Consider the following 140,856-nt stretch of genomic DNA (forward strand, 5'->3'; position numbering starts at 1 on the left):
TTACTTCCTTCCCTCTACTAACTTTGGGTTTTGTTTGTTCTTCTTTTTCTAGTTCCTTTTGGTGTAAAGTTAGATTATTTGAGATTTTTCTTGTTTCCTGAGGTAGGCCTGTATCACTGTAATTTCCCTCTTAGAACTGCTTTTGCTGCATTCCATAGATTTTGGAAAATTGTGTTTCCATTTTCATTTGTCTCAAGGTATTTTTTGATTTCCTCTTTGATTTCCTCAGTGACTCATTGGTTAATTGCTTAATAGCATGTTGTTTAAGACTCCATGTGTTTGTCTTTTTTCCAGTTTTTTTTTTTTATAGTTGATTTCTAGTCTCATACCATTGTGACTGGAAAAGATGCTTGATATTTCAATCTTCTTAAATTTATTGAGACTTTTTTTATGGCCTAACATGTGATATATCCTAGAGAATGTTCCATGTACACTTAAAAAGAATATGTATTCTGTTGTGTTTGGATGGAATGTTCTGTATATATCTATTAAGTCTATCTGGTCTAATGCGTCATTTATGGCTGATGTTTCCTTATTGATTTTCTGTCTGTATGATCTATCCATTGATGTAAGGGAGGTGTTCAAGTCCCCTACTATTATTGTACTACTGTCTATTTCTCCCTTTAGGTCTATTAATATCTGCTTTATGTATTTAGGTGCTCCTTTGTCGGGTGCATATATATTTACAAGTGTTATATTCTCTTGTTGGACTGATCCCTTCATCATTATGTAATACTCTTCTTCATCTCTTGCTACAATCTTTGTTTTACAGTCTATTTTGTCTGATATAAGTATTGTTACCCTAGCTTTCTGTTTCCATTTGCATGGAACATATTTTTCCATCCCCTCACTTTCAGTCCATGTGTCTCTTTAGATCTCCAGTGACTCTCTTGTAGGCAGCATATATATGCATCTGGATTTTTTTTAATCCATTCAGCCACTCTATGTCTTTTGATTGGAGCATTTAGTCCATTTACGTTGAAAGTAATTATTGATAGGTATGTACTTATTGCCATTTTGTTAATTGTTTTCTGCTTGTTTTTGTACTTCTCTGTTTCTTTCTTCTTCTCTTGCTTTCTTTCCTTGTGATTTGATGACCTTCTTTAGTGTTATGTTTGTATTCCTGTCTCTTTAATTTTTGTATACCTACTATAGTTTTTTGCTGTGGTTACAGTGAGGTACTTATATAACAACCTATGTGTATAGCAGTCTATTTTAAGTTGATAGTCACTTAAGTTTGAGTGTGTTCTAAAAGCACTCCATTTTTTACTCCCCCCTCCATTTTATATTTTTGATATTTAAAATATATTTTAAAACTTTTTATTTTATTTAGCCCTTAATTACTTATTGTAGATAGAGATGAATTTACTACTTTTGTCTTTTAACTTTCATACTAGTTATATAGGTGGTTGATCCACTACCTTTACTACATGTTTGCCTTTACCAGTGAGATTTTTCTTTTCATAATTTTCATATTTCTAATTATGGCCTTTTCTTTTCTGTTTAAATAACTTCCTTCAACATTTCTTGTAAAAAGTCAGTTTAGTGGTGATGATCTCCTTTAGCTTTTGCTTACTTGGGAATCTCTTTATCTTTCCTTCAATTCTGAGTGACAATCCTGCCAAATAAAGTATTCTTGGTTGTAAGTTTTTTCCTTTCAGCACTTTGAATATGTCATGCCACTCCCTTCTGGCCTACAGTTTCTGCCGAAAAGTCAGCTGATAGTCTTATGGGTGTTCCCTTTGTACATAACTAGTTGTTTTTCTCTTGCTTTCAAGTTTCTCTTGAAAACTATTTTTAAGTTACATTTTTTCACTTCCCAATATTGATAACAAATCAGAGCCAGTGGTATTTTATTTTATTTTATTTTTTTGTGAGGAAGATCAGCCCTGAGCTAACATCTACCAATCCTCCTTTTTTTTTTTTTTTTTTTTTGCTGAGGAAGACTGGCCCTGGGCTAACATCCGTGCCCATCTTCCTCCACTTTATATGGGACGCTGCCACAGCATGGCTTGAAAAGCAGTGTGTCAGTGTGCGCCTGGGATCCGAACCAGCGAACCCCGGGCCACCGCAGCGGAGCACGCGCACTTAACCACTTGCGCCACCGGGCCAGCCCCCAGAGCCAGTGGTATTTTAAAGGAGTTACTTGCAGCTAAGTTATTTAGAAAGCAAAAAAATCTTTTCAAAAAAATTTTTTTATTCTTATTTTTATTTATTTATTTATTTATTTATTTATTTATTTATTTATTTTTTGAGGAAGATCGGCCCTGAGCTAACATCCATGCCAATCCTCCTCTTTTTGCTGAGGAAGACCAGCCCCGAGCTAACATCTATTGCCAATCCTCCTCCTTTTTTTTCCCTTTTTCACCCCAAAGCCCCAGTAGATAGTTGTATGTCATAGTTGCACATTCTTCTTAATTGCTGTATGTGGGACGCCGTCTCAGCATGGTCAGACAAGCAGTGCATTGGTGTGCACCTGGGATCCAAACCTGGGCCACCAGCAGCAGAGCGCGCACACTTAACTGCTAAGCCATGGGGCCGGTCCCCAAAAAATTTTATAGTAAAAAAATGTTATATGGTTTATGAAAATATTTTAATAAATCTGAAATGACATAGGGCCTCCAAAATCTTTCAAAAAGCCCTGTCCACAATGTGAAAAGACATTGACTTTGTTAAGTGAATGAACGAATTCAGAGGGCACAGCTTAGAGAGACTTGGGGAGTGGCAATAGAACGCAGCTATTTCCAGGTTCACATGTAATGCTAACAGCTGCATTGAGCAGGGCTTGTTGGAGGGAGCAACATTTATAAGCAGAAAATGGAGATAAGGCTGGAATAGAAGGAAGCAGACATTCCCAGCATCTACAGTAGAGAACAGTAAAAACATGACAGGAAAAAGGAATCCGCAGAATGCAAATCAGGCAAAGAAAAAAGGATTGTAGACTAGATCAGACCAGGCTGGAGATTGTTTCCCTAGACACAATTAAGACAGTTCCTCCCAGACATTTAGACAGAGGAAATCAGGAGTTTACATCAAATTTCATGAAGAATCTTTATTACTGTTACATTTATTGAGGTACTACTAAATATAAATAATATTTTTATTTCATATTGTGAGTCTACTTTTTTCAAACAAATCCTTTTTTATTTTTGTAAAATACAAAGTTAGTGAGTCTCTCCAAGTATGGTTATTGTCTTACTCCATTTGAGCTGCTATAACAAAATACCATAGACTGTGTGGCTTATGAAAAACAGAAATTTATTGCTTACAATTCTGGAGGCTGAACATTCAAAATCAGGGTGCCACCGTGGTCAGGTAAGGGCCCTCTTCCAGGTCACACACTTCTCTTTGTGTCCTCACATGGTGGAAGAGCCAAGCTAGCTCTCTGGGTCTTCTTTTATCAGGGCACTAAACCCATTCACACGGGCTCTTCCCTCATGGTCTAATCACCTCCCAAAGGCCTGTCTCCTAACACCATTACCTTTGGGCATTAGGTTTTCAACATAAGTATTTTGGGGGGACACAAACACTCAGACCACAGCAGTTATGGAGAGAGATATAAACTGCCTGGAAACATCTTGTGTCTTAGAGCATTTACACAAAAAAAGTGCTTTCCTTCTTTCTTTTTTAAGTTAACCATTACTTTTATCTAAATTTTCTTTTTTCTTTTTTATTGAGGTATGTACAGTAAAGGGCACAAATTTTAATTGCATAATTCAACATATGAGTACTCACCAACAGATCATAGTATAGAATAACTACACCACCTCAGACGGTTTCATCCCAGTCAATATACTTCCAAAGGTAATCATTATTCTGACTTCCATCACCATTGATTAATTTTGCCTTTATTGAGCTTCGTAGAAATGGAATCTTACATTATGTACTTTTTTTTGAGGAGGAGGAGGATCAGCCCTGAGCTAACATCTGCCAATCCTCCTCTTTTTGCTGAGGAAGACTGGCCCTGGGCTAACATCCATGCCCATCTTCCTCCACTTTATATGGGATGCCGCCACAGCATGGCTTGCCAAGCAGTGCATCAGTGCGTGCCCGGGATCCGAACCGGCAAACCCCGGGCCACCACAGTGGAGTGCGCGCACTTAACTGCTTGCGCCACCGGGCCAGCCCCCCATTATGTACTTTTTTGTTCTTGGATTCTTTTGCTCAACATTGTCTATAATATTCATCTGTCTTGTCATGTGGTAGCTAGAATTTCTTCTCTGTTAGTATAATAGTATTCAATGTATTAATATACCACAATTAATTTATCATTCTACTGTCAATGGACATTTGAGTTGCTTTCCAATTTGGAACCATTTTTAATAAAGCTACTATGAACATTGTTATATATATTTTTTGGTGAGCATATGCATTTATTATTAATGAGTGTATCTCTAAAAGTGGATTTGCTAGGTCATGAGGTATGCACATGCTCATTTTTTGAAAATGGGTGTACCAATTGACAGTCCCATCAGCAATGTATAAGAATTCTAATTGCTCTACATCTTTGCCAACACTTGGAATTGTAAATCTTTTTAATTTTAGCCATTTTGGTGGGTAGATTTTTGGTTTTAATTTGCATTTACCTGATAACTAATGATGCATGTTTTCCTATGTTTATTGACCATTTATATATCCTTTTTCGTGAAATACCTATTTAAGTCACTTTTAATCAATTCTTCTTATTGAATTATCTGTCTTATTGATTGAGCAGTTCTTTTATATTCTGGACACATTCTAATGTATGTAGCTTGTATTTTAAATTTCTAAAAAGTGTTTTTATGTACAGTTCTTAATTTTAATAAAGTCAAATTTATCCACTTTTTTTCTTTTATGGTTAATGTTTTCTGTATTCTATTTAAGGAATCTTTACCTACTCCCAAGGTCATGAAGATTTTTCTCCCATATTTTCTCCTAAAAGCTTTGTTTTACCTTTCACATTTAGAATTATGATCCACCTAGAATGATAGGATGGCCCAAATTCTTTGCTGAACCTCATTGAGAGGCCAAGTCTAGATCCCGTCCCCGTTAATCTGAGTTTGCCTTGGTGACTTGCATGACCAACGGCATATGGCATACATGTCATTCTGGGACTTCTGAGGCTAGTCATAAAAAGCCTTGCAGCTTCCATCTTGGCATCTTGGAACACCATCTGGGAACTCTGAGCTGCCATGTTATAGGTCCAATTATTTGAGACCACCATGCTGGAGAAGCCAAGTACACGTTCTGATTGACAGTCCCAGCTGAGCCTAGATTTACAACCATCCCCATCAGGGGACCAGATATGTGAGTAAAGTCATCATGGACCCTTCAGACCATCTCATCCACCAGACCATCTGAATACCACCAATATCAATACCATGTGGAGGAGAAGAATTGCCCAGATGAGTCCTATCCAAATTCCTGATACATAAGATGGAGATATCATAAAATGACTGTTGTTTTAAGCCACTATGGTTTGGGGTGTTTTTATACAACAACAGATAATGAGAACATGATGTGAAGTAGAGGGTCAAGATACTGTTTTTTTTAATTGGATATTCAATGGATCCAGCAGCATTTATGTAAAAGATCATTTCCTCACATCACTGGAATGGTACTCTTTTCCTAAATCAGATAACTGTATGAGTGCAGGTCTGCTTCCAGATCTTATATTCTGTTCCATTCTCTACTTGCCTATTATTTTAGTTACTGTAACTTTATTAATAAATCTTGGTACCTAGCAAAGTCCCTCAAATCTGGTCTTCATCAAGGTTGTTTTAGCTATTCTTAGCATTTCTATATTTCCATGTGAGTTTTAAAATCACATTGTCAAATTTTATTTAAAATTATGCTGGAATTTTTATTTCATTTGCATTGAATCTATAAATCAACTTGGGAAGAACTGTCATTTTAACAATATTGAATCTTCCAATTCATGAATATGGTGTACCCTTCCATTTATTTAGTTCTACTTTAATTTCGATCAAGAATGTTATTCCTAGGTAGTTGTTATTGTTATTGTTTGATGTCACCACAAATAGTATTTTTAAAGTTTTATTGCTAATTTTTTGTTACTAGCATATAAAAGTACAATTAACTTTTGTATGTCAATATTGTATCCAAAGAATTTGCTAAATTTACATAATATTTCTAATAGTTTATCTGCAGATACTTTAGAGACAATGCAATCGCATTTTCTGAGAAAAAGTTCCATTTCTTCCTTTCTAATCATTATACCTTTTATTTCTCTTTGGTTGTCTTATTGCATTGCTAGAACCTCCAACCTCTCAAGGCTGTTCAAGCTGAATCCAGTATAAAGAGTGGCTTTGGAGTAGTTAATGTCACCTCTGGAATCTCACTTAGGGGGTTCCCATCCAGCCTCCACCACATTATAGCTGTGTGACTTTGGACAAGTTAATCTTCCTATGCCTCAGGTTTCTCATTTTCTTAAATAAAAATGACAATAGTATCTGTCTCATCAAGGTTGTCATGAAGCTCAGCTGAGTACAAGTAAAACATATAGAACAATGCCTCATTGAACTGTCTCATAAAAAACACAGTTAGCATTAGCTATTACTATTACTTTAAACCCTACATACTAATACTTTTTTAAATGCTTATGAAAATAATTTTCTGGAAAAAATAGAAATTCCTAAAATTTAAAAAAGAAGAAGAAAATCTGAATGTATCATAATAAAGAAATCGGAAATGTTTCCAAAGAAACAGGAAGGTGTTTCTCCAAATTCAAGATAGTAGTTATCTCTGGGAAGGGAGGGAGGGAAATGGATTGGCAAGCAGTACAAAAGAAGTCTTCACCTTTTGGTAACATTTTATTCCTTTAACTTAAAAAAAGAAATAGGACAAAATATTAACAATTATTAAATCTGTATGGTAAGTATATGGGTATTTGTTGTACTGTTCTCTTAGGTAGGTAGGTAGATAGATAGATAGATAGATAGATAGATAGATAGATAGATAGATAGATAGATAGATAGATAGAGGTAGATAATTTCATACTCCATAAGCAGATAGTACAGATTATTTTCAAATACACATGCAACATTCTAAAAAAAATTGATTATAGTTTGGGAACTAAAGGAAATCTCAACAAATTCTAAAAATGGGTCACATACAAGCCAGGTCTACTGACCACAATGTAGTATAGTTAGGAATTAGGAATAAAATTGTCAAAAACTAAACTCTATGACATTTCTAAAGCCTTGTTCTTTCTTAACCACCACAAGATAGAATGAAGAGCCTAAGAAGGGGTATGTGGGGGGTGGGGGGGCAGGGTGTGTGTGGGTGTGTGTGTGTAACAGCTGGCATTTCAAATACTGAGGAAAGGAAAGGCTATTCAGTAAATAATATAATAGTACTGAGAAAGATGCATAAGCATTTGGAGGAATAGAATAACGTTACAGCCTACTTCAAAACAAAACATTCATGAACATAAATTCTGGATGGCTTAAAGGACTAAACCTAAAAATCAAAACGGTAAAAATTTTAGAAGAAAAAGTAGGAGGATATTTTCAGGACCTTATCGTCATGAATTTTTTTTTAAAGACATAAAAAGCAAAATTCAAAAAGGAGTACAAAAACTTGACTACACTAAAATTAAAACCTTCAGCATGGTAAAAGTTACCATAAACAAAAATATAACAGACAAAAGATCCAGAGTATATAAGAACAGTAACATAATAAGAAAAAGACAAACATACCAAATGAAAAATGAGTCAAGGATACAAACAGGCAATTGATAGAAGAAGAAATACAAATAATAATAAACAGGTGAAGATGTTCAACCTCATCCAGAGCCAAAAATTGATAGCCAAATCACTGATATGGGGCAGAGCAAACTAAGCATTCTCAAGTTCAGGGAAGTGTGGGAAAAGAATAGAAAATTTACAGAGACAATTCAAATGATTAACAAAACATATTTTTCAAATTTCAGCCTCATCAACATCTAAAAATATGCATATTAAATACTGAGATATATTTTTACATATCAAAAAACATTTTTAATGGGAATATCCAATTCTGGCAAGGGTAAGGAAGCAAGAATCTGTACACATAGCTGTTAAAACCTTTCAGAAAGCAATTTGGCTATACGTATCAAAAGACTTAAAAATGTTTTGTGCCTTAAGTATTAAATATTAATATTAACTAAATACTTTTTGTGCCCTTTGGCCCAGTAATTACACACATGGAAAACTACTTTAAGGGAATACCAAAGGAAATTGCCTTATAAGTAAAGATGTTCACCATAGCTTTTTTATAACATTAAAATATTGGAAAACAACGTTAAGTGTCCAATAACAGGTAGACAATTACATAAAGTATAAGCTATCTACTAAGGGAACTACTACATACCCTTTTAAAATTATGCCTAAAAGAACTACGAAAATGCTTATGCTGGAATATTAAAGAATAAAAGCAGACTGAAAAGTATAATATGATCACAACAATGTAGAGAATGCAAAAAAAAAAATAGAAAAAAAACAAGATTAGATATAGTTGTCTATTAGAGCAGAGCTTTGGAAGATGTTTCCCTCTTCATACGACAAGTGGAAAACAAACTTCAAAGCTATAATAAATTTGATGTAATTTGGGAAACTTGCTCAGTTCAGTAAGCAAATACTGAGACCTAATAAATGCCAGGCAGTACCCTAGGTTCTATCAACTATAAACAGCATGTGTTACTACTAAGAAATTTCAAAAGGAAAACATGTTTCGATCATGAGACATTTGAGCCTTGACTATAACAAATGAACAGGAACATTTTACTGAGTTATCCCAGACTTACAATTTAATTCTGCACTTCCACAAAAATGCCATCATCACCGGCAGTCCAGATATCTTTTCTAGTGATGCACAAATTCTATTCACCATTTCTCCAGCGACATTTGTTTCACATCTACAGATACAGGCTTCTGCCCACGGGATTTGTTTAGGCCATAGGACAGTAACAATAACACTTTCAAAGATAAAAACATAAAAAATAAATAAACCCATTTGGAGAAAAATATGGAAACACTCAAATACCAACCCACCTTGTTGATCAAGAATGTTCATAACTATTCAAGACCAATTCAACATACTCAAAAATAATTATTAATAATAATATTAATTAATCATTAATACTGATAATTATTCTTTCACATAATTTTTGGTTTATATCACTTAATGTTAATACTAAATATTAATTAATAATTAACAATATTAATATATTATACAATTGTGTGTTGTTATTAATAAATTAGTAATATTAAACACTAATTTAATATTAATTAAGCTTTCACATAATTTTTTTCACTTAGTCTTCACAATATTGGGTTGATATCATTATTGCATTTTACAAATGAGGAAGCTGAGGCTCAAAGAGGCTACATAATTTACATAAACTCACGTTTAGAAAAGGCTGAGGTATTTTCAAACATGTAGCAAAGATAGATCTTGACCACTCTCTAAGCTATGCCCTGCGCTTCAGCACACTGCCTCTCTGTAAAACTGAATCTCCTGGAACAGTGACCACACAAAGTAGGCCCTCATTTAATATGAATGATCATCATTAATTACAATGCGCTTCCAAAATGATGAATTTAAAGTCTGATACCTAAGTATAGTTGAATTGCATTTCAAAGGTGAAGAAATATATCTTGACAGGAGTAAATGTGTTTAAATTTAATTAAAATCTCAAGTTTAAGTATATTCTTACCCCTTCCTAGCAAACTTTGGTTCTTTACTTTCAGACACCAATTTAAAATAACACACTACCTTTTTTCTTTTCAAAACACAGAAAGCAAAATAATTATTTATAGTCTCAGAAACTTTGTGCCTTTCGGAGGCTTATTTCAATACTTTCAGTTTTCTAATCTAGTCTCAATAACAATTACTGCAAACTTCTGTTTTGTATTTGGTTTTCCTGGAAAACACCACCGAGAACGTTGCATATACACTGTTATCACAATGACGCATCTTCAAGAGGAAGTGAACAAGTTTTGTTAGGACCTTCCTCCTTCTCTTAAAAGGTTTGGAAGGTTTGGAAACCCTAGCAGTCAAAAATAAAACTAGCCACATAAGAAAGGAAATCTAAACTTCTTCCCTTTCAAAAGGGCAAATGAAAGGTCATCAAAATAAAATTTAAGAAGCCAAGTCTGAAAATAGCAAAGTGGTTAACAGGATCCCTTTGTCAAAACTTGTAATTTAACAAGGATTTTTATTCTTCAACTCAAAACTGACATCTCCTTCAGGGTAGAGTCAAGTTACTATCGCTTTTAATCACTCATCTCTAGGGATCTTTCTTACCCTGCCCTTGGAAATATATAAGAGAAAGAGCTGAAACATTAAAGTCAAATATGAGTTCTATTTTTTATTACTGCCACTTGGCCAGCTGTATAAAACAGAGAAAAGAACAGGTGCGTTCCTGATTCTCAGAGCTGTAATGACTCTCAGATGTGATGACATAGGTGAAACTCCTTTGTAAAGAGCAAAGCCCAAGATCAGTGGTGCTCAAATGCTTTTGCTTCCCAGGGGACATATGCCCATATCTGGAGACATTTTTGATTGTCACAAGGGGTGTAGGTGCTACTTGGCATCTAGCAGGTCAAGGATGCTGCTAAACATCCTACAATGTACAGGACAGCCCCTCACATCAAAGAATTATCCAGCCCAAATGCCAATAGTGATGTGGTTGAGAAACCCTGCTCTAGACAAATGCAAGCTACCCTCAGCTTCCCCAACCAATCGCTCGGACCCAGTAAATCTCCTAGATGGGCCAGAATGACTGTGACCCTGAAATGGAGCTTCTCAGATCCAGTTCTTCTTACCCAGCAAGAAAGCAAAGCAGTTCTTCCTTTTTTGTCCTAGCCCAAGGCCCCAAGGTAAGGACCTGCATGAGGCTGAGCTAAGGACTGAGACGCCCTTGTCAGTCTCAAGCTTACTAACTAAAACTCACCCTCCCTAGCTGCCTTCCTGGGAAGCAAGTGGTCAGAAAACATGGTTTCCAATTGGAATGAATGTGTAGCACTAAACAGTGTTTATTGAGCACACCCCCTTGCTCGCCATTAAGAAGGATATAGAGAATATAATAGATTTATACGTCTCTTGTTTAATAAATAAAATCCCTAACATCACCATCTAGAAGTTTAGAATCCAGTGGATGAGACAACACAAGTAGCCAGTGAAGAATCCCAGACAATTTTGTTCTTTCAAAACTACATGTGACATCATGGAGTTGGTAGGACATGGATACGGATCAGAAGGAACAGAAAGGTCTTCAGGGACAAAAGGCAACAAAGAAGGATGGCAAGGGTACAAGAGGTAGTTAATTTTATGCGTCAACTTGACTGGGCCACGGGGTGCCCAGACAGTTGGCCAGACATTATTCTGGGTGTTTCTGCAAGGGTGTTTTTGGATGAGATTAACATTTGAATTGGTAGGCTGAATAAAGTAGATTGTCCACCCCAATGTGGATGGGTCCCATTCAATCAGTTGAAGGCCTGAATAGGACAAAAAGGCTGACTCTCCCATGTAAGAGGGAATTCCTCCTGCCTGACTGCCTTCAAGCTGGAACATCGATTTTCTTCTGCCTTCAGACTTGAACTGAAACATTGGCTCTTCCTGGGTCTCGAATCTGCTGGCTTTTGGACCAGAACCACACCATTGGTTCTCCGGCTCTCTAGCTTGCTGACTGCAGATCTTGGGATTTCTCAGCCTCCATAATCATGTGAACCAATCCTTATAATAAATATATATATATACCCTATTGGTTCTGTTTCACTGGTGTACCCTGCCTAAAAGAGTGGGGAAGGAGAAAGGGTATAGGAGGAACAAAGTGCTGAAAGTAGCACCAAGGTGGCCCAGTTCACACAATGAGCATGATCCTTTGAAAAAAGGTTAAACAATTTAATGAGGTAGGAGATTTATTTTCAGAAGCCTATAGCCCTTAGCAGAGATTGGGATAGAGCTCAAGAAATCTATATTCTTCAGATAATGAATGAGGAAGCAAACACAGGAGAAAGCTTTCATTTCTCTGGAGGTCTCCCTCCCCAGCCACAGCCTGAGAGTGGCAAAGAGGGCTACTGAGTCGGGGGAGGAGGAAGAGACGAAATAGATGAATAGACTTTCTTTTTCTTCCTATTTCCTTTTTCTCCATTCCCCAGCTTCGCTAGCAGAGAGATATCATATCTGTTAGCGCTGCACAGCCTGGAAAATAAGAGAAAGATCCTTCCTTCTTAGCTGCATGAGGCAAACAGGGCCCACAGCAGTGGGGAAGATCAACCATGGGCCAACGCACTATGAAAGAAGACAGAAGGAGACTGAGTGATGAGTAGAATCCTGAAACTTAAAAACAGACAGCAGAGCTTTGTATTTATTCATCAGCAGACATTTAAAAAGTGTGAATAGCACAGACCCCTTGCTAGAATATGACTAAGGTCCTGTCACCCAGTGGCTTGGTTGCCACAATCTCCTGCTCAAGTGGGAGAGATCTTATTAAGAGCTCTGGATGTGGAGTCAGGAGACAGGATTAAATCTCAACTTGGCCACTTATTAGCTGTACTGCTGAGCAAGTTACTTTGCTTTTCTGGGCCTCAATTTTGTCATTTGCCGACTGGAGGCATTGCAATACTTTCACAGAACTGCAATGAGATATAAATATGTGTTAGTGTTATGTGATAAGTGTTACATAAATCCCAGATATAGATAGTAAGTGCCCTATAAATGTTATTTTCCATCCTTCTCTGTTGGTACAGGCTCCAGTGTGTCCCTTTTGGTATAAAATTGCTCTATATTCCACTGTAGAAGTGCCCTAACCATTCCTTGCCCCAAATTCCATACTTGACCCCAGGTCCTGGATCTTGTAGATGTTTCCCTACCCCTCCTGGAAGTCTTGATGGCTCTAGGCTTACTCCTAAAATTCCCGCTCGTCTCCTGACCTGATTCCTTCTATTCCCATTCTGCTTGTCTAGAGTATGATCATAGCACACTCATGAACATTCTGCTAAATCCAAGTTTCTGGTCTGCAAAATAAATCTCAAAGTCGAACTTGAGGGGAGTTTGACAAAATTAGAAACCAGGCATTTGGTCTCCAACAACCTCTCCTACTGCCAGAGGGAAGGGACTTGTGCGATACCATGAGCATGGATACTCCCCTCCAGGAGGCTTTGCCTGGTAATAGGCACAGCTCCCACAAGGAACCCTTGGTAAGTCACAGCCTCAGTGTTAATCTCTCTAGAACTAGAAAATGACCACAAGGCCCACCTTCTGGAAGGCCCAGGGTTCATAGGCCCCTTCCCCATACATCTGTTGGATGTCTGATCATTTCATAAGTACTGATGACTAGCCTGTCTTGTGGAGTTTTCCCACCCTGAGGAGCTCCTATTATTTGAGGACAACAAGGATCCCTACGGCACAATACCTTCTTACTTCCTGCTTGTTAGTTTCCTAACAGTGGGAATTTGACTTCAATTCATACTTCCTTCACAAACAAACCACAACACATATAATGCATTATGCAAAAAAAAAACATATCAAACATCTTACAAATATATTACACATTTTCCAAACGCTTTATTCTGCTCAATGACTGTTTTCTCTTGTTGGCCACCTTTCCCAATCACATCAGTGAAGGTTTCAAATTTCATCATCTCTACCCTACTTCCACCTTCTCTCAACTGATGAGCTAGCCTCCTACACACCAAGGAAGCCAAGGCCATTAACCAAAAACTTCAACTTCCCTCTCCTCCACCTCCTCATGTCTATAAAGTGACATGAACAGTAACCAGGAAATCCATAGCTCTACAGGAGAAGAATCCTGTGTGTTGGTCAAAGGGAAAAGCCCTGCCAAGAAATCTGGAAGTGACACTTTGGTGGTGGTGAAGGCTCAAAACAACATTATCTGGGAGAGAGAGGGAAAGTTAGTCATTACCACCAACTAAAATGAAATGTTTCCTTCCCTTTAGCAAAGTCAGCACTCCGCAAGAGTCTGAGGAAGGAGGTGCCACACTGCTGTAGCCGCAACTCTGTAGCCATGCAATACAGGATCTCAGAATGAATCTGACCAAATTGGAATTTTGGCATTTCCTTAAAATTTTTTATATCCTTGCCTTTGCATTTCCTATATTCCAGCCGTTCAATCATTCATTTGACCAATATTTATTGAGACTTTCTGTGTGCCAGCACTCATCTAGGTAATGAAGTCAGAAGTGATTAAAAATTAGTAAAAAATCCCTGTTCTCAGGAAGCTTACATTTTTCAGGGAGTAAATAAAATAAATAAATAAATGCATGGTATGCTAGAAGGTGATACTTGCTAGGCAAAAAAGGGGGAATGGGGAGTTCTGGCAGGGAGAGGAGTTGATGTAATTACAAATAGGAGAGTCAGCAAAGACCTGTCTGATAAGGTGACATGTGAGTACGCCCTGAAGGAAATGACGGAGTTAGCCACACAGATATCTGTAAGAAGACCACTACCAGCAGAGGGAAAAGCAAGTGCAAAGTCCCTATGGCAGGAGGCAGCCTGATGCATTCAAGGAACAGGGAGCCCAGTGTGGCTGAAGCAGAGTGACTGAGAATAAAAGTAGGAAGAAAAGAGTTCAGAGGGCTAACAGAAGCCACATTGCAGTAGTTTTGTCAACCACTGTGATTAGTTTGGCTTTTATTGGGGGTGAGAAGGTAAGTCAATGGATAATTCTGAGAAGAGACATGGCAGGTAAAATTTGAGGTATGCCAGATATTGAGAACTGCTATGAAGGAAAATAGAAACAAGACAAAAGAAATAATGATGCAACAGGGGATGGACACTGTGGTTGTTATTTTGCCCTTCTCCATCCTCTTTGCCTTTCTAACTCAACTGATCCTTTAAGGTTCAGCTCAGGTGACACCTCCTCCAAGAGGCCTTCTCTGAATCTCCCTCCCTGAATTGGGTAAGAGTGACTCTTTTCTGTGTTCTTATAGCACCATAAACAATCTTTTCTTACAGTACTTATCACACTGTATTGTGATAATCTGTTTATTGTGTCTTTAGTAAGTGCTCACAAAATGTTTGTTGAAGAAATAAAAAGTTGGATGGATGGATGGGTGGGTGGATGGGTGGATGGTTGGAGGGGTGGAAGGTTGGATGGGTGGATGGATGGGATGGAATGAAACAGAGAGTAAATGGAAATAGAGAAGATAGTCCCTGAGGCTAGATGAAATAGGGGTGGGGACAATGGAAATAAAAAGGAAGAGACAGGTGTTAAAGACATTATAAAAGTAAAATGAGGGGCCGGCCCCGTGGCTTAGCAGTTGAGTGCACGCGCTCCGCTGCTGGTGGCCCGGGTTCGGATCCTGGGCGCACACTGACGCACCGCTTCTCCGGCCATGCTGAGGCCGTGTCCCACATACAGCAACTAGAAGGATGTGCAACTATGACATACAACTATCTACTGGGGCTTTGGGGGAAAAAAGAAAGGAGGAGGATTGGCAATAGATGTTAGCTCAGGGCCGGTCTTCCTCAACAAAAAAAAGAGGAGGATTAGCACGATGTTAGCTCAGGGCTGATCTTCCTCACAAAAAAAGTAAAATGACAGATCTGGCAACTTTATGAATGTTAAAGTAGCCAAGGAGAAAAAAGACCTCAAATGATCTCATAGGTTTTAGTAACTAGAAGGCTTAAGCAAAATAGAAATTCTTAAAAGGAAAATCTTCTTTCGAAGAGTTTTTTAGAGTGGCCAAGTCTAATTCATTCAACCATTTTAACAACGTTTTATTGAGCTTTTCTTAAACTTCACTCCCTGTGCTAAGTGCTGGTAAGAAAAAGCTAGCTAAGTCATGATCTCTGCCCTCAAAGGCATATAGGCATGAGACCATATAAAGCAAGGCCATAGTACTGTCGTACTGAAGTAACATTGTAGGGTACAGTTGTATAGCTGAATGTGCAAGACTTTCAACTTCTAAAGTTGGCAGTATGACACGAGTACAGTGCAAGGGTTTCTATGCCAAATGGTCCTGGGTTCCAGCTTTGCACCTAAATATCTAGGACTCTGAGAAAACTATCTAAACTCTCCAAGCTTGACTCTCTTCATTTGGAAAAAAAAAAAAGAGAGAGACACTAAAACCTACTTTGTAAGGTTATTAAGAAAATGTAATGGGATAACATATAGTAAAACATCTAGAACAATACCTTGGAATACTAGGAGCTAACAATACATTTGGCTTCCTTCTCTCTTAGTCCAAAGTTCAGTATATGGCAGGGTTACACACTGGGTCCCAGGGATTTTAAATTTGCATAAGCCTCATTTTCAGACATACATCGTATCTTCTACATTGTAACCCACACTGACACTTTTATTTTCCAGAGAAAACATCTCTAACTTCAACATCTGGAGACCAAATGTATTATGAGAAGACATAAGGGAAGAGAGAAGATATCAAATTACTTTTTATATTTTCAGCTTACTCACAGAAAAATAAAAAGAATTTTGAAAGTTTGTACAAACTCTCAATGTTCACTAGACAGGACTCAGCACAAGCACTGACGTGTTTCCACTGAATCACTGGCAAAGCCATATATTGAAATAAAGATATCTCTTCAAAAGTTGGTGCAATCTCTCTCACTGGAACAGTTCTACCCTTTATAACTGCAAGTATGTTTTTCAATACTGACTATTTACATGGTGGCACTCCTGAAATTTCATCTACATCTATCGTAGGAGAAATCTGGGGGTCAGAGGGAGAGAAACTATTTGAATATAGAGCCTTTTGATCCCAAAAGCTAGGCAGAGGCAGTCTCAGTTAACCCAGGGACACTTTTTAATGAAAATTAGGTCAGAATAAAGAAAAAGTGTACCTATAACATAACAAAACCCCTGTTTTTGTTTTGTTTTTCATAAGGAGTAGGGTCAAAGAATAAGAGGAATACACATGCCTCACAGAGAATAAACCAAAAAGTTTTCTGTAAAAAATTCATTACTCCAGTGGAGAAGTATGTGTGTCATCAAGTACTTTAGGAGAAAAACTAGCCTTAGCATTGCCAACAAAGAGAGATGGGACTGAAGTTAAAGCAACTTTCATTCCCAGTAACCATCCCCACAGGGAAGTCAGTGGAAGGCTGAGCAGAGGAAGACTCCAGGATTAAATAGCTGGTGCCTGAGGCAGCAAAGCTATAAGACCCAGGAAAGGCCTGAGCCTCCTATTTCATTATCCTGAAACAAGGGCCAGAGTGACCCTGAGGACGAGGGCAGGGACTTTGGGTAGAGAGGACTGAAAAGAAAACATGAGTAGGACTGGAAAAAAAAGGGAATAAAGGAATAAGGAAGCATATGTGCGGTTCACTTTCTTGAAGACCTAAGACGAGGCCTTATGCATCCCTCATGACCCCCCACTTCCCTCCCTAACTCCTGCACCTAGAGTAAGTTGGCTCAAATGAACACAGGTTTGATGATCCTCTCACCTCTACCCCAACTCTGCACAGCTGCAAGACACATACTCAAGCTCTTCAGTATAAGAGTTGCTTAAACATCTTAAACTAGATTATGTATTGCATCCAAAAAAGAGAGACAAGTCTTCAGAAAGGAGCGGGATGTAGGAAAAATATCTGCACACCCCACTGTGGATTGCTAGACCAGAGTACCAACCAAAGATGACCACATCAGCTAAAAAAAAAAAAAAAAAGAAATCCCTCTGATGTCTGTACCCACTTCCACAAAGGGGCTATCTAAAACAAATCTGCTGAAGGACCAAAAGGAGAGTCTATTAGCATATTAATTGTTACTTGTTCCGTACTTTGAAGCTAAGTTTGCTTAGCACTTTACATATAACTGTGAAAGCATCCCTAGATAGTGTGGGAGAAAGGAACTGATGAAATTTAGAGTCTCCTAAGATTCAGAAGCACTGATGCTCCTAAAACAGCAGCCAAGGGAGAAAGAAAGAAAAAGCGAGGAGAAGGGTGTTAGTTTCAAGAAGAAAATAACGCAGTGGAGCATCTTTTAAATTATAAACCCACCTCCCTGGCATGGCTAGTGACTACCGTGGGTGAAACATAATTAAAAACAAAATCACCTGCCAACTCAGAAAATCTATCCACAAAAGTAGAAGAGAAAGAAAACAGTCTTATTATTGAATATGCATGAAACCAGAATGTAGGGTGGAGGGAGGGTGAGAGGAGTAAAGGGGCACATATGTATGGTGACGGACTAAAACTAGACTATTAACGGTGAACACAATGCAGTCTATACAGAAATGATTTATAATAACGTACAACTGAAATTTACACAATGTTGTAAGCCAATATGACCTCAATAAAATAATTTTAAAAAAAATAAAAAGGGAAAGAGGGGAGTTTTAAAAATTTTTTACAAAGACACAACAGAATGTGATGCACATCACAGGTAATCTGCTAAAGAGATCACAAAGCAGAAAGAAATCTCATCCTTTCATATAGCCAAGCAGATGCAACCCATTTCATACATGTTCTCAAGATAAACGGCGACTAGTCCTCAAGTAAGAGCACTTGAGAGCACCATTTGTCACGTACAGTTCATCCCAAATTCACCTGGTAATTGGGATAGCCACCATGTTTACTAAGTGCCTTTATTCAAAGGAAAATAAATTTCTCACTTACTGATGACAGGAGGTAGGTTAGCAACTCGGAGTCAGGTACCTATCAAAGTTAGGCTCCTGACCTCCCACAGAGACTAAGAGATAAGGGGGCTATCCTTCTTGATTACATTTCAAAGAGATGGCTCCCAAGTCCTTGAGAAAAAGATTCCTGGGTTGTAAAAGTGGCAAAAGGCATATTTAGCTTTTAAAAAGGTGTATAGATATCTCAAATGGGCAGAGAAAGAACTCACAATATTTTTAAGTAAATGCTCTAAGGAAAGGGAAAGGAGGAGTCTCCCTTCTTGCACCAGGGAAAATTCTATTTTTTCTTTTTTATGTTTGTATTTACCTCCACACTACATCTGCGTTATTTACCATTACATTCTCAGTGCCTCACTCGGAGAATGACGCTCGTTCCCATGCAACAATGCATTCAATCACGCAATAAGTATTCATTATGAAACTTATGAAATTCATTCAACCATGCAGTATAGTTCTACATATTGGGAAAAGGACAGTAAACAAAATAGACAAAGCCCGCCCTCCTGTGCTTCTATTCTAGTGGGAGGAGGCAAGAAAAGAACTTCATTATATATATATAATATTTATAATATTTACATCAGATGGTAACATATATGATGTGCTATGAAGGAAAGTATAACAGAGTACAGATTACAGAGCATGATGCAGAGATACAAGTATAAGGTGATTAGAGACAGAATCTTTGGAACCTAAAAGAAGTGAGGGCTCGAGCAAGCCACGCAGAGGGCATTTTGGGGGGAGGGTACATTCATTGGTAATAAATAGGTCTAGGTCCTCACAGTTCCTCAACCTCAGCACTATCGACATTTTGAGTCAGATAATTCTTTGTTATGAAGAGTTGTCTTAGCGTATTGTAGAATTTTAGCAGCATCCCTAGCCTCTACTCACTAGATGCCAGTAGCTCTCCTCCCCCAATTGTGACAACCAAAATGTCTCTAGACATTGCCAAATGTCCCCAGAGGAGGAGGGAGGAGCAAAATCACCCCTAGCTGAAAATCACTGGTCTAAGGTATAACCTTGGGAGTGAGTCTAAGACAGTGCTTCTCAAATTTATGGAATGTAGCTAAAGTAGTACTTAGAAGGAAATATAGTTTTAAATGAAAGAAGAAACACAGGAGATCAATAATCTAAGTACCTATCTCAAAAAGCTACAAAAACAAAGGCATATCAAACCCAAATCAAATATAAGAAAAAAAATAGGATAAAAGCAAAAATAAACAAAATATAAAATAAACATACAATAGAGAAAAATCAACAAAGCCAAAAGCTACTTCTTTGAACAATAAAATTTATATATCCCTAGCAAGAATAATCAAGAAAAAAGGCACAAATTATTGGTATCAAGCATGAAAGCACTACAAGTCCTGCAAACATTAACATCACAAGATTATATGAACAACCTTATACCAATGAATCTGAAAATTTGGATGACATGGACAATTCTTAGAAAAATGCAAAATATCAGAACTGAAACAAAATGAAATAGAAAGTTTAAATAGTAATATATATTTAAATAGGGGGCCGCCCCAATGGCTTAGCAGTTAAGTGCGCGTGCTCCACTGCTGGTGGCCCGGGTTCGGATCCCGGCGCGCACCAATGCACCGCTTGTCAGGCCATGCTGAGGCGGTGTCCCACATACAGCAACTAGAGGCATATACAACTATCTACTGGGGCTTTGTGGAGAAAAGGAGAAAAAAAGGAGGAGGATTGGCAATAGATGTTAGCACAGGGCCAGCCTTCCTCAGCAAAAAGAGGAGGATTGGCATGAATGTTAGCTCAGCGCTGATTTTCCTTACAAAAAAATATATATATATATACATATATATGTATATATATATTTAAATAAATTGTATTTATAATTTAAAACCTCCCCACAAAGAAATCTTCAGACCCACATACCTATACCAATGAGTTCTTGCAAACATTTAAGGAAGAAATAATACACTCTAACTCTTCCAGAGAATAGGAAAAAATGAAAACACTTCTCAACTGACTTTATAATGCCAGGACAATCTTGTTACCAAAAATGTGATAAGGATATCTCAAGGGGGGAGGGAGAAATTACAATCTTTTCATGAATATCAATTCAAAAATTCTAAACAAAATATGAATAAATTGAATCAGTAGGCATACAAAAAATAATGCATTATCAACAAGTTGGATTTATTCCAGGAATGCAATGTATAATATTTAATATTCAAAAATAGCATGATAATATCAATGAATCTATAAAAAGCACGTAATAAAATTCAACAAATTTATGATTTTTAAAAATTTAGAAAAACTAGAGAGAAGAGAACTTCCTCAACCTTAAAACTAGAGAGAAGAGAACTTTGTTGTAGAATTTATAAAAATCCTACAGCAAACATAACACTTAATAGGGAAATATTGACAGCATTTCCCCTGAGATTAGAAATGAGGCAAAGATATCCTTTACCAGCATCTCAATTCAACATTGTACTTAAGGTACTAGCCAATGCAATAAAACAATAAAAAGAAATAAAAGATATTTTTAAAACTGCCATTAGTCATAAATTATGTACGGAAAAAAATCCAACAGAAGCTAGATGCCCAATCGGAATTCCTAATGAATTTAGATCAATACACCAAAAAAAAAAATCTACTGCATTTCTATAAACTAGTAACAATTATAAAAATCGTTAAAAAGTTCCATTGAGAGGGACTTGCAGCTATGATAACATGAAGAAGTCAGTGAATCCTCTCTGCCAAAAAAAAAGTATTAAAATTGGACGAAAGTGTCCAAAACAACCATTTGAGAGCTCTGGAAATTGACTAAAAGCAGACAAAAAATTGAGAAGCATTTATTCTTGAGAAATTGCTAGAACTTCATGTGAGAACATCAGTAGTTTGCAGCCTTCTTGCCTGCCATCTTCCTCCCCACCCTCTACCAGCCAAGTCAGCAGAACTATAGTTTAACCAGTGTGGGGGTACCTGAGAAAACCAGCAGCTTTGCCCCAAGAAGGAGGAGACCCCAACTGGGATGGGGGAGGAGAGGAAAGATCTTCGTCAGTGGCAAACTTAGTAGGAAATGAGTAGGAAAAACTGAAGCTTTGCTAGCCTGAGATTGAAGTCCTGGTTGTGCTAAGTGGTAGACAAGCCAGAAATGTAACAGGAAGATCCTGGAAATGAGAGAGTCATAGAAGGGCTAAGATAAGTTCTTCAAACATCTCTGGCTGACTGATAAATTACACGTATGTGGTGGGGAGACATGAGCAAGTCCACGGAAAAGTAAAAGTCAAGAGAGACTTGGATGCAACATTCAATGGCTACAGCATTCAATGCACTCCCCAAACCACACACAGATCTATCAGCACAGAATGGAAGACTTATGAGCATGAGGTATGATTGAGCATAATCTCTGCCCACATCACTCACCAACCACTAACATACAGACACAGTGGCAACTCCTAGAAATCCATACTAATGGTAAATAAAAATCAATGGCTGCACACAGCAGAGGAGTCAGATTATGAAACAGAATCCAAGGTTCCTGCAATATATTAGGAAAAAGTCTAGTTTTTCAAACATTACAGACATGCAAAGAAATGGCAAAATGTGACTCATACTCAAACAAATAAATAAATGATGCAGTCAATAGAAACTGACTCTGAGTGGGCACAGATGCTGGATTTACCAAATATAGATTTCAAAGCAGGTATAATGAATATATTCAAAGAATTGAAGGAAACTACATTCAAAGAATTAAAAGAAATTTTGATGATAATCATTCAACAAATAGGAAATCTCAAAAGAGAAAGAAAGTATCTGTGCTACGTTAGGCCACTGAGATTTAGATTGTTTATTATCGTAGCATAACCTAGCCTATCTTCACTGACAAAGTATTCTTCCCAAAGACAAGAAATGAAAAATCTTTTTAACCCTGTACTCTAAGCTCCCCTTGTTTGTTTGTTTGCTTGTTGGTTGTGTGATGTTTTACAACAGAACACTGTCTCACATTTAATTGGAAATCCACTGAAGCACCTAAACATATTCAACAGACTTTTTGAACTATACTATAAATATATCATAAACGTACAATAAATATACCATAAGTCTCTTCTGCTGTGATGCATCTGGAGCACAGCTCTAGGGTAAACCTTAAGGTATACAGGCTGTAATATTGGCTCTGTCTCTAGCTGACAAAGTGGCCTTCACAGGTCACCTAATTTCCCCAGTCTCACTTTTCCCATTACAGTGTGAAGACACTCTGGCTGAACTTGAAAAATGTAATAGGTCACAATTATGAACCTTGGGAATAAAGAATCCACAAATGCTTAAAATCTTTTAAGTACTGGACTGGTTGGGCCGGCCCCAGTGCCCCAGCGGTTAAGTTCAGTGTGTTCCGCTTCAGTGGCCCGGGTTCAGTTCCCGAGCACAGACCTACACCACTCATCTGTCAGTGGCCATACTGTGGCAACATACAAAAAGAGGAAGATTGGCAACAGATGTTATCTCAGGGCGAATCTTCCTCAGCATAAAAAAAAAAAAGTACTGGACTAGTTATTCCCTCCTCAGTAAGATAAGAGACAGGTTTCAGGGGAAAACATTTATATTCCAGATCCTTGGTAGTGTGAGAAACTACAAGAACAGACAAATGGGCAAAAGCTCTTTTTAAAATTTAAATTAAAAATATAAATATATGCACGCATGCAAGCATTTAAATGTAAACCACTATACCTATTGCTACATAGGCTAAGAAAAACCAAGACACTTACCAAGATTTTCAAGAGCTCTCCATGCCTTCCTGGGATATTCATTCAACACTGAATACAAAGTTTCTGTGTAAACTTCCTCTGGAATGTAATCTTCAACCTAGAAGCTTGTAAAACATTGTATAGTACATTTACTATACAAAATATATTTATTATAGAAAATGGTATATGTTTACCTAAGTTGTAAGTGAAATGTGTCAATCAGACTCATCACCACATAAATCATGTAGCTCTTCTCTTAATTAGAGATACCTCCATCCTTGTGTCAACTTCCTCTCTTTGCAGGCTGCATTAAACAAAGGTGCTCCCGGAAAGCCTGGTGTTATGGGCTAAATTGTGTCTTCCCAAAATTCATACGTTGAAGTCCTAACCCCTGGTACCTCAGAATGTTACTGTATTTGGAGGTAGGATCTTTCAAGAGGTAAAATGAGGTCATTAGGATGAACCTAATCCAATATGACTGGTGTCTTTCTAAAAAGAGATTAGGACACAGATACACACAGAGGGAAGACCATCTGAAGACAAAGGGATGCCATCTACAAGCCAAGTAGAGAGGCCTTAGAGGAAACTAACACCTTGATCTCAGACTTCTAGCCTCCAAAACTGTGAGAAAATAAATTTCTGTTGTGTAAGCCACCCAATCTGTGATACTGTGTTATGGAAGCCCTAGCAAACTAATATACCTGGTTTCTCTGACATTCCTAAACACACTGTTATATCAAAATATGTCCCAAGATCCTCAAGACAACAATTGACATTAAAATGTTTTCTTTCTTTTTTTTTTTGAACAACACACTGTTCACAGGGCAGGCCAGCACAATTCAACTCACGTGCCCAGTTCTGGTAATCCTGGCTAAAGACAGACTAGTAGAACCAGTGGTTCCTACTATGAAACATACTGATAAATTCCCTGCTCTACCTGAGGCCTATATCAGAACAGGGTGGGTGGGCATCCAAAATTCTCTCTGTTTCAACTGTTTCCCAGGTTCACACTGATGATCAAGGAGCCAGCGTATTTAAATGACTGAATTAATCAGGAAAAACTAGGCCATGCAGTAACAACACCAAAATACAAAGAGCTTAACACAACAAAGGCTTATTTCTAACTCAAAGTTTGCTGCAGGTGCAGGAGACTCTGGGGCAGTTCCCCCATGCAGCAGCTCAGCAATCCAGATTCTTGGTGCCTCCACCATCCTCTAGCTGCAACCTCTAAAACATGCAGCCTCTCTGGTTAACACAACAGAGAAAAAGCATGCTGGAGGGTCTCACGCTGACAATTAAATGTGTCAACCTAGAGATAACATGTTAGTTTTACCCACAACTCATTGGCCAGAAGTAGTGACCTGGCCCCACTCACCTGCAAAGAGATAGGGAAGTGAAACATTCTCCTGTTCCTAGAAGAAATGGAGAGGGAAAGAGAGTATGGCTAAGCTCTAAAAGCCTCTGCCAAAATGGCTCTCCATCTACCTAAAGAGTAGACAGAAAATCTAGTTCTGTCACCCAGCAGCCCATTGGAAAAACACACATTCTGGGCACTTCCTATGGTTTTGAAAAATAAAGTCCAAAATCCTAACATGAACTTAATATGATCATAAAGGCCTGTGTTAACCGGACTGCCTACCTCCCCAGCCTCATCTCCTACCTTTCTTCCCTACATCCTGAGCATGCCAGTTACACTGGATTTTCCTTTTCCCTGAACACGCCATGTTTACTCTGGGCTTTCACCCATTCCAGTCCCTCTGCCTGGAACACACTTGCCTGATCTCTTCTCATAGCTAATAACTACCCATAATTTGGATCTCAGCCTAAGCATCCCTTACCAGTCACCCCAAGCTAGGTTATGTTTCTCTTTGTTTTATGATCCCAGAGCACCCTGAATTTCTTTGTTGCAGCATTTCTCACATTTCTAATTGTTTAACTATTATTTATAAACATTTGTTAAATGTTTTCCTTCCCTACTAAAGTATGTTTAAGGATCATGTCTATCTATTATTTTGAGAACACAGCACAGCTCCTGGCTCACCATAGATGATCAATTAATACTGACTTATTGCATTAGTTTCCTATTGCTGCTGTTATAAATTACCACAAACTTATTGTCTTAGAATGGCACAAATTTATTATCTTATACTTCTAAAGGTCAGAAATCTGACATGAGTCTTACTGGGCTAAAACCCAGGTGCAGGGAGGGTTGCATTCCTACTGGAGGCTCTAGGGGAGAATCCGTTCTTTGCCTTTTCCAGCTTCTAGAGGCCTCCCACATTCCTTGGCTCATGTCCCCCTTCCAGCAATGGAATCACTCTGACTTCTGCTTTCATCATCATATAGCCTTCTCTGACTCTGACTCTCCTGCCTCCCTCTTTCCCTTATAAGGAGCCTTGTGATTACATTGGGCCCACCTGGATTATCTCAAAGATCCTAAGAAGCCAGCTCAGTTCTCTGCAAAAGCCTGCGTAGAAGGAAGTTCCTCACTGGAGAGTGTTGATTGGGTGTCTCCAAAAGAACCTTAACAGGGCCTCTACCCATTTCCCTCTCAATTCCATATACTTTGCACCACTCAATCCTCCTACAGGCAAGAAAGTGAAAGTACGAAAAGGGTAAAACGCCCCCTCTTTGACCCACCAGTTAGAAGGAGCCAGAAATAAAACCTCTCACTTTATACCCCAGTGTACATGTACTTGTTGAATGCCTGCCATTATACCTGCTAGGGCACAGATGAGGTCCCCACTCCATGGAGTTATAAGTCTCCCAGGAGATCTGCTATAGGGAAGCCACACTTCCCACACTCAAATGCCTTACTACACTAGGCAGAGAACTCAAATGTGTGAAGAAACCAAGTGTGAGACTACAGGGAGTGGTGACTATTATGTTGAGCTAAAGAGTTTCTGGGTGCCTTAAAGACATTCAGATTCAAAATCAATATCTATCACTATATCGGCCAAAGAAAACAAGCCTGCTACTGAGATCAGCACTCCCACTCATCAGCCACCCCAAAGGTAAGCTAACAGAGAAAAGAATTTCAGATACCAATAAGTTCTGTGAGGAAAATAAAACAGGCTTACGTGATAGCAAATACCTAATGTAGGGGGAGGAAAGTTTTAGCTCTTCAGGAAAGGCAGCCCATTCCAGGGCACCGCACCCCTGTGTCTCTACCAAGAATTTCCAGTGAGGAACTCAGATCTCAGAAGAGGCATCTGCCTGACCTGCGGTTATGAAATGAAACAATCCAAAGTTCCACTTTGATGAGAAAAGCTATTAGAATAAGCAGAAAGATTGCCTCTTCTTTGGAAAATCTTACCAATCAAAAATAGAGTTGAAAGAGGTTTCAGCAAGTCTGAGCAGAATCTGATAACGGACAACTGTCTTAATAGAAAATTGCCCTTTCATTTTTCATAATGCATTCCAGAAACCACATATTAGAGACAGTTTGATCATTTGACTATTCTGAGGTTTGTCTATAGCCTGACTTTACTCCTTGTAACAACTTAAGTCTAGCTGTGTATTTTTTTTTTCACATTATACTCCTTCCAGTAGCAGTGAGTTCATATCCTGTCTCACAGCTTTTTCCATGATCCAAGCTACATGTCTTTAATGTTTTGCACCTGCCCTCAGTGAGATGTTTCACATGTCTGGTCATGTCTGGTTGCCAATTGCTCTTTCTAGCTTATGTGTCTGGCAATAAACAGTATAGTTTGTTACAATGTTCTCTGTATATTAGAAGAGAACATCTTCATCTGGAAAGCTTCATCTGGAAATCAGTGGGTGAAAAAAAGGATGTGAACTTTTTAGTGTAAGTGTAAGTACAGATATATAGGTATAAGTATAGGTGTAGGTGTAAGTGCTAGCACAGCCTGGCAGCATATGGGGTCTTGGTGTGGTGGCAGGGCAGGGTTTTCCTGTGGGCAATTCTCATTTATACCTGATTGATAAGACATGTAGGAGACTTTTCAGAGCTCTTATTTCTCTTCTTGCTCCTAACCCCTCTCTTCAGAGGTAAAGCAGGGACATATGAAATACTGATTAGCCAAGTTAATAGTCTAGAGAAAATTTTGGAGAGAAAATATATTGAAAAGAAAAGGAATCAATTGGCTTTGGCATTCAAAGATCCACGATGAGCTAGTTGAGTTTTAACTGTGTATGTGTTTTAATAGCTTAGGTCACAGGCCTTAGAGATGATCTTGTTCAGGGAGAGAAAATAGACGTCAACTCAGTATCACTTCTGGCCACCTGGCAGTGGCTGTCTGGAAGGCTAGGAACAAGCTCACATGAGAAAGGGCCTTGAACAAGTCATCTCTGTTATGGTGTAGGAGGAAGGGTTGACAGTACGCTCACCAGGTGTTTGCCATCCCTGATCTAGTCCAATACCCTCATTTCACAAACTAAAAAATGAGAGCCAAGAGAGTTTAAATGATTTGTCCAAGGCCTCACAGCTACTTAGAAGCAACTCTGGGACTCTTAAGTGTGCTAACTCCAAACCACTGTTCCTTCTATCACGCCATTCTGCCCAGCATCTGACCCACATTAATGAGAATAACTCAGAGGGAGAAGTCAAGTGGCAGCATAAGCAGACTCTGAACTCACCTCCTTCCTCAAACAGCTAATTTACAACTACTCGTGGAAAAATTAACCCTGACACAGAACTGAAAACTGGATAAGAGGAACTCCTGCAACAAAGGACAATCCTAATTGAGTGGAAGAAGCAGAAACTCCCTTCTGGGGAGAAAAAACACCGCCTTCACAAGCTGCCAGCTTCACGGCCGCCTGGGAGAAGCCCACAGGTACGCAGCTCTCCCTGGAGGCGTGGAGCCCTGAGCCGGGAGCACCCCCCCATAGGCATTTTGTAGACCCAGCACAATCAAGACGAGTGGCATAATATCTGACTTTGCCTGCTACTAAAATGTTGGGGAGTACCCCCACAAAAGCTGGTTCACAAAGAAATTAAAACCGGCTCTTAAAGGGCCCGCGTGCAAACACACCCGTTTCAGAAAGCATCCTAAAATCACCAGAAAGAAAGGTGCACAGTGCTTTGGTGAAAAGAGACACACCTGATAGGCCCTGAGTGCATCTCGGTGAGAGGTGAGACCTCTCCAGGGACTGGGACATGGGTGGCGGCCATTGTTGTGGCCTGGGGTGGGCGTGCTGACACAGATGCCATTGGAGTTCTCCCTGGGGCCTGCTAGCCCAGGGTCTGCCCCACCCACTACAGCACCGATTTAATCCAGCTCAGCCAGGGCGGGCAGCCCACCCTAGAGACTGGCCCCACCCAACAACAAGCCCTCAGGCAACTTGTGGGCCTGCATAGATTGGTGACTGGATTCTCTGCAGCCTGGCAACTGAGCTGACTTCAGTGGGGCAGGGGTGCACAAGGAGTGGGTGGAGAGTGTGGGGCAGTGGTGGTGTGTATGGGGCTCCCGCCGCAGAGAGACTGGGTACACTTCGGGAGGTCGGGCGCGCACACGGGGAAGGACTGTGTTTACTGTGTGTGTGGACCTGTGGATGGCAGAGCTTGTCAGCTGCAGAAGACTTGTGCTTCTCAAAGACTCACATAGGGGGTTTGCCCCACCTTCCAAAGTCTGAAACAATTGGTGCTCCTGTGCCTGAGGCCAGCCCCACCCAGCTGCAATCCTCAGAGAGCTGACAAGAGACATAAAGTGGAGGCCTATAGCAATTGTAAGGCCCTGAGCCTAACAACCTGCCACCCTCGGGGCCTACTCACTTAAAAGAAATACTGCAACACAAAATGTGGTATTAGAACTTGCAGCCAACTGTGCTGGGGCTCCCCACACCTGATAAAGAGACTGAAGGGCCCACAACAACTACAAACAGCTGAGCATTACAATAGCTGACCAGGAGCATAACTCGGCCTCCCTGGGCACCTACAGGGAGAGCAAACAGGCCACAACAGAAGGACACACATAGCCAACATAGGGGTTACCCCTGGAACATTGAGAACTGAGGGAAGCACACTGCAGAACTCCTAAGGCATCACTTGTATAAGGTCACCTATCCAAAAGCAGGAGACGTAGCTCACCTACCTAATACATAGACACAAGCACAGGGAAAGAGGCAAAATGAGGAGGCAAAGGAATACATTCCAAGTAAGGGAACAGAACAAAACCCCAGAAAAGGAACTAAGTGAAACAGAAATGAGCAACCTACCTGACAGAGAGTTCAAACTAAGAGTGTTAAGGATGCTCACTGATGTATGGAGAAGAACAGATGAACTCAGTGAGAATGTCAACAAAGAAATGGAAGATATAAAAAAGAACCAATCAGAAATGAAGAATACGATACTGGAAATGAAAAATTCACTAGAGGGACTCAAAAGCAGAGTAGAGGATACAGAAGAACGGATCTGAGAGCTGGAAGAAAGACTAGAAGAAATTACCCAAGGTGAACAGGTAAAAGAGAAAAGAATTAAAAAGAGTGAGGACAGTCTAAGGGACCTCTGGGACAACATCAAGCGCACTAACATCCATGTTATAGGTGTCCCAGAAGGAGAAGAGTGAGACAAAGGGGCAGAGAATCTATTTGAAGAAATAATAGATGAAAATTTCCCTAACCTAAGGAAGGAAGCAGACATCCAGGTACAGGAAGCACAGAGAGCCCCAAACAAGATAAACCCAAAGAGGCCCACACCAAGACACATCATAATCAAAATGTCCAGAATTAAAGATAAAGAGAGAATCCTAAAAGCCGAAAGAGAAAGTCAAGTTACATACAAAGGAAACCCCATAAGGCTATCAGCTGACTTCTCAGCAGAAACCTTACAGGCTAGAGGAGAGTGGCACGATATATTTAAAGTACTAAAAGGAAAAAACTTACAGCCAAGAATACTCTACCCAGCAAGACTATCATTCAAAATGGAAGGAGAGATCAAAAATTTCCCAGACAAGCAAAAATTAAAGGAGTTTGTCACCAAGAAACCAGTGCTACAAGAAATGTTAAAGGGACTGATTTAAGGGGAAAAGAGAAGACCACAAATAGGAAAAATTATCTATTTCCAAGATAAGAGGGCAATGGATACAAATGCACAAAAAAGAGGTTAGATATGATATCAAAAACATAAAAGGAGGGAGGAGGGGAGTTAAAGAGTAGAGCTTTCAGACAGAGGTCAAACTAAAGAGACCATCAATTCTGTATAGAAGGAGAAAGGAACAGAGAAGGACTACTAAAACACTGAGAAAAAAAGTTAAAAAATGGCAGTAAGGGGCCGGCCCCATGGCTTAGCGGTTAAGTGCTCGTGCTCCGCTGCTGGCGGCCCGGGTTCAGATCCCAGGCGCACACCGACGCACTGCTTCTCCGGCCATGCTGAGGCCGCGTCCCACATACTGCAACTAGAAGGATGTGCACCTATGACATACAACTATCTACTGGGGCTTTGGGGGAAAATAAATAAATAAATCTTTAAAAAAAAATGGCAATAAGCACATACTTATCAATAGCTACTTTAAACGTCAATGGACTAAATGCCCCAATTAAAAGGCATAGGGTGGCTGATTGGATAAAACACCAAGACCCATGTATATGCTGCATACAAGAGACACACTTCAGACCTAAAGACACTCACAAACTGAAAGTGAAGGGATGGGAAAAGATACTCCATGCAAATGGCAATGAAAAGAAAGCTGGGGTAGCAGTACTCATATCAGACGAAATAGACTTTAAAACAAAAACTGTAAAAAGAGACAAAGAAGGGCATTACATAATGATCAAGGGAACAATCCAACAAGAGGATATAACACTTGTAAATATCTACGCACCCAATGTAGGTGCACCTAAATATATAAAGCAATTATTAACAGACATAAAAACAGAAATAGACAGTAACACAATAATAGTAGGGGACTTTAACATTCCACTTACACCAAGGAATAGATCATCCAAACAGAAGATCAATAAGGAAACATTGGCCTTAATGACACACTAGAACAGATGGACCTAGTAGATATATAGAGAGCATTCCATCCAAAAACCGAAGAATACACGTTCTTTTCAAATGCACATGGAACATTCTCCAGGATTGATCACATATTAGGCCACAAAACAAGTCTCCATAAATTTAAGAAGATTGAAATAATACCAAGCATCTTTTCTGACCACAACGGTATGAAACTGGAAATCAAGTATAGGAAGAAAATCAGAAAAGCCACAAATACATGGAGATTAAACAAAATGCTACTGAACAATGACTGGGTCAACGAAGAAATCAAAAAATACCTGGAGACAAATAAAAATACAACATGCCAGAATTTATGGGATATAGCAAAAGCAGTTCTAAGAGGGAAGTTTATAGCAATACAGGCCTATCTCAACAAACAAGAAAAATCTCAAATAAACAATCTAACAATGCACCTAAAGGAACTGGAAAAAGAAGAACAAACAAAACCCAAAATCAGGAGAAGAAGGGAAATAATAAAAATCAGAGCAGAAATAAATGAAATAGAGACTAAAAAAACAACAGAAAAAATTAACAAAACCTAGAGCTGGTTCTTTGAAAAGATCAACAAAATTGACAAAACTTTAGCTAGACTCACCAAGAAAAAAAGAGAGAAGGCTCAAATAAGTAAAATCAGAAATGAAAGAGGAGAAATTACAACAGACACCTCAGAAATACAAAAGATTATAAGAGAATACTATGAAAAGCTATATGCCAACCAATTCGACAATCTGGAAGAAATGGATACATTCTTAGAATCATACAACCTTCCAAAACTGGATCAAGAAGAAGTAGAGAATTCGAATAGACCAATCACCAGTAAGGAGATCGAAACAGTAAAAAAAACCTCCCTCAAAATAAAAGTCCAGGACCAGATGGCTTCCCTGGTGAATTCTACCAAACATTCAAAGAAGATTTAATACCTATCCTTCTCAAACTCTTCCAAAAAATTGTGGGGGGACAAGCTCCCTAACTCATTCTACGAAGCCAACATTACCCTGATACCAAAACCAGACAAGGACAACACAAAAAAAGAAAATTACAGGCCAATATCACTGATGAACATCAATGCAAAAATCCTCAACAAAATACTAGCAAATCGCATACAACAATACGTTAAAAAGATTATACACCATGATCAAGTGGGATTTATTTCAGGTATGCAGGGATGGTTCAACATTCGCAAATCAATCAACGTGATACACCACATTAATAAAATGAAGAATAAAAATCACAAGATCATCTCAATAGATGCAGAGAAAGCATTTGACAAGATACAGCATCCATTTATGATAAAAACTCTGAATAAAATGGGGATAGAAGGAAAGTACCTCAACATAATACAGGCCATATATGACAACCCACAGCTAATATCATCCTCAATGGTGAAAAACTAAAAGCTAGCCCTCTAAGAACAGGAACCAGACAAGGATGCCCACTGTCACCACTCCTATTTAACATAGTACTGAAGTCCTAGCCAGAGCAATCAGGCACGAAAACGAAATAAAAGGGATCCAAATTGGAAAGGAAGAAGTGAAACTGTCACTATTTGCAGATGACATGATTTTATATGTAGAAAACCCTAAAGAATCCACCAGAAAACTTTTAGAAGTAATAAACGAATATGGTAAAGTTGCAGGATACAAAATCAACATACAAAAATCAGTTGCATTTCTATACACTAACAACGAAGTAGCAGAAAGAGAAATTAAGAATACCATCCCATTTACAATTGCAACAAAAAGAATAAAATACCTAGGAATAAACTTAACCAAAGAGGTGAAAGATCTGTACACTGAAAAGTATAAAAAATTGCTGAAAGAAATTGAAGAAGACACAAAGAAATGGAAAGATATTCCGTGCTCTTGGATTGGAAGAATTAACATAGTTAAGATGTCCATACTTCCTAAAGCAATCTATAGATTCAATGCAATTCCTATCAAAGTTCCAACAACAGTTTTCACAGAAATAGAACAAAGAATCCTAAAATTTATATGGAACAACAAAAGATCCTGAATAGCTAAAGGAATCCTGAGAAAAAAGAACAAAGCTGGAGGTATCACACTCCCTGATTTCAAAATATACTACAAAGCTATAGTAACCAAAACAGCATGGTACTGGCACAAAAACAGACACACAGATCAATGGAATAGAATCAAAAGCCCAGAAATAAACCCACACATCTATGGACAGCTAATCTTTGACAAAGGAGCCAAGAACATACAATGGGGAAAAGAAAGTCTCTTCAACAAATGGTGTTGGGAAAACTGGATAGCCACATGCACAAAAATGAAAGTAGACCCTTACCTTATACCATACCCAAAAATTAACTCCAAATGGATCAAAGACTTGATTGTAAGACCTGAAATTATGAAACTTCTAGAAGAAAACATAGGCAGTACGCTCTTCAACGTCGGTCTTAGCAACATATTTTCAAGCACCATCTGACCAGGCAAGAGAAACAATAGAAAAAATAAACAAATGTGACTACATCAAACTAAAAAGCTTCTGCACAGCAAAGGAAACCATCAACAAAACGAAAAGACAACCTAACAATTGGGAGAAGATATTTGCAAACCATACATCTGATAAGGCCTTAATCTCCAAAGTATATAAAGAACTCATGCATCTCAAAGACAAAAAAACTAACAACCCAATTAAAAAATGGGCAAAAGACCTGAACAGACATTTCTCCAAAGAAGATATACAGATGGCCAACAGGCACATGAAAAGATGTTCAAAATCATTAACTATCAGGGAAATGCAAATCAAAACTACAATGAGATATCACCTCACGCCCGTCAGAATGGCTATAATTAACAAGACAGGAAACAACATATGTTGGAGAGGATGTGGAGAGAAGGGAACTTTCATACACTCCTGGTGGGAGTGCAAACTGGTGCAGCCACTATGGAAAACAGTATGGAGATTCCTCAGAAAATTAAGGATAGAACTACCATATGATCCAGCTATTCCACTGCTGGGTATTTATCCAAAACACTTGAAAACACCAATGCGTAAAGATACATGCACCCCTGTGTTCATTGCAGCGTTATTCACAACAGCCAAGACTTGGAAGCAAGCTAAGTGCCCATCAAGGGACGAATGGATAAAGAAGCTGTGGTATATATACACAATGGAATACTACTCAGCCATAAGAAACGATGAAATCCAGCCATTTGTGACAACATGGATGGACATTGAGGGTATTATGCAAAGTGAAATATGTCAGAGGGAGAAGGTCCAATACCGTATGATTTCCTTCATTAAGTAGTAGATAATAACAACAATAAACAAACACATAGAGACAGAGATTGAATTGGTGGTTACCAGAGGGGAAGGGGGGAGGGAGGAGGGTGAAAGGGATAATTCAGCACATGTGTGTGGTGATGGGTTGTAATTAGTATTTGGGTGGTGAACATGATGTAATCTATGCAGAAATAGAAGTATAATGATGTACACTTGAAATTTATACAATGTTATAAACCAATATTACTGCAATAAAAATTAAAAAAAAAAAAAAGAATAACTCACACTATAGATAAGGCAAGGCCATAACATGACTATGTTGGGCCGATGAAGGGCCCCCCAAAAGATGTACATGTCCCAATCCCCACAATTGTGAATATGTTACTTTGCAGATGTGATTAAGTTAAAGATATTAAGATGAGAAGATTATCCTGGATTACCCACGTGGGCTCAACATAACCATAAGGGTCCTTAATAAGAGTGAGGTAGGAGGGTCAGAGTCAGAGAAAGGGAGGTGACGATGGAAGCAAAGGTTGGAGTAATGTGTGGCCATGAGCCAAGGAATGTGGGCAGCCTCTAGACGCTAGAAAAAGACAAGGAAATGAATTCTCCTCTAGAGCCTCCACAAGAAACAGACCTGCTGACACCTTGATTCTATCCCTGTGCAACTGATTTCAAACTTCTGCCCTTCAGAACAGTAAGATAATAAGGTTGTTTTAAGCCACTAAGTTTGTGGTAATTTGTTACAGCAGCAATAGATAACTAATACAATGACCTTCTTATATCGGTTTGGGCAACAATTCAATTCGACAAGGACTTATTTGCAGAGTATCAGATCCCATGCAAACCCATGCCTACGGTATTATAGAGAGCTACCAGGCAGTGCTTATACTTAAAACCTCACGTCCTTTCTTCCCACACACTGGTTTCCACACAGAGCTTTCCTCTTCCTAATATACAGTTATTAGTTAATATTTGATTGGGCTAATTATAACCAAAAAAAAAGAAAGAGAGAGAGAGAGCAAAATAACTCTGGCTTAAACAAGATAGAGGTTTATTCCTCTCTCATAGAAAAAAATCCAGAGGACGGCAGTTCAGGGATGGAATGGTGGCTTTATCAAATCAGGCTTTTGGGTTCCTTTTGTCATCCTCAGTATGTGGCTTCCACTTGCTGGTCCAAGTTGGCTGCTCAGACTCCAGTCATCACATCCCCATTCAAGCCATCAGGAAAGAGGATGGGGAAAGAAGGGTACATCTTCTCCCTGGTGAGGACAGTATCCAGCAGTGGCATACAATATTTACACTTGATTTTCATTTGGCCAGAATTTAGTTGCAAGGAGAATGGGAAATATGGTCTTTGGGAATATTGACAATACTTCCACCTGAAATAAAAGTACGGGTTCTGTTACTAAAAATGATAGAAAGAATTATTCGTGTGGTAGCAACTGGAAGACACAGCCACATTGCCAAATAGTGTAGCAGATGCCAGAAGCACTCTGGAGGTACTGTGTTGGATACGCACTCCTTACTTCCCTAGGCAAAGACACCTTATAGGCGAGTGCCTATTGGAACATCACCTTTTTTATTATTGTTATCAATTTTTTTACCTGTACTTATACACAAGCCACTAATGTCATAGTCCTCTTTTTAAGATGCCATTGTTTATTCCTTTCAGGGCTTGCAAGCCTATAACTGTGCTTGACTCGTCAGCTGACAGCAAATCACATTGATGTAAAGTCCATTTCTACTACGAACTTTACTATAAATTCTTACCACAAACAATACTTTGGAGACCTATTATTTGTGTTACTTGATTTACCTGCAGTTCACCAGGCTCACAGAGCTTCACATCTGAGGACTCCCACTAGCCCCCCTTTGCTGAGCACTCTTTCTGATCTTCCCCACCCCATTTGCCTGATAACACATAATGCATCTTTCAAAAGTCTGCTAAACTACAATGTGAGTGGCCACCAAAACAGCTGAAATGAAAAGACAAAAAATGTCAAGTGTTCCAAGGAAGTGGAGCAACCAAAACCCTCATATACTGCTGCTCAGAGTATAACTTAGTACAACTACTGTGGAAAACTGGAAGTGTCTACTACAGCGGAAAACACTATAAGAACCACCAACTGCACTCCTAGGTATACTCCACAGAAATGCATATACATCTTCACTAAAGCACATGTGCCAGAATTTCATAATAGCACTGTTTATAACAAAGACTGGAAATGTCCATCAAACAGTAGGAAAGATTAATTAATTAATATTCATACCACGGGATATTATACAATGAGACTGAATGATCCTTACCTATACCTGAAAATATAGATGAATCTCACAGATGTAATGTTTGGTGAAAAAAACACACACACAAAAGAGCACACGTATGATTCCTGTTACTTAAAGCACTAATTGTAGGCACAACTACTCTATGCTGTTTGAAGTCAAATAGATGTTAATTTTGGGGGGTAGTGAGTAGGAGGGAAATAAGGGGTGTTTCTGAGGCACTGGTTTACACCGTGTTTTCAGTTTGCCAAAATTCATTAAGCTATACATTTACTATACATGTATACTATGGGTATATTATATTTAAATGAACTTTTAAAAATAAACCCAGTTAAAGTATCACCTCTGGTTTCCTAACCACTCTTCACGATAAAATTTAGCAGCCCATTCTCTTCTTCGTGTTTAATATTCTCTTGTTTGGCTTCTGTTATGCCATCTGTAACAATGTAGTACCTGTCTGTCTCCTCTTCTAAACTGCGCACTCCTTGAAGACTATGGCATTTCTAATTCATCTGAATGTCCAGAGTCCAGCACATAACAGTGGCTCCAAAATGTTTGTTGAGTTGAATGAATGAATGAATTTATTCCTCTACAATTAGCTTGTGCCTGGTCATTTCAAGAAACATTTAATAGGCACTGTGTTAGATGTTTGGGATAAAAAGATATAAAACACAGAACCTGTTCTCAAGAAGTTCACAGTCTAATGGAAGAGACAAGAAAAAACAAACAAATCCATTCACAGTCTAGGAATTATTTTTAGAAAGGAAAATTCAAGGACTATTTCCCTGTTGCAAAAAAAAAAATCACTATATCTGCTATCTTCCTCAACCATCTAGAAACACTCTCCTTTCTCTCCTCTCTATTTTCACATTAGCATAGTGCACTATTCTGGGCTCATTATCCTTCTTGTTTCCTTCTCATGCTGCATTTCCATCCAGCCTCAATCCTACACTTTCCTTAACCACTAGCCTTTAAGAACAGGTCTACCAAGGCCAAGGCAGGGTTTCCGATCTTTCCACTTCAAGACACACAGAGAAAATGATGCTATTTGTAACACATACTTAAATTAGAGAAGCTACCTGAGGCCAGAGGTGAGCAGCCCAGGTGCTCCCTGGTGCTCTAGGTCCTACCTGGACTCAGAGGGGTAAGGAGTAAACATCTCACATCTCAGCATCTTTATAACTCATTCTCTGCACACCAGTATCCATAGCACACTGGGTGAGAAGCTTGTCAATCCAAGGACATTGGTCAGACCCTTTAACCACAGGGTCAATGACTCATTTGTCACACTGTCCAGTCTGGCTATGGTGACCATAGAGACCAGGAGCCATGCTGCCAACCACTAACCTTGGCCTCTCCCCAATCCAGCTAGCCTGGCTGATAACACAGATTCAGTTCTGATTTCACCCTTGGAAAGAGATAGATGTCTATCTCCTTGGTTTGGAGGCTTTTTTTAAAATGTGCCTATTGTCAGGTGAAGACCCATATGCCCATGAAACAGACACCTTTTCTCTAGTCTTTCACATTTTCCCACTTCAGAGCCTGTGCCCTATCGAATGAGGGTATTCAACATCAAAGCTGCACCTCAGAACTTATTTGCCTGACAATTCGCTGCTGACTCTGGCAGAAAAGCCTTTCAAGCTCTTAAAACTGAAATATTTCCTCCCACTACATGTGGGCTGCAATAGCTAAGCACAGTGATAAAATAAATACAGCAATTTTGAAGATCAAAGATTGCCTTCAAAAAGGATATGGTTAATTCCACTTACCATGCTTGATCTATATTTACCAAAGAGAGCTAGAAATCCTGAGGCTGGCAATGAAGGTCCTATTGGCTTGTTGCTTTGGTTTTTACTGTTGGATTACAAAGGATGGATAGCTGGGGATAGCAAATCTAGCTGTGGTACTGCACTGGAAGAGAGCCAAAGAAATAGGAAAGAATTTAAACAAGAAGCTAGGCTGAGGCGCCCCTTGTGGAAAAGAAACTTTAGAGCAGCACTCACTCAGTAGGCCAGGAATCAGTTGTGAGAAATTAGGGGGTGGAGGAGAAGTAATAACCCACATAAATTATTAAAGTCATATGTGAGCTAGAACGAGGCTGCAAGGAAAGCTGCGAGTCAACACATGCCTACCCTTGACATTGGTGATAGGACAAGGGGGGCTTCTCACACAGGCTGCTGTGACGGTCGATGGGCAAAGAAGACAAATGGGTTAGCCAAGCTGACTGCAGGACAACAGGCCTGGAAATACTAGGAGATGGAAAAAGTTATGTGTATTGGAATTCACCTCAGAGAGATTACTGAATGTGGGTACAGGAATAATGTGATAACTTCTTGCAAAGGAGGAAATGGGAGGTGAAATCCCTTCAGAGCATCCTTGAATCACACTAGATGTGTGTTAAACTGCCTTTTGAGATAGGTGGGTCCAGTCAACTGCAGGGTTTTTGATATGTTGGGTGGATCTGCAAATTTGGGCCAGAGCAAAATTGTTCAGGATGATAGAGAAGAAGCAGAGCTGACGCAGGCGCTCTGCCTCTCTGCCCTTTGCCCACACATCACTGAGCCTCCCAGCTACATGAATATGACCAAAAGCTTAGAGAATGCTGAGGGGCCACATTCTGAACCCGTTGAGAACAACCACATATCACAATCTGGCCCTACTCATCACAAGAGTTTGTAACCATGTGGAAGCCAATCACTCGGGAAGGACAACTTGCTAATAAATAACAGAAATATTCAAGTCCATAGCCTTTAATCCAGACAATTAATTTCTAGGAATCTGACCCCAGAAACACTCATAAATGTGTACAAAGATATCTGTATGGATTTGAGTGCAGCATTGTTTATAATAAGAAAAGAATAAAAATAATCTAAATGTCCATCTATAGGGGACTAATCAAATTATATTGGATCTATATTTTGCATCTAAGAAGAGTGAGGTAGATACAGATGTACTGATACAGAAAGTGGTTTATACTAAATTGTTCAGAGAAACAAAAAGATAGAAAAAACCAAGTATTTTATCATCTCATTTTTGTTCTAATTTTACTTTTTAAATTTTAAATATATTTATAAGTGTACATATATGCTGAGGTGTGCATGTATGTATAGGTACACACACACATATATACACACATATTTGTATATACACACAAATGTACACATATTATTTGGGTATACATACAATCGTGCACCGCTTAACAATGGGGATACGTTCTGAGAAATGCATCATTAGGTGATTTCATCATTGTGCAAACATCATAGAGTGTACTTACACAAACCTAGATGGTGACTTTTATTTATTTATTTTTGCTATATTACTTCTGTATAATGTGAATTTTTAAAATAGTTTGAGTTACTTTTGTAATTTTAAAAACCAAGATACTTTTCAAAGGAGTTAAAACCATGTTATTTTTATATTGATATCCATCAGGATTACATTACAGTTAGACTAATTATATCACTTTAAAGTATAATAAAAGAGGATAAGGCATTTCTTGTTCTCTCTTACCCTATAACAAATGTAGGGAAATGGGAATATTGCATCACTATTGACACAACTAATTTTTTCAAGGGAATCCACAGGCCATATCAGACAGGCAGGGCTGGAGCCAGGTTTTGTGGGGCCCGAAGCTTATATAAGAGAGGCCTCTTTTAAGAAAAAAGAATACAAAAAATATGAATATAAAATCAGGTAAAAGAACGAATATTTATTTAGAAAAAGAAAAGAAACTACAAAAAATAAGTTAAAGAAAGCTGACAAATACAATCACATAATTCAGAAAAATAATTTTTTATTAATTAATACATTTCTATAATACTATTTTCCTACATTTTCTAGCTGGCTACTTATTTTTTTTTAAGATTTTAGTTCTTTTTTTTCTATTTATTTATTCATTGATATAATTGACATATAACATTGTCTTAGTTTCAGGCACACAACATAATGATTCAATATTTGTACATATTGTGAAATGGTCACAGTGAGTCTAGTTAACATCCATTACCACACAGTTACAAATTCTTTTTTCTTGGGATGGACTTTTCAGATCTATTCTCTTAGCATCTTTCAAATATACAATACAGTATTATTAACTATAGTCACCATGCTGTACATTACTTCTCCAGGACTTAGTTATTTTGTAACTGGGAGTTTTTACCTTTTGATCACCTTTACTCATTTTGCCTGTGCCTCGGGCAGCCACCAATCTGTTCTCTGTATCTATGAGTTCCAGGTTTTTTTTTATTTTTTATTCACATATAAGTGAGATCCTATGGTATTTGTCTTTCTCTGTCTGACTTATTTCACTTAGCACAATGCCCTCAAGGTCCACGTACATTGTCGCAAATGGCAAGATTGCCTTATTTTTTACGGCTGAATAATATTCCTCTGTGTGTGTGTGTGTGTGTGTGTGTGTGTGTGTGTACACCACATTTTCTTTATCCATTCATCCATCAATGGACACTTAGGTTGTTTCCATGTCTTGGCTATTGTGAATATTGCTGCAAAAAACGTGGGAGTGCAGATATATTTTTGAGTTAGTGTTTTCATTTCCTTTGGATAAATACCCAGAAGTGGAATTGCTGGATCATGTGGTAATTCTATTTCTAAGTTTTTGAGGAAACTCCATACTGTTTTCCATAGTGGCTGCACCAATTTACATTCCCCCTAACAGGGTTCCCTATTCTCCACATCCTCACCAGCACTTGTTATCTCTTATCTTTTTGAAGACAGCCATTCTAACAGGTGCAAGGTGATATCTCATTGTGGTTCTGCTTTGCATTTCCCTGATGATTCATGATGTTGAACATCTTTTCATGTACCTGTTGGCCATCTGTATGTCTCCTTAGGAAAAATGTCTATTCAGATCCTCTGCCCATTTTTAAATCGAATTGTGTGGGATTTTTTCTGAGTTGCATAATTTCTTTATATATTTTGGATATTAACCCATTATCAGATATATGATTTGCAAATATTTTCTCCCGTTTGGTAGGTTGCCTTTTCATTTTGTTAACAGTTTCCTTTACTATGCAGAAGCTTTCTAGTTTAGTGTAGTCCCACTTATTTTTGCTGTTTTTGCCTTTGCTTTTGGTGTCAAATCCAAAAAATCATTGTCAAGACTGATGCCAAGTTGCCTACCGTTTCTTTTCTTCTAGGAGTTTTATGGTTTCAGGTCTTACATTAAAGGCTTTAAGCCATTTTGAGTTGATTTTTGTGTATGGTGTAAGATAGTGGTCCAGTTTCATTCTTTTGCACACAGCTGTCCAGTTTTCCCAGCACCATTGACTGAAGAAACTGTCTTTTTCTCATTACATATTCTTGGCTCCTTTGTTGTAAATTAACTGACATATATGCTTGGGCTTATTTCTGGGCTCTCTATTTGTTCCATTGATCTATGCATCTGTTTTTATGCCAACATCATACTATTTTGATTACTATAGTTTTGTAATATAGTTTGAAATCAGGAAGTCTGATGCCTCCTGCTTTGTTTTTCTTTCTCAAGATTATTTTGGTTATTCAGGGTCTTTTGTGGTTCCATACATATTTGTGGATTGTTTGTTCTGTATCTGTGAAAAATGCCATTGGAATTCCAATAGGGATTGGATTTCATCTGCAGATTGCTTTGTGTACTATGGACATTTTAACAATATTAATTCTTTCAGTCCATAAGCATGAAATATCTTTCCATTTATTTGTGTCTTCTTCGGTTCTTTTCATCAATGTTTTCTAGTTTTCAGCATACAGATCTTTCACCTCCTTAGTTAATTTATTCCTAAGTATTTTATTCTTTGATGCAATTGTAAATGGGACTGCTTTCTTAATTTCTCTTTCAGATAGTTTGTTATTACTGTATAGAATGCAACTGATTTTGGTATACTGATTTTGTATCCTACAACTTTACCAAATGCATTATTAGTTCTAACAGTTTTTTGGTGGAGTCATTAGGGTTTTCCATATGTAATATCATGTCATCTGCAAATAGTGAGTTTTATATCTTCCTTTCTGATTTGGATGCCTTTTATTTCTTTTCTTTGCCTAATTGCTCTGGCTAGGACTACCAATGCTATGTTGAATAAAAGTGGTGAGAGTGGGCATCCTTGTCTTGTTCCTGACCTCAGAGTAAAAGCTTTCAGCTTTTCACCATTGAGTATGATGTTAACCATGGCTTTGTCATATGTGGCCTTTATTATGTTGAGGTACGTTCCCTCTATACCCACTTTGTTTAGAGTTTTTATCATACTGTTATTGATTTTATCAAATGCTTTTTCTGCATCTATTGAGATTATCATACAATTTTTATCTTTCACTTTGTTAATGTGGTGTATCATATTGATTAATCTGTGGTTGTTGAACCATCCTTGCATCCTTGGAATAAATCCTACTTGATCATGGTGTATGATCCTTTTAATGTATTGTTGAATTCAGTTTGCTAATATTTTATTGAAGATTTTTGCATCTATGTTCATCAGGGACATTGGCCTGTAATTTTCTTTTCTTGTGTGGTCTTTGTCCAGTTTTGGTATTAGGGTAAGGCTGGCCTTGTAAAATGAGTTTGGAAGTGTTCCCTCCCCTTCTATTTTTTGGAAGAGTTTGAGAACTGCTATTAATTCTTCTTTAAATGTTTGGTAGAATTCACCAGTGAAGGCATCTGGTCCTTGTCTTTTCTTTGTTGAGAAGTCTACTGATTCAATCTCCTTACTAGTAATTGGTCTGTTCAGATTTTCTATTTTTTCATGATTCAGTCTTAGTAGGTTATATGTTTCTAGGAATTTATCATTTCCTCTAGGTTGTCCAATTTGTTGCCATACAATCGTACATACGGTCTCTTATGATCTTTTGTATTTCTGTGGTATCAGTTGTAACAACTCCTCTTTCATTTCTGATTTTATTTATTCAAGTCCTCTCACTTTTTCTTCTTGGTGAGTCTACCTAAAGCTTTGTCTATTTGTTTAGTTTTTCAAAAAACCAGCTCTGGGCCAGCCCTGTGGCTTAGCGGTGAAGTGCGCGCGCTCCGCTGCTGGCGGCCCGGGTTCGGATCCCGGGCGCGCACCGATGCACTGCTTCTCCGGCCATGCTGAGGCGGCGTCCCACATACAGCAACTAGAAGGATGTGCAGCTATGGCATACAACTATCTACTGGGGCTTTGGGGGAAAAATAAATAAATAAATAATAAAAAAAAAAAAAAACAAAAAACCAGCTCTTAGTTTCATCGATCTTTTCTATTGTCTTTTTAATCTCTATTTAATTTATTTCTGCTCTGATCTTTGCTATTTCCTTCCTTCTATTAATTTTGGGCTTCATTTTTTCTTCTTTTTCTAGTTCCTTAAAGTGTAATGTTAGGTTGTTTATTTGAGATCATTCTTGTTTCTTGATGAAGGCATTTATCACTCTGAACTTCCCTCTTAGAACTTCTTTTCCTGCATCCCATAAGTTTTGGGATGCTGAATTTCCATCTTTACTTTCTCAAGGTATTTTTTTATTTCTCCTTTGATTTCTTCTTTGACCTTGGTTGTTCAGCAGCCTGTTGTTTAATCTCCACATATTTGTGAATTTTCCAGTTTTCTTCTTGTAATTGATTTATAGTTTCATACCACTGTGGTCAGAAAAGATGCTTGATATGATTCAATCTTCTTAAATTTACTAAGACTTCTTTTCTAGCCTAACATATGATCTATCCTGGGGACTGTTCCATGTGCGCTTAAGAAAAACTGTATTCTTTTGCTTTGGATGGCATGTTCTGTATATGTCTATTAAGTCCACCTGGTCTAATGTGTCATTTAAGGCCAAAGTTTTCTTACTGATTTTCTCTTTGGATGATCTATCCATTGATGAAAGTGGGATACCAAAGTCCCCTGCTATTATAATACTACTGTCTATTTCTCCCTTTAGGTCTTATAATATTTTCTCTATATGCTTAGATGCTTCTGTGTTGGGTCCATAAATATTTACAAATGTTATATCCTCTTGTTGAACTGACCCATTTATCCTTATATATTGACCTTCTTTGTCTCATATCACAGTCTTTGTCTCGATGTCTATTTTGTCTGATATAAGTATAGCGACCCCAGTTTTCTTTTGGATTGCATTTGCATGGAATATCTTTTTCCACCCCTTCACTTTCAGTTTGTGTCTGTCCTTACATCTGAAATGAGTCTCTTATAGAAGGCATATACAAGGGTTTTGTTTTTTATTCATTCAGCCACTCTGTGTCTTTGATTGGAGAATTTAGAATCAGGAAGAAATAGAAAATCTGAACAGACAAATAACAAATACAGAGATTGAATCAGCAATCAAACACCTCCCAACAAAAAAGTCCAGGACCAGAAGTCTTCATAGGTAAATCCTACCATTTAAAGAAGAATTAACACCAACCCTTCTCAAACTCTTCCAAAAAAGTGAAGAGGAGGAAACACTCTCAAATGCACTTCATGATGCTAGCATAAACCTGATACCAAAGCCAGATAAAAACACTACAAGAAAACTACGGCCAATATTCCTGATAAATATAGATGCAAAAATTCTCAATGAAATGTTAGCAAATCTAACTCAAAAGTACATTAAAAGGATCATACACCATTATCAAGTGGGAATTATCTCTGGGATGCAAGGATGGTTCAACATAGACAAATCAATCAATGTGATACACCACATTAACAGAATGATAGATGAAAATCATTGATCTTCTCAATAGATGCAGATAAAGCATTTGACAAAATACAACATTCTTTCATGATGAAAAACTGCCACAAATTAGGTATGAGAGGAATATACCTCAACATAATAAAGGCCATGAATTACAAGCAACCATCTAACATTATACTCAACAATGAAAAACTGAAAGCTTTCTCTCTAAGATCAAGAACAATACATGGGTTCCCACTCTTATTGCTCCTATTCAACATAGTACTAGAAGTCCGAGCAGAGCAATCAGGCCAGAAAAAGACATAAAAGGCATGCAAATCATAAAGAAAGGAACAAAATTCTCTTTTTTTTGCAGAAGATATGATCTTGTATATGGAAAATTCTAAAGACTCCACCAAAAAACTGTTAGAACTAATAACGAACTCAATAAACTTGCATGATACAAAATCAACATGCAGAAATCAGTTGCATTTCTATACACTAACAGTGAAATATCTGAAAAAGAAATAAAACAATCACATTCACAATACCATCAAAAACAATAAAATACTTAAGAATAAATTTAACCAAGAGGGTGGAAGATCTGTACACTGAAAACTACAAGACTTTAATGAAAGAAATTGAAGAAAACAAATAAATTGAAAGATATCCAGTGTTCATAAACCAGAAGAATTGATATTGTTAATATGTCCATACTACTCAAAGCCATCTACAGTTTCAAGGAAATCCCTATCAAAATCCCAATGGTATTTTTCACAGAAATAGAATAAACAGTTGTAAAATGTGTACGGAATCACAAAAGACCCCAATTAGCCAAAGAAATTCTGAGAAAGAAGAATAAAGCTGGAGGTATCACACTTCCTGACTTCAAACTATACCACAAAGCCATTGTAATCAAAACATTATGTTACAGACACATAGATCAATGGAACAAATACAGAGCCCAGAAATAAATCCACACAAATATGGTCAATTCATTTATGACAAGAATATACGATGGGGAAAGCATAGTCTCTTCAATAAATAGTGTTAGGAGAACTGGATAACCACATGCAGAAGAATGAAACTGGACTCCTATCTTACATCACTTACAAAAATTACCTCAAAGTGGATTAAAAAGACTTAAACATAACCTGAAACCATAAAACTCCTAGAAGAAAACATAAAGAAAAAGCTCTTTGACATTGATCTTGGCAACAGTTTTTTGGATTTGACACCAAAAGCACAAGCAAAAAGAAAAAATAAATAAGTGGGACTACATCAACCTAAAAGCTTCTGCATAGCAAAAGAAACAATCAACAAAACTAAAAAACTACCTTGAAATGGGAGAAAATAATTGCAAATCAAATATCTGATAAGGGGTTACTATCCAAAATATATAAAGAATTCATACAACTCAATAGAAAAAAATTCCAATTCAAAAATTGGCAGAATAAATGAATAAATATTTTTCCATATGGCCAACAGATATATGAAAAGGTGCTCAAGATCACTAATTATCAGGGAAATGAAAATCAAAACCACAATGAGATACCACTTCACACCTGTTAGAGTGGCATGACAAGACATAACAAGTGTGGTCTTGGTGATGATATTTTGGATTTGACACCAAAAGCAAAGGCAAAAATAAACAAGTGGGACTACAATAAACTAGAAGGCTTCTGAGCCGGCCCCGTGGCTTAGCAGTTAAGTGCGTGCGCTCCGCTACTGGCGGCCCGGGTTCGGATCCCGGGCGTGCACCAACGCACCGCTTGTCCGGCCATGCTGCGGCCGCGTCCCACATACAGCAACTAGAAGGATGTGCAACTATGACATACAACTATCTACTGGGGCTTTGGGGGGAAAAAATGGAGAAGGATTGGCAATAGATGTTAGTTCAGAGTCGGTCTTCCTCAGCAAAAAGAGGAGGATTAGCATGGATGTTAGCTCAGGGCTGATCTTCCTCACACACACACAAAAAAACTAGAAGGCTTCTGCACAGTAAAGGAAACCATTAACAAAATGAAAAGGCAACATACCAAATGAGAGAAAATATTTGCAAATCATATATCTGATAAGGGCTTAATATCCAAAATATATAAAGAAGTTATACTATTCAAAAGAAAAATCCCACACGATTCAATTTAAAAATGGGCAGAGGATCTGAACAGATATTTTTCCGAAGGAGACATACAGATGGCCAACAGGTACATGAAAAGATGTTTAACATCATGAATCATCAGGGAAATGCAAAGCAGAACCACAATGAGATATCACCTTGCACCTGTCAGAATGGCTATCTTCAAAAATATAAGAGATAACAAGTGCTGGTGAAGATGTGGAGAATAGGGAACCCTTGTGCACTGTTAGGGGGAATGTAAATTGGTGCAGCCACTATGGAAAACAGTATGGAGTTTCCTCAAAAACTTAGAAATAGAATTACCGCATGATCCAGCAATTCCACTTCTGGGTATTTATCCAAAGGAAATGAAAACACTAACTCAAAAATATATCTGCACTCCCACGTTTTTTGCAGCAATATTTACAATAGCCAAGACATGGAAACAACCTAAGTGTTCCTCAATGGATGAATGGATAAAGAAAATGTAGTATATATACAATGGAATACTATTCAGCCATAAAAAAGAAATCCTACCATTTGCAACAATATGGACGGATCTTGATAGCATATGCTAAGCGAAATAAGTCAGACAGAGAAAGACAAATATCATATGATCTCATTATATGTGGAACCTAAAAACATCAAACTTACAGAAATAAAGAATAGAACAGTGGATACTAAGGGTTGGAGAGGAGGTGAAATGGGGAGATGTTGTTCAAAAGAAACAACCTCCTAGTTATAAGATGAATAAGTTCTGGGGATCTAATGTACACCATGCAGATTATAGTCCACAATACTGTATTATACATTTGAAAGTTGCTTAGAGAGTAAATCTTAAATGTTCTCACCACAAAAAAGAAGTGGTAATTAGGTGATGTGATGGAGGTGTTAGCTAACACTAGAGTGGTAATCATTCTGCAAAATATGCATGTATCAAATCAACACATTGTATACCTTAAACTTACATAATGTTCTATCTAAATTATATCTCAATAAAGTTGAAAAAAATAAAGCCAATCATAATGATTGTCAAATTGCTATGCCTACATACCAGTAAGACAGTATCACCAAAGAATATGGGACCCAGTGGCCATAAAGAGATTAAAATTGAACCATAATTTTGGATAAATACTATGAATTGCTAAAAATGCAAATATATGTGAAGAGATCTTGCTATTCTCAAATTTTAAGTCATGAAAGAACATTTTTTATGGCAAATAAAAATGCCATAAAGTTCTTAATGACTAAGTTCTTAATGACTTAGAGGAAATAGACAAAAAAAGCAAAAAGTGCTTATATTGGAGTAGTAAAGATTAGATTACATATGAAAAGAATCTTCCTAAAAGTAGATTTATCACCACTAAAAGCTTATGATTCATTTTCAAAGATTTCTTCATTTTATAATAATTTGTGATTTACAGAAAAGTTGCAAGGATGTACAGAGAGTTCCCTTCACCCAGCTTGCCCCAATAGTAATATATTCATGGTACATTTGTCAAAACTAAGATCATTAGTACAACAATATTAACTAAAGGCTTTATTCAGATTTCACCCAAAAGAACAAAAACAAAAAAAAAGAATTGAAAGCAGGATCTCAAAGAGATATTTGTACATCTCTGTTCATAGCAGCATTATTCACAATGGCTAAAATGTGGAAGCAACCAAACCGTCCACCAACGGATAAACTGATAAGCAAAATGGGGTAGATACCTACAATGGAATATTATTCGGCTTTAAAAATGGAGGAAATTCTGATATATGCTACAAATGGATGAATCTTGAGGACACTATACTGTGTTAAATAAGCCCATCACAAAAAGAGAAATACTATATAATTCCACCTATATGAGATACTTAGAGTAATCAAAATCATAGAGACAAAAGTAGACTGGTGGTTGCCAGGGACTGGGGGAAGGGTGGAAAGAGGAGTTATTGTTTAATTGGTATAGAGTTTCAGTTTTACAAGATGAAAAGAATTATGGAGATGGATAGCGGTGATGGTTGCACAACACTATGAATGTATTTAATACTACTGAACTGTACATTTAAAAACAGTTAAGATGGCAAATTTTATATTATGTATTTTTTACCACAATTTTAAAAATTGGAAAAAAGAAAAAAGACTACCATTCAGCCTCTAGTTTTTGAGAGTGATATGCTCTAGAGTTTGACATACCAAGATTCTAATGGCTGCATGATCTTGAACACATGCTCGAACTTCTCTAAGTCTCAGTTTCTTCTTTCATAAAGTGAAGAAAATAATAGTACCTTCCTCATATGGTTCAGGAGAGGATTAAATTACATAAAGCATGTAAAATTCTTGGCCCACTGCTAATAAGCACCCAATAAATACTAGATAAAATAATTAGCTATATATTAGCTTCTCCTTTCTTAAACGGGAGACAGTATCATTGACATCAAAAGTGTGGTGCGCTTGTTTCATAGCAACTTCCAATTACCCTTCTTTTTGCCTTCCAGAAAGACCAGAAGAGTCTTTAAATGTGTCCATTTAGATATGCAGATGCATGGATGGATGTTTGTATGTGTGTAAGTGTGCATGTATTTTGACTTGCTGATCCATGCACATGGTACAGAATTCAGAGTTTATACAGCAGCAATTCTGAAAGTGTAGTCCTAGGACCTCTCAGAGTCCCTGAGATCCTTTTCATAGTTCCACAAAATGAAAACTATTTTCATAATAACGCTAAGATGTTGTTTGCCTTTCCCACTCTGCTTCTCTCATAAGTGTACAGTGGTGTTCTCCAGAGGCTCCACGACGTGTGACACAAGAGACTGAATACAGCAGCAAATACAAGAATCTAGCTGTCTCCATTAAGCCAGATACTAAAAAGATTTGCAAAAAATGTCAAACAATGCCGTTCTTCTCACTAAATTTTGTTTTAGAAAATATAGGGTTTTTTCCATTGAAAAATATGGTATTTGTGTTAATATATAATGGGTTTATTATTGTTAATTTTAAATTAATTAATAAATATTTTTAAGATTTCTGTTTTAATTTCTAATACAGTAAATATTGATAGACATATTACTCACATAAACAAAAAACTCTTTGGTAACTTCAATTTTTAAGAGTTAAAGGAGTTCTAAGACTAAAAAGTTTGAGAATTACTGATATACAGTGAGACATGTCTGTTTCCACACCTATGTATTCCCAGTCCCTCTTACCAGAGGCAACTCCTCTTACTAGTTTCCTGTGAGTTACATGCATATATAAGTATATGCATCACACACTTTTTTCTTTTTACAAATGGTAGTATATTATGCACACTGACTGAGAATTCTGAAATAAAAAAAAAGTAAAGATACCGTCATTTCACCACACTTTCAAACTCTTCCTTCTACGTACCCTTGGAAATACGCTGTGTGTTTTCACTTCCAGATATTACTGCAGCATTCAAGGACACCCACTTCTCTTTGGATGCCCACCTGCCAATGACAGGGTAAGAAAAATCCAGAAGAAAATTTCCATCTTTATTTTTTTTAACACCCTATCTTTGAGCTGATAAGATAGTTCTAAATACATCAGAGAGCTAACTCATTTTCTTCTCTTTGGAGGTGTAGTAACAGCTCCTAAGCCAATATAACTAGAATGTAACCCACAGAGACATATTGATCTAGCCAAAGAAAGAATCCCTCTTTAACTATCTCTGGTGCATTCTTGCTTATTTCTGCGCTTCTAACTTAAGGAATCTCTCTTTAACTGCATATAATCTGCAATTTAACCCTTCCACTGAGTTTCTAATGTCAATTACTATATATTGTCCTAGAAGTTCTATTTGATTCTTTTTTCAAATACCTAATCTCCTCTATTTGTTCTCTTTTATGTTTTTTTATTCATTCATTGATTTGTTTATTCATTTGAGCATATTTATTTTAAAGACTGGAACAATTCCAATATCTGAAGTTCCTGGGGATTACTTCTATGGTTTGTTTTGCAGGGCCTGGATTAAGGGTATGTCCTTCCAGACAGATTTTTGCACTTGCTTCTACCAGGTGTCCATGGATTCACTCTTACAGTAATTTACTGGTTTGGTTGCTACTAGAGTATGTGGACAATATAAATTTGAACCCCAAAACCATGTGAAAATAGCCCTATAATTACCATTCATCGAGAAATACTTTCTTTCAGTCAGTGCCCAGCCAGAAGTAGCTATTTTCTAGTCCACCCTGTTCACTGTTGTTGTTGCCACTGCAGGTCTCTGCTTTATGCACAGAGATCTCAATTTCATCTCCAGTGGACCTAAGGCCTTGTCCCCTGTCCTTGGGAGGCCATTAAAACCCAAACACATTGGTTACTGAGACCTACAAACCCTGCTAAGTTTTCATTTTACTCTCAAGTTTGGCCTTGGGAACTTCCCCTTCTTTCTTCTAGTCCACCATATTGCCAGAAGCAGAAGTCCTCATTATTCTCTATTGCTCAAGTTTAGGTCACCTAAAGACAAAACTAAATTTATCCTCCAAGTTATTTCTCTTCTCAAACCTAAATCACTGTATTTCTCAACTTCATAAGAGAGTGGAAAGGCAGAATACTTTGTCAATGTTATTATGAGCTACCTAATTTCAACATTCTTCTTTTATGAAAAACTGTAAATTATAGAACTGGTCATGTTTTCCTCTTCCTTTGACTACTAAAGAGTACACAACCACAGCAAACATGTTAAAAATCTATATTCAACATTTCTAGCCTCAGCCTTCCAGGCAGTCTTGCCATCAGAGGATTCTCACCCTGGTCTCACGTCCCCTGTGCAGCACCCTTTTTCTCACTCCCTGTTTACACATCCACATCTTCAGTTTCAAATTTCTTTCTCTCTCTCTCTCGCTCTCCAGTGCACCAGATTAGGTATCTGTCTGGTTCCTCTTCCAAAGGACCAATACAAACTCATCAAGATGTTCGACACATCTAAGGCTTTCCCACTAGCATAGTCCATCTTCCTTAGAAAGCAAAAAAAGAAAAAAAATTTTCTCCTATACCATCTCAGCCCTATATTACCAGAGTTGCTTCCACCCCTTAAATCTCTTAGAGGGTCTTAGACCAAGATTAAATCTGCTATGACCCTGTTCATACTTGGACTTGAGCTGGTTCATCTCCCTCCCCTCCCACCACCCCAGAAAGCCACAGTTGTATCTCCCTCTCCCTACATTCCAGCCAGCTCCTCCTCCTCCTCAGTCTAACTCAGTCTAACCCATACCACCCTGGTGACCCAGCTGGACAGTCTAAACCAACATCTAAATGGAGTGAGGATGACTAGCAATTACCATGAAATATGTATAGTAACCAGCAGCCTGATGCTCAGAGATCTCCAACTCTGGCTTATAGACCATGGAGCCTCCAAGGACAAAATTGAGAGTTTTGAGTGACTTTCATCACAAAAATACAAATAAAAAGCAGGACTTTGTAAACCAATACTTTATGTAAGCTAGAACACTCAAGCATCCGGACCTTTTAATTTCATAACTTTGCCCAAATGGGCCTGTAGCCATTTACCTGAAAAATACCCCCAAATCTTCGGGGAATGTTGGCTACAACCCCTGAGCTAATACTAATTCCTTAGGACTCTTAATACCACTCTAGAATACACCAGTCTGAGCAGGGGCTTATAGCAATCAGGTGACAAATGGAGTTCTAACCCAATGTCACCTCACAGTAGTCCCAAGGAAGTTCACATATCCTGTAATTATTTCTCCAATTTAAGAGAATAAAATTAGAATGGATATCATGGCAGAATGCCCTCATTTGCCCCGACCTACAGAATAAGAGCTATCATTGTAGAAAGAACCCTAAGACCTTGGGGCAGCTCTTCCTCCCAAGACAAATAGAACAAGGGCATCACCGCAGGCAACATCAAGTTGCTTGAGAAATAATGCCTGTTGTCTCACCATTTACTCCCCATGTTAGCCAACACCAGAGACCAATGGGACCTGGAGAATAAAAATGGATTTCCGTAATTGTAACCCAAATACAGCTGATATTACAGCCATGCCCTCCTTAATGGACGAGATTCATAAAGCCCCTGGAATTCTACATACCCCTGTTGATTTGGTTAATAGTTTTTTTTCTTTGTTCCTGCCTGTGCTGACAGATCCTTGAGGATAGGATACAGTATGCAGCAAACACCTTAAATGCTTTACTAAGATGTCATGGTAGAAGAAAGAGGTTATAAATCCTGTGCAACTAGCACACCTAAGCACTGCTTAGTATTGAAAGAAATGACTAATGGAGTACTTATATAAACAGTGCAGTAGAAAAAGAGCCAGTCTTGGAGTCAGAAGGCTTAGGCTCTAGTATCAGCCCCATGGTTAACTTGTTTACCCTGTGGGTCTCAGTTTCTTTATCTATCAAATGAAGATTAATATTTATCTCACAGGATAGTCTTAAGTATTAAATATTTTACATGAAAGCATTTCCAAACTTGAACAAATGTTAACAGAGTACTGTTCTTGCACAAAACCAAACCAAGTTTTAGTATGGTCAGTTTGAAGAAAGAAACCCAGAGAGGGAAAGAAAAAATAATAATTTGTAGACCCCATTCTCACCCCCCTCCCCCAGCAACTATCTGCATTACAGTATTATTTTTAAGACTAGAAATAATAGGTGTAAATTATAGTACATTGGTTGGCACTCACAAATTGGTAATTATTATTTGTATTATTATTAGTGTAAGTCCCAAGAGCCTATTCATTCATTCAGTATTGCTCATAGAACACACATTTATTGAGAGATAATGCCAAAACATTTAGATAAGTCCTCTGAGTAGGAAAATAATATTTCTCAAGAAATTTATTCTGAGGCTTTTTAGGAGGCAAAAAATTGGGCTTTCCTCAGATTGGACAAGCAATATAAGAAAAGCCCATTCATAATTGCTAAATCAGGCACTATAACTGCTACGTCAGGCAATTTGGATACAAAAGACTTTGGGCAAAATTAGGAGGAAAAGCCTTATACTTAGTATAATATTTAAAAATTATAACCATACCATCCATATTTCTTAACTATAAACAAACATCTCACAAAAACACTTATGACTTACCATTAAAACTGCTTAAAGAAAGGGATTTCACTCCAAATACAATGGTTGACCTGGAATCACAATCTCATAAATTTTGGAGTTTCCTTTCTGTAGTCAAGCCATTTTATTTTCCTAACTCAGAGCCTGAAGGGAATTGAACGTTTGGTTGGTAGACTGAAGAAAAAAAAGGATGTGACAGAAACAGGAACTCTAGAGGAAATGAGGCCGCAGCGCCCTCGCACGGCTGGAGGTCAGCTGTAGAAACAAGGGCTCAACAGCCACAGACACGCACCACCGCACAAACCTCCTAACATGCTTGGAATAGGCCACGCGCATGTGGGAGGATACCCGGATGTGGGAAGATAGCCGGATGTGGGAAGATACCCGGATGTGGGAAGATACCCGGATGTGGGAAGACGCGAGAGCTAAATGCTAGGAAAGGAGCTCGGCGAGTAAAATTCGGCGGGAATCTCAGTCCGCCTGCTGTGGATATTTCCAAAAATCTGTTCCAAATGTTTTTGCTCCAAAACTTACTGCCAGAAACGTGGGAGTCATTCCTGACATTCTCTCACTTTTATTCCTGTGTCATCCGCCATGTCCCTAGTTCAGGGCACCATCACCTGTCCTCCTGCTCATCTTCCCTGCTTCCCAACTGTCCCTGCCTCCGATCTTGCCCCTTCCAGATCCTTTGCCACCTCCAGACTATGACCATCCAAAATCGTAAATCTCATCCATGTACTGCCAGGATAAAGTCCAAACCCCCTGGCAGAGTACACAAGTTTGACTGTCCCTGTGTTCTCACAGTGGACACCTGATGTTCTTCCACACTTTGGTGAAAAGTTGATAGCATGGGGCTCACCAGGTGGTGTAGTGGTTAAATTCGCAGGCTCCACTTTGGTGGCCTAGGGTTTGCGGGTTGGGACCCCCGACACAGACTTACACACTGCCTATCAAGCCATGCCTGGGCAGGCGTGCCATCTATAAAGTAGAGGAAGATGGGCACGGACTTTAGCCCAGGACCAATCTTTTTCAGCAAAAAGAGGAGGATTGGCAACAGATGTTAGCTCAGGGCTAATCTTCAAAAAAGAAAGTTGATAGCATTATAGATAATATGGCGAGAGTGGCATTTCTGAGCACTCATCCAAAGAAGATAGTTTAAAAGTATGGAAAAGCTATGTATTATACAATTTTCCTATAGAACAATGTTTTTAAGTAAATCATATACAATTAATATCTGTATATCTTTCCTTTAGTAATTCATTCAAAAATGTAGTTCTTCCCGGGGCTGCCCTCATGGCTTAGCGGTTAAGTGCACATGCTCGCTACTGGCAGCCCAGGTTCGGATCCTGGGCGCACACCGACGCACCGCTTCTCCAGCCATGCTGAGGCCATGTCCCACATACAGCAACTAGAAGGATGTGCAACTATGAGGTACAACTATCTACTGGGGCTTTGGGGGGGCAAAAAAATGTAGTTCTTCCCAAATTCCAGTACTGAAACAAAATCTAGCATTTACCATTAGCTGAGACTGTGAGAAACATCTGTACTTTCATCTAATTTGTATAGCAAGCTTCCCGTACTGAGTAATTTGTCATGATAATTCTTTCTTCATAAGGGATGTAGCAATATATTCCACATATTTTCCAGTAGTATATCCTGACAAAGAATGAAATTTAATTTCATGCCATTTTTCCTTTGAATTATTTCAGACATTTATATTTCAACAGGAAGCATATGCTTTTCCACGATGGTACATACCTTTTTGTCTTTTGATATTACAAGCAAGAAACTTCAAAATGACTTCAAAAAACACATCAGTGAGTTTGGTGAAATGTAAAACACTCACCTGAGGCTCATATGACTTTAAACATCACTGAAATGGTTATTTCATGTTTCTGTTTTCAAAGGTCTTGCTAATCAAACTGGCCTCGTGTTATTGTTAGTTTATATTTCAAGGTACACTATATATTTGGGCAAGGCTCATCCTTATTAATAAATCCATTTTTCAAAAAATGTTGGTAATGTCATATTTTGTGGTCAACTGCTTGTCAGACCTGATTAGATCATCTTTATTTTTGTCTTGTACTGTGGTTGAGGTAGAGCTTGTCCTAGCTAGAGCTCTCTGTCGTTTACTTGCACTTGCTTTGTTACTATTGTCTTGAAACTCCATGGCTTCTTTACAAGGATATTTTTAACCATTTGTCTCAAATTCTAAGCTTCATTTCTTATGTTCAGAAATTTTATATTAAGGTGAAGGGGTAGTAAAATTTGTCAGTGTCTTTGATCCTAAGTCAAAGGTGCATTCCTAGGTTATTCTTCCCATACCTCAGCCAACGGTACACCACATCTGCAGTCCTGCAATGATAGATACCCGTACTTCCTACAGGCTGATTTGCCATAGGACCCTGGAGAAGCCACTTCACCTACCATGAATTGGCCTTCCACGCTTTGCAAGAGGATTTTTCAAATAGCCTGCCCAAACCAGACCAGAGCTTTAGGGACTCCACACTATTCCTTTGACAGCCCAGCTGGTGTATGTTATCTAGCCACAACCAAAGCCCAACCAGAGGTAATATTTTAAGATTTAAAAGCTCCCTTTATTTCAACACCTGACCTAACTATGTAATGCTCTGGGCTGTTCTTCATGCCCGTGTGTATCTCACCTTCATCAGTCAGAGGGAATGTGTTAAGCCAACTGGAGAGGTGATAACAATCTCAACTTTCCCCAGAGAGCTTTCCCTGCCTCAAGGTCATCACCAACTTCTACAAAAAAAGCTCACCCAACACATAGCTTAGGCACTTGGCAGAGCAGGGTGAGTCCTGGTCAGAAATCCATAAAGACAGAAGAGTGGCCAGTGACTCTCAAACTTTAGTGTGCCTCACAATCACCTGGAGAGCTTGTTCCAATGTAGATTGCTGGGCCCCACACCCCGAGTTTCAGTTTCAGTGAATCTGAGGTGAGGCCTGAGAATCTGCATTTCTAACAAGTTTTCAGGTGATGCTGATGCTGCTGGTCCATAGACCACACTTGGAGAACCACCCTGGACTAAGACAAAGGATAACCCAGTATTTGTCCTGCATCATCTGCCCAATTTTTTGCCCTGGAAATGCCATCTCTTATCTGGCAGCCCGACACTACTGCTGGCCTCGCAGAGATCATCGAAGCCCAAAGCTCAAGAATGCATTTTTATGCTCCGGGATCTTCATGTGATATTTAGCAACATAAGGGAGTTTGAAAATGTAACTGTCTGGTATCTTTTCTAGGAGCTCCCTACTTTGTGAGACAACTTATCTCCCCAGGCTTTATATAAGCACAGGGAGCAATGGACATTCACTTCCACTTTGGCATTTTCTGACAGACTTACAAACACAGCGATTAAGATTTGAAATGGTATCATCAAACAAGTTAAGGTACTGAGTATTCTTTCAACAGTTTTGGTTTTTTGTTTGTTTTGTGCCTGAAGGAGAAAATAAAAATGAGTAAGACATGGCCCCTGCACAGAGACCTGAAATTTTACTGAAAGAAATAAGATGTGTAAGTAGGCTTATTACAGGGCATGGAGTGCAGACCAGGACAGAGAGCACTAGACTTGGAAGCAAGAGACGCCATGTCTATTGAAGCTTTGCTGCTGACTTGTGTGATGGTGGGGCAAGTCCATTTGCCTGTGTGTGATCACAGACTCTGGGATCTGTATTTTGTGATTATGCAGACCACAGATATGATATCTCCTGAGATCGTGATTCTCTGGGAACAGCTCTGTCCCTGAGAGCTAAGCCCCAGGGATGAGAGCTAATCCTGGGACAGATAAAGCTAAACTATCAGGACTCCATGTACTTAGGAGAGCCTCTCTTCTGCTATAGTGATTACCTACCAAGAGTAATTCAGTACAGCAGCCCACTGCAGAGAGGAAAGTAGCATCTACAGCCAGCTGGTACTAAAACAGAACTATTTTTTGAGAATTTACCATGTGCCAGGCACTATTTTTACTTAAATGTATTAGCTCACTTAATCTACATAACAACCCTGTGAGGAGCTACCATTATCCCTCTGCCCAGACTGCTTTTCCCCAGACACCCACATTAGAGGCTCACTTCCTCACCTCTTTCAAGTCTTTGCTCACATATCACCTTTTTAATGAGGCCTACCCTGATTGCTCTCTTTTAAATTGAGACATCCTCCTCCCCACAAAAAATCCTATCCACTTTACCCTGCTCTACTTTCTCTCCCACCACATTTATCACATTCTAACATACTATATATAATTTACTTATGTTTATTGTTTACTGTCTTCCCTTATTAAATGTAAGTTTCCTGAGGGCAGGTGTTGGTTCGCAACCTCAGAGTTCCCTGGGTGTAATTCAACACTGGCCCTGTACACGGAGGGCAAGGAGAGACCAAAGGAAGAGGCAGACCACTCCAGATTGGTAGCAGTTTTAATAGCAAGGGAACTTACGAGACTTGTCTCGGGCAGCCGCAAGATGAGTAGATCTCTGCATCTGCGCACCAAGATCTTAAAAGTTTCTATAGAGGCTCTGATGGGGTTCAGTCACATATACTGTACAGATGGTCTTGACAACATATTACTTTTTTAAGGTTGTGTCCTTGAAATGGCTCCGGCTATGGGAACGGTGGGCTGAACATACCTTCCAAGGACAGGGGAGAGGGTAAGAAGCCTCTGATTGCCCAGTCTAGCTATTGGGTCAACCGGCGGTCACGTCCTCTTGATGACCTCCTCCAACACAGGGATCTTTGTTTTCTTCACTGATGTATCCCAAGAACCTAGAACAGGAGAAGGCCAACTTTTCTGTAAAGTTTCAGATAGGAAATATTTTCGGCTTTGTGGGCCCTACAGTCTCTGGGCAACTACTCAACTCTGCCTTCATAATTGCAAAGCAGCCACAGATACTACATAAGCAAATGGGTGTGGCTGGGTCCAATAAAACTTTACTTACAGATGTTGAAACTTGAATTTAATGTAATCTTCACGTATCACAGAATATTATTCTTCTCTCTATTTTTTTTCAACCACTTAAAAATGTAAAAAACATTCTTAGTTCACAGGCCTTACAAAAACAGGCGGTAGGCTGGGTTTGGCCCGTGGGCCACGGTTTGCCAGCCACTGACCTAAAACATAGTAAGAGTTCGGGGCCGGCCCTGTGGCTTAGTGGTTAAGTGCGCGTGCTCCACTACTGGTGGCCTGGGTTCAGATCCCGGGCGCACACAGACACACTGCTTGTCCGGCCATGCTGAGGCAGCATCCCATATACAGCAACTAGAAGGATGTGCAACTATGACATACAACTATCTACTGGGGCTTTGGGGAGGAAAAGAGGAAAAAAAAAAAAAAAAGGAGGAGCATTGGCAATAGATGTTAGCTCAGGGCCGGTCTTCCTCAGCAAAAAGAGGAGAATTGGCATGGATGTTAGCTCAGGGCTGATCTTCCTCACAAAAAAAAAAAAAATAGTAAGAGTTCAAATGGAAGCTTTTGTGCCAAAATACTTGAGGGTACTTGAAAGTGTTATGTCATTTTAACTAAATTAAGCATTCCTTATACAATCATGTTTATGTTATTATTTTGTTTGCCAAGTGCCTGTCATAGTCAGTACAGAGGAAAATTTAACTTTATCCACTGTCTGAATTATGATACATTTAAATTAGTGAGATTGGAATAAGAAAGTTCTCAATAAAAATAGTAGATGGTAAACAATCCTGGCCCCAACCATCTCATCCATCTCACATTGTACCTCATCAAGTTCTCAGCATGAGCCTCGGATTTGATTTTATTATTGTTTAAAAATCAACTGACAGAACTAGGAACTAAACCAGTTATGACGATGTGTGTATTTTTGTGACTCATATTGAGAAAAGATGGAGTTAGCTAATCCCAATGGTATAGAAAAGGCTGCTTGGAGTGAGAATGTGTATTATGGGAGCTACAGGATTATTTTAGCACAATTCTGACCTGTGGGCCCCGTGGATTTGAGTGCTGTGCTAAGGAAGCAGGGTCAGTTCAGTCCCCACACTGGCTGGTTAGTTCAGCACTTCATTCTTATAGACACACTCTGCTCTCCTAAGACTAAAGTAGACATTCTACAATCTCAAACTCACATACAAAGGAAGCAGGGCCTTCACATACAGTAGGTACTCAGTAAATATTTGAATGAATGGATGAATATACAGAGAGCTTTGACTACTCGGGGGGAAAGAATGCTCATTCTAGTAAACAGGCCATCAACAAATATTATTTACTCTGCTCTATTCTTGTCTGCCATGAGAGAAACAAGAAATATAAGCCCCAATGCTTGGTCACTTACTCATTCACTTATTTCACAAATATTTATTGAGTAGCTAGTAGGTTCCAGAAACTCTACAAGGAATTGGGCCTACAAAGCTAATTAAGACACAGCAGGGCTAATAAAGACCATAACTTTCATGGGCCCTAGGCACTTTTCCCTTCCTCCATAAAAAATATTAAAAATGTTATTTTGCATTGGTATAAAAATAAATGTAATTCAGGCTGGATTCATTATTATATTATTATTATTATATTCAGTATTTCTTCTGAATTTAAAAGAAATTAAAATTACAACATCATTGTGGGCCCCTAAAAGTATCCTGGGCCCCGGGCAATGTGTCTCCTGTGCCTAATGGACAAGTGGGCCCTGAGACGGTCTCTGCCGCCCTGCTTTCTGTCCTAAATAACTCAGTCCAAAAGTTATTCGAAGGGGCTGAGCAAGACAAGTGGGGATGACGGGTGGAATTCCAGGGTATGGGAGTCCTGAAGGGGTAATTATGGAGAGCTTCCTGGGGGGGAGAGAGGGACTGTGACAATGGAGGAGGGTATCCGTGTAGAAAGACAGTAAGAGCAGCCTATTGAGGGATATTAGGTTCTGAGCAGGGTGAGGAGAGGATCAAGTGGTGGGCTGGGGAGACAATGACGGTGGCAAGGCAGGATAGTAGAGCAGGAGTGAATGAGGATGGTGACCACACAGCTCAGTGCAGGCTGTTGAAGCCGGAGTGGGTAAGGCAGATGTCGATGCAAGGGAACAAAGGTGGTGGCAGTGGCCCATTACAAAGCCACCGTGGGGTGAAACGGGCTTCCCGGAGGGCTAGGGGAGCAGAAGAAACAGCCTGGCATGGAGTATTGGGGCCCAAGCAGGACAAGGAAGATATTAGCACAGTCGGGCGTGGAGTGTCAGAGCCTGAGCGGTGTGGATCAAGGGAAGCATTTTCTCACAGTCAGGAAAAGGAGTTACAAATATGGAAAGAGAGAAAACTAGAATGACTCTGTGCTAGTGATTAAAATTATCAGTATCAGTATGGACTTATGCTTGTCAATATATACGGACAGATATAAAAATAAATATAGACGTAAAGGGGTGTGTGTGAGTGTATGTGTGTGTGAGGGGGTGTGAGTGTGTGGGTGTGTGTCCCTGGCTCTCTCCATTGAGAGGACCTGGGAGCAGTGACATCTCAATAGCGATAAACATACCTACCATCCACATTTTGTTTCCTAAATACCATTCTCCACTAAAAGGAACTAGGGTTCTCAGAAGAAATGGCAGGAAAATTACAAGATGAGCTTGGAATATCTTGTTGTTCCCAAGAGTAAGAAAGTACTCAAAGAATAATAGGGACACTGCCAAATTGGGGATAACTTGATGATAGATTTGATAAACAATGATGATAACAGATTAGAACCCAATGAATAAAATAGGAATCCATGAGTCCACACTGACATAAATGAATGAATTAGTTAATTAATTAATTGACGAACAAGGAGAAGAGAGAGTTTTTCCTTACAGGAGAATGCCAACTAATAAATATAGAATGAAAGAATTAGAAAATCACTCTCTGATAATCATAATAATATTGACTCAGACAAGAATAATCAATGGAATGTGTAATGGGTGAACATTTGATGCAGAATGGAATTCTTAAATAGTCTGAAAGAATCTCCCACAAAATAGTAATTATAAAGAGAAAAAGAGGGCTGGCCCCGTGGCTTAGCGGTTAAGTGCGCACGCTCCGCTGCTGGCAGTTCGGGTCCCGGGCGCGCACCAACGCACCACTTCTCCGGCCATGCTGAGGCCGCGTCCCACATGCAGCAACTAGAAGGATGTGCAGCTATGACATACAACTATCTACTGGGGCTTTGGGGGAAATAAATAAATTAATCAATTAATTAAAGAGAAAAAGAATATTTTACAATAAAGAAGGCTGGCAGATACTCTTAATCCAGTGATCAAAGTGAATATCACCATTAATAAAACAAATTGAAATTGTGCACCACCTGTTGGAGGCAATGAGAAGACCATCACTTCTGTGATATTCCTGCCAAAAATTAAAAATTAAAAAAAAATTGCCTAAATCTAATTAGGAGGAAACATCAGACAAACTCAAATTGAGGTACATTCCACAAAATAACTGCCCTGTAATTTTATAAGGTGTGAAGGCCCTGAAAGTCAAGGAAAGACTGAGAACTCATCTACCTGGAAAAAGACTTAAGAGACATGACAATTAAATGCAATACATGCTCCTGGACTTGGTGAAACTTGAATGGTGTCTGCAGATTATATGGTAGTAATGTATCAATGGTATTTTCCTGATTCTGATGGTTATATTATCATTATATAGAAGGATGTCCACGTGTGAAGAAATTGCACACTAAAATATTTGGGGGGTGATGGGGCATCAGTGGCAGCAACTTCCTTTCAAATGGTCCAGGAAAAATGTTACTACATTATTCTTGCAAGTTTTCTTTAAGTTTTAAATTATTTCAAAGTAAGACAAAATTAAATTGACAATCTTCCAACTCATACAGGTACAGCCAAAGACCACAGAATTTGTACTTGCACTATTGTGTATTGCCTGAAGGACATTTGCTTTCAGTGATTTATAATATTTTTTAAATCAAGTATTTTTTTCTGACATAAAAATATAGCTTCCACATGCAAAACTAAACTATAGTAAGAAAAGCGAGGACTTGGGTTACCCTCGTGGGAGGATAAAGGGGAAGTAGAGACTAGAAGAGAGTAGTGAGGAGCTTCTGCAGTTCTAATATTACCTGTTTCCTGATCTAGGTGCTGGGTACATGGGTGTATATCCTTTACGCATTCCCTCATGCTGTACACTTAAGATTTGTGTTCTTTTCTATATGCATGATATACTTCAATAAAATTTAAATATAAATTTAAAAAAACGCATAGTCCCTAATCTTAAAAAACCCACAATCCATGATAAACATTAGATGATGACAATTTTATCATAGCTGCAGATCTAACACTCACAAAAGAACAGTGAGCTGTAAAACTAACCGACAACGGAGCTCAAAATTTGTGGTTCAACCGGAAGGTCACCGGGGCCCAGAATAGTTGAAAAATACACTCAGTCACCAGCTCTCCATGTCATTTTCTTATGCAAAAATTGTAACTCAATATCAAGATCTGATTTTACTATCACATTTTTACTGCCTTTTTCTAACAATGTAAGAAAACATTCATAGATGTTTATTGTCCGCATTTTGATTCCTAAATACCATTCTCCACTAAAACGAACTAGGGCTCTCAAGAGGGACTTGGTCAATATGAAGACCCCAATGACGTTTGCCTAAGTGAGCCCACATGGTGCTGGCATTTAAACAATGCTGGTGGCAGTATGCCAAAGGATGTGGGTAAAAATGAGAAGGAGCACATCTACTCCTATATGATGGATATAGCAGAGATGTACTTCCAATGCCAACACCAGTCTAAGCGTAGCCAGCCCTTTTCCTCCTCAGCAAAGGTGAATAATTTTCAGCTAGAAATTCCAACTCCCTCAATCAGGAAAATACGTCGACTGTGCAAGCACGTGGACCCCTGCTCCCTAGGTTGGGCTCTTTACTCCACGCAATGGTCCTGCTTCCTCTTAGTGCTTCTCAGACTTGAACCTGGTGACCTTGTTAAAACTCGGGCTCAGACTGAGGTTGGCCAGTGATTCTGCGTTTCTAGCATGGCCTCACCGGGTCAGCCAGGTATTAAAGACCAGCCCTCTTACATCCATTGGCCTCCTCTTCGTGGGGAAAGGTTGAGTTGGTAAAACATCAAGTGGATCAATGAATTCATTGACCTTCTTTACAACTACACAAACACTCAAAACATAAAATATGAAGCCTGCGAGAAGGGCGTGAGTTGATAGTGTCTCCTCCCGCTGCTGTGCAATAACATGTCTCTCAACTGCAGAATCCCACAGTCCTGCGCTTAGACCTCGGCTCTGGCACTTACAAGTTATGTGATTTGGGGCAAATTACTTAACTTCTCTGTACTCTTTCCTTTACTTAATGAAATCAAAATAATAATATGCACTTTGTTCTGTTTGTATTAAGTAAAATTAGTCTGGGCCGTTTTATATAACTAAGCAATGTTAATACATAGTTAGGGCATAAAAAGAAGCCACAACAATGGAGAGAGGAGGTGAAAGAGATATACAGGCAGCATAATAGTAATAATAATAGCAGCGAATATTATTACGACTTACTGAGTGACACACCCTTTGCGTCAGCTTTATGTGCTGAAGCTTTACATTATCTCTCTCACTCTGCATAAGAACACCATGAGGTAACTATTACTACTATCTCCCATTCTACAGACAAGAACACTGAGGGCTCAAGAGGCTATTTTTGTGCAAGAAAATACAATTGTTAAGTGGTAAAGCAGACGGAGAATTGAAACCCAGGTCTGTCAGAGCCCAAGCTCTAAACAGCAAAATGAGTCTCAGAATCATGTGTTTATCATAATCACTTGGAGGGCTTATTAAACACACACATTCCCAGGCCCAAACCAAGACCCACAAGGTGATTCTTACACAGCATGGCACCAGTCCACCATCTGACTGCTGATATGTGCGGCCTTCCTCTAATAATGTGAGGGAACATTCCGCGGTCAGTATAAAGACCCTGATGATACTTTAACAGTCATGAGCATGTCTAAGTGAGCCCTCGTGGTGCTGGTTTTACAGTCAGCGGGGTGCAAGTTAGAGGCGGGGCAGAGGAGGTCAGAAGAAGCCTCATAGAGTCACCATCTCACCATGACACTGTCCTGCAGGCCATCAGTGAATACCAAGGCATCCAAATGTCCACCTCTCCCCACCTGCTACCAGGGAGAAGACCCTGATGCTCCTTGGAACTGAGCCTTGGCCTAGGACTTGCTTGAAGCTGTATATGTCCAGCTTTAAATCCCAGATTCTTGGAACTGACCACAGCAGGATGGAGCCCAGTGTCCCAGGGTAAAACCAAATGGGTAGCAGCCCCACTAGGGAGACTCTTACTCAGTCTGGAATAGTCCTTGAGATGTTTTTTCCTTCACCAAGTTCTCTAATGCTTCTTTCTTTAACAGGAAGGACTTGGGGGAAGTCCCTCTGATTTCCCCCTGCTGACACTGGTCCTCTTTGGCCTCTTGATTTGTGTGGGCTTCCTGAAGTCTCTGCCACTGCAGACTAGAGGGGATCTCACTATTTGCCCAAGGTCAAAGGAAGAAAGGAAAACCTCCACCCACCTGAGATAGGCTTAGTCTACGTTGAGCCTGAGCCAAAGGGATGTTATTCAGGAACACCACCCCTCAGGCCTTTCTTTGCCAGACTGATGGCAGGGGCAGGGGAGGAGAGAGGGCCCAATTCAGGAGACCTGGGCTTTAGTTATGGTTCTGGTTTAGCAGTGGCTCTGCCCTAGCTATGAAGGCAAGTTATTTATCATGTCCTCACCTTGGTTTCCTAATCTGGAATATAAGAAAGTGTTTTTAAATAATTTCCAAAGTCACCTGGTATATAAGCTCCATGAGAATGTCACATTGCAGGATAAGCACTCAATAAAGACTTTATCAAGGAATAGTTAAGTGAATAATTTTCAGAGATCAGTTGCTCCACCGCATCCTCTCAGCCTGCCTCTCGATTTCAGCCACAACCACAGTGGACAGTTCCTGGGAAGCTCAGAGTGGCCTTGTTCTGACAGTGCCCCACCTCAAGGCCACCCTGCAAGTCTGTCTGCTTTCTGCCTCTATTTCTCACCCCCTCAGCCTCACCTCCTCACAACCTCAAATTCAACAAAAAGAAGGAGCCATTTACCTCTACCTCCCTCAAAAGTCACTAACGGGTTCATGATCTCAGAGTGAGCAAAGATTTCTTAGAACAAGTTAAAAAGCATTAACCATAGGAAATATTAATAAAATGAACTTATATTCCTAAAAAGATATCACTAAGGGAGTGAAAATGCAAACCATGGGCTAGGCTAACATATTTGCAATATACATATCAAGCAAATGTCTTTATCTGGACTCATATCCAGAATATATAAAGAATCGCTGGAAATCAATAATTAAAAAAAAGATCAACAACCCAATGTATTTTAAAAATGGGCACTTGACCAGCTACTTGACAAAACAGGATATCCAAATGGCCAGTAAACATATGAAAGTGTTCAGCACCCTTAGTCATCATGGAAATACAAATTAAAACCAAAATGTGATACCATGATACCCAACCAAAATGGCTACAATTTATAAGGCTGACAACAATTAGTATAGGCAAGAATGTAGAGCAGTTGTAAGTCTCATATATTGCTGGTAGATGTGTAAATTGGTACAATCACTTGTGAAAACTATTTGGTAATACCTATTAAAGTCATGTATTTTTTTCTATGACCCAGAAATTCCACTCCTGATACATACCCAAAGAAATGAGTGCTTATATCCACCAAGATACATACAATAAAGTACATAGCAACATGATTTAATAGAAACCAGAAACAACTCAAATGTCCCTCAATGATAGAATAGATAAGTAAATTGTGGTATAATTCATATAATGGAATACCATACCAGGTGTGAAAAAGAAGGAACCAATACTATATAAAACGACATGGATGAATCTCACAGACATAATGTTGAGCAAAAAAAGCCAGACACCAAAGATTATATACTGTATGATTCCATTTAAATAGAGTTCCAAAAAAAGGTAAAACTTCTCTCTATGGTAATAGATGTCAGAATAGTGACTATCTTTGGATGGAGTATTGACAGAGAGTGACTGTAAGGGAGCCTTCTGGGCTGCTGGAAATGTTCTATCACTCCACCTCAGTGGTGGTTCCATGGGTGTATAAATATGTAAAATTCACTGAGCAGTACACCTAAGATTTGTACACTTTACAACATCTAAGTTATAGTTCAATTTTTTAAAAAGTGCCAGGCTGTCTTAGGTTACATGCCCACCCCCAGATCAATCACTGTGGCCAGGGAATACAATGATTGGCTTGGACCTGCGTCATATGGTTTATCCCTTGGGCTGGAGATGGAGCCCACCCAGACCAAGAGTGGACAGTAGAGGGGCCCTTGAAAAGGAAGTGGAAGATGTTTCTGGAAGATGAGGAAACAGATGTTCTAGGGAGACAGATAACTAATTTCCAACAGTCAGGATGGAGGTGGCCCTCACCATGAGCACGTGGATCAGGGAAACCCAGTCTTCAGGGAGAGAGAGAGAAAGTACAGAGAGACATACAGAGTAACCCGGCTCCCAGCTTTCCAATTCCTGGTTCTTGGTCCTATGAGTGAAGCTACACTTCCTATTTTGGGGCTCTGTAAGATTCCCCTGTATCTGTGGGGGAACTTTTCATTCTTTTTGGCCATCTGGCATTTTGAACCTCCTGTTATTGTTTAGGGAAGTTCCCCACCTTATGAATTTTGGTGGGAGGCAGAGCCACCTCCCACTGTCAATGCTGAAAATGCCAAATGCTCACTTTCCCAGCCTTCCTTGCAGCTAGAATGCAGATGGATGATGTAGGCTCTGCCAAGGAGATAGCACCGCTCGAGGTGTCAGAGGAGCAAGCGACAGCGGCCAATGCACAGTAGTGCAGCCCTGCAGTCCTCATGCACCATTCTATGGCATGATGTCAGGCCCTTTGCTCAGCGAGGCCCCATACCTGGGTCTCCAGCCTTCCTGACAATCGCGTGCCTGATTCAACGGGCTTTCAATGGTTCCTTTTCAGCCTAAATCAACCAGTTAGTTTATACTGCTTGAAACCAGGAACCCTAACTGATAACAGCATACTTCCAGAAAATTCCCCTTTTAGTTTATACTAGTTTGTGAAGGTTCTGTTACTTGCAACGTGGAGAAACAAAGCTTGAGTCCAACGGAGTGATTCTACTGTCTGAATTTACCATGTCATCATTCAGTCACAAGGAGGATGTTTGGTGGCAAACAGGCCCTTTACTACCCGACAAATCACAGGACAGGAGGGAAGGGGAATAAGCTAACTAATAGGTGTCAGTTGCTGTTAGGTCCTCAACTTGTGTTATGTTTAGCTCTCATAATAAACCCACAAGATGGTATTTTATTAGTGTGCTAGGGCTGCCATAACTAAATACGAGACACTGGGTGGCTTAAAGAACAGAAATTTATTTTCTCACAGTTCTGGAGGCAAGAAGTCCAAGATCAAGGTACTGTAAAATTTGGTTTCTGGTGAAGTCTCTCTTCCTGGCTTATAGCCAGCCACCTTCCCACTGTGTCCTCACATGGCCTTTCCTCTGTGCATGCAAGGAGAAAGAGAGAGACCTGTGGTGTCTCTTCCTCTTCTTATAAGGACTCCAGTCCTATTGGATTAGGGCTCCCCCCTCATTTAACCTTAATTACCTCCGTAGAGGCCCTGTCTCCAAATAGAGTCACATGGGGGTTAGGGCTTCAATATATGAGTTTTGGGGTACACAATTCAGTCCATAAAAGATATTGTTCCAATATTGCTGAAGAGAAATATGAGGTTAAAATTCTTGTCCAAGGTCTAAATAAAGCCTTTGTACTTTCCAGTCTCACTTGTGGTAGAAAGTATCAAATTCTAGAAATGCAAGCTTACAAAGCACTAGACAAAAAGTAGGTGGATGTCACAGAGTAGTAAAAAATGACCAAACATGGGATGCAGCCAGTGTGACTATCACAAGGTCAGCCCTGAAGCCAGGGGCCAGAAGAGCCTACATACACCCACTGGCGCCTCTCTGAGCTCCAGCTGTGTCCGTGGCTGGCACTCTGCTCACCCCTGACTCTCATCATTCTGGGTTCTGCGTTTGGGTCCTGACGCACACACCACTTTGTGAGTGCTGACAAAAACTCCCTCCTTGACCAAACTTGAATCAAGCGCCTTCAAACCCTCCTCTCCACCTGGTCTCCCTAGGTCTGCTGAGCCCAGTTTTAGCAAAGAATCCTTCAAAGCCAGTTAGTCGAGAATCCCCCCACCTTCAACATCCAATCAAGCCCTCTTCCTCCACCCCTGATACTTAACCAGGTTCCTCTCAGTAATTTTCCATCCACTCCCTTACCCTGCTCGTTAGCTATAAATCCCTACTAATATAGCTCGTTAGCTATAAATCCCTATTAAAAGTTGAGTTCAATCTCTCTCACCTATTGCAATAATGTTGAATAAAGTCTTCTTTGCATTTTTAACAAGTGTCAGAATAATTTTTCTTTAACACTTTACTAGGGGCAAGACCCACATCTCACATTTCTCTTTACATCTCTCCACAACACTTAGCGTGTGGCTCAACCAGTACCTTGTCAAGAGGCAAGCAAGTGGGTGGGCGGTTGAGTGACAGCAAAGAACCCCACGGACTAGCTACAGAGAAAAGCCAAAAGCATCCTGACGCCTATGAAGAGAGGCAGGTGGGATCAACCCTGGAACAGAAGGAGGCAGGACAGCAAAGGGAAGAAAACAGGGGAATCCTAGGGCCGGCCCCGTGGCTTAGCTGTTAAGTGCGCGTGCTCCGCTGCTGGCGGCCCGGGTTCGGATCCCGGGCGCGCACCAACACACCACTTCTCTGGCCATGCTGACGCCGCGTCCCACATACAGCAACTAGAAGGATGTACAACTACAACATACAACTATCTACTGGGGCTTTGCAGAAAAAAAAAAAAAAAAGAGGAGGATTGGCATGGATGTTAGCTCAGGGCTAACATAAAAAACACAAAAAAACAAAAACAAGGAGATCCTACACACATGTCAAAATCAATTGGAATCACCTTATACTGTCACTTTGGGCCACTCCAGAAGAAAAGGGCCCCAACCTTGATGGTCCCCAGGACCCTAGGCCCAGCCTCAAGGCCCAGGCCCAGGTCCAAGGGCAGCATTTGGCTGAGGGACAGACACTGGATGATTGTTCTGGCCCTGGCTTGGCTACCCTTAGTTGTATGAGGTTGAACCTTTCTAATCCTCAGTCTCTCCATGTGTGAAATGAGAGTAACAACGGCTCCCTCACAGGTGCAAGGAGAGAACTGTGTAAAAGGAATTTTTTTTCCCTTTTTAGTAGTGCTTGACATTTATTGAAAAGAATGCAAATGCTTTTTCCAGGTAGAATTAAGGAGGTGGGCTGAGTATCTGTTTTTGTTTGTTTTGTTTTTAGTATGCTGTATCCAAATGCACACATCTGCAGGACTGTTAAAATTTTGAAAGAAAAATGACAGCTGTGTACAACTGGTGCATAGGAGAAAAGGAACGTCACAATTCGGCTGCCAGGAACACCGCCCAGAGCAGTCTGATGGGCAGGGGGGATCCTGGGAGCAGGGAGGGATTAACCAGGCTGAAAGATTAGCCCCTTGGGGGGTTGGTGAGTTGTCCAAATCAAAGTCTAGGAAGGTGTAGCCAATTCAGGCATCTTCTAGGTTGGGATTCATCTCCAAAGGCATGGGTCTGTCCCTGGGACACAGTGGGCAGTGGGGAAGTGGCAGCATAGTTCTCCGGGCGGATGCAGGCCTGGCCATCAGGTGGGTGGCCGCAGCAGGGCTGTGGGTGGCCTAACCAGTTTGTATCAGGGGCCTGGCGTATAGCTGGGGCTCAAGACAGTCAGATTTGCAGAGGAGGAGTTCTGGGGCTGACCTGAGAGGGCAGTAGTGCACTTCAGAACGAGGCCCTAGCTTGCGGGGAGGTAACTGAACAAAGACAAGTACTGCAGGGGAACAGGAGAGGGAACCAGAGGGCAGAGCAGGGAAGGGGACCAAAGAGACCATGGGGGGACAGCATGCAGGGCCCTGCCCCCTAGGGCCTGAGGGTCTCCAGGCCTAGTAACTGTCATCTTCGTTGTCATCCCAGCCAAAATACTGCTTCATTGCATCGAGGACATTACAACTGTCATTTTTAACACACACACACTGTTGGAGGAAGGTAAGTATCCTCAGCACCCCTTTTCTGAAACATCTTTTGATATTCACAACACTGAGATTGTGTTATTATCTCTATCTTACAGACTGGGCAAAATATTTTCCTGGGGCAGCATTTCCCAAATTGTGATCCATGGAATGGTAACAATAGTGCAGAGAGATGAGGGGTGCGCAATGGAGAAACACTTCTGTAGCCAAACACATTTGAGAAATAATGTAGCAGGATATCATGAGCATAGACTTGGGAGTCAGAGAGACTGGGTTTGAGCCCAGGCTCTGCCAACTAGTAGCTATGTAGCTTGAGCAAGTAATAACCTTAGTTGCCTCATCTGTAAAATGGGAATAATAAAACACCTACTCCATAAGGTTGCTGTGAGAATTAATGCTGTGAGGTAATTAAGCTTAGCACGCACCTGGAGCAAAGCAAGTCCTCAATAAATGTGAGCTGTTATCAGCATTGTAGCAGGTTAAATATTGTTAATATCTTAAACCTGGCCTCATCATTCTCTTTAGGGAGAGATCAATTTCTTTTAGGAAAACACCTTGATAATCACTTGGAGGAGTGGGCAGAGGTGTGACTCTGAAGTTATCAGACAGCAATAGCTAAAACTAAAAAATCAAGTTAGAAAAACCAGAGCCCCATGGCGGGTTGGTGCCCAGTACATGGCTGACTGATTTCTCATCCGGCTGGTGTTACCGCAGGAGGTCCTGGCCGCAGGGACGAGGTCTCGAATCTCCTCCTCCCCCTTGTCGGCACTAATCCACGTCCTCACACATGCACACAACTCCCTTTTCAGGAAGAAAGCCACAATCTCCAATTGAGTAGAAATCCTCCTAATCAAGTTTTCTTTCTTCCTCTTCACTCCCTGAAGTTTTTCTAAAACAACATATTTCTATAAAGTTTAAATTATTTGCAATGAGATGAATTATGTCTGTAACTAGATTTTTTTTAAAAAGCACTTTTTAAAAAAATGTTGAAGACAGCCCAGTCATTACTAACTCTAGGAAGCCTTCCCTGACCACCCCTAAGTTAGAGCCCCTCTTTTGGCCTCCCAGAACGCCTCCTTCATACCTACGCTACAGACTGAAATTACCCAGCGTTTGTGTCCGTTGTCTTAACCAGGCTCCAAGCTCCAAGCGTGCAGGAGCTTGAATTCCTCGGCTAGCAGGTCCCAGGACCTCAGTCCACAGCTGGCGCCAATGAATCTATGACTGAATCTGGACAGCTTCCTGGGAGAAGAGCCCTCGGCGAGGGAGGGTGGGATCTGCAATGTTACGTCTGCGCGCAGCAGGATGGCGCACAAATGGTGCACCTCCCAAGGCCCAGAGCTGCGTTCTTATAACATCCTGGAAATCCCCTGGTCGGGGGCTTTTGGGGTGACATCCAGTATGTAAATACGCAGGGTCGTGTCCTGATGAGCGGCAGCAACAGTGCCCTGTGTGAAAGTTCCACAGGCAGCAGAGGGCTCTTTCATTACTCATTTCAACGCACACAGCTGTAAGGAATCTGGTGAAGTTTGATTTGGCTGGGGGGAGTGCATTTTCCACCCGTGGGCGTCTTGAAAATTTTCACACTAAAAAAAAAGAGTCAAAAAAGTCGTCATAGTCCAAAACGGGAAGCCAGAAATAGAAGGCGGAGATGCTAGGACAGCAAATATAACGGAGAGAGGCCTGGACTTGAAGTCAGAGACCCGGGCTCCCACTCTAGCCCAGCCACTGGCAGGTGTGTGATGGCCTCGCAAGGCAGCCCTGCTCTCAGGACCATCCCCTGCAAACAGAGATATGAATGCCCCCCTGGGAGGTGGGCAAGATTCACGGAGTTAGGGATGAGAAAGCCTGGGCTGAATGCCAGGCGGTTTCCAAAGGTTAGGCAGTATTTGGGGTCATGGAGGCAGAAGACAGAGGGTTCACAGAAAGAGGAGGGTGAAGGCTGGGAGAGAGGCACTAACTGAACCCGCTTCCACCTGCCTTGCAGCCTATAGAAGACCTTTGAGGGGAGGAAGAGAGAGGAAAAGGAGACAGGTCTTCTTGCCCTGGTTGGCTCAGGGCCAGGACTAGACCCCACTCACGTTCCTGCTATAATGGACTTAATGATTTTTTAAGATTTTTTAAAAATAGATTTCCTCTGAACCCTGGAGCTGACTCTACTGATAACTTTTCCTGGACTCACGGCTCCCCTGATTTTGACTCCAGTGTGGTCATGTGTACGATGAGAAGCAGGGATCCAAACACAATGCAGTTTGCCTGTTCTTTGGCAGTGTTGCTGTGCTTCCCTTCCCCCTGATTTTTCCCTCATGATACATCTGTGCATGTGAAACATGTTTGTTGAATGAGCTGCATGCCACAGGATGCAAGTAAAAAGCACATTTTTTCCCTTTTTCTTTGTCCCTTCAACTCCATTATCGGGATTAGTGTTTTCCTTGCCCTTTGGATGAGAGCTAAGAAATACCATGGATTTTCTAGCTGTTCTTAGCCACGAAACAAAGAGGTCCTTTGTCTTGGCTAGTTCAATGTAATCATCAGCACTCCACTCAAGGCAAAGCTTCCCTCTCCGGCTTGTCAATTCAGGCTTGGAAACCCACAGCGCCAAGGGGGAGGGCACGGACGTCACCATTTTCCCTGCTCTGCCTCCCTTAGCCAGCTGCTAATGCTCAACCTCAAGCCTTGAGAAAGAGGGAGTTGGGGGAGAGGACACAGTCGTTCGTGGCTCTTAAGGTCATGACACAGCCTAGTGGATTTGGTGAAGTTCAAACGCTGACTTCCCTCCAGGGCTGCGCTTGGGTGTGTTGCAGTAAGAGTATATGGCCACTAGGTGGCAGTAAAGGTCTTTTCCTTGCCAGAAGAGCCTCCTATCAGGTTTAATATGGCCACATATTAAGATAAAACTAAATATGCTTTGCCTCCGGTTAAAAACAAAACAAAGGAAATACATACCTGAAACCTCAAACATATCAACTTAACTTTGCATAAACGTAATTTAAAAACAGTAACTGACAAAAGTCTTTGCTTGACCAAACTTTAGTCAGGCTCCTGAACCTTCCCCTAGGCCCGTCTGTACACTTCTTATAAAATCTAGTTTTAGCAAGGAACCCTCTAAGTCAGTCTAACCAGAACACCCACCCTCGATATCTGATCACCCTCGATATCTGATCAGGTTCTTCATCCTCCACGATCTCCCAGCTGATAACCCTGGCTTGTCTTCAGCAAGAATCCTGTTAGGTTGGTTTAGCCAGAACCCCCCTTACCCATGATGTTTCCTCTTAGTAATTTTCCATCCACTGACCCCCACCTGGCTCCTTGGCTGTAAATGCCCATTGCCCATGCTGTATTTGGAGTTGAGCCCAATCTTTCTCCACCACTGTAAAATTCCATTGCAGTACTCCCTATACCTATTGCAATGGTTCTGAGTAAAGTCTGCCTTACCATCTTTAACAAGTGTCATTGAATAATTTTTTTTTCTTTAACAATACCCTAGGGAACAAACTTTAAAGAAAATCTCCCAAGTAATTAAATAATTTTATAATTTACTAATTCTCCCCCCTCCTCCAATTGTTTCATGTAATTCTTAATCTTGTTCCCAGACTTTGATTATTATTCACCTTCCCCTAATTTAGAGTCAGGAACTTTTTGCCAAGGGCTCCTTGTATGTCAAATTGCCATTTAAAGACCTTTACGGGCACTGAAGTGCCTCACTGGGCCATGCCTCTGCTGAAAGGGAAAATATTTCTTAAACACCTACTTTGTATAGCAGTCTGCTCAGCACAGTGAAATGATATTAAAGATGCATGATGCACAAGCTACTTTTGAGAACCAAGACTTTGCTGCTGCAGGCTGGGAGATGCAGAAGGTTTTCTGTGGAAGAACTCGGATAAGAGCAGGATCTTGAGAGGGTTCCAGTCCAAGATGGTGACATAGTTGAACTCACCTCCTCCCATGGACACTCCAAATCTACAGCTACACATTGAGCAATTCCCTCTGAAAGAATTCTAGAAACTAGCTCAGTGAAACTCCTACACATTGGAAAATGAGAAAATACCCACACATAAACAGGTCTTGGCACATCCTCAGCTACAAGAAGCCACTAAGAATAAAGGAGGTTCGGGCTGGCCCAGTGGCACAAGCGGTTAAGTGCCAGCGCTCCGCTGCGGCGGCCCAGGGTTTGCGGGTTCAGATCCCGGGCGCGCACTGACGCACCGTTTGGCAAGCCATGCTGTGGCGGCGTCCCACATAAAGTGGAAGAAGATGGGCACGGATGTTAGCCCAGGGCCAGTCTTCCTCAGCAAAAAAGAGGAAGATTGACAGATGTTAGCTCAGGGCCGATCTTCCTCACAAAAACAAAAAAAAAAGAATAAAGGTGGCTTGGACAATCACAAAGGTTTGAGAGACAACCAGGAGCTCAGGCTGAGCTGAATAAGGTTCATCCCTTACACAAGACCACTCCATCAAGATTAGAGAGGCTACTGTCTTATCTAATGTATAGAAACCAACAGAGAGTCAAAGAAAATGAAGAAACAAAGGAATATATTCCAAACAAAAGAAAAGGATAAAATTTCAGAAACAGGCATTAAGGAAATGGAGATAAGTACTTTACAAGATGGAGGGTTCAAAATAATGGTCATAAAGATGCTTACTGAGGTCAGGAGAATAATCCATGAACAAAATGAGAATTTCAACAAAGACAATATATAAAAAAGTACCAAACAAAAATCAAAAAGCTTCAGAATACAATAAATATTGTATTTGTTGTATGAAGTGAAATATTCACTATGGACAGCTAATCTTTGACAAAGGAGCCAAGAACATACAATGGAGAAAAGAAAGTCTCTTCAACAAATGGTGTTGGGAAAACTGGACAGCCACATGCAAAAAAATGAAAGTAGACCCTTACCTTACACCATACACAAAAATTAACTCCAAATGGATTAAAGACTTGAACGTAAGAGCGGAATCTATGAACCTTCTAGAAGAAAACATAGGCAGTACGCTCTTCAACGTCGGTCTTAGCAACATATTTTCAAGCACCATGTCTGACCAGGCAAGAGAAACAATAGAAAAAATAAACAAATGGGACTACATCAAACTAAAATCTTCTGCACAGCAAAGGAAACCATCAACAAAACGAAAAGACAACCTAACAATTGGGAGAAGATATTTGCAAACCATACATCTGATAAGGGCTTAATCTCCAAAATATATAAAGAACTCATGCATCTCAACAACAAAAAAACTAACAACCCAATTAAAAAATGGGCAAAAGACCTAAACAGACTTTCTCCAAAGAAGATATACAGATGGCCAACAGGCACATGAAAAGATGTTCAAAATCATTAACTATCAGGGAAATGCAAATCAAAACTACAATGAGATATCACCTCATGCCCGTCAGAATGACTATAATTAACAAGACGGGAAACAACATGTGTTGGAGAGGATGTGGAGAGAAGGGAACTCTCATACACGGCTGGTGGGAGTGCAAACTGGTGCAGCCACTATGGAAAACAGTATGGAGATTCCTCAAAAAATCAAGGATAGAACTACCATATGATCCAGCTATTCCACTGCTGGGTATTTATCCAAAGAACTTGAAAACACCAATGCATAAAGATACATGCACCCCTGCGTTCATTGCAGTGTTATTCACAATAGCCAAGACTTGGAAGCAACCTAAGTGCCCATCAAGGGACAAATGGATAAAGAAGATGTGGTATATATACACAATGGAATACTACTCAGCCATAAGAAACGATGAAATCCAGCCATTTGTGACAACGTGGATGGACATTGAGGGTATTATGCAAAGTGAAATAAGTCAGAGGGAGAAGGTCAAATACCATATGATTTCCTTCATTAAGTAGTAGATAATAACAACAATAAACAAACACATAGAGACAGAGATTGGATTGGTGGTTACCAGAGGGGAAGAGGGGAGGGAGGAGGGCGAAAGGGATAATTCAGCACATGTGTGTGGTGATGGGTTGTAATTAGTATTTGGGTGGTGAACATGATGTAATCTATGCAGAAATAGAAGTATAATGATGTACACCTGAAATTTATACAATGTTATAAACCAATGTTACTGCGATAAACAAAAAATTTAAAAAAATAAATAAAATAAAATACATATTTTCTGCATCCTATAGAAAAAGGAAACCAATGTTAGTATTATAAATAAGAATAAGAGTAACTAGTTGTTTTACTAAAGATTAGTATTGTGCACAAATTGTATTAATATGACTCGAAGAGTTAAGAATTTCAAGATAATTAAATTATATTTTTCTGCATCCTGTAGAAATGTCAGACAAATACTCATTAGCTATTTTCCTATCAATAATACTTGGTATTATTCCTATTAGTAGAGATTTTAATTACAAGCTGAAGAAGCAAAATATCTTAAACAGTATAACTGATCAAATTTTAAAATGATTGAATATGTTTTCTTAGACTCTATGAAATTAGAATTTTGTAGACACTACAAAATAAATCTGTTTGTTACCTTAAAAAAAACTGTTACAAATCTGGCTTCCTTTTGAATGAAATCATGCAGAAATTTTTCCACAATATAGAAGAAGTGAAGAGTTTGTCCTTGCTTCAAGTTCACATTAAAAACACATGTGATGAATAATGAATCTCCATCAATGAAAAAAAAATCAGACTCAACAAAGTCTTTAAGTAAGCTTATCATTCTGAATAAAAATATAAAACACATAATGCAAAGATTAGAAAACTAATAGTAGCTTGAGAGAAAATTCCACAGTTCAATTGGTTACACAAATTTTCTTCTAATTTAAGAAAAGAATTTAAAGAAAAACTAACAACAAGTTTCCATTTAAGTAACCATTTTCCAGGACATTTCTATTATTCTGTGATAGAATAAACTCTTAGTTAAAAATCTGACTGATTCTATAGTGACGTTGAAACTCATTGACGTAAGCATAAATTTATGCAAAAAAAGTACATCTCTATATTTTAAATTTAGATATGGTTCTTGAACTTCAAGTGTGAAAAATTAAATCAATCATTATCCTGGGTCAATTATATCTATGGAACAATCTCACTTTGCTTTTTAAATTAATACATAATGAACAGCTGTGAACTCTTCGCCCACCCAAGAAATAAAAGACTTTTCTATTAAAAAAAAAAAAAGAAGTGAAATATTCAGTAGAGGGGTTCAACAGCAGATTAGATCAAGTGGAAAAAAGGATCAACAAACTTAGGGATCAGCAAAGACAGAGCAGTGGAATTCATCCAAACAGAGGAGCAAAAAGAAAAAAGAATGAAAAGAGTGAAGATAGCTTAAGGGACTTACAGGACATCATCAAGTGGACCACTATATATACTATGGGGGTCCCAGAAGGAGAAGAGAGAGAGAAAGGGGCAGAAAATTTATTTGAAGAAATAATGGCTGAAAACTTCCCTAAATTGGGGGGAAAAAAACCAATATCCAGATCCAGGAAGCCCATAGAGATCCAAATAAGAAGAATCTAAAGAGACCCACACCAAGACACAAAATTAAATTGTCAAAAGTTAAAGACTAGGAGAGAATCTTAAAAGCAGCAAGAGAAAAACAACTTGTTACATACCAGAGAACCCCCATAAGTCTATCAGCAGATTTTTCAGCAGAAACTTTACAGGCCAAAAGGGAGTGGCACAGTATATTCAAAGTGCAGAAACAAAAAACTGCCAACCAGTAATACTCTACCCAGAAAAGTTATTCTTCAGAATTGAAGGAGAGATAAAGATATTTCCAGACAAGCAAAGCTGAAGGAGTTTATCACCACTAGACCAGCCTTACAAGAAATGTTAAAGGGACTTCCTCAAGCTGAAATGAAAGAATGCTAATTAGTAACAAGAAAACATATGAAAGTATAAATCTTGCTGGTAAAGGTGACTATATAATTAAATTTAGAATACTCTAATGTTGTAATGAGGTGGGTAAAACACCTATAAATCTAGTGTGAAGGTTAAAAGACAAAAATATTAAAAAATAACTATAACTACAATAATTTGTTAATGGATACACAAGGTAAAAAGATGTAAATTGTGACATCAAAAACATAAAATGGGGAGGTAAGGGAGTAAAAATATAGAGCTTTAGTGTGCATTTGAGGCTAAGATGTTATCAGCCTAACATAGACTGTTATAACTATAAGATGTTTTATATAAGCCTCATGGTAACCACAAAGCAAATCCTATAGTAGTTAAACAAAATATAAGGAGAAAGAAATCTAAGCATACCACTACAGAAAATCATCCAGTCACAAAGAAGGAGAGCAAGAGAAGAAGAAAGAAACAAAGGAATTACAAAATAGCCAGAAAACAATTAACAAAATGGCAGTAGTAAGTCCGTACATAGCAATAACTACTTTAAATGTAAATAGACTAAATTCTAAATTCAAAAGACATAGACTGGCTGAATGGATAACAAAATGAGACTCAGCTATACGCTGCCTGTAAGAGAATCACTTGATCTTTAAGGATGCACACAGACTGAAAGTGAAGGGATGGAAGAAGATATTCTATGCAAATGGAACTCAAAGGAAAGCTGAGGTAGCCATACTTATATCAGACAAAATAAACATTAAGACAAAGACCATATTAAGAGACAAAAAAAGTCATTATATAACGATACAGGGGTCAATCTAACAAGAGGATATAATATTTGTAAGTATTTATGCACCCAACATAGGAGTGCCTAAATATATAAAGCAAATATTAAGACCTGAAGGGAGAAATGGATAATAATACAATAACAGTAGGAGATTTCAATACCCCACTTTCAACAACAGATAAATCGTCCAGACAGAAAATCAATAAAAAAAACATTGGACTTAAACTACATGTTAGACCAGATGGACTTAACAGACACTTACAGAACATTTCATTCAGCAGCAGCAGAATACACATTCTTCTCAAAAACACATGGAACATTCTCTGGGATAGATCATATATGAAGCCACAGAACAAATCTTAATAAACTTAAGAAGAATCATATCAGGCATCTTTTTTGACCACAGTATAACTGGAAATCAAACAAGAATAAAACTGGGAAAATCAAAAATATGTGGAGATTAAACAACAGGCTAGTGAACAACCAATGGGTCAAAGAAGAAATCAAAAGAAAAGTTAAAAAATACCCTGAGAAAATGAAAATGGAAATCTAACATACCAAAACTTAAGGGATGCAACAAAAGCAGTTCTAAGAGGGAAGTTCATAGCAATAAATGCCTACATTAAGAAAAAAGAGGGGCTGGCCCAGTGGCATAGCGGTTAAGTTCACATGTTCCACTTTGGCGGCCCAGGGTTCGGTGGTTCGGATCCTGGGTGTGAACCTACTCACCGCCCATCAAGCCATGCTGGGGCGGCATCCCATAGAGAGGAGCTACAACTGTACAACTATGATACACAACTCTGTACTGGGGCTTTGGGGAGAACAAAGAAAAAAAGAGGAAAATTGGCAACAGATGTTAGTGCAGGGCCAATCTTCCTCAAAAAAAAAAAAAGGCAGAAAGGTCTCAACTAAACCACCTAACTTTACACCAGAATGACTAGAAAAAAGAACAAACTAAGCCCAATGTTATTAGAAGGAAGGACATAACAGAGATCAGAGCAGAAATAAAAGAAATAGAAATGAAAGACAATAGAAAACATCAATGAAACTAAGAGCTGGTAAGCTAGACTTACCAAGAACAAAGCGAGAGGACTCAAATAAATAATATTAGAAATGAAAGAGGAGATATTACAACTGAACCACACAAAGGATCAGAAGAGACTACTATAAATAATTATACACCAACAAATTAGACAACCTAGAATTGGATAGATTCCTGGAAACATACAGCCTACCACGACTAAATCAAGAAGAAATAGAAAATCTGAACAGACCATTTACTAGTAAGGAGAATCAATCAGTAATCACAAACCTCTCAACAAAGAAAAGACCAGGACCAAATGGCTTCACAGGTGAATTCGACCAAACATTTAAAGAAGAATTAATACCAATCCTTCTCAAACTCTTCCAAAAAATAGAAGAGGAGGGAACATTTCCAAATTTATTTTATGAGGCCAGCATTACCTTGATGCCAAAATCAGACAAGGTCACTACAAGAAAGATAAGTTACAAGCCAATATCCCTGATGAAGATAGATGCAAAAATCCTCAACCAAACATTATCAAACTGAACTCAACAACATTAAAAGGATCATATACCATGATCAAGTGGGATTTATTGCAGGGATGCAAGAATGGTTCAACGTCCACAAATCAACCAATGTGATACACCACACTAACAAAATGAAGGATAAAAATCATATAATCATCTCAACAGATACAGAAAAAGCATTTGACAAAATTCAACATCGTTTCATGACAAAAACTCTCAACAAAGTGGGTATAGCGGGTACATACCTCAACATAATAAAGGTCATATATGACAAGACCATAACTAACAACATTCTCAATGGTGAAAAGCTGAAAGCTTTCCCTCTAAGATCAGGAACAAGACAAGGATGCCCACTCTCATCACTCCTATTCAACATAGTACTGGAAGTCCTAGCCAGAACAATTAGGCAAGAAAAAGAAATAAAAGACATTCAAATCAGAAAGGAAGAAGTAAAACTGTCTCTGTTTGCTGATGACTTGGTCTTATATATAGAAAACCCTAAAGATTTCACCAAAAACTGTTAGAACTAATAATTAATTCAGCAAAGATGCAGGATATAAAATCAATATACAAAAATCAGTTGCATTTCTATACACTAACAACAAACTATCAGAAAGAGAAATTAAGAAAGCAGTCCCATTTACAATTGCATCAAAATGAATACAATATCTAGGAATAAATTTAACCAAGGAGGTGAAAGGTCTAAACTCTGAAAACTATAAGACATTGATGAAATAAATGAAATAAAAGATGACATAAATAAATAGAAAGATATTTCATGCTCATGGATAGGAAGAATTAATATTGTTAAAATGTCCATACTACCCAAAGCTATCTACAGATTCAATGCAACTGCTATCAAAATTCCAACGGCATTTTTCACAGAAATAGAAAAAAAAATCCAAAAATGTGTATTGAACCACAAAAGATCCTGAATAGCCAAAGCAATCTTGAGAAAAAAGAACAAAGCTGGAGGCATCACACTTCCTGATTTCAAACTATACTGCAAATCTATGGTAATCAAAACAGTATGGTTTGGGGATAAAAACAGACACATAGACCAATGGAACAAATACAGAGCCCAGAAATAAACCCACACATACATGGTCAATTAATTTTCAACAAAGGAGCCAAGAATATACAATGGGGAAAGGACAATCTTTTCAATAAATAGTGTTGCAAAAACTGGACAACCACATGCAAAAGAATGAAACTGGACCATTATCTTATACCATACACAAAAATCAACTCAAAATGGATGAAAGAGTTGAACATAAGACCTTAAACTATAAACTCCAAGAAGAAAATGTAGGGAAAAACCTCCTTGACATCAGTCTTGGCAATGATTTTTTTTGATCGACACCAAAGCAAAGGCAACAAAAACAAAAGTAAGTGGGACTACATCAAACTAAAAGCTTCTGTAGAGCAAAGAAAACCATCAACAAAATGAAAAGGCAACCTACTGAATGGAGAAAATATTTGCAAATCATGTATCTGATAAGGGGTTAATATCCAAAATCTATAAAGAACTCATATAACTCAATAGCACAAAAAAAAAAATCTAATTACAAATGGGCAGAGAAACTGAACAGACATTTTTCCAAAGAAGATATACAAATAGGCAACAGGTACATGAACAGGTGCTCAACATCACTAATCATCAGGCTAATGCAAATAAAACCACAATGAGATATCACATCACACCTGTTAGGATGGCTATCACCCAAAAGACAAGAGATAACAAGTGTTGGCAAGGATGTGGAGAAAAGGGAACCCTTGTGCACTGTTGTGGGAATATAAATTGGTACAGCCACTATGGGAAACAGTACAGAGGTTCCTCAAAAAATTAAAAATGGAACTACCATATTATCCAGCAATCTCACTTCTGGGTATTTATCCAAAGGAAATGAAAACAGGATATCAACACTCCCATGTTCATTACAGTATTATTCACAATAGCCAAGATATAAAAACAACCTAAGTGCCCTTCAATGGATGAATGGATAAATAAGATGTGATATATATATACAATGGAATATTAGTCACGAGAAAGAAGGAAATCTTGCCATTTGCAACAACATAGATGGACCTTGAGGGCATTATGCTAAGTAAAATAAGCCAGAAAGAGACAGACAAATACTGTATGTTATCACTTATGCATGGAATGAAAAAAAAAAAGTCAAATTCATAGAAACAGAAAATAGAAATGTGGTTGCCAGTTGGCAGGGTGGGGAGGGAGAAGTTGGCAAAAATGTACCAACTTTCAGCTATAAGATGAATAGGCTCTGAAGATCTCATGTAAAACATGGCAACTATAGTTGATAACACTGTATTGTATACTAAAATTTCTTAAGAGAGTAAAATTTAAATGTTCTAACAAAAAGGAAAAAAACATAAATATGTGAGGTGATGAATGTGTTAATTAACTAGATGGGGGGAATCCTGTCACAATGTATACATATATCAAATCACCAGGATGTACACTCTAAATGTCTTACAATTTTTTTTGTCAATTATACCTCAATAAAGCTGAAATTTAAAAAAATAATAATAAATAAACCTTTATTAAGATTATTATACTAATAACATCCATTTGTTCAGATTTTGACTAATCACCAGTTACTGTGGTGAGACTTCAATGTGGTATTATTTTATCCTCACATCAGCCCTACAAGATAATTATTCATATCACCCCCCATTTAGAGTTGCCAGATAAACTATAGGATGCTCAGTTAAATCTGAATTTCAGATAAACAATGAATACTATTTTAGTGTAAGTGTGTCCTATGCAATATTAAAGACATACTTATTGCATGGGACACAAATATTTCATGGGGCATATTTGTATTAAAAAATTGTCATTTATCTGAAATTCAAATTTAACTAGGCAAGCTGTATTTTTATTGGGTAAAATTGGCAACCGGACCCCTATTTTTATGGATAAGAAAACTAGCCTCCAGGAAGATGAGTAACTTGACCGGAGCTAACGACTGGTAAGCAGTGTCACTGAGCTGTGATCCCTGGGCCCCCTGGACCCTGTTCCCTCCCTATTATATTGCCCCCTCCTTGTCTGTCCAGGGAGTTCTCCCCGGCTGCCAGCTGCTTCCATCTCTGGTAAAATAACCCTGTCACCCTTCCCAGCTAACTAGAAGAAAAGCTTCTTCCCAGACAGGAAGGATTTACCGAAAGGTGAATTCCTATGACTAATGTTCCCAAATCTATCTTCCTCAATAGTTACCTCTTTTGAAAAAACTATGAAAACCTCACTCTTTTTTTTCACACTGATATTCATGTTTTTATAACTCTTTCAAGGCTACTTCTAGTGCACTGAAGTTTAAATACGACAGTACACTCCAACTTGTTCTTCTGGTTTAAATTACCTGGAACATAATACAGTAATTTAAACCTAAACATGGGAAAAAAACGTAGTGTCGTTGCACTATAAGGATATCACGTTTAGCACTCCTTTTTTTGTTGTTTTCTGTAGTCATATCTTCTAAGATTTGAATGATAATAGCTCTCACCAGGTTGTGTCTCACTGTAGGGTTTGTTGCGCTCTGGAGGGACTGTCACAGGACGGTACATCTCCACAAGATCAAGATTAATCTCTAGCAGAAAAAACAATATTTAAAGGAGTTTATACATGAGACAGTACCAGACAAATAGTAAGTGCTCAGTAAATGTGAGCTAGTGTTATCTTTATTTTTAATACTTGGGGACAATATCGATGGTCAGATCAGGAAGTGGTTTTTTAACTAATAATCCATAAACAACACAGAAAAAGAGAGAAGGAATGGTGGTGCCCAGAGGAAAAGAGATAGCACTGGGAGAGAATGGAGATAGACTACTCCTTCATTCAACAATTGGTTAATAAATGAGTGCTATGTGCCAATCTTGAAGGGCTGGAAGAGTCTGATGAGAGAGGCAGGTCTTCACAGTACGGTGTGGTAACTGTGCAATGAGAGAGTGATGCCCAGTGCAGCACGGGAGCACAGACAAGGGGAACCTAAGCCTGTCGAGGGGGTCAAACAGGGGTCAGGGAAACTTCCTCAAGTGACACCTCAGCTGCCTCGTACTGGTGCAGTGAGAGTTGGCCTGGCTAAGGCTGGGAAGATGGCACATTCCAGGTAGAAGAGGCACTAAGCAAAGGCACAGACTTAAAACAACAGTGTGTGCAAGGGAGATGGAAAAAATTCACTTCCCCTCTTCCGTTGGAAAACCAGCCAGTTACTGAGCAGTCTGTAGTTGCTAGACCGACAGACACCCAACTCTGGTCCCCTGTAGAAGGAAGACCAAATGGAAGATTTCTGCCATCTTCAGCCAAGCTGTGCAAGAGGTGGATGCCTCAAGATGAGAGATTGTTCACGTGAAGAAAGGAGGTTTGTCAGCTTCATATACTGACCACTGAAGGTGTTGTTACATTCGTATCTTAATTAACTGTATTAATATCACTCACAACCAAAAGAGTTCCAACCCATATACAGGCCTGTCACATTAATTCTCATACCCATCCTAATGTAGATTTTATTATCCCATCTTACATATGAGGAAACTGATTCCCTAAGAGGTTGAAAAATTTTTCTCAAGATCACATAGCCAGTAACAGGAGGAGTAGAAATTGAGCTTCAATGTCACACATAATTTTATTTCCTCTTTCTTTCCTCCTCTTTAATTAAAAAACTTTCACGTGGGCCGGCCAGGTGATGCAAGCGGTTAAGTGCACGTGCTCCGCTGCAGCGGCCCGGAGGTTTGCCATTTCCAACCTGGCGCGCACCAACGCACCGCTTGGCAAGCCATGCTGTGGCGGCGTCCCATATAAAGTGGAGGAAGATGGGCACGGATGTTAGCCCAGGGCCAGTCTTCCTCAGCAAAAAGAGGAGGATTGGCAGATGTTAGCTCAGGGCTGATCCTCTTCACAAAAAAAAACAAGCTTTCATGGCCCTGCTTGAGTCCTTTCCCCTATAAAGCTTTCCCTGACTTCCCCCACAGCACACAGCACAGAGCCTTTCATATACCAAGTACTCAATAACAGGTTGATGATTGACGATGATGATCAATGATTTGATGATTGTCAATTGTCAATCTGTATGGCTGCCTTGTGACCACAGGGTAAAGAGCGACCATAGTGGCCTGGACTCAGGAGAGAAGTCCTGTAGGAAGGGCGAGGCTTTGAGCCAGGTCTTGAAGAAAGTGGTAGCTATGAACTGGTGAAAGCATGTGGGATAGGAAGGAAAGCATCCCATGTGTGATAGAGAAGAAACAATTTGTACAAAGGCACAGAAGCAAAGTAAAACAAAACTACACCCACCTTCCACAGCTCTGGCTTTAATATTATATTTTGCCAAATACTTCTCTCCTCCAGAGAGAAATAGACAATTCTGGTTGACGCATCTCTGTATTTGCTCCTTTATGCCATACATATTTTTTGAGTGCCTCCTATGGGCAAGGCTCTGTGGGAGGCACAAAGATGAATTAGACGCAGAGCTGCCCTCACAGACAATACATTCACTAAGAGAGGAAGCCCTATACATAGATATCTGTAATAAAATGTATAAAGTGGAAACAGCCATAAACAAGGTATGGGCTACTATGGTTCATTAGAATAACATCACTTCCAGGTGGGTTGGCTTCCTAGCGGCAATGGTGTTGCTGCTGGGCTTACAAGGAGGACAGAATTTGCAGAGAGGAAGATGGGTTCTAGGCCATTCCAGGAGGCAGAGGGAACCACAGACAAAAAGACACAAAGGTGGGAAAGTTCAAGGTCCAGCAAAGGAGACTGAGGAGTTTGCTTTTACTGCAACATTAGAGATATGAAGAAAAGGGTGGGAAATTAAGTTGCAAACACAAGTGAAGACAGATCATAGGATGAAAAGAACATGGAACTTTGGAGTCCTAAGACAAAGTTCCAATTCTGCCATTTACTACCTATGCGAACTTGGGGAAATTTCTTAAATCTGCTGAACCTCAGCTGCCTCATCTGTAAAATGGGACCAGACAGGTGGGTCCCCAGGCATGTAATAATGTGATGTCCCTTCTATCAGATATTCTTTAAATATTTATTCAACTTTCTTAAAAGGAGAGGCTGAGCACTGAGTCAGGTAGAAACCCCCTGTTTTTCCTCTACTGTCCCAAGCAATTTCAATGTTCCACCCAACCAAACAATACCTTGTAGTTTATCTGAGTCCTCTCCTTTCTTTGAACTGGGTACAGACCCTTCAATAGGAGTTCCCAGTGAATTCCACTTCTTAACCATGTCTTGGTATCCCCTATAGGTTGTAACTTTGAACTTCTGCCCTTCTGGCCTGCCCCTTGGCTCAACTCTGCTCACAGAATTGTTCTTGAGGATTAATGAGATTACATACGTAGAGTGCTCCATAAGAAAAGCTATTATTGGGGCCGGCCCGGTGGCATAGCGCTTAAGTGCGTGTGCTCCGCTGCGGCGGCCCAGGGTTAGTAGGTTTGGATCCCAGGCACGCACCAACCCACCGCTTGTCAGGCCATGCTGTGGCAGCGTCCCATATAAAGTAGAGGAAGATGGTATGGATGTTAGCTCAGGGCCAGTCTTCCTCAGCAAAAAGAGGAGGATTGGCATCAGATGTTAGCTCAGGGCTAATCTTCCTCACAAAAGAAAAAAAAAGGAAAGCTATTATTATAATTGATGGATAAAGTGGGAGGAGAAAGTGGAGCCATGGAGGCTGGTTAGGGGTAATTTAGATGGGCTATTTCATAATCCAAGAAAAGAATCTAAAGGCCTGAAATAAGAGAATGGTTGTGGGGATAGGGAAGAAAGGATAAATTTAAAAGCTCTCATGGAAATGGAATCCCTAGGACTTAGCAAATAATTGACGTATGAGATGAGGTAAAGAAAGAGGTTGAAATCTGGGCTCTAGGAGGATGGTAGTGTCATTAACACAAGGGAAGAGAAAAAACGCAGCAGGCTTGGAAGAAAGTCAATGAATCCATTTGGGACACATTCACTGTGAGGGGCCAGAAATGTAAACCAGATAAGAAAGGGCACTGAGCAGTGACCAAGATCCTCCACTTGACCAAACTCTACTCAGGCTCCCCTCAACTCTCTTCTCCACTAGCCCCTGAGTTTTAAGCTTCCGTGTCTGTCTCTGCACTGTCCAATTTTAGCAAGAATCCTGCTAGGTCAGTTTAGCCAGAATTTCCCACCCTCCATATCTGGTCACCCTCAATATCTAACCCAGTTCCTCATCCTCCACCATCCCCAGGTGATGTCTGATCACCCTGGCTTGTCTTTAGCAAGAGTCCTGTTAGGTCAGTTTAGCCAGAATCTCCCCTTACCCCTGATGTTTCCTCTTAGTAATTTTCCATCCACTGATCCCCACCCTGCTCCTTGGCTATAAGTCCCCATTTGTCCTTATTGTATTCAGAATTGAGCCCAGTTCTATCCTGAGATCTCTTTTCCCCTATTGCAATGGTTTTTCTAAATAAAATCTGGTTTTACCGCTTTATGTCTAGCTCTGGTTTTTCTTTAACAGCAGTTAGAAATTCAGTCCTGTTCAAAGGAGAAATAAGATGGTAAATGGCTAATGCACACACAGCCTTTTGTGTGTCCACAGAGGTTCTACGAACCAGCAGCAAGAAGGCAGAGCCTGGGGACTGTGACCAAGTCATGACTGTTCCTACATTCTATGCACTTTTGTCCTCTTTTCTTTTAAAACCACTCTTTGTAAATCTCTTGATGAATTTTCCACTCTTTCTGACTCTCAGTTATATGGGTATGAGAGCAGGATAATGGCTTCCAAAAGATGTGGATGTCCTAATCCTCAAAACCTGTGAATACGTTACTTAACATGACAAAAGGGACTTGGCAACTGTGATTAAGTTAAGGATTTTTTGTTTCTTTGTTTGTTTATTGCAGTAACATTGGTTTATAACATTGTATAAATTTCAGGTGTACATCATTATACTTCCATTTCTGCATAGATTACATCATGCTCACCACCCAAATACTAATTACAACCCATCACCACACACATGTACCGAATTACCCCTTTCACCCTCCTCCCTCCTCCCTTCCCCTCTGGTAACCACCAATCCAATCTGTCTCTATGTGTTTGTTTGTTGTTGTTATTATCTACTACTTAATGAGTGAGATCACACAGTATTTGACCTTCTCCCTCTGACTTATTTCACTTTGCATAATACCCTCAATGTCCATCCATGTTGTCACAAATGGCTGGATTTCATCGTTTCTTATGGCTGAGTAGTATTCCATTGTGTATATATACCACATCTTCTTTATCCATTCGTCCCTTGATGGACACTTAGGTTGCTTCCAAGTCTTGGCTGTTGTGAATAACGCTGCAATGAACACAGGGGTGCATGTATCTTTACGCATTGATGTTTTCAAGTTCTTTGGATAAATACCCAGCAGTGGAATAGCTGGATCATATGGTAGTTCTATCCTTGATTTTTTGAGGAATCTCCATACTGTTTTCCATAGTGGCTGCACCAGTTTGCACTCCCACCAGCAGTGTATGAAATTTCCCTTCTCTCGACATCCTCTCCAACACTTGTTGTTTCCTGTCTTGTTAATTATAGCCATTCTGACGGGCGTGAGGTGATATCTCATTGTAGTTTTGATTTGCATTTCCCTGATAGTTAATGGTTTTGAACATCTTTTCATGTGTCTGTTGGCCATCTGTATATCTTCTTTGGAGAAATGTCTGTTCAGGTATTTTGCCCATTTTTTAATTGGGTTGTTAGTTTTTTTGTTGTTGAGATGCATGAGTTCTTTATATATTTTGGAGATTAACCCCTTATCAGATGTATGGTTTGCAAGTATCTTCTCCCAATTGTTAGGTTGTCTTTTCGTTTTGTTGATGGTTTAAGTTAAGGATTTAAAGTGAGAGGTTTATTCTGAATTATTCCGATGGGCCCAATGTAATCCAAGGGTTCTTATAAAAGAGATACAAGAGAGTCAGATAAAGAGAGATTGGAAGATGCTAATACCCTGCTGGCTTTGAAGATGGAGGAAGGGGCATGAGTCAAGGAATGCTGGCAGTTTCTAGAAGCTGGAAAAGGCAAGGGAAGAGATTCTGTCCTAGAGCCTCTAGAAGGAATATAGCCCTGCTGGCACCTTGATTTTAGCCTAGTGGAACCAATTCAGATTTCTGGCCTTCAGAACTATAAGATAATAAATCTGTATTGTTCTAAGCTACTATATTTGTGATAATTTGTCATAGCAGCAAGAGGAAACTAATACAACAGGTGTAGTGAATGGCCAAGGCCTTGTGGTCAATTGATTAGCACTTGAACAATTAAAAGTTGTGAACAGATAACCTTTAAGAAGAACTGATGGTTCATCTATAGCTGTGGTTCTCAACAAGGGTGATTTTGCCCCCCCCTCCCTACGGGACATTTGGAAATGTCTGGAGATATTTTTGATTGTCACAACAGGGGATGGGTACTACCGGTATCTCGTAAGCGGAGGCCGGGAAGCTGCTCAACATCCTATAATGCACAGGAGAGCCGCCCCCCCAACAAAGAATTATCCAGACAAAATTGCAATAGTGTTGAGGTTGAAAAACCATGTCTTACAGGCTCTAACCAAGCTCAGAAACCACAGTGACATTATAAAGAATGTCATAAAAAAGAAAGAGAGAGAGATGATTCCACCACTTATGAAGTCATTTTGACAGAAAAATGGAACCTGAATCTGACCAAGCCTCTAGATGCAACTCCTAATTTACAGGAAACAGAGGACGGAGGACTCTGTTAAATAGCACCACGGGGGTCAAATCAGCAAAATCCACTGGATGAAATTCTCAGTTTTCAACAGGTTACAAGGATAATAAAAGACAGAGGAATATGGAGGGGGAAAATCTATGGAATAAAAGAGACTTAAGAGACAAAGTAACAAATTACAAAATGTAGAGATGATTTGGATCCTAATTCAAACTAATAAACTGTAAAGAATGCACATATGCATTTATGAGACAATTAGAAATTTAAATACTAACTAGATGGTTTACAATATTAAAGAATTATTGGTAATTTAGGTGAATTAATTGTATTGTGATTACTTTTTTTAAAGGAGTCCTTATCTACTAAAACTGCATATTGAAATGTTTACAGATGAAATAATATATTAAATTTGCTTCAGAATAATACAGCTGAGAAGCTGTGTGAAACCAGATTAGGCCATGAGTTGACAATTGTTGAAGCTGGGCAGAGGGCACATGGGGGTTTATTATACTATTCTCTCTACTTTTATGCATATTTAAATTTTTCCACACTAAAACATTTTTTTAAAAGGGAATATTACGAAAATACATTTCTATGAAAAATTTCTTTTTTTCAGAAAGAGAGAGAATGGTCTTTTTCCCCTTTCCCATAGTCCCTCATCTCTCCATATGATCTTTGTCATGCTTAAGAACTTACTCCCAACCAAAACAGAAGAGAAAAAGCACCCAGAATTCTCTTACCATGCATTAGGTGCTAAATAAATAGAAAGACTTCCAGTTTCAAGTGAGGCATTCACTTGTGAAGAGAGAGAAGCTGGGAGGGGACCTGTCCCTTGTTAGACTCCACTAGCTCTCTGTGGCTCTTGGAAACATAGTCAAAGTGATACTGGCCCTGATATCAGTTCCCCTATACTAAACCCAGCTTATATGGGGTTAAAAACCAAAAAGCACTCATTCCCCTTCCCTGCTTCTCTAGGGTCTGTTCACGTGTAGATATTGGTTGTTTTTGCCTTTGTATCCCTGAATTCCACAAGGCAAATGGAGGTAGTAAATTGTTACACACTGATGTTTTAGCTAATTACCAGTTCTTGAGGTTTGTTACAGGTAAACTGATATCAACAAGCTAAAGCTTCTCAGACCTCAACTCCTTGGCTTCCTGGCGCTGGAATCCACCAGGGAGAGGAAGACGGTTGAAGGACACCCACCGGGATTCCCTCATCTCACCATCCTCCTCCCTACCAGCAACCTCACAAGGCAAAACGCAGGCTGGTGGGAAAGCGCTGACCAGCAAGGCCACGGGCTCCCCTTCCCTACAAGCAGCCACATTCCTCACAACCTTTAAAACCCCTTGCCTCCCATCTTTCGGGGAGACGGAACAAATTTGAGAGCTCTCATCTCCTGGCTGACATCACTCGAAATAAAAACTCTTTCCTTGCCATAAGCCTGGCGTTCCAGTTTTATTTGGCCCCTCTTGTGTGGCGGGTAAAGAACCTGGGCACAGGCTAAGCCACAACCTCCACTGCCCATGAGGAAAAAGCCCAGGTTTGCCGTTGAGTCCCCAGCACCCAGCACTGTGCCTGGCACATGGTATGTACTCCACAAATGCTTGCGTAGGGAGGGAGGGAGGAAGTTGACTTAGTGGCTTTAGTTTTTAAGTGAGCATGAAAAAAATGTCTTATGGAGCTTTAGCAGTGTCTTCCAATCCTCCTCAAATATCTTTGTTGGAGAACCACCACAGAGTGGCAGATGTAGGTGCTCCCTGCCTTAGCAAGAGCTTTCAGGGAGGTGCTGGGGTGAAGCTGGCAGCTGCTGCTTTGTCAAATAGATCCTATACTTAAATAGCTACTCCTCAGGAAGCCCACTCAAGGGCTACACTTTATTTTTACCCTTTTTCACAGTCCTCAAGATAGTGTGGAGGGCCTCGCCCACAGCTGTTGAGTCAAACCCAAGCCCGCCCCACCCCTTCCACTGCCGGCCTGGAGATCTACTAAACAGCATAGTGCCTAGAGTTAACAATACTGCATTATATACTCAAAAACCTGCTAAGAGGGTAGATCTTATGTTAAGTGTCCTTATCACACAAATAAATAAGTAAATAGGATGGGAAGAAACTTTTGGAGGAGATGGATATGTTTATGGCATATATCCTGGCGATGGTTTCACGGGTGTATACTTATCTCCCAACTCATTAAGTTGTACACATTAATTATGTGCAGCTCTTCATATTCAATCAATAAAGTGGTTTTAACAACAGAAGTGTTGCTAAGCTCACTATTCAAAGGAACTCAGGTCAAAGAACACAGAAGGGGAATCCAATACTCAGGTAGCTCTGAGAAAAAACAGCAGGGCTGTGATTGAAATGTCATTATTTACCCAGCCAGCTAGCTCTACGGTGCACAAATATGTTTTGTTTCATAAGAAAGAAGCAGAATTCACAACTGTTTCCTTAATGCACTCCTGTTGGTCACTGATCTTTTTTTTTACATCTGTAGGTGTAACCAGTTCAAACTGACCCCATCATATCAACAGAAGGTTTTTCAAGGGCAAGCCAAAAATGCAAGTCATGTAGTCAGAGCACACACTGAGGAGAAAATCTTGACGTAAAATGACACTGGAACCAAAGATTCTCCCCCCTGCAGAACCAAAGGACCAGGACATGACCGGGACTTGAAAGTTGGACTCCCATCTGAGGCAAGGGGTCCGTTGCCTAGGAAAATCTGGTGTTAATGCCCCTTCCACACCTTACCATAGTGTTTAAAACCTTACCATAAATGTTTAAAGTCCTCCAATCAAAACCTGCCTCGCCAGTGTTTCCATGTACCAGCCTGTTCTCCCTAAACTCTTAAATTTCAGCCCAAATCCTGAATTGAGGAGACAGATTGGAGAGCTTTTGCCTCCTATCTCCTTGCAGGTCAACCTCCCAATAAAGCTCTTTTCTCTCCTCAAAAGCTGATTCCATAATAATTGGCTTTTTATGCTCATCAGGTAGGAGAACCCCATCTTTGTGAGGTAACACATGTTTAACATAAACAACAACTTGTATCAAGTCTTCCACTTTCCCTGAGATGTTATGAAACTTGGCATAGTTGAGAAAAATGTTTAATGGCTTATGGGTTAGGAGAGGGAATGCCAGAAGAAACACTTTTAGCAAAGAAAGGGGAAAGGACTATGTGGGGAAGGGATGCAGCAGGGGTTTCATTGCCTTCTTAATGTTGTTTGTCATAAGAATAATTAACTTGGGGGCCGGCCCCATGGCGTAGAGGTTAAGTGCACGTGCTCCACTGCTGGCAGCCAGGGTTTGGATCCTGGGCGCGCACTGACACACCACTTGTCAAGCCATGCTGTGGCAGCGTCCCACATAAAATGGAGGAAGATGGGCACAGATGTTAGCCCAGGGCCAGTCTTCCTCAGCAAAAGGAGGAGGATTGGCATGGATGTTAGCTCAGGGCTGATCTTCCTCACAAAAAAAATTTTTTTTAATTTTTAAAAAAATTAGGGCCGGCCCTGTGGCTTAGCAGTTAAGTGCGCACGCTCCGCTACTGGTGGCCCGGGTTCGGATCCTGGGCGCACACCAACGCACCGCTTCTCCGGCCATGCTGAGGCCATGTCCCACATACAGCAACTAGAAGGATGTGCAGCTATGACATACAACTATCTACTGGGGCTTTGGGGGAAAAAATAAATAAATAAAATTATAAAAAAAAATTTAAAAAAAAAGAATAATTAACTTGGCTTTCCCATACCCTAACAGATTCCTTAAAAAAGTATGCACATAGTAAACAGGATTCCGTTTAAACGGTAATGTATTATGATGAAGAGACTATGGAGGTGTTCACTGCAGGAACTAATTTCATCCTTTGTATGTACAAATAATTGTGTTATAAGACATATGCAACCCCAACATTTACATAATTTGTGATATTTAGGTCAGATGTAACTCAGAGGCTGTGTACTTAATTCTAGAAAAATCTCAAGATAAGACACTCTTCCCCCAGTGCCCAAAGATCCCACAAACCCCTAACTGTCTCAGGTTCTCCAAGCTCTGCTGGGGTTAGGATAATTGGTAGTCAAGCCTAGGCCTATGCTGAAGTCTTTTGTAAAATGAAGAATTAATTTATAATGTGAATTACCAGCCTCCAATGGGATAAGTTTGAATTTTGAATTTTCACCTTTCATCTTAGTTAGATTTCTTAAAATTTGGTTTAGCCAGTAATTGCTAAATTATTGTTTTTCATTTTTCCCCATTGCCATCCTCCAAAGAGCTAAAAAGCATGCTATTTACATTGGTAAATTAATATTTATTTACAGACTTAAAGTGAACCAATTACTGTTGTTTCCAATTTTCTTTGGAGAATGCTTTTACATTCTGAATGTCACCCAACACAATCATTTTTTTAAGAAAAATATGTCAGTTTTCTTTTTTTTTTTTGTGAGGAAGATCAGCCCTGAGCTAACATCCGTGCTAATCCTTCTCTTTTTGCTGAGGAAGACCAGCTCTGAGCTAACCTCTATTGCCAATCCTCCTCCTTTCTTTTCCCCAAAGCCCCAGTAGATAGGTGTATGTCATAGTTGCACATCCTTCTAGTTGCTGTATGTGGGATGCGGCCTCAGCATGGCCCGAGAAGCAGTGTGTCGGTGCGCGCCCGAGATCAGAACCCGGGCCGCCAGTAGTGGAGCACGCGCACTTAACCGCTAAGCCACTGGGCCAGCCCTGTCGGTTTTCTTAAATAATAATCTTCAAATTGGGTTCAAAATTCAGAAATACCGTGGTGCCTTCCAGGCTAAGGTTCTTAAAGGTCTTTCCACTCCATTCTTGAGTAAGATGCTGAGCAGTCGAGGGCACTCTCAGCATACTGGGGCAAAAACTATTAGCCTTGCAATAGAAGAGGAGCCTTGTCTTGACCCCTGGGCTTTGGGCCTACTGGATTGCTCTCCCAGCCAAGAGCACACCTAGCACCTGACACTGAGAATTTACATGTATTTCCTTCTTTTGTCTGCCAGATTAGATGTCCTGAAATAAAAACCTGTATGATCCATGCCATTCTCTTCAGACGCTCTGTATTGATTACCTAGATGGCGATATGGGTGCCAGCCTCTGCAGAAGAGGGTCTTTGTTGGCATCCCCTGTTTGGTCCCTGTGAGGTTGAATGCCTGCACATCTTTATACTCACCCCATTTCATGATGCCAAAACCTTCCAAACATTAAATTATAACTTTTAAAAAACTATCTTTCACTCCCACTCCCATGCTGGGCCTCACTAGCAGCTTCTACTGGTTCAGCTCTTGGTGATAAAAAAAAAAGTGAAAGGTTAATGGTCAAATTGGCTACATCAAAATATCCTGTTTTGTTGCAGCACATCAATTGTTTGTTTACTCACCAATTTTTCTGCCAGGTCTCCTAAGTGATCTTGTGTATAAAAAGAAGAGAAAACGCCACAAACCAAATTATATGAGGTTCAGCAGGGACCAAAAAGCAACTACATCATCATCATAACAGTTACCATGCACATGTAATATTTTAATTAGATACAAGGCAAGAAAATATAAGGGAAGGTAAAGCCATTAAAGATTTTGTATATTAGTTTTCCAGGGCTGCCATAACAGAATAACACAGACTGGGTGGCTTACACAACAGAAATTTATCGTCTCAGGGTTCTGGAGGCTGGAAGTGCGAGATCAAGGTGTCAGTAGAGTTGGTTTCTGGTGAGCCTCTCTTCCTGGCTTGCAGACAGCCTCCTTCTCACTGTGTCCTCCTTCCTCTGTGTGCAGAGAGAACTCTCTTGTGGCTCTTCCTCTTCTTATAGGACACCAGTCCTATGGGATCAGGGCCCCACCTTATTACCTCCTTTAACCTTGATTACCTCCTTAAACGCCCCATCTCCAAATACAGTCACTTTGGGGATTAGGGCTTCAGCATGAATTGGGGTGTGGGGGCCACAATTCAGTCTATAACACTCTGGTTCTAACTGCAGTTTTCTGATAAAGGTCCAATTGCCTCAGGCTCAGCAGTGTGTCTGAGAGAAAGCTGGTCTCTGAGTTTGGACTGGGCTCTTCACTGGGGAACAACCCCTCATCCCCAAACACCTCTTTATAGCATATTCCTAAAAAGTGATGTGTCTTGTTTCATATTTATTATGCACCAAGTGCTCATTGTGGAGGGCATCTTCTTTCTGCACTGTGTTAGGTGTTAGCTGTTAGGTATTAGTTATCAATCCTCATGGCTCCCTTCCCCCTACTTCCTGCAGACACTCTCAGGGCATTGACACATCCTGCTTATTTCTCTTTGCTGCTCTCATCAAATACATATTCTGACCAGAGGGCTCCCTACTGAGCTTGAACACCAGTCCTATGTTCGTGAGACATCTTTGGTCACAAGTGAAGCTGGAGGAAAACAAGTCTGTGGAGAAAATAAGCCCAAGACCTGACAACTCACCTTGACATTCCCCTTTCTCCAGGAAGGCCTCCTCATGGCCAGCACAGAGGGGAGCCCCAGCTCTTTTCAGTTCCCTTTTATGTGTCTCCATGGCCTGGATCACAGGCTGCAGGAGGCTGGGAGAGAGTCCTTTCCCTTTATCTGGCCTCCCTTTTCACATTTGCCTCCCACAGAAAGTTCCCAGCTTTTCTAGCTCTTGGTATTGTATGTCCTCGCCATGAGGCCGTTGCTTACAAGTGGAGGGAAAGGAAGCTAACGTTTTTTGAGCACCAACCCCATGATGGGTGTCTTTTATAAGTTACCTTACCTATTTGCATGTAGCCCATTCTACTGTGAGGGTCAGAGGTGCTCACACATTAGGTAATGTCCTCAGGTCACCTGCATGTAAGCACTTGGCTGGGATCTAAACTCAGCTCCAAACTTCATCAAACATCAACGTCAGGTTACGGTCCTGAATACTCTTTTTGTCCCATGCATCCCGAGATATGGAATACTGTCAGTGGAGGACAGCATGCAAGGTAATGATGTGAAATCAATCTGTCAACTGTGAAATACTTTGTTCAGAAAGAAGTAGTATTGGCAAAAAGGATCTTTTTAGCAGCCAGCCTTCCCCTGGGAAGAAAGCTCAGCTGAGACTGGTTCACTAAAGGCAGATGAACTGGCACGTTGCAGCTGAGGGCCAATAAAGGGACAAGAAGGTAGTGTTTCTCTCTGCTGGGAGGAGACGGTGAAACACTAAGTAAACAGGACCCTGGTCAAATGGCCTAGAGTTCATCCCTGGTGGAAAACTGGAATGCTGGGCACGAGCAATACTGAGGTTTCACCTACAGGCTGGACCAGCCAAACAGGACAGGAGGAAACAGCAAATGGAAGGTTGTGGGTCTGCTGAGACTCTAAGATTCACAGGTACTCATTTCTGGCACTCTGATGCCACATGATAGGAAGCAAGGTTGAGTCTTTTGGGTAATGGCCTCAAATGCCCCTATTTTGATGGTTCCAGAAAGCAATGGAAGACAGGGCTGTGCCTACTAGAGATACTCATTAACAGATATAACCAGGAAGCTGGAAATGGCCAAGGCAGAGCAAAGAAGAAAGTTCTGGAACCACTAAATAACTGAGCTATTTATTAATGTATGCCTGGGTCTGTATTGTGTCCTCCCAAAACTCACATGCTGAAGCCCTAACCCCCAATATGACTGTATTCGGAGTAAAGAAGTAATTAAGGTTAAACGAGGTCACAAGCGTAGAGCCTTGAGCCTGTGGGATTAGTGTCCTTATTAGAGGAGACGCCAAAGAGCTCACTCTCTCTGCCTTGTGAGGACACAGCAAGAAGGCAGCCCTCTGCAAGCCAGGAAGAGAGCCCTCACAGGTACCGAATCCACCAGCACCTTAATCTCGGACTTCCCAGCCTCCCGAACTATGAGAAGATAAATTTCTGTTGTTTAAGCCACTCAGTCTATGGCATTTTGTTATGGCAGCATGAGCAGACTAATAGAGTGTACAATAAATCTAATAATTTCTAATTGACAGCTATATTCAACAAAAATTAATCTGAAGAAAAATTTTTAAAGGTTGTCTGTTAGTTGCTGGTGAAAGGAAAATCGCAGCAATTATTCACTGCATCCTACCTTAAATATGTGAGAAAAAAGTTTTACCTATGAAGGATATTATTTATTGTCCTTTTCCTCATTTTGAAAGTAGTTTATTGTTTAAAAAAGAAAAAAGAAAACCTTGTACACATCCCTAGCTATTTCTCAGGAAACATTCTCAGAAGTAGAATTACTAAGTTGAAGACTATATACATTTTAAGGCTATTTGATAAATATTTCCAAAGTAGTCACCAAAAAGGTTGACTAATTTAAACTCCACAAAGGAGTGGATTAGAATGTCTATTCCAAATACTCATGCCACCCCTGAATTTCATTTTAAATTTTGTGTCTTAGTTTGGTGTCTCTTAGAAGTAGATCCTGAGGTAAGGATTCAAGTGCAAGACGTTTATTTGAGTAGTAAAGTATAAGGAAGGAAATGGGTAGGTGGCATCCAGAAGCAAAGGCAGCCAATAAAGAGCGTGTTACTAAGCCGGCTATCACAGGGGACCACTGGAGCATAATCTCATAGAGAACTCTGGAAGTGGTGTGAAATGCCTCAGAATTATCCCACCTGACGGGGCAAAGTAACTACATACCAACTCCAAGAGTCATTAAGTGAGGGCTGCTGGAAGGGAGGGGGCAGAGGGCTTTCCATAGTTTAAAAAAAAAGTTTTCAAATTAAAAAGTTCTCAGGCACAGAGATGGAGAGACTGGCAGTTAGAAGTCCACTGGAGTGTGCTCAAATGTTCCAGGAAATGTCCCAGCACTCACGGCATCTGCTACACATTGTCAACCAGATAGGCAAAAGAGATAGTCTCTTTCTGTGTAGTGAAGAATTAGTCTTTCCCAAAGAGAGCTCTGGCCTTTGCACTTGGCTGGAAGGCCCTGCCTGATAAGAGTGTCTTTGTTTGCCTGGGGGCTTTGGCCACCAGACAGTCTAATGATGTGATTTATAATGGGGCTTTGAGCCATGCTGTACCAGTTCTGACCTCCAGAGGAACTGAAACTGAAGGAAACAGACTAAAGAGATTAGTCTGACCTCCTGGAGGGGATGGGAGACAAAACCAGCTATGCAGACAATATGTGACTGAGTCCCAATAAAAACTCTGGATGCCAAAGGCTCAGGTGAGCTTCCCTGGTTGGCAATACTCTGTGTGTATTGTCACACCTCGTGGCCAGAAAGCGATGGCATCCATGACTCCATGGGGAGACAACAACCAGAGCCCTGTGTTTGCAGCCCTCCCAGACTCGGCCCTATGTGTCTCTTCCTTCTACTGATTCTACTCTATTTCCTTTCACTAGAATAAATCTGTAATCATAAGCACAGTGCTTTCCTGAGTTCTGTAGCCATTCTAGTGAATTACTGAACCTGAGGCTGGTCATGGACAAGCCCTCTAGGCTTTTTCTTTTTCAAGGATTTTAACTTCATGGGTTTTTTTGTTGTGAATAGTTATTTGCTTATTAATTTAGCTTGTGGTAGTTTTAAATTATTGTGTAATCAGTTCTATCAATCTTCCTCTTTATCACTTTTGTTTATTTAAAAAGGCCTTTCTCACTACAAAATCATATAGGCATTCATCTTTATTTTCTAATTTTTTAGTGTCATTTCCTCTCTTTTAACTAATTCCATTTGGGGATTTGTTTTATTATATGCTACTAGGTAAAAAATCTATTGTTACTTTTTTCCAAATAGTTTCTCCATTGAGCCAGCACTACCTTTTGAATAATAATGGTTTTCAACATTTTATCAAGTGCTAAATTCCCACATATATTAGGGTTTGTATATGTGGTCACTCTATTCTGTTTGAACTATGTGGCTGTCTTTTCTAGTGCCACCCTTGTCTTTCGTTTCTGTGGCTTTGTAATATATATTACTATCCCATTGCATACATCTTTCCTATTTATTGTTCCTATTTAAAATCTTCTTGGCTTATTTTCCTATTTATTCTTCCATAATAAAATTTTCTGCACCTCAAGAAAATGCTTTACTCAAAACATAAAAGAAAAATCACTTTATCAATTTCCATCAGCATCCCAAAATAAAATCCTACTAGAGCTTTTCATTGGAATTGCATTAAACCTAAAAATTAATTTTGGGAGAATTGATACATTTACAAAACTGAATCTTTACATGCAGAAACATGGTTATCTCCCACAGTAAAAATAAATACACAAAAAACTTTTTAAGTTGGTGTTCTTCATACATATCCAGCAAGTTTCTTGTTAACTTTAAGAGAATAAGAATTTTTATGGCTCTTAATGCACATTGCTGCATTACCTCCAGAAAATTTTCACATCCACCAGCATCATGTGAGACTGAAAATGTTCCCTTGCCAATCCAAGCAGATAAAAAAGTATCTCATTATGGCTTTAATGTGCACTTCTTAGACTTTTCATGAGGTTGAATGATTCTACATATATTTATTGGCTAGTTGTATTTCTTTCTTTGTGAACTGTTATCTTCTGCCTATTTTCTATGTTAAGAATAATAACACTTTGACTTATCACATGGAAGTATTTTTCCCAGTATGTCATTTGCCCCTTAATTTTGTTTATTACATTTTCTGATACACAGAATTTAAAATTTTTCCATCCATGCAAATATATTCTTTATAGTTTCTTCATTTATGCTTACAAGGTCCTACAATTCAAAGATCATACACTATTAGTGTATATTTTCTTCTAGTCATTTATATGTACTTCTATTTGTTTTATATCTTATGCATAAATTTTAATTCCCTAATCCACATTGAAATTATATCAGTTTATGGTATAAATGAAGAAAAGATTGGGTTTCATTTTGAGTTTTAAGTGTTGGTTTGTTGAATCTGTATATCGAACCACAGCCATCTTCTTTTTGGAAGTTATTCTGTGTCAAAGCTATTTGGTTTACTTACTGATTTTTAAGTACAGAATTTCTTGGCACACACTCTTCAGTGGAGTAATAAAATGTTCTCATTATGAAAGGAATTTAAGCAATTACAGCTGAAGCTTTCTTACTAGTGAATCTGACAAGGTACACTGTAGATTAAAGGATATTGACTATCATTTGACCTTCAGCTGCTGCCCTGCTGGGGCTTTTGTGAGTCCTCTGAAAGGCTGCAAAGAGTTAAACAGGTTATTTTACCAGCACCGTCTGTAAAAATGTGTTGCTACCATTCACTTGGAAGGATCATCCCCTAAGGGTACTGTGGGAGATCAAGATTTGGCCACCCTGAAATCTGTCTCTTTACCTTGGTTGTTTTCTCTAGGGACATTTGACCTCCCCCACTAACTGCCTAAAGAATTTGACATGGTGGCTCCTTCCTGGAACAGATCTATCATGATGGCTGTAAAGATAATGTAGGATAAATGTTACAATAGGAAAGGCACCAACAAGCCCATCTTATCGGAAGGTCTGTCTCTCTGACCACATTCTCTGGATGGCCCTGCGAGGAGTTGCCAGACAATCATTTACATTTTTAAGGGAAATCTCCATTTGTAAAGGTATCTCCCTCTCTGTTTTGGGAAGAGGGGGGGATGGCCTCATTTCTAGAGGCTTATCAATGTGAAAGGTGAGGCCTTAAATCTGCATAATAACCTTACTCTTGTTTACTGTGCTTTAGTGGTAATCTCCTGTAACTGACTCTCCCCACCCCCAACATCCTCCTTTGTCGTTGGCTGAACATGGTATTTAAGATGAGAATTTCTGCTATTGTGTTGAGAAACGCAGTGTCCCTGCTTTCTCCCATGTATACATGTTATTAAACTTGGTATTATTTTCTCCTGCTAACCTGTCTTGTTAATTATTTGGCCAGCCATAAGAACCTTAAGGAAAAGGGCAGAGGGAGATTCTCCCTCTTCCCCTGACAGTTTAATATAAAGAACATCAAATTAAACGTCTGAAAACCTGGATTGGAGTCCTTGTTCCATGATCAATGGTCTGACCTTGGGTAAACCACTTAGTGAGTTTCAGTTTCCTCTCATAAAATGGGTGACCTCATAGGATTGTTGCGAGAACTAAATGAGAAGATCTATATGAATGTACTGTGTAAACTGTAAAGCACTGGCCAAATATTAGTAGTTATTATTAGCCTATGATTTAACTTAAATATTCTACTTCTCTTGCTGAAGAGGAGAAAGTGGCACCTGCTGGCCTGTTCAGACTGTCCCAGAGAAGCACTATCTGGACACCCACGCCACCCCCCCAGAGTCCTGCCCCACCTCTGAACCATGTGCACTTCCTGCCTGCAGCACTTCCCAGGGCAGACATGTCCATTAGCTTAAGCCTAAGGCCTTCAAGAAATCAAGCACTGCATCTAGGGAGAGAAATAACATTTATTGAGCACCTACCGTGTGTCAAGCACTGAAAGATATGCCAGCACGATAGAGATGGGTGAGGACAGCCCTCTCACTTTTTTCTTTTAATGTTCAGCTGTAGCAGGCTCGCGAGATCCATAATGATCGAACATACATCACAGGCCAGAAGGTGTTCGCAAGCATGAACTAGATCCACCCTTGGACAGTGTTAGGACTGGGAAATGGAGAGAATGCTACATGCAAGTTGGGTGGAGTCAATGGAATACTTGTAAAATGATGAAAAAGTTTAGCTGGCTCAAATATTTATTTGTGCAGTCTGTAAGACTTCAGCACTCTTTATATGAAACAATTCACTCCACCTCTTTTTATTCCCCTCAGTGACCTACTTTCATCTTATCTCCCTCCCTCTCTTTTATCAGGAGGTTTTCTCCTTCTAGCCTTAGATCCCAACGTCTCCACGGGCCATTTTTAAACTGGTTTTTGTTTCTGATTGAAAAAGAAATCAGACATATAGTTTAAAAAATGTAAACAGTACAAAAGATTATACAACAAAATGTAAATCTTCCTTCCTGCCTAGGAGTAGCCACTGTCCTTTTTTCCTTCCAGAAATTTCCCCTGCATAAATAGGAGCAGCAATTGAAGTTTTAATGTCGGAGAGAAGCCTTGCACACCGAGAGGAGCACTGACAGGTTCCTGTCTTTTAACTGATATTTAGTTTATTAAAGTTGTAAATTTTAAAATTAGTTTAAAAAGTCTTTAAGTTAAAACTAGTTTTAAAAGTTTAAAACCTAGCTTAGAAAAACTTTAGATTCAAATTAAAATTATTATACTATGTATAAATTGAATAATGTTGTTATAAAAATAAGAACTATTTTTACTTGTAGTTTGTTTTTTAAACATTTTAAATTATATTGACGTATTGACAAATACAATGCATCTGATCACGTCAATCTCTTCAAGCCCCTAACAAGGCAGTTTTAAAAGCAAAAAACTGTCAAAGTGTCAATGACTAAGTGCCCAGAGGAACTCAAGGGTAGATTTGGAAGCATTTAACTGTTTTCGCAAATTGTTTTTTTCCTCCTTTTGTTATATGTTAAGGAGATGCAATCACTAATCACCCTGAACCAGACCAAGCCTCACCACAAGAGTTATGCCCATGACCTTTGCCTTATTTTTAATGCTAAGATCTCTCCAGGAGGAGCTTAGGCCTTATCACTGCAACCTGCAGTGTATATGGAAGCATGTTTCCCAACTGAGCCTGTGCAAGCAAATACCCGCCTCTCCTTTTTGAATATTCATTCCCCATCCAAAATAAAGGTCCTTGCTTCCCTGTGTTCGGGGATGCTATGACTTTGGAAATGAGTCCTCATGGTCTCCTATTTGCTGCAAATATACTTTACTTTGTGAGACAACTTCCACTGATGTAGAGTCTTATTTCACTCGCCAGGAAGCGAACCCACTTGGTTTGGTAACAAAAGTACTTGCGCAACTCCTCAAATCTAAGAAATCAAACATATATGTGACCGATCAGGTTATCTTAAACATGTAATCATTATTCATAAATTTAACTTTTTTATATATTTCAAATCAATATCATAAGTCTAATATAAAATACTTTGAAACATTTTAAAATCCCAAAGCAATATGTCTGATCATAATGAAAAACTTTTTAAAAATCTTAATTAATAAAACATACAGGGCCGGCCCCGTGGCTTGGTGGTTAAGTGAGCGCGCTCCACTGCTGGCGACCCGAGTTCGGATCCCGGGCTCACACCGACGCGCTGCTTCTCCGGCCATGCTGAGGCCGCGTCCCACATACAGCAACTAGAAGGATGTGCAGCTATGACACACAACTATCTACTGGGGCTTTGGGGGAAAAAATAAATAAATAAAATCTTTAAAACATACATTACCACAGAGATTACCAACTTATTCCTAATTTAGTACAAAAGTATTAATACCACAGGTTTGATTCACTTTGCCGTTATTTACTTATGCACCTTCCTAGGGTTGCGAAGTCTTTTAACAAACTAAAGGAGCCAATTTCCCACTTCAGGGGTTGCTGAGATCACTCAGTCTAAGACTCAGGGCTGAGATTTGGCTGTGGATTCATGTTTTGGTCAAAAATTCTTGACAAGCATCCAGGACCAGGTCTGGGCTCTCCTTTCAAGAAGTTTCTACCCGAGTCATGATAAAGTCAAAACACAGTGGGAAGGCATTGAGAAGAGGAGGAGCACGATCAGGTCTGTGCTTTAGAAAGATGACCTGGTTGCTGTATGGACCACAGACGGGAGCGAGCGCTGCAAGGAGGGGCAGGAATGTTAAGCGGTGGTGTGCTGCTGCTGGCTTGCTCTGGCTCAAGAAAGTTGAGCGTGCACATATCTTCCCAAGGCCACATTTAGTGGCATCAGGTTAGTAGATTGAAATAGGCCGTGGTGTGAATATTTGTACCAACGAAACTTGCAAATGCTACAGATCAGGGCTTCCCCACTCCCCACCCTCAAGTGCCAGTTTGCCAGCACACAGCTGCCTAGAAGGCTTCTACAGTAGACCAGGCAAGAGGGGCAGTGGCTTGATGTAGGGCGGTGACAGTGGAGATGAAGGGAAGTAGATGGATTTGGAAAGATATTTGCAGATGGAATTAGCAGGATTTGCTGACAGATTAGATACAGGATGGGGTCGTCAGGGAGAGGGGAGAGATAAGAATATCTCCCAGCTTTTGATGGTTATGTTAATAGTGTGAGCACCAAAGGCAATATTCTAAGTTTGGCTTTGAGACTGAGAATGTCCTGGACTCAGACAATGAGGTGATTTTAAAACTACATGCTCCACAGTTTTCAGTCACTCATGACCTGGCCTGAGTCCACCCTCCCAACTCATTCTGGGCCATTCTCTTCCTCTCTGCCCTAGACTCCAGCCCCACCTGCCACCTTTCAGTTCTTCATTTAGAAGACTTGGTTAGCCTCTGGGCCTTCCTGTGGCCTCAGCTCAGAGTGTTCTTATCACAGCTCTCTGCAGGGCTGACTTGTCTTGTCCCTCAGGTCCCTGCCAATAGAGGAGACCTCTAATGCTCCAAGTATGCCTCCTTCTTCCTTATCCTCCCTATTTGTTTCCTTCCTGGCACTTACCACAATTTATAATCATATATTTATATGTCTACATGTTTGTGTTCTGTCTCCCTCACTGGACTGTAAGCTTTTTTTTTTAACTGATCTCTGATTCCTCAGCATCTAACACAATTTGCTGAATAAATAAATAAGCAAGAGAAGTAACCTGCAGCAACCTATAGACAACAGAGACCAATTTTGTACCACCTCTGCTACATCGACCTCTAGGCGCCTGCAGTAAAAATCTGTATTTAGGAAAACAGTCGAGACTCTGCTAGTAATTTGTCCACACAGCAGGGCGTGACAGGCAAAGGCAGGTCCAGGCTTGGGGCCAGTCACACTGCCTGGGCTCTCTCACTTCCCCAAGTCTAAATGCAGCTAAAGAACCGGAAGTTCTCAGGGTGAAGGTGACAGCTAAATAAACACCTAAAGGATGAATGTGTTACATTTCTATACTAGTTCCAGTTCACAAAAGGAAACTCACATTTTTCGTGAATTCTTACATTAACCCAGTGAGGTAGGTAGAGCAGAGATCACTCCACTCTGTGTAGAGACAAGGAAGCTGAAACGTCAGCGTCACGCCCAAGCTCATGGGGCTAACGCGTATAAAATCGAATTAAAGTCCCGCTCATCCGCCTCTAAGTCAGAACTTTTTGCACTGTATATTTCCATTTAGCATGTATTTTTGTGCATCTACTCTGTGGCAAATAAATGGGAGTACAAGGGAAATATAAAACACAATCCCTGACCTAATAAAGTTAAAAACTCGTGCCTATAAAACAATTGAGACTCTTCCCACCATCAGTACATCAGGCTGAGCCGACATGCTGTAGAACTCAGAGATAGAGAGAGCATGTAGGCTGACAGCCAGGAGAAGCTGTTACAGAAGGTGAATCTGAGTTCTGCAGACCAGTCCTGGGACCCCGACAATGCGGTGGAGTAGACTTGAGTTCCTGTGCCCCGCCAAACTCATCTCCTTGACTTTTACTGATGAAGACATTTCAGGACAAAGAGTCTTTTTTCTAATCAAAACACGCTGTCCATGCAGATATCTGACATTGTTACAACCAGCAGGACTCTTCTCGCCCCAATTATCTCATGATCAGTCTTGCATCCTCTTGTTTCTTTCTTCTGCTCTGCCATTTTCTACCTACGACATTCAATTCCTATCGACTCAGTGGCACATCTGGATTTCTTCTCCAGAATCCCCTACCATCCCAAAATAAGACTCTGCCATTGCTGATCACAGCTGCCTTCCTTTCAATTGCTGGCTATCTGCAGAGTGTGCTAAAGGGGACACCAGTGGCCTCCATCTACCTGGTCTCCTCAGAGAGTGGATGATGCCCCTGGGTGTCACTCATATCCTGCAATCCCACTACCCCTCACAGAAGTCAGGAGACAAGGAGCAAGAGAAAGAAGGAGGGAGAGAAGAAAGTTGTCAGAAGAAGTTAAAGGCCACCAATTATTGCTTTGGATGCCAGTCAGTGACACTTGGGACACAGGCTAAGTCCACTGGAAAAGCTGCTGAAAGATTGTGCAGATTTGCTTGTGACCAGGAGGCGCACAATCCCCCCCAACCAAACACACAGCTTGTAAATAATTATGTTACTGCACAAAATTGGGGTTCTCTTGCCCAATGCACATAAAGAGCCAATTATTACAGCATCAGCTTTTGAGAAAAGAAAAAAAAGCTTTACTGCAAGATCGCCCTATAAGGAGACAGGAGGCAAAAGCTCTCAAGTTTATCTCCTCAATTCAGGATTTGGGGTGAAATTTAAGAGGTTAGGGAAAACAGGCTGGTACATGGAAATGCTGGTGGGGAATGTTTCAATTGGCAGGCTTTAAACATTGATGGTAAGGTTTTAAACGTTTATGGTAAGGTTTAAACATTTATGGTAAGGTGTGGAAGGGGCTTTAACACCGGATTTTCCTGGACAACGGATCCCTTGCCTCTGATAAGAGTCCTACTTTCAAGTTCCAGACGTGTCCCAGTCCTTTGGTTCCATGGGGGGAGAATCTTTGGTTCCAGCATCATTTCGGGTCAAGGTCTTCTTCTTTGTGCATACTCTGGCTATGTGACTTGCAAATTTGGGGCTTGCCCCTGAAAAACTTTCTGTTAATAAGATGGGGTCAGTTTGAACTGGTCCTAGAGGGCTCATGGTTAGAATTACTCAAACTCCCCCTCCTTCTGGGTGGGAAACCCAGTTCTGTCCATTCTTAATTCCACTCTGCTTGAAGATGATGCTATTCTTCCATGCTAGATGAGACAGTATGGTCCAACAGCAGAAGCTTCAACCAGAACATAATTTTCATCCTCATGGATGAATGGGCCGCGTTCACTTTCTCATTCAAGTAAGAACCAAGCATGTTGTTCAAAGCAGTTAAATAAACAATAAACCAGTGAAGCCTCCTGTTGAAGTGTCCTTCCTCATTTTATTTGTTTGCATTGTGTGTTCCACATACCAGGTCCCAAACAGACTAAAAACAGATTTAGTTTTAAATAAACATTATTTCCAGATGTAATCTATAGACATTGTGAAATGAGACATTTTAAACTCTCTTAAATACAATATAATCTGTCACATTTAAAAGCCATCACGGCAAGATACAGACTATATTTATATAATTTAATATAAATTACTAAAATCTTAAAATCTAAATAATTTAATCACAAGGTGACGATGTTCAAAATCCCATGCAAAAATACTCTCATTGTCAAAAATAAACAATAGGGGCTGGCCCGGTGGCGCAAGCGGTTAAAAAATGCGCGTGCTCCATTGCTGCGGCCCGGTGGTTCGCCAGTTGGATCCCGGGCGCGCACCTACGCACCGCTTGTCAAGCCATGCTGTGGCAACGTCCCATATAAAGTAGAGGAAGATGGGTGTGGATGTTAGGCCAGGGCCAGTCTTCCTCAGGAAAAAGAGGAGGATTGGCAGATGTTAGCTTAGGGCCGCTCTTCCTCACAAAAAAAAAATAGAAATAAAAATTTAAAAAAAAAACAATAAAGATGGAAAATAAGAATAAGAGCTACTTGTCAGATTGTTGCTAACCCCCTACGGTGCTGCTCAGAGCAGGGGTAACTCCTTTCCTGCCCTTCGGCCCAGTGAAACCAGAGCTCCAACCACCACAACGCGGGCACCTCGTCTTTCATCCCACGACCTGCCTTTCCTCCTGCCTGTGCTTTCCAGATTTCAGTTCTCTGCACACTTTCTTTTCTTCTCATCTTTTTCCTCTTTTTCATCCTTTTTCCTCTTCCCTCTCATTTCTCTTCCCATTCTCTACCTCAGGCTTATTTCCTGCCCTTCCTTATGCCTCCCATCCCCTGTCATCCAAAGGCTATAAAATTAAGTCCAAAGATAAATTGTTATTACTTGTTTTGAGAACTCTTAGCGTTAATTTTAAAAGTAGATGCTTTGAACGCTTTCTATTTTTCACTCTAAAATAAAAATTTACTTTTTTATGTGTGGGTGTACGTGGATGTGTGTTTGTGCCTACGAGTGTTATGATGTTCCCCCTGGAGATTAATGAACCTTGAAAGAATAAAAGGGTGCCTGCTCTAGGATTGTATTACTTTGGACAAGCCCCCGCATATCTGCTTGAACTTAATTATCTCTTCTGGATGCACAAATGACTGTAGGTAGAGTGCTGAGGAGGGGGCTGATGAGCTCTTTCCAGGTTTGCTGAATCTGGTCCTGTCCCTCTTCCACACGAAGCAGCTCGAAAAAGATAGATCAAGATGCTGGAGTTGCCAACTGCTCCAAAGTAGGAGAGGGAATTTTGTACAGCAGCCTGGAAAACTGAGGAATGAGAGGAAGCCAGTGGCGTGCTGGCAATGTTTAACAACTGGGTCTGAGGGCAGAGCGGGTGGGGAGCATAAACCTCTGAGTCGTAGCATTTGCTGATTTCTATGGTGTAAATGCTCCTATCATGACCAATTTCAAGCTGCCAAAGTGACATCACTGGACACTGAGTTGGGAGTAGATGCACAGTAAGCCCACTGTCATATAGTATTTCCACTACAAAGATACGATAGATGTAAATAACCTCGAGAGAGAGATAATAGAGGTAAAATAATCAGAAAGTGATGTTTTGAGTATTTTTACCTTTGTTTATAGTATAACATTTAAGTGTAAGTATATGTAATTCAATTTTTAATAATGGCTATATTTAACAACCAGCTTGCAAAATTTCTGAAAATTTAGTATTCTGCTCTCACAAACTGGTACAAGCCAGCTCCCATACACCCCTTGAGGAAAGTCACCACCTCTCATCCAGTTACATGGGAAAAGGCTGGCTGCTCAGATCAAATGGGATTTTTTTTTTTTTTTTTTAAGATTTTATTTATTTTTTCCCCCCAAAGCCCCAGTAGATAGTTGTATGTCACAGCTGCACATCCTTCTAGTTGCTGTATGTGGGACTCGGCCTCAGGATGGACGGAGAAGTGGTGCCTTGGTGCGCGCCCGGGATCTGAACCCGGGCCACCAGCATCGGAGCGCGCGCACTTAACCACCAAGCCACGGGGCCGGCCCTCAAATGGGATTTTAAAAGCTGTAGTAGTGATGGAAAGGAAGCAGGCCTCTTTACTGATAAATAAATGGCAAGCAATAGGACATACTGGAGTATATGAGGAAGCCATTTGGTGTAAAAATAATTCGGCCTGACCTTATTTTTCCAAAAGGGTCTGACTGTGGCCTTTGAATATGCATTGTATATCTGCTTCAAGCATTTATCATGTCCCAAAGACAAGAACAAATGCCCTTAAGATAAGGATGTAACTTCCCCCACATTGGCACTTCCTTAAGGATAAGCAATCTTGTGACTATTGTAAGAGGGACATTGCAATCATATGTGATACATGGTCTTTGATGGTACATAACTGCTCCGTACACCCCGTTTCTTTGGTGCCCTTCCTTCCTTGGGGAAGGAAGGCCCTGGGCTATATGGTCCTCAAATTTGGCTCATAATAAACTCACCCCAATTTTGATTTATAGATTGATTATGGATTATTTGTGTTGACATTACAAATATGAAGGAAAACCAGCACGCAAATAAGTTCTCATTGGTGTTGGCATTTGTGTATAAAGATTGCACTTCTTCAGCCAGAAAAATATCTTCTCACTGCCTGTGATGCACCAAACACTGCATCTACTACCAGCTCAGCCCTCCTCAGTCATCACTTTCATCAAAGCCCTCCACACCATGCCTCTCCAACTCATCTCCAGTAACATCCACTTTGCCCAGACTGGCTTAAGCATTGTTCCCCAAGCATTGGCTTAAGCACTGTTCCCAGGCTCATGTCTTCTTAGCTCCAGTTGCTCTGGCTGTTCTTCCCTGAGGCTGAGAAGCCCTTTGCCTTCCTCTCTTTCCTAAGTCCTTCCCACATTTCAAGACCAGCTCAGAACCTACCTCTTCCTTGAGATCTTCTCCAACTTCTCAGCCTCAGGATCAGGGCTCCCATGGCTCTGGTTAACTGCATGTCTCTTATTCTGCATTCTGTGTGTATGTACCCATTATATATTTTCTTCCCAACCAGATGTTTAGTTCCTGAAGAAGAAGAGCCATCATTTATGCCCCTTCTACTAGCTTCTCATCAACACCTAGTTCTAGCTTCTTCTGTCTTGGTTTTTGACACTTACTAAGAGCTCAATAAGCATCTTCTGAGGAGAATGAATGGGCATATAAGATGCAATCTCTTCTCTGAAAAGGGTAGTATGACAAGACAAGAAAGTCTTGGCCAGTTGTACTCTCAGCTTTATCCCTAGCTAATCATCAGACACCCAGTTGATTTATCAATGAAGTAAAGTATTATAATCAGGGCTATTTTCAGCCAGTATTTACCACTACATTCCTACCAGATGCTAATTACCTGGTACCCCAAATCCCCTACCCAATGCCTCCACCTCCACATCCCAACCACTCGACCTTGCCCCTGGTATGCCTTAGACCTTCCCATGATTCAGCAACTAAAGGTCTTTTAAAATGTACCCAGGATTTTGTTTTATTTAGATATGATGAGGACCATAGATCAGGGGATACTTGCCACTAAAAATATAGTTTGTTACTCACAGTTCTGAAGACAAGGGGCATGCCACACCACACATGGCCATATAGGGAAGTACCAGGGTCAGTCAAGAAGCAGAAGGAGTGAGGGAAAAGCATGGCCAAAAGCCTTTATTATGGTTTTCACAGGAAGGAATGGGCAAGGCATGGTAAGCAGCTGAGCAAGCTTAGGATTGGATAGTTTGAGTAATTTCAGTGGGCTCTCTGGGCTATAGGGATGACACCTAGTTATCTAGTACCTAGCCCTGTCCAGTGAGATAGTGTCCCAGACTGCAGGAGCCTGATAAAAAGAGGTGAATCTGGGGTATGGACTTGGGAATGGTTGGTTTTATATCAAAAGCATGTTCATAGGCAAGTTGTGTGCTATCTCTAGGAATTAGCTGACCCTGAGAGAGGTAGACTCTCGCCAGTCAGCAAGGCCTTAAATTGTCAAAGCATCATAAAATACAGAAAATAAAAACACAATTAAAATAATAAGGTTAATGCCTAGCACAACAAGGGGAGTCTCCCACAGGCCTACCCCAATACTTGCTGAGCTCCAGGACAGAATACTTAGAGAGGTTCACATGCCAAAAGTACAAATACTTTAAAGTCATAAATCAAGTTCACTGTTAAATAAAATACATTCAACCCTCTTTCCTTGACAATTAAATCAGTTATATCCTTGACAATCCTGACCTAGGATCCCAAATGTAATCATGGAATCTCTGACCCATTAATCGTTAGTATAAAAAGTCTAACTGAAATTGTTATTTCACTTATGATAAGGTTATAGGAGTTAATGAAATGTCAAGTTTTTTTCCTTTAGGTTGGAATTCAAGTTGGCTTTGAAGACACAAATGGGCTAATAATAAAATGATGGAAGAAGAGACAGCATGCAAACACTAATCAAAAGAAAAGTGAAGTGGCTATATTAATACCAGACAAAGTAGACTTCAAAATAAGGACTATTATCAAGGATAAAAAAAGAAATTGCATAATGAGAAAAGGGTCAATTCACCAAAAAACATAACAATCTTAAATGTGTATGCACCTAATAAGAGAACTTCCCAAACTTAAAACGGACACAGACAGAACTGAAATGAGAAGTAGATAAATCCACATTCACCATTCCTCTCACAGTAATTGACAGAAGTAGACAGAAAATCAGTACCAATATAGAAAATATGAACACCATTATAAACCAGTTGACATAATTTACCTTCATAGAACGTTCTACCCAACAACAGCAGAAAACAATTTTTTTAAGTGCACATGGAATATTCACCATGAAAGACCATATTCTGGGACATAAAACAAACCTTAACAAATTTAGAATAAGTGAAATTATACAAAATATCTTCTTGGATCATAAGGAAATTAAATTAAAAATTAATAAAATAAAAATATCTAGTAAATCTCCAAATATTTAGAAATCAAACAATACACTTCTACATTACCCATGGGTCAAAGAGAAAGCCACAAAGGAAATTAGGGGAAAAACTGAATGAGAGTGAAAATATAACATATCAAACTTTGTGGGAGGCACATCAAGCAGTGATTCAAGGGAATTTGTAGTATTAAATGCTTATATTGGAAAAGAAGAATGTCTCAAATTAATGACCTAATCTTGCACCTTAAAAACTAGAAAAAGAAGAGCAAAATAAACCCAAAGCAAGGAATTAGAAGGAAGAAAATAGAAGAAGAAGGAAGGAAGGAAATGATTAAGGTAAGAGCAGAAGTCAATTAAAATTGAAAAAAGAAAAACAATACTCAATGGTGAAAAGCTCTAAGATCAGGAACAAGACAAGGAAGCCCACTTTTGCCCTTTTTATTCAACATAGTATTGGAAGTCCTAGCCAGAGCAATTAGGCAAGAAAAAGAAATAAAAGGCATCTAAATTGGAAATAAAGAAGTGAAACTGTCACTATTTGCAGAAAACATGATATTATATATAGAAAATGCTAAGGACTCCATCAAAAAACTCTTAGAACAAATAAACAAATTCAGTACAGCTGCAGGATACAAAATCAATACACAAAAATCTATTGTATTTCCATACACTAATAATGAACTATCAGAAAGAGAAAATAAGAAGACAATCCCATTTACAATTGCATCAAAAAGAATAAAATACCTAGGAACAACTTTAACCAAGTAGGTGAAAGATCTATATATTGAAAACTATAAGACATTAATGAAGAAATTGAAGAAGACACAAATAAATGGAAAAATATTCTGTGCTCATGAATTGGAAGAATTAATATTGTTATTCTTATATGTTAATACTTTTCTATGTTGTATGTCAATTATACCTCAATTAAAAAAAAAAAAGTAGCTTGCTCTTCTGTATCTGAGGAGCTTTTTTTTCCCCCCACAAAAACACTGTAATTAACCTGAGGTAGATACCTCACACAAGAGAGGATGACCATCCTCCTTAAAACATACCCCAAATGCTCCCTATCACCATTAGACCCACAACTAGGGTGAAATTTCAGCATGTTCTGGTGGCCTTGAAGTGGCAGCAGGTCTCTGAGTGTAACTGTTGGTGAGCCCAGGTTCCCAGATTTTTCCTTCTTCCAGGGAGTCACTTCTTGCTCTGCAGAGTGAGTCTGGGCCAAGATAATCTAAATATTATGTCCTCACTAAACACATATCATGAAAGAACCTGAGGTATGCATAGGTCCCATCTCTGGCCTTGTTTATTTTCAGTGGTTATTTCCTCCTTTGACCCATTGTTTCGGGCTCCAATTTAGGACCCAAGATTGAAGTACAAGACAAACTCCAGTTTAGAAAGGAAGGTGGAAAAGTTTGTTCTCTTGGCTATCGTGAATAAGGCTGCAATGAACACAGGGGTGCAGGTACCTTTGCAAATTGGTGTTTTCAAGTTCTTTGGATAAATACCCAACAGTGGAATAGCTGGATCATATGGTAGTTCTATCGTTGATTTTTTGAGGAATCTCCATACTGTTTTCCATAGTGGCTGCACCAGTTTGCACTCCCACCAGCAGTGTATGAGAGTTCCCTTCTCTCCACATCCTCTCCAACACATGTTGTTTCCTGTCTTGTTAATTATAGCCATTCTGACGGGCGTGAGGTGATATCTCATTGTAGTTTTGATTTGCATTTCCCTGATAGTTAGTGATTTTGAACATCTTTTCATGTGTCTGTTGGCCATCTGTATATCTTCTTTGGAGAAATGTCTGTTCAGGTCTTTTGCCCATTTTTTAATTGGGTTGTTAGTTTTTTTGTTGTTGAGATGCATGAGTTCTTTATATATTTTGGAGATTAAGCCCTTATCAGATGTATGGTTTGCAAATATCTTCTCCCAATTGTTAGACTTGGAAGCAACCTAAGTGCCCATCAAGGGACGAATGGATAAAGAAGCTGTGGTATATACACACAATGGAATACTACTCAGCCATAAGAAACGACGAAATCCAGCCATTTGTGACAACATGGATGGACATTGAGGGTATAATGCAAAGTGAAATAAGTCAGAGGGAGAAGGTCAAATACCGTATGATTTCCTTCATTAAGTAGTAGATAATAACAACAATAAACAAATACATAGGGACAGAGATTGGATTGGTGGTTACCAGAGGGGAAGGGGGAGGGAGGAGGGTGAAAGGGATAATTCAGTACATGTGTGTGGTGATGGGTTGTAATTAGTATTTTGGTGGTGAACATGATGTAGTCCATGCAGAAATAGAAGTACAATGATGTACACCTGAAATTTTTACAATGTTATAAACCAATGTTACTGCAATAAACAAAAAATTAAAAAAAAAATAAAATAAAATAAAAAAATAAAAAACAAAACAAAAAAAAATAAAAATAAAAATAAAGGGGAAAAAAAAAAAAAGAAAAGTTTGTTCTCACAGAATTTGTCCACCTGACCACTGAAATACCCAGCCTACCTTCTTAGTTTTTATTCACTGCTATCAGTAAATATTTGTTAAATAATCAGAACAGATTTATTGGGCAATTAAAACAGATCACGTTCCATGCAGCCACAAGAAAATACAAAGCCAGAGTCCTTAACTCTCAAGAGTCCATTCTAGGTGAAGAGTAACTACACGCCTTTACATTTTCACAGACTGTGCTTACTAGAGAGATTCCAAACTCTTTTCATTGGGTGACATACCTCTGTGTGACTAAATTTTCCAGACTCCACATGGACAAGGTAGCTGGGCAGAGAGAATACTCTAAAACTCAAAGGGAAGTAGGAGTTGTACTTACGCTGGAGTAGGACGAAGGTAGATAAAATCTGAAAGAGCAGATGGTTAGAGCTTAGAGTCCAACATCATGGAACTGATCTCGGTAGGGAGGCTAGTATTGCTTGTACTGCACCCATGCCTCCAGTTGTCCCACAAGGAGGTATTGTTAGTGACCAAGGTAAAATGCAGGAGTGTGGCCCACCATTGCTCTAAGAATTACTCAAATCTTCCTGATTTGAGTCAGCTGTATCATAATAGGCAGCAAATTGGATTGGTGTCAAGATGGTGGTGTAGGCAGACTCTGAACTCACCTCCTCTCATGGACACAACAGACTTACAACTACTCTTGGAACAATTACCCCTGAGAGAGAACTGAAAACTAGATAAGAGGAATCCCTGCAACACGCAACAGTCCTGACTGAGGTGGAAGAGACAGATATTCCCTTCTGGAGACAAAAAAAAGTCACCTTCACTAACTGCAGCACTTCATGGCCACCCGGGAGCAATCCAAAGGTACGCAGCCTTCCCTGGAGGAGTGGGGGACCTGAGAGGGAGAGCATTGTCACTGTAAGCATTTTTTGGACCCATCACAACCAAGAGGAGTGTCACAATATCTGGCCTTGCTGGCTACTAACAATAACGTGGAATACCTCCAGAAAAGCTAATGGACATAAGAAGAAAAAAAAAAGCCAGCTCTTACAAGGTCCAAACACAAATTTACCCATTTCGGAAAGCACTCTAAAATCACCAGAAAGAAAAGTACACAGGCCTTGGGTGAAAAGAGACTCACCTGATAGGCCACGGGTGCATCTTGGTGAGAGTTCAGACCTCCCCAGGGACTGAGACACTGGCAGTAGCCATTGTTGTGACCTAGTGCAGGTGTGCTGACACAGTCATTGGCAGAGGCCATTGGAGTTCTTCCACTGGCCTCTCAGCCCAGGGTCTGCCCCACCCACTAGAGCACCGACTTAATCCAGCTCAGCCAGGGCAAGCAGCACACCCTATGGACTGGCCCCACCCAACAGCAAGCCCTCAGGCAACTTGTGAGCCTGCATAGGCAGGTGCCTGGATTCTCTGCTGCCAGGTGAGTGAGTCCACCTCTGTGGGGCAGAGCATGCATGAGGAGTTGGTAGAGTGTGTGGGCATTGAGGGAGTGTGTGGGGCCTCTGCCATGGGGCGACTGGGTCTGCTTCAGGGGGTCAGGGGGCACACAGTGGGCAAGACTGTGTTGACAGTGTGTGTGGCGCTGTGGGTGGTGGGGCTTGTCAGCTGCAGAAAACTTGTGCTTCTCAAACATCCACATGGGGGATTGGCCCCACCTTCCAAACCCTGAAACAATTGGGTGCTCCCCTGCCTGGGGCCCGCCCCACCCAGCTGCAATCCTCAGAGAGCTGACAAGAGGCCTATAGGCCTGAGGCCTACAGCAATTGCAAGCCCATAAGGCTAATAACCAGCCACGCTGGGGACCTACTCACTTAACAGAAAAACTACAACAGGAATGTGCTATTAGACCTTGCAGGCTACTGTGCTGGGGCTCCCCATACCCAATAAAGAGACTGAAGGGTCCCTAGCAGCTACACACAGCTGAGCAGTACAACCAGCCAGCCAGGCGGACAGCTCAGCCTCCCTGGGCACCCATAGCAAGAGCAACCCTGCCACAACAGAAGGACACATGTGGCTAACGTGGGGGTCACTCCTGGAAAATTTGGATCTGCTGACAAGAGGGAAGCACACTGCTAGACCGCATAAGGCATCTCTTACATAAGGTGACCTCACCAAGATCAGGAGACATAGCTGACCTACCTAATATGTAGATACAAGCACAGAGAAAGGCAAAATGAGGAGGCAAAGGAATACATTCCAAGTAAGGGAACAGGACAAAACCCCAGAGAAAGAACTAAATGAAACAGAAATGAGAAATCTACCTGACAAAGAGTTCAAACAAAGAGTGTTAAGGATGCTCACTGATCTTGAGAGAGGAATGGATGAACTCAGTGAGAACATCAACAAAGAAACGGAAAATATAAAAAAGAACCAATCAGAAATGAAGAATACAATACTGGAAATGAAAAATTCACTAGAGGGCCTCAAAAGCAGAGTAGATGATACAGAAGAATGGATCAGTGAACTGGACAAATGACTAGAGGATATCACCCAAGCTGAACAGATAAAAGAAAAAAGAATTAAAAAGAACGAGAACAGTCTATGGGACCTCTGGGACAACATCAAGCGCACTAACATCTGTGTCATAGGTGTCCCAGAAGGAGAAGAGAAAGACAAAGGGGCAGAGAATCTATTTGAAGAAATAGTAGCTGAAAACTTTCCTAACCTAAGGAAGGAAACAGACATCCAGGTACAGGAAGCACAGAGAGCACCAAACAAGATAAACCAAAAAAGGCCCACACCAAGACACATCATAATTAAAATGTCCAGAATTAAAGACAAAGAGAGAATCCTAAAAGCCACAAGAGAAAGGCAACAAGTTACATACAAAGGAAACCCCATAACGCTATCAACTGACTTCTCAGCAGAAACATTGCAGGCTAGAAGAGAGTGGCACAATATATTTAAAGTGCTAAAAGGAAAAAACCTACAGCCAAGAATACTCTACTTTGCAAGGTTATCACTCAGAATGGAAGGAGAGATAAACAGTTTCCCAGACAAGCAAAAGTTAAAGTTTATCACCAAGAAACCAGTCCTACAAGAAATGCTACAGGGACTTAAGGGGGAAGGAAAAGACCACAAATAGGAAAAAATTATCTATTTCCATGATAAGAGTGTAACAGATACAAATGCACAAAAAAGAGGTTAGACATGATATCAAAAACATAAAATGTGGGAGGAGGGGAGTAAAAGAGTAAAGCTTTTAGAAAGAGGTCAAACTAAAGAGACCATCAACTTAATATAGATTGCTACATACATACCATATATTATCATATATGAACCCCATGGTAATCACAAACCAGAAACCTATAATAAGTACACAAAAACTAAGAGAAAGAAACCCAAACATAATACTAAAGAAAGCCATCAAACCACAAGGGATGAGAGCAAGAGAAGAAGAAAGGAACAAAGAAGAACTACTAAAACATCCAGAAAAAAAGTAAAAAAAAATGGCAATAAGTATATACTTATCAATAGCTACTTTAAATGTCAATGGACGAAATGCTCCAATCAAATGGCATAGGGTGGCTGATTGGATAAAAAAACAAGACCCATATATATGCTGCATACTAGAGACACACTTCAGACCTAAAGACACTCACAAAAGGAAAGTGAAGGATTGGAAAAACATACTCCGTGCAAATGGCAATGAAAAGAATGCTGGGGTAGCAATACTTATATCACACAAAATAGACTGTAAAACAAAAACTGTAACAAGAGACAAGGAAGGGCACTACATAATGATCAAGGGAACAATCCAACAAGAGGATATAACACTCGTAAATATCTATGCACCCAACATAAGAGTGCTTAAATATATAAAGCAATTATTGACAGACATAAAAGGAAAAATAGACAGTAACACAATAATAGTAGGGGACTTTAACACTCAACTTACACCAATGGAAAGATCATCCAAACAGAAGATCAATAAGGAAACATTGGCCTTATATGACACACTAGACTAGATGGACTTAGTAGATATATACAGAACATTCCATCCAAAAACTGAAGGATACACATTCTTTTCAAATGCACATGGAGGGCTGGCCCCATGGCTTAGCAGTTAAGTGAGCGCGCTCCGCTGCTGGCAGCCCGGGTTCAGATCCTGGGTGCGCACCAATGGCTGCTTCTCCGGCCATGCTGAGGCCGAGTCCCACATACAGCAACTAGAAGGACGTGCAGCTATGACATACAACTATCTACTGGGGCTTTGGGGGAAAAAATAAATAAATAAATAAATAAATAAATAAATAAATAAATAAATAAATAAATAAATAAATAAATAAATAAAAAAGATAATACAAACGCACATGGAATATTCTCCAGGACTGATCACATATTAAACCACAAAACAAGTCTCAATAAATTTAAGAAGATTGAAATAATACCAAGCATCTTTTCTGACCACAATGGTATGAAACTAGAAATCAACCATAGAAAGAAAATTAGAAATACCACAAATATGTGGAGATTAAACACAATGCTACTGAACAACAATTGGGTCAATGAAGAAATCAAAGGACAAATCAAAAAATACCTGGAGAGAAACAAAAATGAAAATACAACTTGCCAGAATTTACGGGATACAGCAAAAGCAGTTCTAAGAGGGAAGTTTATAGCAATACACACCTACTTCAACAAACAAGAAAAATCTCAAATAAACAATCTAACAGTGCACCTAAAGGAACAGGAAAAAGAAGAACAAACAAAGCCCAAAATCAGTAGAAGGAGGGAGATAATAAAAATTAGAACAGAAATAAATGAAATAGAGACTAAAAAAAAATAGAAAAAATCAATGACACCAAGAGCTGGTTGTTTGAAAAGATAAACAAAATTGACAAACCTTTAGCTGGACTCACCAAGAAAAAAAGAGAGAAGGTTCAACTAAATAAAATTAGAAATGAAAGAGGAGAAATTACAACAGACACCTCAGAAATACAAAAGATTATAAAAGAATACTATGAAAAGCTATATGCCAACAAATTGGATAATCTAGAAAAAATGGACAAATTCTTAGAATCATACAACCTTCCAAAGCTGAATCAAGAAGAAATAGAGAGGCACTGGCCTCATGGCTTGGCGGTTAACTGTGCGCGCTCCACTACTGGCAGCCCAGGTTCGGATCCTGGGCGCCCACCAACACACCGCTTGTCGTGCCATGCTGAGGCGGCGTCCCACACACAGCAACTAGCAGGATGTGCAACTATAACATACAACTATCTACTGGCACTTTGGGGAGAAAAAGGGAAAAAAGAAAAAAGGAGGAGGATTGGCAATAGATGTTAGCTCAGGGCCGGTCTTCCTCAGCAAAAAAAAAAAAAAAAAGAGGAAGATTGGCATGGATGTTAGCTCAGGGCTGATCTTCCTCACCAAGAAAAAAAAGAAGAAACAGAGAATTTGAACAGACCAATCACCAGTAAGGAGATCAAAAGAGTAATCAAAAACCTCCCAAAAAATAAAAGTCCAGGACCAGATGGCTTCCCTGGTGAATTCTACCAAAGATTCAAAGACTTAATATCTATTCTTCTCAAACTCTTCCAAAAATTGAAGAGGAAGGGAAGCTTCCTAACTCATTCTACAAAGCCAACATTACCCTGATACCAAAACCAGACAAGCACAACACAAAAAAAGAAAATCACAGGCCAATATCACTGATGAACATTAATGGAAAAATCCTCAACAAAATACTAGCAAATAGAATAGAAAATACATTAAAAAGATCATACACAACATTCAAGTGGGATTTATTCCAGGGATGCAGGGATGGTTCAGCATCCACAAATCAATCAATGTGATACAACACATTAACAAAATGAAGACTAAAAATCACATGATCATCTCAGTAGATGCAGAGAAAGCATTTGATAAGATACAGCATCCGATTATGATAAAAACTCTGAATAAAATGGGTATAGAGGGAAAGTACCTCAACATAACAAAGGTCATATATCACAAACCTACAGTGAATATCATTCTCAATGGTGAAAAACTGAAAGCTATTCCTCTAAGAACAGGAACCAGACAAGGATGCCCACTTTCACCACTCCTATTTATCAGAGTATTGGAAGTCCTAGCCAGAGCAATCAGGCAAGAGAATGAAATAAAAGGTATTCAAATTGGAAAGGAAGAAGTAAAACTGTCACTATTTGCAGATGACATGATTTTATATATAGAAAACCCTAAAGAATCCACCAAGAAACTTTTAGAAATAATAAATGAATACAGTAAAGTTGCAGGATGCAAAATCAACATACAAAAATCAGTTGTGTTTCTATACACTGACAACAAAGCAGCAGAAAGAGAAATTAAGAATATAATCCCATTTACAATTGCAACAAAAAGAATAAAATACCTAGGAATAAACTTAACCAAAGAGGTAAAAGATCTGTACACTGAAAACTATAAAACGTTGTTGAAAGAAATTGAAGGAGACACAAAAAAATGGAAAAATATTCTGTGCTCTTGGATTGAAAGAATTAACATAGTTAAAATGTCCATGCTTCCTAAAGCAATCTATAGATTCAATGCAATCCCTATCAAAGTTCCAGCAACATTTTTCACAGAAAGAGAGCAAAGAATCCTAAAATTTATATGGAACAACAAAAGACCCTAAATACCCAAAGGAATCCTGAGAAAAAAGACCAAAGCTGGAGGTATCACACTTTCTGATTTCAAAACATACTACAAAGCTATAGTAACCAAAACAGCATGGTACTGGCACAAAAACAGACACACAGAACAATGGAATAGAATCAAGAGCCCAGAAATAAACCACACATCTATGGACAGCTAATTTTCGACAAGGGAGCCAATAACATACAATGGAGAAAGGAAAGTCTCTCAACAACTGGTGCTGGGAAAATTTGACAGCCACAGGCAGAAAAATGAAAGCAGACTATTATCTTGAACCATACACAAAAATCAACTCAGAATGGACTAAAGATTTGAATGTAAGACCTCAAACCATGAAACTTCTATCAGAAAATATAGGCAGTACGCTCTTTGACACCAGTCTTAGCAACATATTTTCAAGCACCCTCTCTGACCAGGCAAGAGAAACAATAGAAAAAATAAACAAATGGGACTACATCAAACTAAAAAGCTTCTGCACAGCAAAGGAAACCATCAACAAAACGAAAAGACAACCTAACAATTGGGAGAAGATATTTGCAAACCATACATCTGATAAGGGCTTAATCTCCAAAATATATAAAGAACTCATGCATCTCAACAACCAAAAAACTAACAACCCAATTAAAAAATGGGCAAAAGACCTGACCAGACATTTCTCCAAAGAGGATATACAGATGGCCAACAGACACATGAAAAAGATGTTCAACATCATTAACTGTCAGGGAAATACAAATCAAAACTACAATGAGATATCACCTCACGCCCATCAGAATGGCTATAATTAACAAGACAGGAAACAACGTGTGTTGGAGAGGATGTGGAGAGAAGGGAACTCTCATACACTGCTGGTGGGATTGCAAACTGGTGCAGCCACTATGGAAAACAGTATGGACATTCCTCAAAAAATCAAGGATAGAACTACCATACAATCCAGTTATTCCACTGCTGGGTATTTATCCAAAGAACATGAAAACACGAATGCTAAAGATACATGCACCCCTAGGTTCACTGCAGCATCATTCACAACAGCCAAGACTCGGAAGCAGCTTACGCGCCCATCAAGAGACGAATGGATAAAGAAGATGTGGTATATATACACAACAGACTACTACTCAGCCATAAGAAATGATGAAATCCAGCCATTTGTGACAACATGGATGGAACTTAAGGGTATTATGCTAAGTGAAATAAGTCAGAGGGACAAAGTCAAATACTACTCATAAGTAGAAGATAAAAACAACAACAAACAATCACATAGAGACAGAGATTGGATTGGTGGTTACCAGAGGGGAAGGCGAGAGGGAGGAGGGTGAAAGGGATGATTATGCACATGTGTGCAGTGATAGATTGCAATTAGTCTTTGGGTGGTGAACATGATGTAATCTATACAGAAATTGAAATAAAATGATGTACACCAGAAAGGTATATAATGTTATAAACCAATGTTACTGCAATAAAAAAAAGGCAGCAAATTATTTTAATCATACACTTGGATAATAATGTAAAAGAAAAAAGGGATGGGGAAGAAGAAATGTTCAGAGAGAAAAGGATAACAAAGGGATGAAAAAATAGAGAAGAGATAAGGAAAAAGAGCATTATACTATAAGCTTGAGGCCTTATACCAGCACCTTGCACAACACCTTGCACATAGAGAGGCAAATCCTTGTTGAATGGATGAATGAATGAGTGAATAAGCAGGAAAAAGGGGAGGGAAGCAAGATATATGAATAACTTAACTTTGTAAATAGTTTTAAATATTAAATCAGTCTCTAAATATCAAGCAGATGTGTCTTTCTATAAATAGGCAGCACCAATGATAATCCTTCCCGGCTCCTCCAGCCAGAAGTGTGTACTGTTGTTTGTTTACCCTCTACTAGAGGCGAATTGGCCACATATCTTCAGCCACATTAGAGAGGAATCCGCCAGCTTCCCTTATGACCAAGGTGTTGATCCCAGAGACAGGGCCACGGAACAGAGCAAAGTTAACAGTTACCCATTGGGCCTGAATCTGTGGTTTGGTTTTCATTGGAATTGTACTCTCAACTAACATGAGATGGAAATGAAGGCTGAATGCTTGTTGACAAGAACTGACCACATACCAAGTGGTATACATACACACACAAGAAAAACCAAAAGTATAAGATTAAATTCTGGGCTTCCAACCCACCAATCAAAATTTCACAAAGGGTTTCGATTACTAATTGCAAAATAAACCTATCTGCCCATGGGGACTCTTGGGAAAGAGTGTCAGCAACTGGATAATACATATAAACACTTTGTTTGTATAGGCTTAATTGTCTAGCTCTCTGTAAAATGAAAGAATTTAGTTTAAGGATACTTGAACTTAGTATCTAAGGACTACCACAGGCCCACAGTCCTTCTCCTTGGAACTGTATAGAGATCTCTTTCAACCGCTAATTCACGGCTATTTGCTAAAGATGACTCCGTGCTCAGAAAGTTCAGGAGAACAAATCTCAGAGAAAGAGAAACTACCTCTGCCAAATGCCACCTTTCTCCCACCCAAGATTTATGTGCCACCTAAGTATCGCCCATACAGTCTGAAAGCTAAGCAAACAGACAATGCTGACAGGTTTGGAATTGAACAATAGTCACCACAGATATGTTTCTTTAAGGAGAATTCTTCTATTTAAGAGCCTGAAAATTACCTCTCAAATTTAGTTTTTGAAACCAGGGTGTTGAAAGACACTGATTGAGAATCTGGAGCCTAGTGTGTTTTGAGGTTATCTTCGCCCAGACTCACTCTGCAGAGCACGAAGTGACTCCCTAGAAGAAGGAAAAATCTGGGACCCTGGGCTCAGCGCCAGTTATGCTCAGAGACCTGCTGCCACTTCCAGGCCACCAGGACATGCTGAAATTTCACCCTAGTTACAGGTCTAATGGCAATAGGAGCTGTTTGGGGTAGGTTTCAAGGAGGACGGGCATCGTCTCTTTTGTGAGGTATCTGCTCTAGGTGAGGTAATTACAGGGTTTTTGAGAGAAAAAGAAAGACTCCTCAGATACAGAAGTGCAGGCAAGGGAGACTCAGAGTGACTCGAGATTCTCCACTTCATTTAAGTCTAAGCAGAATTCTCCATTTCACATTTTGAGATCTCATTCCTTTCTGATCAATGCCTAACTTTCACATGGGAAACCTGGCAAGGCTGTGATTTCAACTGATGTAATTCTGCAACCTGTACAATTAAGTTTTGCATTTGATTTTCAATAATATAAGCCCTGTGACTACAAGAAATAAAGGATCCTTTTAGGGCTTCCTGGAAGCTGTCTGGTTCTCAGACCAAGAATTGAACAAAGAATTTAAGAACCTGAGGTTTTATTTTCTTTCTGTAAGCACTCCACTATACTCAGAAATATCCATCCTACACCATGGTCTTTGCAGTGATCAATACCGCCACAAGAGTCAAATGCAGCAGCCACTTGGGCCCCCAAAGCACATGCTTTAGTGGCATTTCATCCAATCAACCACATGTGATGATTTGACGGTGATGCCATTGAATGTCATGTGTTACTAGCATTGCACGTCCCATTGGCAAGGGGCTCAGACCAAACCAACCCCCAAAATCAATCTTTCAGAGTTTTTCTCCTAGGACTACTCCTAGTACCAATTTCTAGTTCAGTCAGGGTCCAGTCAATAGACAGAAACCACACAGTAATTCAAACAAGGAAAGTGAAATATAAAGAACTGTTCACTTGGTAAAAAGGTGGTTGACTACTGAAAAGGGTAAAAGAGAATTTTTGGTGTATTTAGAGGCGGCAACTGCAGACCACAGCTATCACTCTTATTGCTGAGGGAAAGGCAAACAAGGAGGAAATTTCAAAATGTAGAGAAGGGCTGCATCAGGCTGATTCAGGCCTCTACGGGATGGCTCAGCTGCTGCAGAAACATGTCACCCACTGCTGGGATGAAGGAAAAACTTTCTGGAGGACACTTACTCATGGGAGCCATGGAAGCAATCTACTACCACAAGGAATACTGCCCAGGCCAGCTGTATGCTGATCCATTCCTGTCATAGGACCAAAAAAAAAAAAAAAAAAGAAAAAGGAAGAAGATAAATACCTCTTCCTTCTCCAGCTTTGAGAATCCCTTCCACCCTCCACTCCCAACTGGCTGAACCTAACATAAATCTATCTGGCAGAGAAAAAATGTAGTTTGCAGAGTATAGCTCTAGGATCATAAAGTAGGACAAAGAAAGGTGGAGTTGGAGCTAAGGGGACATAAATTAATAACTGGAACACCTGAATACAGAAGCTAGGAGTAAAGATGGAGAGAAGCAAACAATTACAAGATACACTTGGGAAGCAGAATCACTCGGACTGGGTGTTAAGACTCCTGTGGGAGGTGAGTAGAAAGAGGAGTCATAATAACCAACTTCCAGAGAGAAGGGGAAAACTGGGGCTATTCAATCGTGTATCAAAGTAGTTTGTTTTTGTGGGGGAGATAGAGAATTAAGAATTACATTTTAGACATATTTAATATGTCTATGACACATTCAGGTCAAAGTTTCAAATGGGCAGATACATGACAATACATATCTTGAGCTTGGCTGGAGATAAAAATGAGCATCATTGGCATATAGATGTTATTTAAGGTCACAGGACTAGACGATATCATCTATAGAGAAACTGTAGTATATAAAAGGGTCAAGGGAGCTTCTGCCCTGAGAAGCTCTAACACTTAGAAATCAGAGAAGGAATGAGGAGCCAATAAAGGAGACAGAGAGAGTAGCCAGTGAGAGAGGAGAAAAAAATCAGCGGAGTTTGGTGTTGTGGAAGCAGAGAAAGAAACGTCTCCTAAAAAAAGTGCTCAACTCAGTCAAAGACATTGAAACTAAAGAAAAGCTTCCACTGGATTTAACAAGATGAGTTTTAATGGACAGAGGAAGAGAGAGGGAGGAATAGAGAAGTGAGGGGTAGCAGGAGGAAATGCTGGATCAAGGTAGGACTTTTAAACTGAGCTGTCCAATGTGGTGGCCACTAGTCACAAGTGGCTATTGAGCTTTTGAAATGTAACTAGTGCAAATTGAGATGTGCTATAAGTGTAAATTACACACCAGATTTCAAAGACTTGGTAAAAAAATATATAAAATATCTCATTAATAATTTTATATTGATTGCATGTTAAAATGATAATATTTTGTGTATACTGGGTTAAATAAAATATATTGAAATTAGTTTTGCCTCTTTCTTTTTACTTTTCTAACGTGGCTACCATAAAATTTTAAATTACATATGTGGCTCACAGTATATTCCTATTGGAAAGAACTGTCCTAGAGTATGTTCGTATGCTAACGGAATGACCATACATTCCATTGTATGCCAATGGAAGGACCAATGATGATGTAGAAAGAGGAACAGTAAACAGAAGAGGGAAGACTTTAATAAACTTAAGTAGATGGTGGGGGGGGCAATCATAGATAGATAGGTAGAGAGAAAGACAGATGTATATAGATAGATACTTGTCACATCCTTTAAACAGAATATTCATTCTTTTAAATGGCCATGAAGCATCAATAAACATTTATCAACATTTAGGTTGCAAATAAAATCTCAATATGCTTCCAAAGGTACAGATCATATTGCAATAAAATAAGAAATTAATAAGAAAAAGATAGCAAACCCAATCTAATCACATGAATATTATAAAACAGGTTTCTAAATAACTCTTGAGTTAAAGTGGAAATCAAGGGCCGGCCCCATGGCTTAGCGGTTAAGTGCGTGCGCTCCGCTGCTGGCGGCCCGGGTTCGGATGCCGGGCGCACACTGACGCACCGCTTCTCTGGCCATGCTGAGGCCATGTCCCACATACAGCAACTAGAAGGATGTGCAGCTATGACATACAATTATCTGCTGGGGCTTTGGGGGAAAAAATAAATTAAAAAATTTTTTTAAAAAGTGGAAATCAAGGCTAAAATACAGAATGTTTAGAAATTAATAAAAAACACTACATTTCAAAACTTATGGGACAACACCAATGCCTTAACTGAAAGGAAAATTCAGAGCTTTTAGTATCTTATTAATATATGTAGAAAACTGAAAATAAATGTCCTAAGCATTCAATTCAAGAAACTAAAAAAAAAAAAAAGAACCTTTAAATAAACCAACAGAGAATAGGAGAAAGAAACTAATAAAAATAAAATTATAAATTAATGAACTAGAAAATATATCAAAACAACACTGCATAGACCTGATAAATAAAACAATAGTTTTGTTTTTGTTTTGTCTTTGAATACTACAACACAGAAAGCATTAGTAAGTCTGACCAAGAAAAAAAAGGTAGAGAAAATACAAATATATACAATGAGAAAGGGAATATGACTGAAAATAAAGAGTTCTAAAATTTGCAACATATGCCAATAAATTAGAAAATCTACATGAAATAGACAAATTTTTAGGACAATATAAATTACTAATACTGGTTTACAAAGAGAGAAAATTAGCCCAATAATCAGAGAAGAACTTCAAAATGTAACAAAAGATCTAATTTCAAAAACAGCACTAGTTCCAGATTGTTACCAGAAAGTCTAACATATCTTAAAGAATAGATAATTCCTGAGTTATTTAAATTATTCAGACAACAAAAATTATGACAAGCTTCCCAATTTACTTTATAAAGAAGTTTAATCCTGATACTAAAAGCTAACAATACTAGCAAAAATAAAATAAAATAAATCTTGGGTCATTTTCACTAACAAATATAAATTTAAAAATCCAAAGTAAAATATTAGCAATTCTCATTTATCAGACTATAGCATACTTTTGACAGCAAGTTAGAGAAACCCTGACTCAAATTATCTTTAATAATAAGGATATTTCTTGCCTCAGCAGGAAGTCTAGAGGCAGAATAAGTTTCAGAACGAGTTGCAGTTCAATGATGTTATTAAGAATCCAGATGTTTTCCAACTTTCTGCTTTGACACTCTTGGTGTTATGTCATTCCCAGTTTTGTAGCAACATGACTGCAATTTTTCCAAGTACCCAGACACAATTTCCAGAGGAAGATGAAAAACTGACTCCCTTTGATTTTCACTTAGGAGCAAGGACATTTCCCAGAAGTTCCTCTAGTGGATGTTATGTCTCATTAGCAAGAGTTTGATCGAATGCCCATTCCTGAACCAATCCCAGCAAAAGGCATGTTATTATTTTAGTCCAGAGCATCAGAATCCTATGGAAGACTTGTTACAACACATATTGATGGCCCTATCCCTAGAGTTTCTGGTTCGGTAGGTCTGGCATGGGGTCTAATAATCTGCATTTCTAATAAGTTTCCAGGGAATGCTGATACTGATCATCTTGGACCAGTTAGGACTATCTCTGGAGCTAGAGGTGAGGTCAGCTTCCCCAAGGCACCTGGTTGCACTGAGGATGGATGGATAGATACCTGCTTAGAACTGTGGCTTATCTGCATCTTCAACAAAGAACAATAAATTTGTAGAGAAATGGCAACACAAACGAAAATGGTTTCAGGCTTCCAAGGGCAGCAAGCTGTGGGAAGGTAAATACATGTGAGGAAACTAATGAAGTAAGGTTCGCTTGTAGATTCCTCTGGTACCATTTCTGAGCTGTTCAATGTCTGTCTCCAGCAAAAGGAGAATTTATATCCTGACTTTAGGAAGAAAAGGGAGAGCTTTTCCTGGCTTTGCTACTTCTTAATTGCTTTCAGCTTAAAATAATTTTTAAGTCAAAGAGGAATATTTTGGGTGACATTCTGGTTTCCTTCAGTTTGCCATCTAAAACTTTACCTTCAGAAAGTTTCATGTATTAAAGGCTGAGTTGGAAACTGTGGAGAGAGTTGAGTCAGAAGTTGTGAGATAAGAGATCAGTAAAAGGGGAGAAAAACATAAATTGGAACATGCAGAAAAGAACAAATCTAAGTACATTGTCCATATCTTATTGAATCAGTCTCTTAGTCTTAGGAATAGATCAGTCCAGTTAAACAGTTGTGTCTCATTTTAGGAGACAGTGTTGCAGGTAGGTTTCCACCTAAGTTAGGCCTCTATATGGTACAAGCAATCAGGTATTTAACAAGAGGCATTTCTATGGTAACAAAGGCTAACGGTTGGAGCAAATTATAAACACAATTTTTTAGTCTAGAGGGCAGCCAGTTGAGAAGATTTCTAGATATTGGGCTTGAAGCGTCTTTCGAGAGTGGAGTGAGGATGATAGTGGCAATCTGATGAATTTCCTGATTTGTAGTTTGTATGCCTCTAGTGATGGCATGGGGTGTTCTGGTGAACTTTCTGAGTGGCCCGCACAGCAGCAGGCATGAAGGTTGTCCATACACCACATCTGTTACAGTGATTTCTCTGAAGTTTGCATCAACTCATCCAGCTACAGCTTGTAGGGCTCTGGGAAAAGGGCAGCTTTAGCTCTTAGTGATTCCAAGTCAGAAGGCTGGCAGAAAAGTTAGAAATGTTAGTTTGGAGAGTTGTGGCCAGATATTGAAGGAAACTAGAATAATTCAGGATCCATTACAGTTTATAGGTAGATAAAATCTCAAAGACAATGAACAGGGCCAGAACCTAATATCCATAACGGTATGCTATAATTTTCCACTGATACATAATTTTGCTCTCTACAGTAAGACTAATTTATTTGCAAAATAAGTCTAGTCTCATTAAACCTGGCCTGATTAGCAAAAATAGTGACTGACCACATAGGTCTTCTGAGTTTGCTTTGCTGGAACTTTTCATAAGGAATCTCAAATTAGACTTTTAAAAGCCTGTCGAAGCTAGGAAGCCAACCTGAGGACTCTCCATCAGACTTTGCCTCCGATTCCTATGAATTTGGGTGAATTCTTCTCTTCTTGAGGTCCCCAAAATATCCCAAGGTTCCTGGGCCTGCCAGGAAGTAACCTTCCTTACTCACCTGTAAGGTGAGAACCCTGAAAGCAACGTACCAGGGTGTTTTTCCAATGGGCTTTATTGGTTCCCTAAAGTCAACCTTAGTTCCTTAAACCTGTCTGGTCACATCTGATTCTATGCACATCATTCTCAAATACGACATTCCAGTCAAAGCCTGGGTGATATAACCAATGTTTCCAGTGTGTCCTGTTATAAGGAGAACACGTTCTTATTGAACTTATACAAATAATTATATTGCCATGCAAATAAGAATAGTTAATAAGAATTTCCAAATTCTGGAGAGATCAGGTAGAGAGAAAAAGTAATTGTTTCATCTTTGTTCACAAAGATATACTATACCAAATTGCTATAAGTTATAGATGGCTAAGAAAAAGGTTTCTTTAAATCTGAAAAACAAAACACTAAAGGACCAGCAATTGGTCATTATGTCTGTCTTTACACCAGTACTACAACATTTTGATAACTGTAGCCTTATAATATGTTTTGAAATCAGAAAATGTAAGACTTCCAAATTTGTTCTTCTTTTTCAAGATTATTTTGTCTATGCAAGGTCCCTTGGTATTCCATATGAATTTTAGGGTGAATTTTTCTACTTCTGCAAAAAATACCTTTGGGATTTTGATAGGGATTGCACTGAATCTGTAGATCACCTTGGATAGTACTGACATCTTAATAATATTAAGTCTTCCAATCCATGAACATAGAATATCTTTTCATTAACTTGTATCTTCTTTAATTTCTTCTAGCAATGTTTTACAGTTTTCAGTGTACACATTTTAAATTTTAAACACAAAAATTCCAAGTGGCCACTCACAATAAAATAAATTCGTTACTGTAACTTTATAATCACTGAGCTATCATTGTTTACTTCAAATCTACTGCTTAAATACAGGAATTATTACCTGAGGAGTTTGAGACAGAAACTGCACTGCATGACAGCTTGAACCACAACCAATTTACTCTTGAAATGAATGAGGCCCACATATAAAGAGAGCTGACTATATAAAGGAGAATTCTTCAAATTAACTTCTATGTAGAACTTTTTTTTTTTTTACTTCTTTTTTTTTTTTGTGAGGAAGATTAGCCCTGAGCTAACAACTGCAGCCAACCCTCCTCTTTTTTGCTGAGGAAAATTGGCCCTGGGCTAATACATGTGCCCATCTTCCTCTACTTTATATGGGATGCCACCACAGCATGGCTTGATAAGTGGTGTGTAGGTCCACGCCCAGGATCCGAACCTGTGAACCCCAGGCCACCAAAGCGGAGCATACGAACTTACCCACTATGCCACCGGGCCGACCCTAGAATACTTTTTTTACTACAGGATAAGTAATTGAAATGTGAGAATCTTCAGCTTATGTATATGTCATTAAAACCCAACAGTAACTGCAGCAATTGTTTAGAATTTAGACTAACATCAAGATTTCTCTGGGAGGAGTATTTTTATCACTAACATTGCTTAGAAGTGCCGGACCTTGGTGACAATAACAAGCAGACTAATTATTATTATTATTATCTTTAAATTCTCAGAAAATGCGTAGCTTGAGTGCCTGTACCTGGGGAGGACTTCTCCCACCACCCACCCTCAGTTCACCCCCGGTACTAGGCCTCAAAGAGTTTGGGTTTGGAAGTTAGCAGGCTATTGCTTTCCAGTGTAGCTTTAATGCCTAGGTGGGTTATCCTGCACCCTTCAGCATCCGTCATCTGCTGCTCTGCTTCTGGAGTTTTCGCCACTCTCCACTCTTCTCCTGGCTGTCTCATGGCTTCTGCTTACTACCTTACCTGACTATCTTTCAGCTTCCACCCCTACTGTGAACCGCTGACTGAATCTGTTATCTTGCATTTTCAGTCACCAAGAGAAGTGACTGCCTCTGGGCCAGACACCCAGTCTTGTGCAAACACCGAGGGCCACAGCCAGAGTGGCAAGGCCATGCAGTCAGCTTTCTTTAGGAGGAAGCCTGGGCAAGGCAGGCATTCAAATTGGTTCCTCTCGGAAACACTTCTCTTCCTGCCATTTTTCTTTCTTTCTTCTTCTCCTTCCCGGCTTCTGGGACTTCTTTGCTACCTGCTTTCTCCCTTTTCTCTCTCTTTTTCCTTTTTCCCTCTTTCCTCTCTATGACAGTCACCGTATATATACAAGGTATGAAGCTTTACAAACTTATATTCACTGCCCACTCCATAAAAATAATAAATTCTTTCCTTTGTGCTATGGGGCCTCTTATGTTTAACAAAAAGCAGATGAGAGAATTGGTTACTTAACTCACCATCCTTCAAGCTATTCCAAGTTGGCTTTTTGTCTTCAGTTACCAAATTATTATACCATGTTCTTAAATCTAATCCTTTAACCATTTACAAACAAATTTATTATTTTTGAAATTTACTAAACAGTCTCAGGGTAAACAGTAAACTTTCGGGGTGCTTTATCTGGGAAAAGTAGTGTCAGAATTTTCTACTCTAAAGCCCCTCTGAGAGCTACTCATCATTCTAGCATTTTGGAAGCTGTAGTTTTTTCATTTTTACTCCCACATTTCCTAATTTGCTTTCTTTCCCGATTGTAGATGCCCCGTAGTAGATATGATGGGGAGGAGTGATGACAAAGAAGAGCAGGGGAGAGTTGACCAGCCCCACTCACACAGCAGGCTGATAGCATTGCCCTGATCAATAGGCACAGATTCCTGGGCTCCAGCCCTCTTTCTTTTTTTTTTGAAAAGACAATCAAATTTAATAAGAAAGCTTATAAGAATTGTTTTTAAAAACATAATCTCACCTCCGTAACATTAATTTCAAGTGTTATATATCTCATCCCACATGCATAAGAAGTTTTACTTAGCTATAATTATAACTAGGACATATCGCTCTTGTATTCCCAGCTGAAGGCAGACAAGAAACTGCTGTTGTGGCTGCAGGAAAGTAGCCAAATGCTTCTCTAATACTTTGGACAATCTAGCCCCACCACACCCACTATGTCTAACAGGTCACAAATATTTATCAATAAAACATGGTCAAAACTTTAGGAGTTCACCACCTAGTGAGAGAGAGAGAGACATCAATCAAAATGCACTGTCATTCTTTCAAATGGCCATTGCCAATTTCTTCCCCTTTTCCTTCAACCTGCCCAAAATAGTAAGGCAGAAGAGACCATCAATCAGCCAAGTGTCATAGCCCTCTGAAAATCCCCGCAATCCCTTCCTTCCTCCCGTCACTTGGGAGTTAATTCTAAGGACTTCAAGGTTCTTCCCAACCCTGACAGCTGCCTGAAAACACTTTTTTGTGATATCAGAGCCTCCACCCTCTCAGCAAAGTCAATCCTGCCGTTAGCCTAGCTCTCCCTTGTCCACCTCCTGGTCTCTCCCAGGAATGCCGCCCTTGCCCCTCCTCCTTTCCTCCTTTCCCATTGCACTTCTTGCTAGCCCTTGGGAAAATAGCTTTAACTTTCTCCCTCTGGAAAGGGGCTCTGTCCACGGAGCACCTACCTTCCCGTAGTACTGAGGTTAAATTCAGCTACGTACAAAGGCCAGGCAGGACAGACAACGCTCTTCCGACTTTGTTTGCAAATCAAGTATTTGGGAACATTCTTTAACTTGACAAAGAAATGTGCTCTATCTTGTTCCTCCTTGAAACATATGACCCTTAGTCAACATTTCATTTTCAAAATTTTGACAGAGGAGCCGGCCCCTGGGTGTAGCGGTTAAGCGCACACGCTCCGCCGCTGGTGGCCCAGGGTTCAGATCCCAGGAGCGAACTAACGCACCGCTTCTCAGGCCATGCTGAGGCGGCGTCCCATATAAAGTGAAGGAAAATCGACATGGATGTTAGCTCAGGGCCGGCCTTCCTCAGCAAAATGGAGGAGGATTGGCATGGATATTAGCTCAGGGTTAATCTTCCTCACAAAAAAAAATAAATTAAAAAAAAATAACAACAACAACAAAAATTTTGACAGAGATAGGGATACAATAGGATAGGATTCATTTTCCTCCTAATTCTACTCTAAGAAAACTAACAGTGCAAGAGTGGGGTTAAAATGACAATAGACACTGTCAGTAAGTGGTGGGGGACCTTCTGAATAAACAGGGAACATATGCAGTCTTAGAAGACCACTCTCCAGTCACTGTTTGCCAAGTGGAACATGGGCCCCGTGTGGCAAGCTCTTCCGACTTTTCTTTCTGTGTGAAATCCAGATATTTTTGTGAAAAATCCAGATATTTTTGTGAAAAATCATGTTTTTTAAATGTTCACAGCTAATTCAAAAGAATTTAAAACGCTGCAAAGGCTAAAGCAAACAAGTTTGCAGGGTGCAAGAGGATTGCCAGGGTGCCACCTCCAGCACTGTACATTCCAACAGGCATTTATCTTATTTTATTGTATTTGCTTAATTTACAACAGGCAGTTCTATAATTATGCCTTTTATAGAGATCAATAATCTGTTTCTGTATTCATTCTCTATATTTGTGGTATATCTGTGTTTTCTAGCCTATCTCCACAACATTATTAATAGCGCCCTAAGGTCAAATTTCTTTCCCTCTTCTTCTCTTTCTCCCCTACAAAAGGAGTTAAGACATAGTACTTTTAAAACCAAAGCTTGGAGTCAAATTAGTTTAGAGATTAAATTACAGTAGCTTTGCAGAGTTTTCTAAAGTACATAGACATTTTACCAGTAATCTTACTGCAAGTCCTTGTTCAGAGAAGAACTGAGTAAACATGCTCACATGCACACACACACTCAGATACACATGAAAACATCACTATGATGGAAACTGAAATCGCAGTATGTGAATTACTTCTCTTAACACTACCATGTGCTTCCCTTAAGCCTGAGGAGCTCCCTTCAGATGATCTTTCTCACTTCTGAACTCCAACCATTTGGCACCATCCCCCTATCGGTATTTACCCTACATTTTTATCATAACTGCCTGTAAGTCTGCTTCCCTGTAAGAGCAAGAACTGTATCTCTCCATTGTATCACCAGACCTGGCACAGTACCCAGCACATAGTAGGCAAAGCAAGAGTTATTGCATAAACCATTAGCATCATCCAGCTACCATTTCCAGAGCACTTACTACGTGCTATATATGTGTTTACCTACACTCTCCTGGAGGCTTTCCCAAACCAGACCATCCAGGCCAAAGCAGTACCCCAGTCGCACTCTCTAGCACATAACCTTATTTTATTTCTCTGAATAGGATTTACTGCTATCTATTATATTCTTGTTTAATTATTGTTTAATTATGTCTCCCGCACTAGAATGAAAGCTGCAAGAGAACAGTCATCTTGGCTACCTCGTGCTTGGCTCATAAAAAGCAAATACATGAATCTAAACTTCCCACCTCCTCGTGTGGCAGAGTTGACTTGCACACAGATCACAATAAGTATGTTCTAAAATTTATACTTAGATTTCAGGATGATTGTGTTGAATATTTTATGGTTCATAATGAACTGTGGAAGGGAGGAGTGACATAAAAAAAAGTTTGGTCATATTCCCCCAAGCACTCACTGACATGAGTGCTGGAATTTTTGTTGCAATAAGAAAGCCACTTCCTCTAACATAAGGTCTCCTACATGTCTCGGTCTTGCCACATCCTCTGGTACACAGAGAGTTCATGATGTCTAGGCTGACTGGGGCGGTCAGGACTTCAGACGCGCACACTGACAGAGAAGGGAGTGGAGGGGTAGCCCGACCCCTCCGTCGGGAGTGGCCGTGAGGGCGTGCCGGAGGGTCTCCGCGGACTCCTGCGGCTGCCCAGGGCAGCCGGGAGACGGCTGCCGGAGCCTGTCCGCCCCCAAGATTCTCCGCCTTGGGGTTCCCCTTACTACTTCGTTCTACTTCCTTTCTCCTCCAAAGCCCAAATGCACTGCAGGGTCAAACGCTGGGCACCCCCAAGCCTCCCAGGAGGCGACAACACATTAGCGTAGACGCGCGCCAGCGCCGACGGGACCCGGGCAGATCAGAGGTCCGCCCCTCGCTCCCGCCCGCGCCGGCGCCACCCCGCCCACCCGCCTGCGGCCCGGTCCCGCCCCTTGCCCCGCCCATCGCTCCCGCCGCGGCCCTGCCCACCCAGGCTCCGCCTTTGGCCCCGCCCACTCCGCCTCCGGCCCGCCCCACGCAGACCCACTTAGCTGCCAGCACCTACATCGCCAGCACCAGCCGCCGCCGCCATGCCCGGAGGTCTGCTTCTCGGGGACGAGGCTCCCAACTTCGAGGCCAATACTACCGTCGGCCGCATCCGTTTCCACGACTATCTGGGAGACTCGTAAGTGGCTACCTGGTAGCCCTGCCCTGGCCTCGGGTTACGGCCGGCCTCGGACGTGCCTTCTCTATTTCTTCTGCCTTCCGTCCTCCTCACCGCTCAGCCCGCTACTCGCCGCCCGCCTCCTGCCCCCACCGGTTCCTGCACGTGCCTCTCACCGTGTGGCGCCCGCCCAGCGTCGGCGGAGCGCTGCAGGGGGCCGGCGACCCTCGGGCCCGCCCTGCGCCGGCCGCTCGATCCCTTCCCGCCTCCCGCCTCCCGGCGTGGCTGGGCTGGCCCAGGACGGGGAAGGGGGTGGGGAACGAGTTGGGTTCCCTCAGGTCCCAGGAGCGCAAGGCCGGTGCGGGGGAGGGTTTGTTGTCTCTTTAACTCGGTTTGGAAAACGGTGCAAAGAGCGTGGTCAGGCCGAGGCCCGGTGGGGGCAGGAGCCAGGAGGCATCGGCGGTCACTTCCCGGGACTCGTGCCCAGGGTCGCACCTCCCTCCCTCCGTTCTGGAATTTGCTCCCTGGGGACGATGAGTGTGTAAGGCCAGCGTCAGAGGACACTGCTGCTGGCCGAAAGTTCGGGGAGGGCCCGGCGCGTTATCTGAGGGTTCCGCTTGCTGCAGTGGCATTTGCAGGCTTCTTGGCACAAAACGTAAAATTTAAAACCACCAGCTGCCAAATAAGTGGCTGAAAGACTTTTTGTCCAGAGCCTCCTCCAGTGGCCGGGATATGATTTGGTAACAGCTTTGGGAGGAAACAAGACGACTCTGTATGTAGGTGTGCCCTTCATTCCAGAGCTTCCAACACTTTGAGTGAAGGGCTTTCCGAGGTTTTTCAGTTGCAGTGACCAGGGGCGAAGGGTAGGCCATCGCAGGCGCCAGGACACGTGTACCTCCCCACTTTGAGACCTTCTGATTCCCAGTGTGGTGCCCCTCCCCCTTCTGCCTTGCTGCCTGCAGCACGTAACCTTGCTGGTCATAGCCAAATTCGCGAGCCATGATCTAGCTTGCTAGTCATTCCTTTATAACTAGGAGTAAATTGCTGCCGCCCTGGTTTTACAGTTCCTGAATCAGCAAACTTTAAGTTGCTTAGTTTTCATCTGAAACATCCCAGATGTGTCTAGTTATATTGTGATCCTGGAGTTCCAGCAGCCCCAGGACATGTGGTGTTCTAAGGCTTAGCAATTCCTCTCCTGTTTGTATCCTTTTTATATACAGTGTCCAGGTATATATATATATTTATAGACAGAGAGAGAAGGAAGTTGATGAGATTAATCAATGATTGGACAGGGCTATACAGAGAACCTGGGAGAGATTCTTAGACCTTAGGCTTACCCGACCCCTTAAGTCCATTTTCCAGCCACTGATTAATGGAAAAGCTAAGCTTTCTGAAAGAGAGGACTAGGCTAGAAAAGGGATGAGAAATGGAACATTCAGACCTTAAAGGCAGGAAAAGACTTCAGAAATACAGACTAAGGCCAGTCTCATACTTGGAATTCTAAGTATTAGTATTTCTCCAAAACCCCATGAGATATGGAGTAGGTTCCTTCCCATTTCCACCCACAGCTCTCACCTCTATAAAACATAAAATCTTAGCAGAACTCTTAGGTTGTATGGATTAAAGTCAAACATTAACATAAAGCATATTTACTACAGCAATACTTAGGAATGCTGTAACTATTTAAGCTAACCCTACTTTGGGGGGGTGGTTTGTTGTCATTGTTATGGGCCTCTGGATCTATCTTGATTTGGTTAAAAGTGGTACCTTCTCAAGGAGACACCAGTGCGAACATGAGAAAAATATCTGCATCTACAAACAAATGATATACAGGTCAGCCTTGGGTCAGGCATGGGATAGTATTCCCAAACTTTGGGAAAAGAAGTTTGAGCCCTTCATATCATTATAATACATGGATTTTTGCCTAATATAATTTTTCCAGACTCCATTCTGTATGTGATCTCAATTCAGACTGTCAGTTTTTGTTCCAGGTATTTTTTGGAGAAAAAATTAAAATAATTTCAAACATTACAGGTATCTACCTGTACCCCTGACAATTGGGAACAACTAATTGTTTTGGGGGGCTGCATTTGGTGAGTGAATTGAGCCTTATCACTGTTGCTGTACAGACGTGGTAGAAGCA

General features: G+C 39.9%; 1 protein-coding gene and 1 long non-coding RNA gene across 2 annotated transcripts in view; one reads left to right on the forward strand and one right to left on the reverse strand.

Annotated features, from left to right (window-relative positions):
- Window positions 1-59,004: 59,004 nt before the first annotated feature.
- On the reverse strand, window positions 59,005-118,218 carry LOC147917738 (uncharacterized). The gene is made up of 3 exons (XR_015553964.1): window positions 118,099-118,218; window positions 117,776-117,852; window positions 59,005-59,362 (listed from the first exon to the last, which is right to left on the reverse strand). It is a non-coding gene; the product is annotated as an uncharacterized LOC147917738 (long non-coding RNA).
- Window positions 118,219-138,589: 20,371 nt separating this feature from the next.
- Window positions 138,590-140,856, forward strand: part of PRDX6 (peroxiredoxin 6) — a 10,793-nt gene continuing 8,526 nt past the window's right edge. Inside the window, exon 1 of the mRNA XM_004425031.3 lies at window positions 138,590-138,734. Within this exon, the coding sequence (XP_004425088.1) occupies window positions 138,640-138,734 (95 nt within the window). The 5' untranslated portion in view covers window positions 138,590-138,639. The remainder of the gene's footprint in view (window positions 138,735-140,856) is intronic.

Source organism: Ceratotherium simum, chromosome 2 (assembly GCF_057802395.1).
Source record: "Ceratotherium simum simum isolate JZ-2026a chromosome 2, ASM5780239v1, whole genome shotgun sequence".
In the NCBI taxonomy this organism is placed as follows: domain Eukaryota; kingdom Metazoa; phylum Chordata; class Mammalia; order Perissodactyla; family Rhinocerotidae; genus Ceratotherium; species Ceratotherium simum.